Source organism: Salvia splendens, chromosome 4, assembly GCF_004379255.2.
Source record: "Salvia splendens isolate huo1 chromosome 4, SspV2, whole genome shotgun sequence".
Lineage (NCBI taxonomy): Eukaryota > Viridiplantae > Streptophyta > Magnoliopsida > Lamiales > Lamiaceae > Salvia > Salvia splendens.
The window spans coordinates 2,226,704-2,367,692 of NC_056035.1; the positions used below are offsets into that span (position 1 = coordinate 2,226,704).

At 36.1% G+C, this 140,989-nt stretch overlaps 17 protein-coding genes, 2 long non-coding RNA genes and 1 pseudogene across 27 annotated transcripts; 12 read left to right on the plus strand and 8 right to left on the minus strand.

The window, feature by feature from the left end:
• Positions 1-6,548: 6,548 nt before the first annotated feature.
• LOC121797853 (NDR1/HIN1-like protein 6) lies at positions 6,549-7,805 on the minus strand. Of its 2 annotated transcripts, none has more exons than XM_042196608.1 (3): positions 7,227-7,805; positions 6,862-6,954; positions 6,549-6,767 (listed from the first exon to the last, which is right to left on the minus strand). In XM_042196608.1, the coding sequence occupies exons 1-3, from the start codon at positions 7,782-7,784 to the stop codon at positions 6,705-6,707; spliced, it is 714 nt and encodes a 237-aa protein (XP_042052542.1). In that variant the 5' UTR covers positions 7,785-7,805; the 3' UTR covers positions 6,549-6,704. The 2 variants fall into 2 exon arrangements, with proteins under 2 accessions (XP_042052542.1, XP_042052541.1); XM_042196607.1 differs by having other exon boundaries at positions 6,549-6,770.
• Positions 7,806-9,643: 1,838 nt separating this feature from the next.
• LOC121797852 (protein MLN51 homolog) lies at positions 9,644-16,156 on the plus strand. Its single transcript, XM_042196606.1, has 11 exons — positions 9,644-10,423; positions 11,337-11,439; positions 11,523-11,743; positions 11,828-12,663; positions 12,881-12,998; positions 13,201-13,344; positions 14,992-15,050; positions 15,139-15,184; positions 15,269-15,479; positions 15,550-15,636; positions 15,725-16,156. The coding sequence occupies exons 1-9, from the start codon at positions 9,909-9,911 to the stop codon at positions 15,294-15,296; spliced, it is 2,070 nt and encodes a 689-aa protein (XP_042052540.1). The 5' UTR covers positions 9,644-9,908; the 3' UTR covers positions 15,297-15,479; positions 15,550-15,636; positions 15,725-16,156.
• Positions 16,157-17,433: 1,277 nt separating this feature from the next.
• Positions 17,434-20,041, plus strand: LOC121801606 (splicing factor YJU2-like). Of its 2 annotated transcripts, none has more exons than XM_042201131.1 (7): positions 17,434-17,743; positions 17,835-18,119; positions 18,220-18,285; positions 18,424-18,474; positions 18,556-18,675; positions 19,552-19,636; positions 19,707-20,041. In XM_042201131.1, the coding sequence occupies exons 1-7, from the start codon at positions 17,546-17,548 to the stop codon at positions 19,928-19,930; spliced, it is 1,029 nt and encodes a 342-aa protein (XP_042057065.1). In that variant the 5' UTR covers positions 17,434-17,545; the 3' UTR covers positions 19,931-20,041. The 2 variants fall into 2 exon arrangements, with proteins under 2 accessions (XP_042057065.1, XP_042057066.1); XM_042201132.1 differs by having other exon boundaries at positions 19,728-20,041.
• A 402-nt stretch (positions 20,042-20,443) lies between these two features.
• On the minus strand, positions 20,444-23,166 carry LOC121801229 (histone-lysine N-methyltransferase ASHR2-like). 5 transcript variants are annotated; one of them, XM_042200674.1, is made up of 2 exons: positions 21,808-23,166; positions 20,444-20,799 (listed from the first exon to the last, which is right to left on the minus strand). In XM_042200674.1, exon 1 carries the CDS (start codon positions 22,995-22,997, stop codon positions 21,822-21,824), a length of 1,176 nt encoding a protein of 391 aa, XP_042056608.1. In that variant the 5' UTR covers positions 22,998-23,166; the 3' UTR covers positions 20,444-20,799; positions 21,808-21,821. The 5 variants fall into 5 exon arrangements, with proteins under 5 accessions (XP_042056608.1, XP_042056610.1, XP_042056606.1 ...); XM_042200676.1 differs by having other exon boundaries at positions 20,444-20,906; XM_042200672.1 differs by having other exon boundaries at positions 21,795-23,166.
• A 1,066-nt stretch (positions 23,167-24,232) lies between these two features.
• Positions 24,233-25,803, minus strand: LOC121798286 (F-box/kelch-repeat protein At1g80440-like). The gene has a single exon (XM_042197204.1). It carries the CDS (start codon positions 25,476-25,478, stop codon positions 24,405-24,407), a length of 1,074 nt encoding a protein of 357 aa, XP_042053138.1. The 5' UTR covers positions 25,479-25,803; the 3' UTR covers positions 24,233-24,404.
• Positions 25,804-35,254: 9,451 nt separating this feature from the next.
• On the minus strand, positions 35,255-36,417 carry LOC121800063 (ankyrin repeat-containing protein NPR4-like). The gene is made up of 2 exons (XM_042199621.1): positions 35,959-36,417; positions 35,255-35,875 (listed from the first exon to the last, which is right to left on the minus strand). Exons 1-2 carry the CDS (start codon positions 36,415-36,417, stop codon positions 35,255-35,257), a joined length of 1,080 nt encoding a protein of 359 aa, XP_042055555.1.
• Positions 35,267-37,623, minus strand: LOC121800385 (serine/threonine-protein phosphatase 6 regulatory ankyrin repeat subunit C-like). The gene is made up of 6 exons (XM_042199956.1): positions 37,533-37,623; positions 36,954-37,442; positions 36,740-36,889; positions 36,478-36,676; positions 35,959-36,392; positions 35,267-35,875 (listed from the first exon to the last, which is right to left on the minus strand). Exons 1-4 carry the CDS (start codon positions 37,543-37,545, stop codon positions 36,609-36,611), a joined length of 720 nt encoding a protein of 239 aa, XP_042055890.1. The 5' UTR covers positions 37,546-37,623; the 3' UTR covers positions 35,267-35,875; positions 35,959-36,392; positions 36,478-36,608.
• Positions 37,624-39,526: 1,903 nt separating this feature from the next.
• Positions 39,527-42,489, minus strand: LOC121799420. Of its 2 annotated transcripts, XM_042198778.1 has the most exons (7): positions 42,116-42,489; positions 41,354-41,836; positions 41,113-41,262; positions 40,977-41,036; positions 40,847-40,909; positions 40,331-40,758; positions 39,527-40,254 (listed from the first exon to the last, which is right to left on the minus strand). In XM_042198778.1, the coding sequence occupies exons 1-7, from the start codon at positions 42,483-42,485 to the stop codon at positions 39,640-39,642; spliced, it is 2,169 nt and encodes a 722-aa protein (XP_042054712.1). In that variant the 5' UTR covers positions 42,486-42,489; the 3' UTR covers positions 39,527-39,639. The 2 variants fall into 2 exon arrangements, with proteins under 2 accessions (XP_042054712.1, XP_042054713.1); XM_042198779.1 differs by lacking the exon at positions 40,977-41,036 and having other exon boundaries at positions 40,847-40,915.
• Positions 42,490-47,066: 4,577 nt separating this feature from the next.
• Positions 47,067-48,743, plus strand: LOC121801411 (probable rRNA-processing protein EBP2 homolog). Its single transcript, XM_042200893.1, has 2 exons — positions 47,067-47,237; positions 47,708-48,743. Exon 2 carries the CDS (start codon positions 47,722-47,724, stop codon positions 48,592-48,594), a length of 873 nt encoding a protein of 290 aa, XP_042056827.1. The 5' UTR covers positions 47,067-47,237; positions 47,708-47,721; the 3' UTR covers positions 48,595-48,743.
• Positions 48,744-48,924: 181 nt separating this feature from the next.
• LOC121801428 (centromere protein C-like) lies at positions 48,925-53,396 on the minus strand. Of its 2 annotated transcripts, XM_042200909.1 has the most exons (12): positions 53,148-53,393; positions 52,429-52,640; positions 52,249-52,337; positions 52,047-52,149; positions 51,734-51,924; positions 50,653-51,588; positions 50,416-50,498; positions 50,128-50,215; positions 49,960-50,039; positions 49,674-49,761; positions 49,480-49,587; positions 48,926-49,220 (listed from the first exon to the last, which is right to left on the minus strand). In XM_042200909.1, the coding sequence occupies exons 1-12, from the start codon at positions 53,307-53,309 to the stop codon at positions 49,093-49,095; spliced, it is 2,268 nt and encodes a 755-aa protein (XP_042056843.1). In that variant the 5' UTR covers positions 53,310-53,393; the 3' UTR covers positions 48,926-49,092. The 2 variants fall into 2 exon arrangements, with proteins under 2 accessions (XP_042056844.1, XP_042056843.1); XM_042200910.1 differs by lacking the exons at positions 49,674-49,761; positions 49,960-50,039 and having other exon boundaries at positions 48,925-49,220; positions 53,148-53,396.
• A 449-nt stretch (positions 53,397-53,845) lies between these two features.
• Positions 53,846-58,943, plus strand: LOC121800362 (DNA-repair protein XRCC1-like). Its single transcript, XM_042199932.1, has 8 exons — positions 53,846-53,965; positions 54,216-54,456; positions 54,553-54,741; positions 55,114-55,225; positions 55,525-55,607; positions 55,917-56,009; positions 56,421-56,507; positions 58,467-58,943. Exons 2-8 carry the CDS (start codon positions 54,277-54,279, stop codon positions 58,788-58,790), a joined length of 1,068 nt encoding a protein of 355 aa, XP_042055866.1. The 5' UTR covers positions 53,846-53,965; positions 54,216-54,276; the 3' UTR covers positions 58,791-58,943.
• A 362-nt stretch (positions 58,944-59,305) lies between these two features.
• On the plus strand, positions 59,306-68,577 carry LOC121797854 (N-terminal acetyltransferase A complex auxiliary subunit NAA15-like). Its single transcript, XM_042196609.1, has 26 exons — positions 59,306-59,477; positions 60,245-60,323; positions 60,808-60,890; positions 60,996-61,145; positions 61,396-61,511; positions 61,593-61,698; positions 61,885-61,956; positions 62,037-62,152; positions 62,628-62,760; positions 63,171-63,248; positions 63,337-63,390; positions 63,495-63,565; positions 64,110-64,164; positions 64,250-64,345; positions 65,266-65,394; positions 65,491-65,573; positions 65,666-65,896; positions 66,052-66,184; positions 66,269-66,373; positions 66,546-66,677; positions 66,952-67,008; positions 67,123-67,220; positions 67,370-67,428; positions 67,512-67,623; positions 67,707-67,807; positions 67,978-68,577. Exons 1-26 carry the CDS (start codon positions 59,427-59,429, stop codon positions 68,151-68,153), a joined length of 2,676 nt encoding a protein of 891 aa, XP_042052543.1. The 5' UTR covers positions 59,306-59,426; the 3' UTR covers positions 68,154-68,577.
• A 4,846-nt stretch (positions 68,578-73,423) lies between these two features.
• LOC121800076 lies at positions 73,424-80,139 on the plus strand. Its single transcript, XM_042199635.1, has 7 exons — positions 73,424-73,795; positions 74,383-74,476; positions 75,238-75,322; positions 78,650-78,879; positions 79,346-79,530; positions 79,629-79,734; positions 79,832-80,139. Exons 1-7 carry the CDS (start codon positions 73,483-73,485, stop codon positions 79,896-79,898), a joined length of 1,080 nt encoding a protein of 359 aa, XP_042055569.1. The 5' UTR covers positions 73,424-73,482; the 3' UTR covers positions 79,899-80,139.
• Positions 80,140-81,198: 1,059 nt separating this feature from the next.
• LOC121800082 lies at positions 81,199-82,150 on the plus strand. The gene is made up of 3 exons (XM_042199643.1): positions 81,199-81,299; positions 81,628-81,685; positions 81,789-82,150. The coding sequence occupies exons 2-3, from the start codon at positions 81,631-81,633 to the stop codon at positions 82,148-82,150; spliced, it is 417 nt and encodes a 138-aa protein (XP_042055577.1). The 5' UTR covers positions 81,199-81,299; positions 81,628-81,630.
• Positions 82,151-84,409: 2,259 nt separating this feature from the next.
• Positions 84,410-85,836, plus strand: LOC121797676 (protein CDI-like). Its single transcript, XM_042196324.1, has 2 exons — positions 84,410-84,609; positions 84,689-85,836. Exon 2 carries the CDS (start codon positions 84,713-84,715, stop codon positions 85,523-85,525), a length of 813 nt encoding a protein of 270 aa, XP_042052258.1. The 5' UTR covers positions 84,410-84,609; positions 84,689-84,712; the 3' UTR covers positions 85,526-85,836.
• A 2,541-nt stretch (positions 85,837-88,377) lies between these two features.
• LOC121800537 lies at positions 88,378-94,239 on the plus strand. The gene is made up of 8 exons (XM_042200096.1): positions 88,378-89,549; positions 92,455-92,534; positions 92,752-92,838; positions 92,928-93,051; positions 93,150-93,575; positions 93,672-93,774; positions 93,846-94,003; positions 94,084-94,239. Exon 1 carries the CDS (start codon positions 88,502-88,504, stop codon positions 89,540-89,542), a length of 1,041 nt encoding a protein of 346 aa, XP_042056030.1. The 5' UTR covers positions 88,378-88,501; the 3' UTR covers positions 89,543-89,549; positions 92,455-92,534; positions 92,752-92,838; positions 92,928-93,051; positions 93,150-93,575; positions 93,672-93,774; positions 93,846-94,003; positions 94,084-94,239.
• LOC121800538 (serine/threonine-protein phosphatase 7 long form homolog) lies at positions 89,766-91,915 on the minus strand. Its single transcript, XM_042200097.1, has 4 exons — positions 91,868-91,915; positions 90,536-91,557; positions 90,008-90,454; positions 89,766-89,921 (listed from the first exon to the last, which is right to left on the minus strand). Exon 2 carries the CDS (start codon positions 91,555-91,557, stop codon positions 90,694-90,696), a length of 864 nt encoding a protein of 287 aa, XP_042056031.1. The 5' UTR covers positions 91,868-91,915; the 3' UTR covers positions 89,766-89,921; positions 90,008-90,454; positions 90,536-90,693.
• A 3,624-nt stretch (positions 94,240-97,863) lies between the features above and the next one.
• Positions 97,864-101,688, plus strand: LOC121801420 (annotated as a pseudogene).
• Positions 101,689-109,003: 7,315 nt separating this feature from the next.
• On the plus strand, positions 109,004-109,514 carry LOC121800341. Its single transcript, XR_006050480.1, has 2 exons — positions 109,004-109,178; positions 109,272-109,514. It is a non-coding gene; the product is annotated as an uncharacterized LOC121800341 (long non-coding RNA).
• An 8,633-nt stretch (positions 109,515-118,147) lies between these two features.
• LOC121800372 lies at positions 118,148-118,658 on the plus strand. Its single transcript, XR_006050486.1, has 2 exons — positions 118,148-118,322; positions 118,416-118,658. It is a non-coding gene; the product is annotated as an uncharacterized LOC121800372 (long non-coding RNA).
• The last annotated feature ends 22,331 nt before the right edge of the window (positions 118,659-140,989 follow it).

Consider the following 140,989-nt stretch of genomic DNA (forward strand, 5'->3'; position numbering starts at 1 on the left):
AATATACAAGATTCAGAAAAAAAATTCAAAAACGCATGCCATCGTCCGTGCCTATCCTCCGCGGAGCCCACAATGGTGCCCTATGGCGCTGACGATGACGCGGACGATGGCCTATCGTCCGCGCTTCTTCCGCGCCCGAAGCTTAGGGCGTGGGCGTAGGGTGTGCCATCATCCATGCACCCACAATGGAGCCATCGGACGCCCCCGAGGATGATGACACGCATCGGGCGTGCCATCGGACGCCCCATTATGGATGCTCTTATTGTGTTATGAAACGACTTAGCTTAGCGCCAGTATGATCCACTTAGATTATTCGGATGACTACTAAAAGGAATCTACTTTGTTTTTTTAGGGCAAATTCAATTAATAGGGAATTTATACATGCTAAGTAACCAAACACGAGTTGCCACGCGGCGCAGCCCTGTGGCTTGCCGGCGAAGGCATAAATTAGTGCATTGCTTTACACAATACAGCTGGGAATATCTCTTTTTCTTCTCGCTCTATAACTCCAATGCTTAGTTGTCAACCTTTTAAAATACTACTGGTATTTTACTCCAACAATAATTCAATAACTGAATGAATAGATTATTCTTCTATTTTGATTTATTTACTCCATTTTTTCACTTTTAATTGGAAACGATTAAGTTTGTAGCTATACCATATTTTTAGATAATAAAAAGCTTACACCATTTGGTATCCATCAAAAGACAAATTACTCTTCAAATTCAATTGTATCGAATGTTATTTTTGGGACATCCTATTTTAATGTATTGAAGCTAGTCTTTCTTTTTCAATTCATTTGAAGTACTTCCATTCAATTTGAAAGGCCAAGAAGATTGTAAGATTTTAAAATTTTCAGTTCTCTTTTTTATACTACTGTAGTATTTTATATGAGAGGGCTTATTGTATTTATGTCAATGTATTGATATAACTAAGTCGATTCTCTTCAAGTTGAATTAGGTAGGTTAATGTTTAGTTAAAACTATTGGTTTGAGGTAGTAAAATAATTAAATGTTAGACGTGTGTTAGACGTGTGAATTGGATTCTTATTTGATTTTATAACTAAATTGATCATTAAGAAGAGAAAGAAGTGGTAACACAAGTGATGTAAAAATCGAACAAATATAAACTAGAAAAAGGTATATAAAATATGAAATGTGTTTATATAAACTACGATGACATATCTACTATCTATATGTGTATTATTAAATGTAATCTACGGGGCAATTGTTTTGATTTAGTCCATTATTTCAATATTAATTAGCATCAAGGAACAAGGAAATTCTTATTAATACCACTTTATTAATATGTACAAACTTTGAAATTGATTTTGCGGATTTTTGTGCATGATAGTTTCAAGAACTAAATTTGGTATTTTACTAAATATAATACTTATATTACGCAATAAATGATCATTTATTCGCTAAACAAAATTGAATTTCGTATACTTGCTATGCAAATTCTGTATCATGTTACAAATTTCACTGCAGAATTTAGTGATATTGTCATATTCTCATTCTATATAGTAATTTAATAATGAATAATATTATGTGCTCAATTCCTGATTGCTATACGCAATAAAACTAAATATGTGATTCCAACATATAAGCATCATGATAATGGGTTAGCTCAATTCCAATTTAGCCCCACTAATTATAAAGTATTCTTATAATCTTATTGAGAGGGTAAAGAAAAAGAAAAAGAAAAAGAAAAAGAAAGAGAAAGAGGGGAATCAAGAATTATTTGTCTATTGATGGCGCCAACTACCCATTACACAATGGAAATGACTTAATATAAAAGATTAAAGACTTTGGGCGAAAAAAGTGCTTAAAAAACCTAGTCTTTATCGACTCCATATGCTATAGAAAAAATATAAACATATATACAATTGGATTTGTGGAATCAATTAAGCACTGAAAAGAAGAGTATAAATTATATTTAAACTTATTAATGGCTAAACACAACTGTATGTTAATAAGAGAAGCTTTCTAATTTTATTTAGAAGAATAATAGTAGTACTGTAGTAGTAATCATTTTTGAGGCCGATCGAGAGGTAGCCAGTTTTTATAATGTTCATTTTATTCTATTTATTGTTCTCTAAGGCAACGTGACATGTAAAGTTAGAGAATCACGTCCACTTAATTAAGTTCTTAACCATGATTATTTTATGATTTTAAGAAAATATTTATTTCCATATTTTATACTCTTTCGCCTCTTAAAAATATGTACTAGTCCCATTTTCATATTGCCACTGTTTTAATTTTTCCAATTATTTTTTTTTTGTGTGAAAATTACTGAACATTAATTATCAAAGTAACACAAAATATTTTCTCTAGTTGTTAAAAAAGAAACAGAATAAATAAAACTATTTGTTAGAGATGGAAGGGGTCAAATCACAGTAGTATATATCAGTCACTAAAGTTGAGGTCTAGTGATAACGAAGAATATTTCTTGTCATTGTTATACTCCCTCTATCCCCGATTAAGTCACACTTTGACCAAACACGAGTTTGAAGAAATGTAAAGAAACGTTAGCTGAAAAAGTTAGTGGAATGTGTGATCCACTTTTTTATATTAATTTTATAATAAAATATGAGTAAACTGAATTAGTGGAATGTGAGACCTAGTTACTATTTATGGTAAAAATGAGGTGTGGCTCTTAATTGAGGACAGACCGAAATGGAAAAGTGTGACTCTTAATCGATGACGGAGGGAGTATTTTTAATGTTTAATTGTTAACTGCAAATAAATCTAAGAAGCACATTCGAACGTGGAAAGGAATCACAATTGATCATCGACTGCTGATTGATGAATATTGATGTTGATCACGTGATATTTAATGAATTTGTTGACAATCACGTGACCTCCACCTTAAAGCCCACGAAACTTAATCCTTCGAATCATAGGATTAGTTCCAAGTTCCAACCAACGAAAAAGTCGAGAAAAGAAGTGATTTAATTCGTTGATGGGAATTGATCTCGTGACATTACATGCTTTGCGTTATTCGAGCCCTAATCTCTACGCTATTTGGGGTTAAGTTATTGATAGAGTCATTAATTGACAAACCTTTAAATAAACATTTTTAATTATAGTAAACATATACTAGTATTATCTGGAGTATTTTCAATCGACAACTTATTGGTTGGGTGATATGAATTTGGATCCACATATTTCATGTGTGCACTTTTTTTATATCTAAACTAGGTTCATCTACTTTTGATTAAAACCTAACATGTCATTTTAGTAATTAATAATGCCATTAAAATTATTCTAATTTCTATGCTTTTAGATATCTTAATAAGTATCACATTCTCCATATCACTGTAACTTCCAATTCCATTCTCGAACCTTCCAATGGGGTACAGCAGTCAGCACTATCTATACCAACTTTATTTTGATAGATTTAATAAAATAATAATTTCATAACACATTAGTTTTCATGTAGCGGCGCCGTTCCTGATCGGAACAGGGTAAGATACACGTTGGATTATGTTTTTAACTTAAAATTAAAAGTGATTTTAAAAAATAATAAATTCGTCCACTTTATCAATAACCGAGCCAAATCGGAGATGTTGATTTGTTTTTAACCAAATTTGCTATATATGTTGAATCTAATTACTTTATAAAACGTGATTAATAATAGTTCTTTATGTTCATATAACTCTAGTGACTCAAAACGGATGCATCATGATCTATTTATTTATTAAATAGAATCGTCTTACTAATTAAATTGTGTTTTGGTTTTCCATTGTTGAAGTTTTTTCATTGTCTTCGACATTTTATGAGAATTGAGAACACAATGATGTCACTCATTTAGCTTTACGCCTTTACCGGAAAGTAGGACGTGATTTTAGTTATGCATGTTGCATGCCATCATTTATTTATTTTATTCATATTCTTGTTTGAGAACAATAATAATATTTGTGTGTAATACATAATGAAATCTGTTGTATGATGATTATCAGGCAGAAACAATTATTATCTGAACACGGGATATTTTATAATTAGGAATCAAAGGATATATTAAGGGTACCATCCCTCATAAATTAATTATAATTAAAATTATCTTCCAATTTGTAGTAGGTTTGGAGGAGAAGTTTCACTAGCTTCTCGTGGAGAGTGCTATTATTTTATGTGGAATGGTTGAACAAAATTCAAAGCCTTGAATATAGGGATATAATATTTAGAACATACTGTATTAATTTGTAAATTTTGCACTTGTCTTTAATTATTTGTATTTGATCATGATTCTAAGTGGGATAGATGGAGAGCTGTTGTGGTCTTCCCTTAATATTTGGCAACCTGAAATTAAGGTGAAGCTGTCAAACTAAATGATGAAAACAAGTTGAAATGTTACATCAAATGATCATGAACTTGCAACTTTATATTTTTGTGCAGGTGGATATAATTTTAGGTGAATAATGGAATTAGGTCAACTGGTTGTGCAATTGCCAATTGGCTTTATCCTCAATATTATTAAATGTTGAAAAAAAGACAGATTGATATAATTAGATCAATTAACTTTTTACTCTCTCCGTCCCCTAAAAATAAAAACTCTTTCTTTTTTGATTTGTCCCCTAAAATAGAAATTTTCTAGTTAAGGTAATTTTTTTCTCTATATTGAGGTGTGACCTATTTTTCACTACCACACTTGTATTTCCCCCTCTCTCTCTTATTTTATTAATTTTTCATTAAAACTAGTATCATTTTAAAAGTTTTTGGTTTATGAGACGGAGGGAGTGTAAAAGAATTATAACTATGATACAGTAGGTACTTAGATTAATTGCCCAAGAACTATAATTGGGCCTAGTCTTGGGCTTACACAATGAAATAGTGATGGGTTCGAAAAAATCACAAGAAGAAAACCTATAAATATTTCATATATTTTTTTGTCCGCCCAAGAACTATAATTGGACCTAGTCTTGGGCTTACACAATGTAATAGTGATGGGTTCGAAAAAAATCACAAGAAGAAAAACCTATAAATAAGTATATTTCATATCTATATTTCTCCTTCCCAAATCATATTTGAAGTTATAGAAATAAGACTATTTTTTTAGGACATAATCAATTAATAATTGATATAGAAAAGTCTGTGGTACCCAAGACATCAATTTTCCTTTATAGTGGGTCCCTAATTCATGTCTACCACCAGAAATGGCAAACAAAACAAAAAAATAATGCTAATACAATCTCAAGAAAAATGGAAATTAAGTTTCCAAATGATGAGTTTGATCCACAGTTGTAGGAATATTCTTGTTGTTTTTGTTGTATCTAATCTCTCCACAAAAATAAGATGTAAAACCCCAAATTGCTAAGAAAAAAGCAACACCCTTTTCAGCATGGAAGCTTTCATGGTGGAAAACAATAGCTAGAGTTTGAGTAAGAGGGAATAAGACATGAATTATTATAGCAGAGGAAGATGAGTAGAATATCACACCAATTGCTCCCAGTCCCAGTGGCGTATCTAGAATTTTCAGTTTGGGGGTGCATATATTAGTACAGGGATTCGGAACTTCAAAATTTGGCTTTAGCATAAATTAAGATTAACATAATATGCCTTAATACTTGAATTTAAATATATAACGCCGGCATAATGTTTATTGTATAGAAGAAAAATGTACTACGACAATTTACTTCAATTTTATAAATTTTACAAAAAATAAAGCATTTATTTGAAATATATATCACTATAACACTAAGGAGTAATGTTTATTGTAGAAGATACTAATGTTATTGTATAGAAGAAAATTTACTTCAATTTTTATGGATAAAAAAATATGTATAGAACCAGATGTGGGCGCCGCTGCGGAGGAAGTAGAGGCGCATAATGAGGGAGGGGGCCGCCGCAGTTGCCCACGGCGAGGAGGAGGCAGTTGGTGATTAGGAAGAGGTGTTTCATGTTCATGGCTGCGGCGGCGGTGGATACGGTTTCCTCCGTTGCCTCTCTCAATTAGTGAACTAGTATCTTCTTTTTGTGGTTTGTATTTTTCTAAAAACTATAGTCTCTTTTTTAACTTATGACAACAAAAGCAAGTCTATCTTGTCGTAATGTGATTTTATATAGAAAGGTCGTTCAGTTGTCATGTTTAGTCACGACTAAAGGTCATGTTCATATTTCTTGTTCGTTTATTTCGATAACTCGTTTCCCGACAATGTATTTTAGCAATTTATCGAGATTATATTTAATCTCATGATCAGCCGTATGAGTACACCGTAGTTGATGATCATATATTATTACTCCATATCTCAAGGGCTATTATCTTGTCCAATTAATGGAACGGAAATACGACTTTCATCGAATACCGCTCTCCACATACTTTTATATGTAAAAAGAAAATTAAGATATGTAAGAATATCATAAATTATTGGAGTTGACTAGCGGCTGTGAGGCACTCTTTTTCCATGCCACTTTTAAGTTTGTGTTTTCAAATCTTAAACTCTTTTGGTTCGAGATTAAATATCTCATGAGTTTGAAGAAGTGTACGTATAGAAAAATAAGTGAAAAAAAATTCGTGAAATGTATAAATGATAGAAGTACTTTAATAAATAGTTGAAAATGTCAAGCCTACGAATTCTTATTACTTTGTAAGCCTTGAAAAAAAATATACAATTAGTTTATACAATTAAAATTCCAATACATATACATACAAAATAATACTCCTACGCTAGAGAATTAATTAAGCATCAATTCATATTTATCCAGCTACATCAATATAGCTAGAGAGCATTTCTTGGAGACTGCATGTGAGTTGAGAGGAAGTGAAAACTGCTAAACAACGTAAAAATGATAATTAATCAAGAACAAATTAACAACCAATTATAAACTATATCTACTATATATAATTGAGAAATGATCATACCAATTGATTAGGAATCCATCTCATGCTGTACACTTCAATATTGCTAATCGACACCTTCGACTGACTAACATTTATACCACAATCCAAAGCAACCTAACAACACAAAATAAAAATTTCCTCAACGTGTGTTTAGAATAATATATACAAAGATAAATTTAGCATGTACATAAGTAGCAGCGACGTAACCAGGATTTTGAAATCCAACAAAACTGTACTAGTAAAAATAATATAATTGAAGATATAATCAACAAAAATAAAATCTTAAAACAACTCAATTGAAGACATTATTACACAAAATAAATTTCTCGAAATGAAGCTTTGAGGCTAGCTCGACCTAAAAGACGATGATGGGACTTCGATTTTACCTTAATCTTTGGCAATAAGATGTTAAAGATCCGAACTTGCGCTGCAACGTCGCCTAATATTCTAATATCATCAGAAGCTCCATTGGAAGATTGATATTTTCTTGAATTTCTATCCATGATTTCACTAACATTGACGCTTTCAAACAAAACTCGTGTTTGGACGCTCACGTTTTTGCTCAATGGTGGCTGATGGAACTGAGGAATCCTGATCAATCCGACCACCAATCCTTGGCTTAATACATAGAATCTAGATGCTTTGAAGCTCAATCCGATCTTGTTCGGATTGTCGGCTTTCAAGTTGAGAGAGAAAACCGATGAAACGACGAGGTTTTGGGAACTCAAGTCGAGCTTGTAGAACTCTACATCGACTCTTTGGAGGGAGAAATCAGGCATTTTTGGCTTTAAAATGAAGAAGATGCAAAGAAGAGGAACTCCGACGATGAGGACGATGGAGAAGATGAAGAGGAGAAAGAATAAGATGGCCTTGTTGAAGGAGAATGGGATGTTTAGATCCTGACAAGTTGAGGAATGGTGGGAAGATGTTTGTGATTTCCTCATTTGGGATAATAGAATTCTTCATTTTTTTGATGTTATGTTAGTTGATTTTGAGGTTTTTGATTGAAAGAAAAGGAATGTGATGTTTTTCGTATGGATTTTATCCTGATCAGATTCCTTTCTTGCTGCAGATTCTTTGGAATTTTTTAGGTTACCTATGTCTGCTTTCGTCCTTCTCCGGGACGTCTTATGTTCCACTTATCGCCGGTGTCGGGGCAATTTCACCCGTCGCTCATTTCTTTGACGTTATTGATACTTCGTACCCCCGATGATGACTAAATTCTAGATTCTGATTCTCATTTTGAAAGTTTGAAAGACATTAAGACTTTGTAAGATGATAATGATGTTGAATGTTTGAGACTGTATTTTGATATTGCATTGATTTGATGTTGTGTCATTGTTGATATCATCGTGGGTTGTAGGGCTGGGTAAATATACCGAAAAAATGGTATATCGACCATATCGTACCGGAAAATATCGAATTTTTGGTATTCCGAAATTTTCGGTACGATCCAATACCGTATAGTAAGTTTTCGATAAGATAACGATATGAATTTTCTTATACCGCGGTATACATTGATATATCGAAATATGTCAAATGAATTATCGATACATACCGTTTATACTGGTTATAATAATAATATAATTTATTTTATTAAGATTAAAAGTTTAAAATCATAAATAAATATCCATTTAATTTCGATATACCGTTCAAAACGGAAGTTTGGTACGATCTACCGAAATTTCGATACGGTAACGTATAAATGTTATCCATACCGAAATTTCGGTATACCGAAACTTTCGATACGGTAACGATATGAAATTCTTCATATCGATATTTTCAATACAATAACGATACAAAATTTTCGATACAATATATCGTATCGACCCTGACTAGGTCTGTTTACTTGTGCAAATCGAAGAACTATTTCTATATATAGCCTCCCTTGCAAATCGATTTATATACTGCAAAATTTTCTGGGCACTGATTATTACTATTAATCAGTTTACTTGTGCAAATAGAAGCTCTATTTCTATGTATAGTGTCCCTTGCAAATCGAACAAAATTTTCTAACTTCAAGGGTTCGCCTAAGAACAATCAAAACATCTTTAATATTGTGTTGACACTGTGTTGATATTTTCTGTTGCTACTATTTTGTCAGCTGTTGATATTTTTTAACTGACCAGATCATAGTTTGGGGTTTGTACAATATATGAGTTTACATTTTATCACTATTAATATCACATTATAACAAACTGTGTGCTAAATTGAGTAGTGTTCTAGTTCTCAATCAAAGATACAACTTAGTTTTCGTTGTGTTTCATAAGGTAAACTTATAGAAGGCCCACTCCTAACTTTAGTGAGAATAGATATCTACTTTACTTTCAAAAAGATAATATTATTTGCTTTCCTATAAATCTAAGCACAATTCTATAGAAAATAGACGCATGCATGTGTACATAGTAGTTTTAACTTGTGACAGTTACATGTTGTATTCCTTCTACTAAACTTACACAACTACACAATTCTCATAATTACAAATTAATTTGATTTGCACAAACATACACACCTAAAAATTATTAAATGTTGTTTTGGTGCAACAATATAAATATCATCATATAATTAAATGCAATTATTCGTCGTTTATATGTATGATATTGAGATGGATGTGATGAATTAAAAAAATACATATTATTAAAAATATGAAATAAAATTTATAAACTTCGAAATTTATTATGGGCCCAATGGATAAGTAAATCAAGATGGGATGATTTTATATCTGGGTTCGGATATGGATTAAGTAAGAGCAATTTACTAAAAACACCCTGGAATCAAAGATAATTCCAAGTGAGTTAGGTTTTTGATTTGGTTGCTTGCAAATTGAAGTGAAGAACTCAACTTCATCCGTCAATGCTTCTTTTTCTCTCTCGAAATCAATCATTGATTGATGAAATTTGACTCTCCCTCAACGTTTCAAACCCAAAATCCCTATAAATTATAGCCGTATTGATTGTTTAATCCAGGGTTTTTCACAATTCCGAACACTTTCAAACCCTAAGTTTTGCAGTAACTGCAGTTTCATTATTTCTGTATCGAAGAAAGTTGAACTCTTTCTGTAACTGGCGATGGCAGCGGAGGAGATTGAGTACGAGAGCGATCCGGAGGAGGCGAAGTTGTCGTTGAAGATGCGGCGGAGGGAGGCTAGCGACGACGAAGAAGAGGCGGAGCAAGGGGGGAATCCGCCGCGGAGGATTGAGTCGGAGTCGGACGGGGAGTCTGAAGGTGGGGCGGCGGAGTATGAGGAGGAATTGGACGAGGAAGAGGGAGATTATGATTTGGATGAGGAGTATGCGGGGGAGGAGGTAGTTGTTCAGTACGAAGATGGGGGTGGTGGAAGAATTGGTGTGGATGTGGTGGCGGGGGAGAGGGGGGAGAGTGAGAAAGAAGGAACCTTTGAGGGGAAGGTAACGGAGGAGGAGAAGCAGGGGGCTATTGACGATTTAGGTGAAAATGATGATGAAGATAAGAATGCTGCTGATGGGGAAGAGAGGAAGGTAATTGAGCCTTTCTCTGTGCCAACTGCGGGAGCATTTTACATGCACGATGACAGATTTCGAGACAGTTCTGGAGGGCGAATTAGGTATTGCAATTTTTTACAGAATTTTTCAATGAGGTTGTATATCACAGTGTTAGGATGTTGACATGCTGAAATATGAGCTTTTTTTTATGTCATTTTGCTTGCATTTTGGTAATTTTTCATAGGAAATGTTTTGGTGTACAGAGGTAGTTGGGTGCTTCCATAACTAACTTGTGAACTGTTGCTTTGTTTTAATCATGCTTTCACTTTCATGAGAGGATTTATAAGAATATTTTCTGACAGTTCTTTTTCTGCTCTACTGTCTGAGGACAGTGGATATTTATAATGAGTAGAAAGCACAGAAGAAAGTATAATGGTAGGATTAGCATGTTCTTGAAAGATTGCTTAGTTGGATGCCTTGGACTCTTGTGGTTATAAATCTTGTACTGAAACACACTCGTCTTTGTTTCTGTATGTTGTTTGTTTTTGGCTTTTCTGAACCTGCTCTTGAACAGGTGTTATAAGGTTATTTAGGATTAAGACGTGCTCCTCCAATAGTAGCTCATTTAAGGAAATGATCGGTGCCATCAAGTTCCCAAACAATTGTTGCTAATTTCAATATTTCCTCTTTACTCGCAATTTGAAAGACTTTAATTATACAATAGTTCTAAACTTCTAATAAGAAAGTGGAGATATTTTGTAGTTCAAATTTCTTATCGAAGAACTCATATCTATTAGATCTTTAATAGGGTTCTGGCATTTCTTTAGTTACTTTTTGTTACTTGAAGCTGAAGCCTAATTATGTTTTTATAAGCTTACTACAGTTCGTTTCTTCATGTGCCTATGCTTTTTTTTTGTCCAGTATATGTTTATATTTTTGAACCTTATTTCAAGCTTTTGAAGGATTCATTTGCAGCGAGCCAGTGATAGCAGCGTAACTGTAATAATTTATTAATGTGGCTTTGGTTGTTATTAGGCGAACCCTTGGAGGAAGAAAATTGTGGGAGTCTAAAGATGATAGGAAATGGGGGCATGATAAGTTTGAAGAGCTGACTATGCACGAAAGGCATCATGGAAAGGTGAATACTTCAACATATGCTAGTTTTGTTTGTGTCTCTGATGAAAATTTTGCAGCGCATTCCTTATATGAATTAAATTGCAGGGTAGAAGGGGTGCTAGAGGAGGCTATAGAGGCAGCAACAGAAATAGAGCCACAGACCCTGGATTTTCACCAGTAAACAGACCTAAAGAATACACCAATAACAGCACACAGATTAATAATAATCAGGGTAGTGCTCCCAAGGGTGGTAGGGGACGAGGACCTCGAAGATATCAACAGTCCTTTAAGAACAACAATGACGCTCCAGCTACGCAGAACAAATAGTGAGTATAATCCTCTTTTCCCCTCTTCCTTTTTTCTTTTGATGTTGTTTATAGTTCTCATTCTCGCTTTATTTTTATTTATAGCCCTGGGAAATCAGTTGAAAAGCATTTCCATGTCAGTTCTCGAAGAAATAGTGAACCTGTATCTAATGCAAAACCTGATGTAGTTCCCAGAAAACAAGTAGCCTCAAATTTAAACATTGCTTCTCCTCCATTTTATCCCACTGGTTCTTCCACAAAAGACAACACTGCACCCCCTAATAGGGATGTCCAAGCTGGCACAATTAATCGAAACGGCCAGCAATCAGTGGTTGGTGAAAATTTTACTATGTCACAATCTACTGTTACGGTGCGAGGAAAAAATATCGTGGATTCCATCGGTCTGGACAATCTCTCCTTGGGTGATTCATCTTCTTCAGTGGCTGGGAAGTCTTCAAATACTATGCAAATGCCAACACCTGGATCTTCATCTTTAAATCCTGGTCAACCTCAGTTGAGGGGCCAAGGAAGAGGGCCGACTTCCTTCGCACAGATGGCTTACCAACCAGTTGTCTCTAATAGCCAACTCAACAGGGTTCATCCACCAAACCAGCCACAAAATGTTCAGAGGAATCATGGTCAAAGTCGCGCTCTGTCTTCTCAACATGGTTCTGCCCAGCAGTATACACAACGTGTGCCCAGTAATTCACAAGCTTTATCTCCACCTAAAGCTTCTGGTGCTGTAAATAATTCTGAATCAGGGAAAGTGGAATCTGCTTCTGAATTAAATCAGCCTAAGTCAGCATCGGTTGCTAAAGGAAAAGGGAATGCTCCAGGCAGCGCAAAGGGCTCATTCCTATATGGTGGAGCTCAGGTTATGGGATCCTCTGGCGGTATGGGCAGTGGTCCAGGTGATCAAAATTTCCCAGCTTTCTTACCAGGTATTACGCCTGTCTGTAAAAAGACAAAAGAAATATATTCATTTAGTGCAAGGTTTCTGTTTTCTTTGTTAAGTTGTTTGGAATGAGTTTGTGATCCAACTTCTCTAAAACTTCATTGATTTGTTCTATGTAACCATACTATTGCTATCTATATTATTTCCTGATTAACATTATTTTTAATTTCATTTAATAACTGCTGTTTGGTGGAATTTTGCAGTCATGCAATTTGGAGGCCAGCACCCAGGGGGAATTGGGGTTCCTGCCGTTGGCATGGCCTTTCCTGGATATGTTGGTCAACCACAACTTGGTGGTCTAGGGAGTTCTGAAATGACTTGGTAATACCTCTAATCTCATCCAGTCTTCTAAAAAAGTACTGTGTAGATGTTCTCTGCTAACTCTCAACTGGATTTTTGGTTGACATAGAGGAATATCTTGTTTATCTTTGACTATATGGATATATCCTCTTGGCTAAGAAACCAGATGTTGTATTTTTTGCTTATATGGTTTCATCCCTAACTGAGTTGTAAAATAATTCAGGCTTCCTGTTTTAGCGGGTGCTGCTGGAGCACTGGGTGCTGCTGGAGCCTTAGGTGCAACATATCGTCCGCCATATATAACGGTCGATGGTTCATATAATGCCCGGCCATCTGGACAGGCATCTTCTACAGCAGCTGCTTCAAGGTAGAGAAGATTGCTGTAAAATCCTAGTACTTTGTTTTTGCATGAATTACCTTGTTGGCAGTGTTGTCAAAATATCGTTCGGGTCGCTCGGGTCGCTCGGGTCGCCTGGGTCGAGACCATCACCGCCCCAACATGGGTGGGTTGATCGAGATACAGGGTCGCCGCTGGGTCGCCTGGGTCGAGTGGGTCGCCTGGGTCGAGTGAGTCGCCTGGGTCGCCCTAAACACATGCTATCTCTGATTTCTCAAATCTCTCACATGTTTTCTGACTGTCTCAATTACAATTCTCTATATATATGCATGCACCACATCAAACTTTTCAAACCTACTATCTACACTTTGGAATTCGGCCTCTTCACTCCTAAACAAATAAACAATTCAAAGATCTTTTGCTGCCACCCTTCATATATTCCTTTGTTTTGATATTTTCAGACAATGGTTTCAATTATTTATTGTGTTATGACTTATGAATTGTTTTGATATTTTATCTCTATTCACATGAATTGCATCTACATTTATATTATTTGATATATTATAAATATTAGAGCAATATATTTATTTTATTTAATATTAAAAGGCAAAAAAATTAACCTAGCTTTGTGGGTCTCTCGACCCCGTCGACTCGTCGACCCGCGACCCGAATTTTCACCTCATCGACCCGGTGCGCCCCTCGACCCTAACAACACTGCTTGTTGGAAGCACCAGCCTTGATCACAACCAACTTTGTAAGCTGGCTTGGGTATTGAGTATTTATTTCTTGGGTTGTAATTGCCATCTTATTAGGTTCAGTTACTATAGCTGTTCGGAACCCACAAACCATTCCGACTGGGAGTCAGAATTTCTTCGAATATGAGTTATTTAGGTCCTGGAGGACTAACAGGGCGAACTGCTAGTTTTCGGATACGAGATATCCATCCTAGTCACTATGGGCGTATTTGCCCAATTGACACATCGGAGGGAATCAATGTTGGACTTATTGGATCCTTAGCAATTCATGCGAGGATGGGTTATTGGGGATCTCTAGAAAGTCCGTTTTATGGCATTTCGCACACTAACAATCCATCCTTCCCCCCCAAAGGGGGATTTTAGTAAATAACCAAATATGATACTTGGGCTAAGGGTCAAGTTGGTAATTTTTCTTACATCTCCCCCTCCCGGAGCCCAAGTATCATATACGCCCCCAAAATAAAGAGCTTTGAAGACTAGAAGAAAAGCACCCAGACCCAACAAGATTAAGTGAATACCTAAACCCGGCCGGTTGCTTTCCGTTCATATAATGCATACAGCTCTGGTTGCTGGTTGGGCGGGCTCGATGGCTTTGTATGAATTAGCAGTTTTTGATCCTTCTGTCAAAATATCAAGAATATTCATTACTTAAAGTACTTCTTTCGGCCATTCATCGAAAGGAGACATTTGTTTGGAATTTGATGAGTTGAGATATCTGGAAACACTTGTATTATTTCTTTAGTCAAATTCCAAGTGGAGTCTTAGTCTATTTCTGTATTTTTTCTAGGTTCAAAATTAAATCACAAATCAAATAGATTTGCATGCTTTTTAAAAAAAAATCTGCTTTTATGAAACTAAAAAATAAAATCCATGGACCATGGTATGTCACAGCCTACATATAAACTTTGTATTTTGGTTGCAGCAAAGAGAATAACAGTGCAACAAAAGTAAGTAGCGATTGGAAGCCTTCACAGAGGTCGGGTAAGTCTCATCAAACTTTTGGTTCCTTACACTCTGTACATTTACATGTATTTCCCTTCACGAACCTAATTATTTGTTCCCTGTATAGAGCTTGCAAATGATGATTTTGGGCAGAGGCAAAAGAATCCTCGCAGGCAAGTGTGGTCTATTATGTTAATGCTGTCAGTAGCTTTTCAATTAATGTTCTCACTTCTAACCTGGTGTGCATTAAAATGCAGATATACGGAGATGAAATTTGACCAGTGAAGTAACTGGATGGCTTGGTTGCCTTGGAATAAGCATATAAACAAAAATCTTGAGTCCTTCCATCTGTTGGGTGTAGAAGAGTTGTTGGGTGTGCTTTTGATGCAGGCCTTCTTCCGAGGCCCATTGTGTTCTCCAGTCGTTGATCTGGAGCACTTTGGGCTACTGCATTTTCTGATATTTTAGGTATTGACTAATTTAATCTACTATCTAATTTAACCGTGACAGTTTGATAACTCGTCTATTTTTGTGCTAGGTACTTGAAAACGCCTGATCATACTGCCTTAATTTGAGGAAGAACACTGCAGCTTGACGGGTGGCAGTTCCTTGTCCTTTTTATGCTGTAAGTGAGAACACAGATATAGGAAAGATGAAATCTTGGTCTTTTAATGCAATGTAGACAAATACATGACTTTAATAATTTGATGCAGGTTATTGTGCATTAGTCGTTAGCTGAACCATGCAAGAAGTTTGTTATGGAGTTTTGGAGAAAAGCAAAAAAAAATGAATAACAAAATATTGCTGTGCAGCTGCTGCTTGATTTATCGAACTGGGTTTCACCTGTTATTTAACGTTGATGTTATTATCTGTCTGATCAAAGGGTTCATCGTCTTGCAGTTTCTTGTATTTCAGCTTGAGTTGAACTCTTAAGTTTTATTCTTCACATATGAGCCCGGTGTTCGTCTTGCATTTTCTGGTATTTCGGCTTGAGTTGAACTCAGAAACTTTTATTCTTCACCTATGAACATGATGTTCGTCTATGTTAATATATACACTTGAGTTGAGAATATTCTGCTATCATGGTGTTGGATTCTTTGAACTTTTTATGATGATGTAAGCTTGCCTTATTTTGCTATGAGAAATTAACTGAAGAAGATTGTTCTTTCTGTTATCGTGGTTATCAAACTATGCATATTTTTTTAGTGAGATTGAGAAGCAAAAATTCTTAGATCCTTTATTTCTTTTTTTGCTATTGAGATTGAGATCATCAAACGATCCATGTTAAGAAATGCTTGCTCGTCTTAAAAGCATCTCATTGTTCTTATCAATTAAGTTATGTTTTATGAAGTACTGGTTTTATTTCAATTGAAGGTGACTAAAAATGGTCTGTCTATGGTGACTTAAAATTTTGACCTATTGGTTGGAGAAAGCTTCACACAAATTTAACTGGCTTCATGGTTAAGAGTATTTTTTTAGTATAACTTCTTACACTCTTCTTATATTATGAAGAACATACACAATGTCGACCAACGCCCTTTGAATAGACGATGTAGCACATAAGACCATACAAGTTTGAAACAATATAGGTTTAAACTCAATTGGCAAAGTAAGAAAGAAAATAAGAAAAAATAAAGAAAATAAGAAAAAATAAAGAGACTGGGGTTTATAAAATACTCTGTATTAAATTATTAATTCTAATTCTAATAATATAAATTTTAAATACATTGTATCTGAGGTATGATCCGTTGCTAACTTTTCTTAAGTTGCTCTTGCTAACTCATCAACGTAGTGTATTAAAAATGTCAATACGATGATAATGAAATGTCAACATAAACGTAAGTTGATATTTTAATACTCCCTCCATCCATCATTTAAAGAACTTTTTTTTGCCATTTTGGTTTGTCCACGATTTATAGAACCATTTACTTTTATTCCACTTTAAGTACGTGGATCCCACATCCCACCAACTTTGTACACTCACAATCTAATATAAAACTAATATTTTAAATGGGTCTCACATTCCACTCACTTTCTCCCTTTACTTTTCTTCACAAATTCAAACAATTTCTTAAAACCCGTGCCGAGTCAAAATGACTCTTTAAATGGTGGACGGAGGGAGTACATTGTATTGATATTAATATTTAAATGTCAACAAAGTTTATTAAAATGTCAACACAAATATGTGTTGACATTTTAATGTGATCGTGTTGACATTTTTAATACACTATGTTGATGAGTTAACAAGTTAGCAATTTAAGAAAAGTTAGCATTATAAATTAGAGAATAATACAAACTAGTATAAAATGCCTTTAGCCCAGTAAAAATGGCCCAGTCCATATTATTACTTAATATGGCCCATGTACGGCCCATTAAAGGTTTTTACTTGATTTATCCAACTCATTAAAACAAACCAGGCGCGCCTCTTCTCCCTCCTGCAATCTCTCCCTCTCCAGTTACCGCCGTCGACGGCAGCCCTCCCTCACCTCTTCTGGCCAGTTCTCTCTCCCCCTCAAATCGACTAGCAAGCAGGAATGGGAGAACGGAAAGTTTTGAATAAGTACTACCCGCCGGACTTCGATCCGGCGAAGATTCCGCGGCGGCGCCAGCCGAAGAACCAGCAGATGAAGATACGAATGATGCTTCCGATGAGCATCCGTTGCGGAACCTGCGGGAATTACATTTACAAGGGTACCAAATTCAATTCTCGCAAAGAAGACGTAGTCGGAGAGGTAGGGTTTCAATTCGTTCTAATTTTGCCTCTTTTTTGTGTTTCCAATTATTAATTCTCTTATGAATTTGACATATATTGTTTATCTGCAGACCTACCTAGGGATCCAGATTTTCAGATTTTATTTCAAGTGCACTAAATGCTCGGCTGAAATGACCTTCAAGACGGATCCTCAGAACTCGGATTACATAGTTGAATCCGGAGCTTCGAGGAACTTCGAGCCTTGGCGTGCAGAGGATGAAGAAACAGAGGAAGAGAAAAAGAAGAGGAATGCTGAAGAGATGGGAGATGCAATGAAGTCTTTGGAGAATCGAACATTAGACTCGAAGAGAGAGATGGATATCCTTGCTGCTTTGGACGAAATGAAATCGATGAAGGTAATAGTTGAATTCAGATCATTTACCAGCTATGAATACTATAGTTTATATATCAATTATTCTGATGCTAATGTGATGTTCCTCTTTCCTGTTTATTCAGTCTCGGCACGCAACTGTGAGTGTAGATTCAATGCTGGAAGCTCTGCAGCGCTCGAATGAGCAGAAGGTATTATTATCATAATGCTACTATTTATTTGATTAACCTGAATGTTCTCAACATTGCCATCTTAGATAGTTATAACAAATGTGTGTGAAATCATATCTACTTCACCCTTATAACTGAACCTTGCCTTATATTTATTAGGAAAGGAAGCTATTAGAAGAAGAAGAAGCTTACATAAAAGCAGTGTTTCAGGTAAGAATAAAAATAAATACACAGCTTGTTTGAGCTTTATATTCCTCTGAAAATTGTCATTATGTTCCTTCTCTAATTCAGGGTCAAAAAAAGGCTCCTATTGTTCGAAGGATCGACGATGAAGATATAGATGATGATAGCGACGAAGATTTGGAGTTTTTCTCTTTTGACGGCGTGGGATCTTCTTCTCGTCCATCAAAGGTATCCTTATTTTCATACACCATCTTTTGAGTATGCTTTTCTATATGGCTGAGGATGTATCAGCGATAGTCCACATTATTCATCCTTGTGCTATTAACAATTCGAAACTTTTAGCTACTTGTGCTATTGAATTTGCCATAGAAGCAACACTAACTGAATTGAGGTTGAGGTTGATGCCAGTAGTTGTTCTCTAGCTTCTAAATGAGCTAACACGTTGATGGGGGTTTCACTTTCAATTGTAAGTAGATTGATAAAAAAAATTATACTACCTCTATCCACAAAAAAATAGACCAATTCTAAATATGGAAAGTTTTAAAGCAATTCTAACCTTACACATCATTCTAAATGTGGATCCACAATCCACTAACGTTACTTCCACCACATTTTCTCTCCCTCTTACTTTACCGAATTAAAACCCGTGCCATTTACAAATTTGCCTATTTTTTGTGGACGGGGGTTGTATATCAAAATGGATTTTGTTTTAATTTCTAATTAAGGCAGAGAAAAGAGCTGACCTGAGTCACTGATAACAATAGAAACATTTAAGCACCAGCACCTCAAGCTTAGTTTCCTGTTTATGTTTGTACTAGGTTATGGGTTTATCTTAATAAAGCAGCGTGCTCAGTTAGTTTAGTGGTGAGTGTTTGCTCCCCGTGGTATTTGAGACTCACTATGTTGCAGCAGGAAGGATCTGCTACCTCAGCAGCATGTATCTAGTCTGTATTCTACAGAAATTGAAACCATATTGTATATATGCAGCATCAGCCGTCAAAGTCTTTTGTGCTTATCTCTCTTTATAGAAACTTATTTGACTCTGTGCATATAGGGGTTCACTTTTATTGTGGTTTTACTTAGATATCTTGTGCTTTGATGCAGAGGACGAAGGTGTCTGATGAAGATCCTTCTAAACCAACAGATATTTTGATGGAGAAGAGTGGCAATGAGGGCTCCAACATTCAAGGTTTGCAATCTAAACTGTTTTGAGCTTGAGATTTTGTGTTTCAGCAAACTGTTATTTACATGAGTTACAGCTGCATGTATGTTGTTGATAGGTAAAGCTGGTGGTGATGGGGCTTCTGATAGTGGTAAACCTGTTTCGAAGACTGCTTCTGTCAAATTCTCGATCATCAAGAAATCTGTACCACAATCCTCAACTATATGCCCGGAGAAAGGACAGCAAGTTGCTGAACCTGCTGCTGCTACCAGCAACGTACTCCAATCCTTATTCCAACAGTATGGAAGCGATGAAGACTAGACTAACATATGTAACCAGGCATCCATTAACTTTGGACAAATTCATGTACTGCACAATTTATGTATCCAAAATCATATAAATATAATCTAAACCAAGTTTAGAAAAATAAAATTTGTCTCTTTACTTTCCCCCACAAGCACAACCAGCTGGACGAGAAGGGTAAAATGTTGGAGCTTCTCAGCGGGGGAGAAGTCGAAGACGAAGATGCTGCTTCATGAGATATCATCAGCTGAGTAGAAGATAGAGGATCTGAGGTTGCGGTTAAAGAACATAAAAAAATCCTTAAACTGTTGATTGGAGAAGAACAAGTGATTAAATTGATGGCCACTTTTTTCTTATATTTTTTGAAAAATCAACAAAAGCCTCTTCAATAGATAAGTAAAATTATCTCCGGGATGCTGATATAAAATAAGGGAGTTGTTTTGTTTTAGAAATAAATATCATCCTAACAATGTCTACAAACACACATATTTCAGTAACTTGATAGAAAATCAAACTGCCATACACCATCTGTACCAGTGAATAAGTATTAAAACACCCAATTTATCTTTGATGAAGAATGTTTAGTTTGCCATAATCTCAAGTAATGATTACTATAATCTAATACAGTGTCTCAAAAATAACAGCTTTTGCCTACTGTACTTGGTTCTAGTCAATTATGTGGTGGATCATGGAAAATACATCATATTTCAATAGGTCAAAGCATATGATCAACCAAGTAAACAAGATGATTTTTCTCTCTCTGAACAACAATCCAAGCAGTAGTTAGACTGGTGTGAGGAAGAAAAGATGAGCCTCCATCTCTCCATCAACGATGAGCTAGCCTTTGCAGCAGGCATCTCGTGCTCGCTATAAAACTCCAAAGTTCACTGCAGAAAACATGGTAGAGAAAAAGTCATTGAGAAGGCACCTTAATTCTCACGTGAAGTTGCAATTTTCACTTGAGGGTAGTAGGCATCTAGGCAGCAATCCTTTCCTGAAATATCAAGGCTTCTTAATTTTGTTATTGCTACTCATGCCATACAATCCTAATGGAAAACGTGCAGTTGCAGAAATTTTATTCTGGAAAGTTTATCCTATATCAATAATTACAATTCAAGGTTGATGCAACTGCTTATGTGCACTAAAACAAGAACATAATTCATAAATAGAAGAAACATTCAACAAAGCTGAAGCTTTGTGGTTGTTCTTAACCACTTTTAACATTCAAGAATCAGTGCACTAAAACAAGAACATAATTCATAATACATGAACAGAAGAAACATTCAACAAAGCTGAAGCTTTGTGGTTGTTCTTAACCACTTTTAACCATCAAGAATCAGTGCACTAAAACAAGAATAGCATTCAACATTCAACAAAAGGCGAAGCTTTTTGGTTGTTCTTAACCATTTTTAACAATCAAGAATCAGTGCACTAAAACAAGAACATCATTCATAAATAGAAACATTCAACAAAAGGTGAGGCTTTGTGGTTGATCATTTTTAACCATCAAGAATCAGTGCACTAACAAGAACAGCATTCATACATAGAAATATTCACAAAGATGAACCTCTGTGGTTGTTCTTAACCATTTTTAACCATCTAGAAACACTGCAATTACCAGCTCCCCACTTCATAACTTTATACCATTTTATCCTCATAACTTTGACTACGACTTGAATATACACATCATTTTAGGTAAACTGCAATTCTAAAAGACTCTCCTCTTCCATGAATGTCTTACTTCACTTCTACTCAACAAGAAAAAATAGTCACACAAAGGCGTAAAGCATATACTGCAGACTATCCAGAAAAAACAATCAGCTCAAAAGCAGAGAAACTATGAATGCACATTAAAAGAGAATGAAAAAGGGAAGAAACTCACTGAAATTGCTTACTTCCAAGTGATGCTTCAGTCCTCACATTTGCTGAAGCTGCCGCATACATTGCACTCCATGACAGTAGAGGGGCGAGCATCAACCGGAGGCACAGGGGCCAATGTACCCCCACAGTTGTCCACGCTGCACATGTATCTTATGAAGAAGTACGCGTGAGGGAAGCTATCATCTTCACCTTCTTTATCCATGCCACTGTCCGTCGTCTCCAAATCACCCTCCTCGTCATCACCATCCTCATCCATATCATCATCACCAACATCACGGTTCATTTCCCCTTCCCCTTCTTCCTCATCATCAGACCAATTAGCCTCGACTTTACAGCGATCACAATCACACACAAAACCGTAATCCTCCTTCAACCTCTGCTGCCTCTCCACATACTTAAAATTGACAGGGAAGTAGCTCAGGCAGATCTCCCTGCCTGCAGGGAGATCATGGATCACCCTAATTGTAATATCGGTGTTGCTGAATTCGGAGGCAGAATCAACATAATCAAACCTACACGCATTGGGGAGGCAATCATGGTTGAAAAACGACGCCGTTGGGTAAAGGCCGTACGCCCTAACAGACCTCTCTTTCCCCTGATTGAATGGCTCCATAAGCCCAAAAGCATTGAGTTTATCCTTAGCTAGCAGCGCCGCCGTCAATTCGACTGAAACCCCTAATTCTCCAGAATTCGGCAGCTGGCAAATCGTCGAAATCACGGAATGTAGGAAAACGGAGGCGTCGTCGGCCAAGGCGTCGCCTTGGAGTGAAATTAGGGTTTGAAATTTGGGCGGCGACGCGATTGCTAGATTGTACGCGGCGATGAGGAACCGAGCTTGGATGAGGCGGTCGTGGTGGTGCTGGAGGAGGAGCGGAGAGTCGGCGGCGCAGAGACGGCGTAAGGCGGAGCAAACGAATGGGGTGTGGGAGGTGGAGAGAGCAGCGGATTGGCATTGGGGAGAGCAGAATTGGGAGGCGGCGGAGCAATTAGGGCAGGAGAGGGTTGTTGTGGATTGGGATGCGATTGTTCTGTAACAGTGGGAGCAGTAATTGGCGGCTGCAGCGGAGGGGAGGGCGGAGTAGAGGAGAATTGGGGATTCTTTGAGGAGGATTTCTCCGGCCTTGAGCGGCTTGGTGGAGACTAATGCTCTTCCTCTGTTTTCCAATTCTACCATTTGAATCGGGGAATTACTGTGATGAGACATTTTGGTGAGGGTTTTTGGATGTAGCTAAGGTATTCAAAGGAAAATATGGTAGTAAGGTATGAAGAAGGAGGCGGAAACTGAGGGCGATTTACCAGTGACGGCAGCGGCGGCGGCGGAGGGTTTTGGGGTTTAAAGGTTGCGAGGCACCTTAATTTAGATTTTCTTTTTATTCACGTTTTCTGAGAAAAAGGCTAAAATAGAAATTAAAATGGGTGCAATTAGGATACACAATTAATAATATTACTATTTGAATAAAAATAGAAATTATGCTTTTTTCATAGTATGAATCTATGATAGTAGAAAAACGGGGTGAGATAATTTTAAATATGAATATAATTTTGATAGATAAAAATAAGATTAATTTTTATAAATGTATGAAGAATATAAAAATATGGTATATATTTAACTTTTAACTTTTTCATATTTTTATAATTCATACAGATTTTTTTTTAAAAATCTCGAAACAAAAATACTCCATAAAAGTACGTAAAGAATATAGACTGTTAACTTATCTACACTAGTTTAAGAAAATGTATGCAATAAATTTAATATGTTATATAGTCTTTTGCGATTGAAAGTATGTAATGTAGTCAATTTGTGTGCATTTCATAAATCAGTTCAAAATTTGCATTTCATAAATCAGTTCAAAATTGAGTTTTCGAATCAATCAAAGGTACTTTAATAAGGCGTGTGTACAAAAATAATGTGACCACTTACTTCGATGATGACCCTCATCTCGTAATTCAGTAAAATACTCCTATAAAATTGTACATTGAGAAATTGATCACTTGTCCAATTCGTACATTTGAGCACTATATACAAATATTGTATGATTAAATTCATTTCACTTTCATTATGAGTGTCATCATTTTTTTCAAAATTATATTCTATTAAATTAATTTAGATCGGCGCTAGCAGTCGATTAGTGGATCATGTATTGTCTACCCAGTTGGGGGTGTTGGCTCAAACATGTGGTAGCGTGTAACAACGGCAACGCTCATGCTTCCGCTTATGCCAAGATAATTCCAAGATGATAAAAAAAATATAAATAAGAGTAGTTTTGCTCATTTTAGGTTCTTTTTTCCTAAAGAAAACTGTTGAATCTGATTGATGTATCATCGAGTTAGAAAGTTGTGTAATTGATTAGATCTTGATGTCATGTATTTTTAGTTTGAAATACCAAAATGCATTACAAAATTTAAGTGTCCGAACTCGGAATGATAATTCTTGGAAACTTGAGAAACCTATTTCTTTTTCATTCGAGTTGTATCAAATTCTTGAGTTATAATTGTCACAATCTCCCATCTCACTAGGAACAACTGATAATAAAACCAAAACTCCACTTGTAGCATTTTCACTTGAATCTGTGAAATGAGACACAAAATTGAGAAATGATTATGCTAAATCCTATAGTTCAATATAACATCCTGATTGCACATGCCCTTTGAATCCATCTTCTGCCTCAACTCTTTCCCACTTACATCTGTTCATGTCATACACACACACATTGTAAGGCTCCCCAAATCTCTCCGATCCAACCACCACCACCTTCCCGGGCCACGCCGCCACGTACGCCGTACTCCTGACGTGGCACGGCAGCTCAGCCACCACCCGCCACGCGGACCCCTCCCCCGCCACCAGCTCAGCACCCCGACACGTCACCATCCTCCCGTCCCCGCTATCCACGTAGTCCCTCGGGCACGCGGCCGACTCCAGAAAGTCCTCCCGGACCGGGCCCCACCGCCACGTGGCGACGTCGAACGACTCTACGCTGGCCTCAAACCTCCCCTGCGCGTTCGTCGGGTAGCCCCCGACGACATGGAACGCGCCGCCCCGCCACACGCCCTTCGCCTCGTCCCGCTCGGCCGCCATGTCGGGCGCGGCCAGCCACGCGTCCCGCGCAACGTCGTACGCCAGCGCGGACCTCAGCGCGCACTTCTCCCCGTCGTGCCCGCCCGCCACGAACACCGTCCCCGCGCTGTCCGACGCGCACGCGAAGAAGAGGCGCTCGCCGCCGGGCATGTCCGTGCCGCGGCGCCACGTGGCGCCGACGAAGTCGTACACGTGGACTACTGGCGAGGCCCGCCACGTGTCGGGGTCCCACCCGCCCATCACCACAAGGCTCAACCCGACCCCGACGAGCTGGCAGTACATCGGCAGCCCGTCGGGGCAACCCGGGATCGGCGGGAGCTCCGCCCACAGACCCGTTTCCGGTTCGCAAAGCGTCAGGCGGTAAGACGGAACAGCAGCGAATTTGCGGGCGGAGAGATCCCGGGTCGGGTCGACCCGGGCCTGCGACATTACCACGACTCTCCGGGTCAACCCGGAGGCCTTGCGGCGGCGCCAGAACTCCGGAAGCTGAATCTCCCGGTTCCATCTCCGGCAAACCGATGCGACGGAAGAGAATTCGTTGTGGGGAACTCGAATTAAACAATCAAGACCCAAATCCGAAGGGAGACCCGGAATAAGATCCGAATCCATCAAAAGGGAACTATAATGATAAGTGTGTGTGAAAGAGGAAATCAAGATTGGCTGTTTATATACTGTTTTGCAAAGTGAAAAATACCCTTTATTCCTCTTTCTGGGTTGAATTGACGGGAGCTTTTTTTGTGTCTAGATATTACTGTGGGGATTGGATTGAGAGGTGAAGAACAAAGCTTCTAGAAGGAGCAAGGTTTGGGGTGGAGACTTGAAGACAAAGGAACATAGAATAAATCGACATTCGCTTGAATTGAGGTTTTTTATTTATAAAATATACAGAGAGTGAGAGAGAGTGGTCTGCAACTGGAGAAGTGTTCTAGAACAAATGGATGATTGACATCGTTAGTATTTCAAACTTTTTAATCCTGACATAATATTACTATTAGGACCCGTTTTGTATTGTGGACGGGATATAGCAAGACTATTAACCTAGCATAAAATTTTCGGGCAAAAAGTAGGATAGCGTATGGATAAGAATTTTATCATATTGTTTTATAGAAAAAATAAGTTTTTAGGATTATTATTCAAGCATGATGTAAATGACATAATTACCCTGCTCATTTAGATCTCTTTTGAATTTGAAGAAACTGTTGTAACCTTAGTTAACAAAAAACAGAAGCCAAATTTCATTTAGAAATTTCAAAACGGGCGCGGACGAAGGCGAGGGAGATATGAGAGAGGGTTGCTCGAGATCAAGAGTAAATAGAGATATTCAGCGCAGAAGTAGCAGGCTATGGTAGAGACCTCATTGGGAGAGAAAGGAGGAAAGAGAAAGGGGAAGGAGGTAAGAAAAAAGGGGTAGGAGGGGAAACCTGTTGAAACAGTGCATAAACCCACAGTTTTTTTGGTATTAATTAACTAAGCCCAATAGTGAAAAATAGCACTATTCACGCGGGCCTGGCGGGCCGCCACCTTTTTTCGGGCCTTGGGTTGCATTTATCCAAGCTATAAAACAGAGGATTAACTCAGATAATAAACCTTTTTCATGAAAATCCGGTCTATAAAACGGACCCTTATGGAATTTTATTTAATCATCTTGCAACAGTAATATTTTCCAGACTGTATGTGACTCACTTGATTTTGAACAAGATTTGATGATTATTGAAATCTACCTAATGGAATGTAAAAGGAATTTCACTTTCTCTTTTAACATAAATCGGATCTCAAATTTCACCAATTTATAGTCAAATAAATTCAATTGCCATAACTTCATTCTAGGTGCGTGTTTTGTCTTGTTTTTTCGGGTTGGTACATGGAATGCCGTTTTTGAGCCCCACTATTACTTTTTATTAAATTTTGTTTAATTTGAATATCAATATCATATAAAATTAGGACATTCTACAAGATTTATAGAGGCCTAATTGAAAATTTGAGTTTGATTCAATTTGGGAATGTAAAATGATGTCAAGAAATAAAAATTAGTGTCTCAGTTGATTGCATTTGTTATCGCGATTAGCCTAGAGGCTAGAAGATAAACAATGAAATTTAAAAACTAGATATTTATACAATTACATTATAAAAATAACTAAATTTATTTTATATCTTTATAGAAGTGAGTGACCAAGTAGTTGATGAAATCAACAATGTTAATGCAAGCAATAAATTCAGTTGACAATGTTTACCTAAGAATGAGAAATGGAATCGAAAATCTTCCTACAACGACCAAAAATGTAGTAAGAAATTAAAATTCCCCACCCTATGAATCTATCATAAAAAACGATAAAAATAGCTATCCTATATTCCTATATGGTGTAATTGGCTTTGACTATATTCCAATTTCTTGGTTCGAAGTTGAATTAAGCTCAATTTACACATTTTTTAATTATTCGATCAGAGTTTGACTCGTGTTGAATGATGTGTAAACACAAAATTAGCGTCTTAATTATGTGAGTTTAACAATTATTTTGAATTTACAGTTAGGCCCAATGTGTATTGTTCTCTCTCTCAATTAATTACCTTATAAATGATGAACCATGAAATTTACCAAGTACTATATATTTATGCAATTGAAACACACCTAAAAATATCCATTTTTTATATCTTTATAGGAGTGACCAAGTAGTTGTTTCATTATCGGAATGATAAATGAATTAATTAAGAAATATAAGTTTATTCTAAGAAATTTAAAAATAATTCCCACTCAATGAATCTATCATACTGATCCTATCATTTCAAAGCTACGGATAAGAGAAATTTGTTTGCCTTACAAAATGTGTGGTGTGACGTAATTTGCTTTTGACTTTGGAATAATACTAATTCTCCCCTTTACCAAAACAATTAATTATAGTTCGCTTATTTGTGTCTCTCCCCTTTACCAAAACAATTAGCAAGTCAATGATTTTTCTTGTCTTCATGGATTACTTGTAGGAAAATTGTAGTAGTACAATATGCTCCTTATTAATGTAAGGAGACAATTGAATTAAGCCATGATTCATGAAAACTGTTTGTGAATTTTATATGCTGATCCTTGAATTGAGTAGCTTAATTAGTACTCCCTCCGTCCCCTAATAGGAGTCGCTATTTGACCGGGCACGAGTTTTAAGAAATGTAGAGAAAAGTTGGTTGAAAAAGTTAGTGGAATGTGTGACCCATATTTTTATATTGGTTTTATAATAAAATGTGAGTGTATTTTATTTGATGGTAAAACCGAATAAAAATATCAATGTCGAAGTTTGAAGCAATATGCAAGTGTGTGGGCCCATACCTCCCATAATTTGATTTAAAATTTTTAAAAATGATTTCATGCTAGAACTTTGACCGCATAATTTAATTTTTTCTGATTCCCAAGTCTTTAAGATAATATCAAGAAAGTATAACTACTACTAGTATTTTTTTTAAAGATTTATTAATTTGTAGGAGTATAAATGAGTTTGATTTATATTTCAATCTGAAAAGAAACTTTAACCGAATAAATTATCAAATATTTTCTTAAATCTAATCGTAAAATGTTTGGCTCCGTCAGACCGTCACTATATGTAAACGGTAAACCGATGTTCTTTAGTAACTCGGCCAAGATGCAGTGAAGAACACTAATAATTGGACATATGAAACTTCATGTTATATTATATATACACACAGTTACACACACATGTGTCGTGTTTCTCTATTAGTATTGTTGTTTTTTTGTTGATATTGTAATTGGCTAAAGTGAAAGTGGTAAAGGTTTCCTTTACAAAAAAGAATGGCAGGGGATGATGATCAGAATGCAACCCATGCTAGTGGACATCCTATTCTAAATCTGTTTTTGAAATTATAATAAAATTAATCACAAATGTTCAATAGCAAAAAGTCTTCTAGATGAAAGAGAATTTAGGGGTAACGCACATTTGCTAGAGGAGGCAAATTGGTCATGTGTTCAAATGTTGGGAAAAAAATTCATTCAATGAAATAAATTTAGTATACTATATAGTACTTGTATTTAATATTTTTGTAAACTGGCCAAAATTTTTAAAATTATAATTACATAATTGAAAGGAAAGAGAAGACAAGTAGGCAACACCCTTATATAGTGCCGTATTTGAACTCTTTTTAGTTTAAATATGAGTGGTATTTTATTAGTATATATATGGAATATATTATATAGAATGTGAGTCTCTAAGCTTTTCAAGTAACCTAAACAAGAATTGAATATTTTCCACTCTGGACAAATTTTAAAATTAGGACAAGACAAAAGCCTTATAAATAGCCGTATTTTAAGTCATTTTAGTTATAATAAGAATAATATAAATAATAAAAAATAAGACATATATAATAATTACTATTATAATTATTTTGTTATAATTGTATCCTAATTAGTTCCAACAACAAGCCGACACTATAAGAAGCAAAACTCTTGCCACTTAGTGCGCTAAATATTTTGTACTGTGATTTCATAATTTAGCTTAATCAAGTCGTAATACTTATTCAATTCGGCTTGGATTTATTGGACTTTGGATCAAATCATATTTATTTATTTTTCAAAATTTGATTTCTCAGTTAAATTCGGTTCACTGTTTCTTTAAATAAAAAACAAATAACCTGAATCATACTGTTTAATACTCCATAATAGAATTAATTTTGGATTTAATTAGGAAATTCATATTTTTTTCAGAATTTTTAAAATATTTCGGATTGTCAAGTTCTTTCAGTTCAGATTTAGTTATAGACTTATAATACATGTTTTGGTATTTAAATAATTCAACTATTCAGATTTTCAGATCAATTCAGATTAGATAAAAATCCAATCCTAAATCCGAATATGCACCCTTTAAATTTCCTAATGACGTGTTCATTTAATTTGCCGGGTCAATTGAGTCGCGGAGGATGAAAAATGGTACCAATAGAGACAAAGTCACAAGACCAACAAATTCTATGTCTGTCCTTTGAAAAATTGTAGATACAAAATAAATAAATAAATAATATTAGTCATCAATTTCATAGTACTTAATTACGCATGTTAAATTCTTCAATTCACGATTGACATCATATCATATCTTTTATTTTATATTATACGCAACAACATATACGCTCTCCAAATTTATTAAAGTATAGGACTATAGGAGTACTTCAAAAGTCTATAAAAGTGCCCTTTTCAATAAAAATATTCGAAGCTTAGTGGTGTCTTTAGTTTTACACAAACTAAAGATTGTTGAATTTAATAAATGTTTACAAATTTGTAGTTTATTCAAACATTTTAAGTTTACAAGGTATGAGAATATTAAAATAAAGTTTATCCATAGTACATACATTTTTAGACTTAATATCGGTAATGATGCTGATTAGAAAGTACAGAAAAAATCATTTAATTAATTCATCAAAAAATTGTAGACTATAAAGGTGATTAATTAAATAAAGAACTTTTCTCAGCATTATAATTTGTGGCGTTCAATTCATATGGGAATACATCTTAGTAATAAATACGTGCTTAATTAGAGGTCGAGTAATTATCGACAGATATATTTACATAATGGACACGTGAAAATGAGTTAGAATTATTGTTCCACTTTGTATTTTTTTTCTATTTTTAGCACGTAAATTTCACCTTCCACTAACTCATTATACTCATATTTTATTAAAAAAATAATATATAAAAGTAAAACTTATTTTTCACTAATTTTTTTACTTTCTTTTATTTACATTTTAAAAAATTTGTGACTAGTCAAATGTAGATAAACTTAGTGAGATTTTGAAAAAAATAAGAATAAGACTAATTTTAGTGAATAGATCAAAATGGAAAAGTAAAATTATATTTTGTGGATGAATGATATAGTAGTAGTATTTTTTTTGGAGAGAGGAAGAGAAAGAATCAAGAAGTGGATTTTGGGTATAGTTAGACTAGTTATAGTATTTTGGATCTCTTTAATTATGTTTAATTCAAAAGAAATATAGGTTGGTTATAGTATTTTGGATCTCTTTAATTATGTTTAATTCAAAAGAAATATAGGTTGATTTTATCACTAAATAATACTATACTCCATTGTTTGTATTGTATCTAATAAATAAATTATTGGAATAATTAATGCGAAATTTAATTCCCGCGTCGGACCGCAGCTGCATCCGCTCAAGAATTAGTCAGAAAAATAATACTCCTAAAACAAATGCGAAATACGTATTTTACTACCATGTTTGAACTTATATATCATTTGTGTTTTAAATTTTCACCGTAATATAATTTTTGTTCATCTTTCCATTTCAATTTATTTTACCTTGTATATAATAAAGTTGTGGAAAAACTAATTATGATTAGTTAATTTTATTATTTTTAATCTTATAATCCAAAGTACGTACTCTACAGTCTACATGCATTTAAATACACCAATCAACATCAAATTTACACAAATTGAAAGAAAAGGGAGGATGATAAGAAGTTGAAATCATTTCAATTAATTTGTAATAGTACAAAATATAATAAATCAATATTCAATTCGAGTTGTCAAACTCAATATGTAGTTATAAATTTCAAACTTAAGTAGCTATTAAATTATCGATTTGACGGACTAAGTCTGAATCAATCGATTATCAAAATCAATTTAAAACGTGAAAATAAAACCTTGCTATGACGAATTCAGAAACTAATGCTCCATGTGTCTAAGACCAAGTTTTTTTTTTATTTATAAGAGACACAACTATCTGAATTAACTCCTCTACATTAGTATAAATTGTTTAAATTAACTCTTTCAAACGCGTCAAAATTGCTTGAAATAGCTTCTTGATACGAGTCAAAATTGTTTGCTTTAGTTCATCGGCCTTAGTAAAAAAATGTGTGAATTACCTTTTAGATATAAGCAACAAAAAAGATTGTAGCTCCTCAAAATGACTCAAACACTACCTAATTAGCCCTGCGATACAAGTTTAAACTGTCTAAAAAAACTCCGTGATACAATCCTACACTATCAATAAAAAACAAAAAAAACTCATTGATACGAACTTAAATTATCAATTAGGAAAATGTACCCAAGGAAGCTAATACAACGTAGGCAATCACTACTTAAATGCATAATTAGAGATAAAAACAAGGAGTTTACTATAAGAATAGTGTAGTTCATTATAAAGACATTTTAATTCATAACATGGATTTTAAAACACGAAGTGAACCAAAATGTCATTATAGTGGAAGGTTTATAGTTCTGTTCACTATAATGGCGTTGTAGTTCACTATAAGTGTTATAGGTCACTATAAAAACGTCTAGTTAATAACTCTGATTATAAAACACAGAATAAAATAAAATACCCTTATAATGAACTCTGTGTTTTCAAAATCCATCCAATTTCAACCTTTAATTTTTTGATCTTATAATTGAGAATCATACTCTAATTATACATTAAGATTTAATCATACATTTGATCACTTTTAACTCTTCATCATTCTTTTATTATAGTTAAAAGTTTTATAGTACTACTAGTAGTACTGATTTAATTTCTATTTATATAAATATTGGCTATTCGGGCCTCCTTGTCAGTTTAATTTAACTCTTTTTCTCCAACATATACAGATAAACCCATATATTTGTTTTATTTATTTCGGCCCATACACTTAAAATGTTGAGCCCATTTAGATGAACTAAAAGAACACATGTTGCAACCTGAGAATAAGATTTTTTGTCAATGAGTAAAAGATGCAAGAAATAGAATGACCTTCTTATTAATTACATAGGTGATTGATAAGTGATAACTATTCAAAGATGGACACAAATTTGCATTTGCCTAGAGTAGTGCAACATGTTTGGTTCTCAATGTTGATAACACCGAATTTATCTAGATATTACAGTAGAGTTGCCTGAATGATGTAGTAAAAATATTTAAATATTTATAATAGAAATATTTGAAATTATAATAAAATTGCCAAGATTTTTATATAAAAAATCTAAATATATAAAAATAAGAATATTCTAGAATAGAAAACAAGACCTGTATATATATATTTTTAACCTATGGTAGATAAGTTCACATATTGAGAAATATGTTCTCTTAAATATTTGTTACGAATCAATTAAATCGGTCATTCAATAAATTTCTTTTAAGTAAACTCAATTACTGATGTTAGGTATATACTCTATACATGTTTTCAGTCTATTCAAATTTCTTTTAAGTAAACTCAATTACTGATATTAGGTATATACTCTATACATGTTTTCAGTCTATTCAAATTATCTATGTTTTTTTATTGTAATTTTCAATGATCAAGTAAGAAAACTCCTTCGTAATGGTTTTTAGGCAACAATTACTTATTCAGTGTATTTGTCATTTTCGGAGTTGTGTCGCTCTTCGCTTCAATGACGTCCATATTGGTATTCCTCTCCATATTGAGGTCCGTTTACTTTGAATGCGACTTCATATACGCACTACCTACACGGTTGTGGTATTACTTTTTCTATCAATTTTATCTTCAGTGATAGCATTTAGGTTGTAGTTTACATAGAATTTGGGGATAATAGTGCATGGGCTCTCCTCGTTATATGTGCACTAGCTCGTATACCGATGTCTTCTTTTGTCCTTCTCCATTTCTGGCTTATCCGGGACGTCTTCTACTCCACCTATGGTGATATCTTCTTTTGTCCTTCTCCATTTCCGGCTTATCCGGGATGTCTTCTGCTCCACCTATGGTCGGGTAGTCGTTCATTTCTTTGATATCGTCATTCTAAGACATTAACACATTGCATTCAAATATTTATAAGCACTAATTGTTGCAAAAATAGAAAGATATCTTTTGTCTATGCTCATTATTTGTTCTTAGAAATCAAACGAATACGTCAATTATAGTTTTTAATGTTGAGTTACAAACTCATCTCACATCATCGAAAAATGAAGAAAGTTGGAAACAATCTATAAGTGTTGTCCAATCACAATTAGTTTGAGGCCCTGATGAAAAACTTCGGTTTGAGTCGGGCCTAAAAGACTCAGGTTAGATTCGGACGCTGGATGACCCAATGGTCGGGCAAAAAATGACCCATGTTCAAGTTGGGACCAAGATGACTCAGGTTAGAGTTGGGCCTGAAATGACTTGATATATCGATTGTTTTCTCGATGCATGTCTCGGTTTGAGGGTGAGGTACGTTGGGTTGCAAAATCATCGAGAATGAAGGAAGTTGGAAGCAATATATAAGTGATGTTCAATTCCAATTAGTTTGAGGTTTTTGAGAGTAACCCATAAACAAATCTGTGTGTGCGTTAATCCAAAGCGGACAATATTAAACTTATGTTCCGTCAATGATCCTAACACGTAACTTACAATTTAAATACTTTGAGAGAAATTTTGAATTATGTGAGTTATTGCATGTGAATTAATATTGCATAATGAACATTGCATGCGATCTTTAAGGGTGTTAATTAGTTAATAAAATAGAGGCCCTAATTCATTTACTTAATTATTTTCTTCCCAAGTTTGCCATATATGTCTTGGTCCTTTATGTTTTTTCTAGAAATTTAATTTGCTTTGAATTAGTTATTAAATAAATAATTTATTTATCTGTTGTTGATCTGATAGTATTTAGGATTATACTATTAATTAATATCCATAGATGAATGTGATACTCTTGCTCGACATAGGTATTATAATTTAATCATACACTTGCAAATTGCAATCTAATTTATAGTTGGATAAAAAGTTGATCATATCTCAAACTAAATAACCAGCAACGCCAATAGCAAGTGCTTACCACAAAATAACACGGCCGTAAGCGGTCAAGAAGACGACAATGGGAAACTGGGATAAACAATAAATACAACATCATAAACAAAATGAGATTATACATGCAACTTGATCATGTTTTATACTACATTGGTTTCTAGTTAATGATATCTGAAATGTATGCTGTTAGGGAGATTTACTAAATGTGAACAATTGGATATCCTGAAAGGCGTGAAACACTTTCATATCAAATCAATTTGGTGGTTCTACCAATATTTGATTGGATACAATTAAGGTTTGTAGAAGATTCGTATGTTGATTTTTTCGATCATCCTTTGAACCAGAAAAATGATCAATAAGAAGAGGCAGAAAAAGAAACGTCGCGTCTCTTCGTTTTCATAACTGTTTTGAACAGTTTTTGGCGATGAATTTTCTGTACAGCAACTTTAATTAGTCCTTTAATGGAATTTTCTGTACAGCTCGACCCCAGCCAGGGGCTCTGCCCCTTGGACCCCGCTACTCGGGGGCGCTGCCCCCGAACCCCAGTCTAATCATAATGAATTCAAACAAGCGTGCACTATGCACTTCCAAACTTATATGATGTCTTATTATGATAATATTGATCAATCAAGTTAATCCAATTACACTAAAATAACCAACATATGCTAGGTTAGGGAAATGTACGAGTACGATTGCTTCGCTTCCCGAAGACACCACGACCATAAGTGGAAGAAATGACATCCCTAAGAAGTGGGAACTGCGATAGCACGAATGAAGAAATAGGGAGACAAGTAAGTGCACCCACCGGCAACAGAACCCACGCCTTCTTCCTCCCAAACACTAGATACAACGTTGAACTAAAGGCTATCATCATAAACAAGATTGAAAGGAAAAGCGTGACTAGACCAATGGATAGTCGTTTGGGCAACGCATACAGAAAGTCATGCTCGGCATAGCGCGAAGTGAGGATGGACAAGAACATCAAGAGGGAAGTAGATGATGTGAAGAGTGAAACTGCATCAGAAACTGCAAATATTGTGAATGCACTTGATTCATAGAGGATCGGATAACCAGAATCCGATTGGTTGCCACCCGGAACTGTGATAGCCGCAGCAAACACAACAGTAACAATCAATGCTGCAGCAATACTACATGAGTTAGCTGTATCTTTCATCCATGTCTCTCCATCTATTTTCAGTTCTCTATGTTCTTCTGTAAATATCATTTCAGCCGTTTCGCCACTATAGTTTTGTAGTCCCCTCGTATAGGAACTAACAAACTTACTAGCCTCCTGTTAGTCACAATAAAACAAATTTTTATGATTAAACTTAGTTTCCTTGTTTATATCATACGCATTATAACTATGAATATTACCTGAAACCATTGTATTTCACGTTGCATTTGGAGAGCTGCACCCGAGACTAAATTGAGCTTGTGAAAAGGTGCCAAACGCGCCGCCAAGTGAAGGATAGAGTTTCCATCATTGTCGATTGCATTTGCGTACTGGTATCTACACATACTGGTCATATACATGAGATTAAATACGTTCTCACAACGGTTCTTGATGGCCAAGTGGAGAAAGTTCTGATCTAAAGAATTCCGAAAATGAACTGCAAGAGGAAATGTCTCTACAATTTCTAGGACAACATCATGGCTTCCTGATTCGGCTGCTGTAAGCATGGTTTCCGCGCAAATAGCTGCTGCATCATTGTAGTCTAACGATTCCATATGTTTGCACAAGCTTTTCACAAGCTCTACTATTTGCTCACGCATCAATTTCTTTTCGTGAAACCTATTAATGCCCGGCACTGAAATAGCAACGATCAAAAACATTTCGTGTATAGAGATTATAGCTTACTTACATGAGTAGTAGTAAGATTTAGTACTTATTACCTAAGTATTTGATAACTTGACAAAGAGTTGAGTGCAGTTTGAGGACAAGTTCGCGCCACGTTGAAGGCTCTACATCAAGATCATATTTTAAGAAACAGAAGAGTGAAGTTAATTTTGGTTGTGAACATGACTCACTTGCCTAAACTAGTTTGATTCTCAACGTCGAATGATTGCGACTTCACATCCATCTTCAAAACACCTTCAATTTCATGCAAACCTCAGAAACAGAACTGCCAAAATACAGAGTTAGTTAAGTACTCACACCAGTATATGAAACGTTTCCAAAAACCGAGATGATCGTCGCCATCAAATGCTGTGGCCTTGACTGCTATCTTACTCAAAACTCTACCAACAGACTTCGGTTTCATACATTCCAGATCGGGGTACTTGCCAACCAAATCCAACGCCATATCTGATGATCATATATATAAACATCAGCTGATTTGTTCATATACATATCTTGATGAACTACTCACCGAAAAAGTCAGACTCAATCATCGAAAGAAGGAGCCATACGCCTCCTTCCCCAGCAAAGGGATTGGTGTGATGTTTGTCGTTCGTATTGGAAATCAGCAACTGAAGAATTTTCCTATGACCGTATTCAGCTGCAAAGTGATGAGGGAATCTATTGTCATGGTTTGAAAGGTGGACCAAGTTAGGACATCTTGTGACAAGTATCACTGCAGCTTCGTAGTTCCCGGCCGCTGCAGCAACGTGCAGCGGATTATTTCCTGACGAATCTGTTAAGGCTAAAGATGAGTCATCCGGGATGAAATCCAGGAGGTTATACACAAAGCTTTCCGAATTCCCTGCGGCCACGGCCACGTGGAGGGGAGTCTCTGAGTAGTAGCCGAGCCTCGCATGCACGCCGCGGTCGCCGTCTTGATCAAGAAATTGTCTAGCCGCATCCCATTCTCCTGTTAATGCAGCTCTGTAAAATGCCATATCCTTGTGCCACTCCTTTCCTGTTCATATCCATTAATAACTATGATTTGTTAATTTTCTTTATATATATATATATATATATATATATCAAAGTTTGGCCGCGTTGTTACCTTGGTAAGCCATGGCGACGGAAGGCGGAGGAGGAGGGCTCGCTGCAACGTCAACTGGAGGACTGGATTGTGGAAAGGTCGACGAGCTAGCCATTCCTTGCACGTTACCTGTGAATGAAGCCACTTTCCTTATATATATACTATATGTTTGAAAAAAAAAATTTTATTTTATTTTCATGAATGTTCTGGCACAATATCTATCCTACATATAAAATAAAAATGGATCAGTTAAATAATTAAACTAATTAATGTCAATTTGAGGCCAGGGTATATGCCAGCTATATAAATCAGGTGTTCCTCAAACGTGGTGAAGGGTCACTTTTGAGATATCAATAAAGGAAAAAAGTTTAGCTAGTTGAAGGAAGCAAAAATTGTTGAGTTACAAACTCGTCACACATCGGATGAGTGAAGGAAGTTGGAAGGTGTATATAATTCCTGTCCAACCCCAATTAGTTTGAGGCCTTTTGGGAGTGACCCAAAAACAAATCCGTGCGGGCTTGACCCAAAGCGGACAATATCAAACTAATGTTGCAGTCGACGATCCTAGCAAGTGGTATCAGAGCCCAGGTGGCTATGGGTTGTGCCTGGATGAGCCCCGGTTAGGGTCGGGCCCTGAAGGACTTGGGTTAGAGTCGGGCCCAGGATGACCCAGGGGCCAGGGCTGGAACGACCCATGTTCGTGTCAACTGCGTTCCCGATTTTGTCTCGGTTTGAGGGGAGGTTTGTTGGGGGTACAAACTCATCCCACATCGGATGAGTGAGGGAAGTTGGAAGGTGTATATAATTCCTGTCCAACCCCAATTAGTTTGAGGCCTTTTGGGAGTGACCCAAAAACAAATCCGTGCGGGCTTGACCCAAAGCGGACAATATCAAACTAATGTTGCAGTCGACGATCCTAACAAGTGGTATCAGAGCCCAGGTGGCTATGGGTTGTGCCTGGATGAGCCCCGGTTAGGGTCGGGCCCTGAAGAACTTGGGTTAGAGTCGGGCCCAGGATGACCCAGGGGCCAGGGCTGGAATGACCCATGTTCGTGTCGACTGCGTTCCCGATGTGGTCTCGGTTTGAGGGGAAGTTTGTTGGGGTACAAACTCATCCCACATCGGATGAGTGAGGGAAGTTGGAAGGTGTATATAATTCATGTCCAACCCCAATTAGTTTGAGGCCTTTTGGGAGTGACCCAAAAACAAATCCGTGCGGGCTTGACTCAAAGCGGACAATATCAAACTAATGTTGCAGTCGACGATCCTAACAAGTGGTATCAGAGCCCAGGTGGCTATGGGTTGTGCCTGGATGAGCCCGGTTAGGGTCGGGCCCTGAAGGACTCGGGTTAGAGTCGAGCCCAGGATGACCCAGGGGCCAGGGCTGGAACGACCCATGTTCGTGTCGACTGCGTTCCCGATGTGGTCTCGGTTTGAGGGGAGGTTTGTTGAGTTACAAACCCGTCCCACATCGGATGAGTGAGGGAAGTTGGAAGGTGTATATAATTCCTGTCCAACCCCAATTAGTTTGAGGCCTTTTGGGAGTGACCCAAAAACAAATCCGTGCGGGCTTGACCCAAAGCGGATAATATCAAACTAATGTTGCAGTCGACGATCCTAGCAAAAATTTGATGAACAATTATTTAGTCAATCAAAATTGGGGATTATTTTTCCTTTTATTTCAGTTTATAGTTAAAAGAATCAATAATTTTATAAATATAGTACTCCATATTTACTATTTTATCGATATAATATATAATTTTAAAAAGTCTAATAAAACAAACCCTAACAATTATAGCCCCCCATTAATATCCAATACTTAGATTCCAAGAACTGCAATATCTTGGAAATGAATATAGTTGCTTACAGATTAAACAAATAATGAGACGTGAATTAAACGAAAATGTTGCTTTCATAAAAACGGGCCAAAAAATGCGAGGATGAAAATCAGAAATGGGCCAAAAAACTAAATTACTATCATACAGACAATACCTAGAAAAAATAGTTTGACAAATGGGCCAAAATGAATCAATATAGATATTAATATATGATGTTCAATTAAGTGGTCGAGTCCAGACATGAAAATAAAAACGAATAAGACAAATAATTAGGATAGGTAGAAGTGATGTTAGGGAAATGGACGATCACTCTGCTTGCCGAAAATGCCACGGCCATATGTGGAAGAAATGACATCCCTAAGAAGTGGATACTGCAGCAGCACAAATGAAGAAATGGGCAAACAAGTTAGTGCACCCATAGGAAACAATACCCACGCTTTCTTCCGCCCAAACACTAGATACACCGTCGAACTAAAGGCAATCATCATGAATAGGATGGAGACAAACAGGGTGAATAGGCCGATGCATAGTCGCTTAGGCAAAGCGTATAAAAAATCTTCTTCTGCATATCGCGATGTGTGGATGGACAAGAACATCAAGAGCGAAGTGGAGGAGGTGAAGAGCGAAACTGCATCTGAAACTGCAAATACTGTAAACGCAGTTGAATTGTGGAATACGGGATAACCAGAGTCTGGTTTGTTGCCACCGGGAACTGTGATCGCTGCAGCAAACACAACGGTGGCTATCAATGTTGCTGCTATAGTACATGAGCTTGCCGTATCTTTCATCCATTTCTCTCCTTCTATTTTTAGCCTTTTGTGTTCTTTTGTAAATATCATCTTAGCTGTTTCCCCACTACTGTTTTTTTGTTCCTTGATATGAGGAGAAAGAAACTTACTAGCTTCCTGTTTAAACACCAGAAAACCATGAGTAATAAACTTGCAAGTTTTGTATAGATTTTATGTATAAATATGAATATACCTGAAACCATTGTATTTCACGCTGCATTTGGAGAGCTGCGCCCGATACTAAATTGAGCTTGTGAGTGGGTGCCAAACATGCGGCCAAGTGAAGGATAGAGTTACCAGAATTATCGATTTTATTTGAGTAGTCATATGTTCTGCTTTGATACAAGAGATTGAACACTTTCTCACAGCGGTTCTTGACGGCCAAGTGGATAAAACTCTGATAAGAAGAATCCGTAAAATAAATTGCAAGAGGAAAAATCTCAACAATTTCTTCAACAACATCGCGATTTCCTGTTTCAGCTGCGGCAAGAATGGTGTCTTGGCAAATACGTGATGCAGTATCGTAGTCTAACGATTCCATGTGTTTGCATAAGCATTTCACAAGCTTGAGTGCTTTCTCGCGTAGCATTATCTTTTCATGATACTTATTAAAGCGAGACGCTGGAAATAGGATGATAAAAAAACATGTCATGCAATATAAATTGCAGTTCTCAATTCAATAAGTAGTAGTAGTAGTAGTATTTATTACCCAAGTATTTGATAACTCCACCAGGGTGCAATTTCAGAACAAGTTTGTGCCACCATGGAAGCTCTGTATCTAAAGAAGTCAGATAATCAAAACCATATTAGATTGTAAGAAGTGGACATGAATGACTTGCCTAGAATAGTTTGTTTCTCAATGTCAAATGATTTTGGCTTCATATCCATCTTCAAAGTACCTTCAATTTTAAGAATGACTCATCAAAAACAATTGGCCATGAACATGCCAAAATATGGAGTGTTAGTACTACTTACACCAGTATATGAGACGTTTCCAAAAGCTGAGTTGATCGTCGATACAGAATACTGTGGCCTTCTCTGCTATGTTAACCAAAACTGTACAAATAGTCTTAGGATTCACCGTGACCATGTAAGGATACTTGTTAACCAATTCCAATGCTATATCTGCTCATGTGTGTAAATATAATTAGTACTCCTAATACTTAGTTCATTTTGTTTGAAAGACTGACATATTATTTATACATATATCACTCACCGAAAAAGTCAGCACAAATCATCAATTCTAGAAGCACACATCCTCCATCACCAGCAAATGGATTCGTGGGAAGATTATCGTAGGTTTTGGAAATGAACAACTGAAGAATTTCCCTATGACCAAAATCAGCTGCTGAGTGATGGGGGAATCTGTTATCAATGTTTGAATGGTAGAGCAAGTTAGGATATCTGGTGACGAGTATCTCCGCGGCCTGGTAGTTCCCCATCGCTGCAGCAGTGTGCAGTGGATTATCTCCAAACTTATCTCTTAAGGCTAATACAGAGTCATCCGAGATCAAATCCAGCAGCTTCGACAAAAATTCCGGCTTCCTCACAGTGGCGGCGACGTGGATGGCTGTTTCTGAACTGAAGCCCAGTCTCAGTTTGATGGCATTGGGGTCTTGATCCACAAATCTTTTAGCCGTCTGCCAATCACCTCTTAGTGCACTTCTATACAATGCCGTGTCCTCACGCCACTCTTTTCCTATTTTTATTACCACATCACTATCAATACATGACTAATTCCTAATACACAACTGCATGAAAATCTGTTTTTGAAAATATGAAGACCATTTTTAGATCGTTTACCAAGGTCATTTTAGTCACTTTTTGGTTCACTATCTATATACTATAATCTAAAATGACCTGCATATTTTTAAAAATATGAACCAAGTGTTGTCAAATAATGATAATTCTACATTATTTTGATCATATTTTTACTGTTGTTGATTTAAAAGATGTAAAATAAAATGACGGGTCTCACCTTTATAAGAGACGGTGGCGAAAGGCGGGGGAGGTGGAGGTGAAGGCGGAGGCAGTCGGGTTTCAGAGAAGTTATATTTGAGCTTCAACCACATGGCCCTTGCGCAACGCAATTTAACAACAGTTTTAATAACTTCATCGCTGAGCGCTCCAAGAATCCATCCCTTGATCAGCCAATCGTTCCGCCTCCACGCGCCATCGCGGTTTTCTGGTGGGGGAGGTGTGTCATCGATGAATTCCATCAAGTCCTGGCTTTGGAGAAGGCACAGCATCTGCTCGCTCCATGTCTCGTAGTTGTATCGGTTATTCACGTCACGGCCGAGCTTCACGGACACGAAGCTCGCCACGTTAGCTGCTGCCAAGGTAACCATATGTTCTCACTATGATTTGAAGCCAACTTAACTTGTTCTACTAACATGTTTTGGTCTATTTATTTTCTTAGATCACAAAGGTTTTTTTAAATAGCATTTCTTACTTTGCTTTTGAATTCTTAATCTGAAGCAAAACTAGACTTTATTCTAACTGTTGGGTCTTTATGTGATGGTATAACTTAAACAACACGTTATACCATAATCTATCAATACAAAATTAATGGGTAATGCTTTACTTTATTTCAAAATCAATACTCCATCGTATGCATTTTTTGTTGAACACAAATTTTAATGTACAATTAGTAAAGTGAAGAGAGATAGATAGAAAAAATAGTTAAAGTATTGTTAATGGAAAATGAGTCTTATTTCATTAGAGAGAATAATTTCTAAAATTAGAAAATGCATACTCTTAGCTTATGGACGGTCTAAAAAGAAAATAATGCATACTCTTGTTTGGCGGATGGAGTGTTATATATGTATAAACTAGATTAAGATATTGACTATTATAAATGGAATTGATGAACTTTAGTTAATTAATGCAACAAAAGAAGGCTAGTGTATAGGCCCATAGCATGTGGAACAATTAGTCTAGTAGAGTGGTTTATGTTTTAGATGCTAGTTAACTTCAATGTTGATTTTGTCACAATAAAACTTAATGGAATTGAGTTAGCAACGGGCGTATCAACATAGATTCTAATATGTGATGTTCAATTAAGTGGTCGAGTCCAGACATGAAAATAAAAACGAATAAGACAAATAATTATGATATCTAGAAGTGATGTTAGGGAAATGGACGATCACTCTGCTTGCCGAAAATGCCACAGCCATAGGTGGAAGAAAACGATATCCCTGAGAAGTGGGTATTGCAGCAACACAAATGAAGAAATGGGCACACAAGTTAGTGCACCCACCGGCAACAGAACCCACGCCTTCTTCCGCCCAAACACTAGCTAGATACAACGTCGAACTAAAGGCAATCATCATGAACAAGATGGAGACGAAAAGGGTGAATAGACCGATGCATAGTCTCTTGTGAACCAAGTATGTGAATGACTGCTGCGACTTCTGAACTATTGTGCGCCACCATGGAGACTCTGTAACTAAAGTAAGTAGTACTGATCAAAACATTATTAGATTGTAAAAATAAGAGTGGAGTGTGGACATGATCAATCACTTGCCTAGACTAGTTTGTTTCTCAATGTCAAATGATTGTGGCTTCATACTCATCTTCGAAAACAATGGCCATAATGGGACGTTTCCAAAAGCTGAGGTGATCATTGATTGTGGCCTTCTCTGCTATCATAACCAAACTTGTGAGGATTCATCCAGACTATATAAGGATACTAGTCAACCAAATCCAAAGCGGTATCTGCTTATATATGTGTATTGTATACTATAGAGTTAGTGATGAGCTCAAAAAGTTTATCATAGCATATGCTATCTTGATGAATTACTCACCGAAAAAGTCAGAAGCAATCATCAAATGGATTAATGGGAAGATTACCTTGAGTTTTGGAAATCAACAACTGAAGAATTTTCTTATGGCCGAAACATGCTGCTGAGTGATGGGGGAATCTGTTATCATCGTTTGAAAGATAGAGCAACATAGGATATCTGGTGAGCAGAATCTCCGCGGCCTGGTAGGCTAAATTCAAACCCCAAAATGTCATCTTCTTCTTGTTTGTATATAACGTCTAACATTTTTTATCTAGTGGTTTGTTCAGTAACATCTTTTTTTAATGTTTTTTTGGATTGCCAGGTCTTCCTTGATTCCAATTTAAATCTTCATTTGCTATATAACTTAAACAACGCGCATAGAAAATTAATGGATAATGCTTTATTTTATTTTATACTAATTAATAGTAGTATTGCATAATAAATTGGAATTTCCGGTTAATACGGCATTGCTCCTTCCGAAACTGTAAATATAGGTATTAACAAAAAGGCCGCAAATCTAGGTCAGCCTTGTATAATTGTTTATGTATCAGGTAAGCTTTTGTAGGTCAATGCTCTAACATCCGGCTCACATGCAAACTCTATATCTATTTATCCATATAATCTCATTTATTTTTTCATTTTAATTCATACATCAAAACTAATTTAATTTTATGGAGTACTACTAAATATTGTCCAATTTTGCAATTTTGGTCTGTCCGTAAAAAATTATCCCATTTACTTCTTTCTATTTTAAGTAAATAGACCACACTTTTTATCAACTCTTTACCTTCATATTCTATTATAAAATTAATATATAAATGTGCAATCCTCATTCCACTAACTTTTTAAATTTATTTTTCTTCACATTTCTTAAAATCTATGCCGAATCAAACTTGGACAATATTTCATACACAGATGGAGTATTCTTTTTCTTTCTATTTCTTGTTTTATGCATTAGATTTGGTGCCATATACAAATAAGATTATTTTAGTTAACGGAGCTAATACTATACATATTCATATACCTATAATATACCTATAACTATACCTATACCTATACCTATACCTATACCTTATAGTCACTTGCTATTTCCATTCATCATTTATTTTACTATTAATTTTCACATCTACATTATTAAATTGCGTTATTTATGAAGCTTAAAATATACTGTTATTGAAATTTTAAAAACAATATACTTTTTTCGTCTCATAAAAATAAATTATTTAAAATTAACAAAAATTTTAATATTTAATTAATAAAGTAAGAGAGAATGAGAAAATATAATTAAAATTATATAGTGAATGATGAGATCCATCAATGATAAAGTAAAAAAAATATAAAAGAGTTATCATAAATGAATATAGGCTATTTTTATGAGACTGGATAGAAAAAAATACGACCTATTTCGATGGAAGGAGAGAGTAATTGAAAGAAAACATTACGTGGTTAAAATTGAAAAACGAATTTAGAGGTGGGATTTTCGAAACCCCCAAAGGGGAACAACAATTTAAATAAAAACCACTTCATCCGTCCCACAATAATAAGCACTCTTTCATTTTAAGTCCGTCCTACAAGAATATGCACTTTCTAATTTTGGAAACTCTTTTCCCTCTAATGAGGTGAGACTCATTCTCCACTGATAATACTTTTATTATTTTTTCTCTCTACCTCTCTCTTACTTTATTAATTTTGCATTAAAATTCGTGCCGAACCCAAAGTACATATTATTTGGGGATGGAGGGAGTATTTTATATTTTAATTTTCATAATGTTGAAAAAGAAAGAAAAAAGAAATAAATATTACTCCCTGTCGCACAAGAATATGCATTTTTTCCTTTTTAGTCCGTCTCACAAGAATATGCACTTTTCAATACTTTAATTACTTTTTCTCCCTACCTTTCTCTTACTTTTCCAATTTTGCATTAAAACTCGTGCCGAACCCAAAATGCATATTCTTTGGAGACGGAGGGAGTAAAAAATTTCAAACGGTAGTTTCATTCCAACTCATGCGGCTCGGGCCACCTGAAATATGCAGTCAGCGGCCAGCCTTGCTCATCCGCAATAAACTATCCGCGTTCGCTCTTCCTTCCGGCCCCAAAACACCTGTTGTGTATTTTTTATTATCGACAGTTTAGCCTAATTTTGATATATTATATCCATCCTTCAAAAATAATTTTTTTTTATTTAAAATATTAGTCTCTAAAATTATCAATATTTCTCAAAATTTAGTATTTTTATAAACTTTAAAACTGGTTTATACTATCTCCAATCATTTGCGTCAAACTCAAACTCATTTTTGATTATACGCCACATTAAAAAGTCATTTTACTTCAATTATTTACACCAAATTCAAATTTCACTATTTTTGAGTTTTTGTCTCACAATTTTTTTATAGTAACATTATATTTGGTGTTGTTTCACAAAAAACACCAAAAATATGTTTGAGTTTGGTATATGGTTAGAGAAGATTTCTATACCAAAACTCATTTTTGGATGATGGTTGGAGATGGTCTTAAAATATCATAAACTTTATATCCCATGACAGGTCAATCACCATATACGGCTAATTTACATGTAACTATTTTGCACTACTAAATCAAAGTATTTTTTAAGTGGCTTTTTATCCTAATTGGCACGAACTTAAAAAGTGGTCTAAAATATCATAAATATTTCACGGCTGTCCATGTAGAATAAACTTTTTGCCGAAGATATCTTATTTGGACTGAGTTGAGAAACAAAATCTAAAGTTTGTGATATTTTGAATCGATTTTAAAGTTAGTGGAATAAAATTTCGCTAAAGTTGTTTTTAAGACCAATATTCCTTTCTAGTATTTTGATATGCCTTTTAAAAATTAAAATTTTAAATACTCCCTCCGTGTCCAAAGAATATGTACTTTGGATTTATCACGAGTTTTAATACAAAATTGGAAAAGTAAGAGAAATGTAGAGAGAAAAAATAATTAAAGTATTATTAATAGAGAATGGTCCACCTTACTAAAGTGAAAGAAGTTTCATAAATTAGAAAATATATATTCTTATGAAACGGATTAAAAAGAAAAAGAGCCTATATTGTTGTAGGATTCTCTTAGATAAGACTCATTATTTCGAAAGTTTTTTATAAAAATTTAAAGGCCGGATAGTATAATTAAATCAATATCAATTATTCTGAAGCCCAATCAGGGCTTGTCCTACCCACAGTTTAACCCACACAATATAAACTATCATAACCCTATATCTCCAGCGCCGCCTTCATTTCTTCATTTTCTCCGGCGCCGCTACAGTTATTCCTCTTCTCCGTTGCTCCATTTGTGTGCAGGTAAGTTTCTTCCTCTTTCTCCATATTTTCCTATTTTCTAAATACAACAAAGACTCTTCAGTGCAATTTTCAACAATTTTTGCGATTGGGAACAATTTTGAAATTCTTACTCAAAATGAGTTATTCGTGTTGCTCTTATGAATTCCTCGTATGAAGTGGCTTGGAATGATATTTTTGGTAGCTTGTGAAGTGTTGTGGTTGCAGCTACGTTTTTAATTAATGTGTTTAATACACTGATTTCACAACGAAGCTGATAAGTTTTGATGTTTATGATAATCTGGCTGCATATGATAATCTATCTAGCTAGCACCATGAAATAATCTTTATTTGGATTGCTCTCCAGTTGATTTTAGTTTTTTGGTGTATTATAATTGACCTCACTTTGAAACTCTTTGATTTTGCATCATATACAATAAAGTTGTTTACGACTGATTCTGTTCAATGATTGAATTTTGGTTGCTATTTAACAGACCCAGAAAGAACTATGAAGCAAAATGGTGAACTATTGAATGGTACTGAATTTGATATGGAAGACGACGATCCTGTTGTTTCCGAGTCCGAATCTGATTCGGACGAAGATGGGGACGTGAAGTTAAGCGAACCTGCAAAGACTGCTGTATATAACAAAGCTGGCTTGCTCGATAAACTTGGAGATATCTGCTGGCCGGAGAGTGTGGACTGGATACACAAGTTGTCGCTCGATATTGATCAAGATAACGAGGTGAACGTGAATGATGATCTGAACCGGGAGCTAGCTTTCTACACACAGGCACTAGAGGGGGCAAGGCAGGCGTTTACGAAATTCCAGTCGAAGGAGGTGGACCTGCCTTTCCTCAGGCCGTCCGATTACTATGCTGAAATGGTTAAATCGGACACGCACATGGAGAAGGTGAAGAGCCGCATCTTGGCAGAGAAGAGGAAGATGGAGGAGGCCGAGGAGAGGAGGAAGGCTCGGGACAACAAGAAGTTAGCCAAGGAAATACAAGTGCAGAAGCAGAAGGAGAGGGCTAAGCAAAAGAAGGACGACATAGAGTCGGTCAAGAACTGGAGAAAGCAGAGGAAGCAGAGTGGTTTCGCTGCGGATGATAAAGATGGTGACCTGAGCTTAGCGTTTGAAGACGGGAAAGCGTTTCATAGGTCGGGTAAGAAGAGGCCGGGAGTTGCTCCCGGAGATCGGTCTGGGGGTAAGGGCGGTGGGAAGTTTAAGAAGGGATCTGATAAAAAGATGAAGGGCAGAGAACGCAAGGACTCGAAGTATGGATTTGGTGGGAGGAAAGGGATGAAGAAGCAGAACACGGCTGAGACCACCGAGGATTTCAGAGGCTATCGTCAAAGCAATAAGAAACAAAAAGTATGATGATAAATGAGTTGCATTGTATTTGGCTTTCTAGGTACTGTGATGATTATGATGAACTTGTTGTGAGGCTAGTTTAGCTTCTAATTTTTGTGTAAGGCAGTTGAATTCCTACCATTTTGAAACAAGATTATAAGTTTTTGTTGTGACAATCTGTGGTGTTTGTTTTTATCTCTAATCTGGTAATTTTCCTTTTTCATGGTTTCAAACACGAATTAAGTACCACTACTTAAACAATAATAATGATTGTTCCAACTTCCAAGTGAAATGGATGATCGACGTAGTGGAAGAGAAGACAAATGAAATATACATTGACAAGTATGGAAACCCCAAAACTACGATAGCTTAAGGTGCAAAGTTTTTTCAGTAAAAAAGTCGTGGCATTTTGATTGATTAATTTTTTAACATTACATAACTAGAATCATCAAAAGATTTGCTAGAGATCTCCAAACAAATCCTCTCATACAACAAACGATGTACAGGTTCAAATGTTAACCCCACTCAATGGCGAGCTGCCAGATCAAGAAGTTCCTTGTATTCAACCTTCTCCGATAAGATATATGGCTTCACTTTGAGGTGCTCGTTACCCTTTCCCGGAGAGATGTATTTTAGCCCGATCAACTTCAAGCCTACAACATTAGAAATATGACAATTAAGAAACTGTTGCCTGATGATCTCAATTTAAAGTCACAAATCAGACATATCACTGTTGAACATATAAAATGTTAGCTTCCAGCAAAAGACTGAAATTTAGTGATTCTGGATAGAAGGGAGCTATATTCTATTGACTATTTACATAAATAGTTAGGTTAGTATTTCATGGGAAAGCAGATATTTTGAGTAGCAGTCGAGGGTTCCTATGAGCATGCAAACACAAAATATACTCACTGTCTTCAACTCGTTCATATAAGAATCTCTCTCCTTTCCAGTATTCCAGTGGTCTCGTCCTAACTCTTTTGCTTCTTCTCACTCCAGTTTCAAATGATGTACCAGCATCTGCAATATCATCAGCACATACCGAATCAGCTAAGCAAATAAATTGCTAGTACATGTTACTCAGAGGCAATCACAAAAATAAACACCTGCAATACTTTTCCTCATGGGGTGTGCATCTCTGATACGTTTATCACCTGCTACTCTTTTTCCTCTCTTCGGCTTGGCAGCATGCGCCTGAAAGAACTTTAACGTTAGCCAATAAATTGGGAAAATCATGTTCTTATGAAGATGAGATCTTCACATATTACTGTCACACATGACATTTTGATATTATACGAAGGCTGCTGTACTAGTCCATTGTAACAAATGCTGGTTCTAAAATGAGCAGATTAACAAAAAAGAAAAAAGGAAGTAAAAAAAGAGGGAAAGAACCTCGTGTTGTTCTGGACTAATTTGTTGTCTGGTTGATGCATCACCCCTGCCTTCCTTATCATCAAATGATGTACCAGCATCTGCAATATCATCAGCACATGCTGAATCAGCTAAGCATTAAATATTGGTGGTACATGTTACATTAGAGGCGATCACAAAAATAAACACCTGCAATACTTTTCCTCATGGGGTGAGCATCTCTAATACGTTTATCACCAGCTACTCTTTTTCCTCTCTTAGGCTTGGCAGCATGCACCTGAAAGAACTTTAATGTTAGCCAATAAACTGGGAAAATCATGTTCCTGTAATCAAGATGAGATCTTCAAATATTACTGTCACACACAAATTCTGATATTATACAACGGCCACTGTACTAATCTTTCATAGAATCATAGCAATGCAGGTTCTAAAATGCACAGATTCAGAAAAAAGAAATTAACAAAAAAGGGAAACAACCTTGTGTTGTTCTGGATTAATTTGTCGTTTGCTTGATGCATCACCCTTGCCTTCCTTATCATCTACAGAAGGGTTTGATTCATCTGCCATACGGGTATATATTTCTCAACATTAGATTTAATATTAAAAAACACCGACAACAGAAAATGACTCTCTTCTATCTCTGGAGCAAGTACAATCTCATAAACAAGCCATAACATGTATAGCTGCATATCAGACATACTAAATGGTTCTTACTGTGATTAGTATTCATAGTTTCTCCAATGCTGTTATCTGGTTCTTCATTTTGCCTACTACTGGCATCCATGCTCGGTATGCTTGCATTCTCATCTCCAAACTGCTCAGCAAGACCATCAGCATTTACATTTACTTGATGTTCATCCAAATCACAAACTGTTAAATTTGTGCTATTAAGCTCTTTATTTGATTCCATCTCATTAAACATGCCCAACTCCTTATGCACATCAGCCTGCCCAACTAGCTTATCCCTGAGCTGTCCAGGAGATGCATGTTCCTTAGTACTGCCACACTCTCTTTGCATGCTTGCATTTTCACTCTCAGACTGTTCCGGCAGACTACCAGCATTTTGAAGCACTTGTGGAGAATATATATCAGATATTGCAGATTCAGTACGACCGAACTTTACATGTGATTCCAACTCATGACCTAAATCCTTTTGGATATCAACCTGTCCAAGTAGCTCATCAGTGGGATTGGCGGAAGAAGAATTTGGGTGCGGACACAAATCAATTTCCTGGGGTGAAAATGGGTCTCTGAGAGGGCTGGGCTGCAAAATCTTCTTTTTCAATAAAGATACGGATCCAAATGGATTTCTTGGAGGAGTTGGTGAAGATACATGATTAGCTGGATTTTCCACTTGCTCTTGTCCCATGCGAGGTTTCTTATTCAAATTTTTCAGCACACTGTCTAACACCACAGAACTCCTACGAGGCCTTTGACGACTTCTTGGTGTAGTTAAAACACTAGCCATTCTAACATCAGGCAATTCAGTCAAGAAGCACAGCTTCTCCATATCAAGAGTTTTGATCTTCAACCGCTCCTGCAAGATATTCAAAGCTCCCTCACCTTCTAAATCATCATCATTACAGGATAACAGTTCCTCCAACATAGCATTGTCTCCACCCTCTGTTTTCTTCATAGATGCTGATGGACCTAAGATGATATGATATAGAATGAAATCAAATAGAATTCGCTAAGATATTAAAAAATGTAGATGTAGTAATTGGAAAGCAGAATCAGAAATAAAAACTCCTTCCACATCTGACATATGCTTTAGACTATAACATGATCTACCCACCAGCCAATTCCGTGGAATCCTCTTCCACGTCACTGAGATTGGGATCAGGATCAGGATCAATTATCTTCTCCTGCAACACATCTTTAGGTGGACTTGGAATGTCCTGAGACACTGTCTCTTGGGAGGAGATCCACATGTCATCATTTTCTGAAGGGGTTGACGAGTAGCGGTGCTTGTAATTATATGACTTCCTGTAATTTAGAGGCAGTTATCGATTATTTAATGCAGCCTAGATAAATATTTCTTTATCAGTTATAAACCAGTTTATTGCATCAGAAAACAATGAATACAGCACACAAAAATCCAAATATACCCTAAAATTCCTGGTCGACGACGGCGTTCATTATTTGATGGTTTATAAAGGCCTATATTTTCCACACTAACACCTAGTTGTTTTTGCATCTCTTTTTTGGCATCTGCAGCAGTAAAAAGCATGAGATCAGTAAAGCAAAGAGATACAAGGAAACAAATAGCATATATGAAGATAACAAATCAGATGAAACCCAAAAAATTACTTTCAGTCCTCTCATAAGCATCAAAAAAGGCATCTGGATCTTGGAGCGAATCCATGTCTAAAACTGGCTCCAAATTGACTGGAGGGTGACTGTGGTGAAGGAAAAAGTACATTGTTTGTTATAATCAACTCATAAATCCTTCGGTTAAGATATTAGATACTGTAAGGCCCAGAACATCACCTAATACTTGGTTTCAGGGAAAATGAAGCCTTCTTACGGGCAAGCCCAAGACCCGGCCTCCGTTCTTGTGGCTTGTCTTTAGCTTTTGCCGCATTGTCATTAGTGACACCAACACTTATAGCATAACTTGAAAGATTAGATAGAAGATCTGCTCCACCATCAACAATTTTCTTCGCCTCACTCACAAGCTTTTCAGGACTCCTTAACTCTTTCTAACATGAGCCCCACAAAAGGGAGTTAGGAAAAACTTGGATGCAACACTTGTTGCAAATAAGTTTCCACGTTAGTTTACTAAGAGTTGGACTAACAAACTTAAAATGTAAAATTTGAATAAATCATATTCATGTCGAATTTTCAATTCGAAGCTGCCAGTAGTTTGCGACCAATCAATTGGCTATTAATAGAAGCTGAAGTGTTGGTCTATGAAATTTCGAAGAAAGGGATTGTACAACACACTTAAGATGCAAATAGTGAGAAGCTGATTTTCATTGCATATAGTTAACTCAAACTGGTGTATTTGCATAAAGAAACAGAACTATCTCCACCAATTACAACAAGAGTAGAGAGGAAGCATAAAACTTCTAAATGCAGCACCCATAAAGGGCAAAGGTTCATCTAAGCATATAAACGATTTCCCCATACACAAAACACAATGCTCACGACTGCTATACATGACGAACAAGCAAAATTGAAGATGAGTAAAAGAAATAGGTTGATACCAGAGACTTCATGAAATTGTGGATGAAATCTAGGTCCATGGAATCGGAGGGCACCGGAGCTTCCGCAGAGGACCTAATCGTGCGCGGAAAGAGTGAGAGCCCACCGAGACCGCTCAGTGGATCGACTGAGCCGGCCGCCTCCTCCTCCTCCTCCTTCGGCATTGCGCCGGTTCTGTGCGTGTTGTGTGTGAGAGAGAAGGTGTGTTACAGTGGTTGAGAAAGTGATTCGAATTTGGGTGGAAAAGAGCAAGAGCGGGATACTGAAAAAGCTCTAGAAGCGCAACACGATTTTCGGTTGCCCTTGCGCTTTTTTGTCATTTTATTCCACCCAAAGAAATAGGCATTTTTGTATTTATAGTAACCATTTTTAAAATGATCATTTCCAATTATTCTCCACTCATTTCAACACAGATACAAATGAGTTTAATACATATTTTTTAAGTATATAACTGAAAACAGTTCTATATTTGTTTATAATTACAAATACAAAAACTACATAATTTACGATCATTTAAACTTAATAAATTGAGTTTATTATGGACTGAGTAGTACTAGTAACACTTTAAATTTAGAATGGGCCTAAAACTAAATAAGGGATAATTTATTTTGGGCCAATATTAGTTATACACCGGTGACCCAATTAGGATTAAGCCCATAAAAAATAAATATTTTGAAAAAAAATCACTTTGCCAAAATATTCGAAGAGAAATACCTCGCTCATTTCAGAGTCTTGATTCCTTCACATTTTGAGCTTTTTAATGCAAAAGGGGCAGTGGAAGCTGTTTAGTTTCCGTCAATGGCGAAGTATTACTGTTGAGGTAGTAGGCACGCCTTCTGATGATTTATTTACTTGTATTTTGCTGCATTTTGATTATTTTAGCGTTTTTATTCTTTATTTAATCACAAAAGCCCCATGATTACTCATAGTGCATGCCGGTTTGATTACTGTAATTCGAGTTGACTGCTGTTAGGATATGATCACCTGGTTTTTAATTATGATTCCGAATTCAAGAAATGATAATTCATAGTTTTTGTGTTTGAAGATAATCTGAATTTTCTTATTTGTAGATTCTGATTGAAGTGGTACACTGATTGAAGTGAGGGAGGGGTTTTTTGGGCAGACATCATAATGTCGGAATCAAACTCAAGGAAAAGGAATTTGCCGTCGTGGATGAGTTCAAGGGAAGAGGAAAATGATGAAAGCGAAAATTCGAAACAACTAACAAATAGTGGAAAATCTAAGAAGGGCCAAAGCGGTGAAACTGCCTCTGCTACGAGCTCGGGTGCCTCAGATTTCTCGATGCTGATGGTATTATTGTGATTTGATTTCAAATTGTGTCTTTTATTCTGTTTTTTATATACATAGATTTTGATTTTAGTAATTACTTCATGATCTTGTTTGTAGGAAGGGGTGACATTTGTGCTGTCTGGGTTTGTGAATCCGGAGCGTGGTGTTTTGAGGTCGCAGATGCTGGAGATGGGGGCTGAGTATCAGCCTGATTGGAACTCAAACTGCACCCTTTTAGTGTGTGCCTTTTCCAGCACTCCAAAGTTTAGGCAAGTTCAAGCTGATGGTGGAACTGTTATATCCAAGGTTAGACACTTTCTGCATCAAGCAATAATTGTTTTCAGGTATAGTGTGGAAGCGGCTCACTATACTGGGTTGATTGATAGTGAAATTAAGTTATTAACCCAGTCATGTAAGTATTTCATTACTTGTGAATATAGACATAGTTCTCTGAAACTTATGTAATACGGAGTATAATTTGTTACCATAAGCACACTGGATTATTGAGTAATTCTTGAGTGGTCACTTGTTGGTTTGTTTGAGAATGTTCGTGTAATTGTAATCTGTCAATTCCTCAAACTGCTTGAAATTGCGGATCTCAAGTGGTTATTTTGGATGCTGAATGCTTTCTTTGTTCTTCTTCATGTTTCAATGGTGACAATTATTCATCTTTCTTAGGACTGGATATCAGAGTGTTATAGCCAAAGAAAACTTGTGGATATTGAGCCATTCCTACTGCATGCTGGCAAACCGTGGAGGAGACAAAGCATTTCCCATGAAGCTAGAAAAGGTCTGCGTAATAATAATAATATTTCATAGTAGTATTTACTTATGTTTACCACCCATTTGATAGTTTCCAGTAACTGTATGGGCCACGTTGTACCCCATTTGCTATACTCTGTTTCTAAAATAATGCTAGTATTGTCGATGTGTGTTATTTGAATAAATGGGAGTGGGTTGATATGGGATATTCAAATGTGCAGTTTTGTTTGCTAATTGCATCTTTAGTTCTCACATGTATGCTTGTAATAGGTCAGATCTCAACCCCTGAGGTGTTTTACCCAACTAAATGTCATATCTTACTTTCAGATGTACAGCCATCTTCATCCACTAAACCTTCAAAGCAAAAAGAAACTGGCGTACATTCAAAGAAGGCTACTGGCACTTCTAAGGTATTTATAATGTTTCCATTTCTGTATGGAATAAAAAGGCTGCTGCTCACTATCGCTCTTTTGTTCTCCAATTTGGAGTAAGTATTGTTGTTCATTCTTCTGAATCCCCAATTACCTCCTATGAAAAATAATTTCTTAAACCGAGACAGAATTGTTTTTGTTCCAATTCAATAAGTCAAACAAAAGATGGGATGGAAATATTTATCTCCCATTTGTAACAACTTCAGTTTGTATAAATTTATAAGTAGTTGACGTTTCATTCACATTTTCTGTCTTGTTCTTGATTTTATGTACTGATACATTCACCAGATGAAAGGAAACTTTTCTCCTGTAAAAGCAAAGAAGTGGGCTGTTGAGGATCTCAAAAGAACATTATCATGGCTGGAGAGCCAAGAAGAGAAAGTAAAATGTCATCTCTTTGTAACTCTTAATTGTATTGAGCTTTATTATTCTCAGGGCATAAAGTTATTTGAAGTTGATAGCTTGCTTCCTGTCAGAAGAATAATTTGTTGAAGATGAGATGATTTATGACAAATTATTGAAATAACTTCTGGATTACTTTCTTCTTAAGTTTTCACTCTTCCTGCCCTTACAGTAACTAAAAGTCGTATTCTAAAGGGATCTCAAAAATAAGATGTTGGACAAAACTATGTATCATCATATGGGTTTTTGAAGCTATTTTGTTTGTTGCATATGTTATGAACACATCGTAAGGATTTATGGATCAATATATCATGCTGAAATCTTAGCTTACATTTTGTAAATCCAATTCAAGATTTGTTTGCTTAAATAATACGCAACTTAATTTTGCAGCCAGGTCCAAGTGAGATAAAAAAGATAGCTGCCGAAGGTATTCTGACTTGTTTACAAGATGCTATAGATGCTCTCAAGCAAGGACAGGTACTGCTTTTGGTTGGTTATTTTATTTTCACCATTATATATATACCCCTTGAGCAGTGAACCTGTGCACTTGATTCTGGAAAAAATGGTTATTTGATCTTTTTGGCTCTTTTCATTTTTTTAACCTCGAAATACAACTGGTTTCTGTACAGTTATTGCACATCTATATCTATCATTGCTGATGTGTATTTTTCGAGCTTTTATATCAATGAATTACTTACACACAAGCTTAATAAAATAGCTCTAAAATTACAACTTTCTGCAAGAGTACAGATGCAGTTGTAGCAAAAGAATGTCGAACCACAGGGAGGCGTCTGATTATTTAATAAGGTTTAACAAGATTAAAAAAACTAAATTTAAGAACTAAAGTACGAAAGTAGAGAAACTCAAGAGATAAAGAACATTGCTCCTAACAACATTCGGATGAATCGCTATTGTATTGATTCTATATTCAAGTTCATAAGCAATTGAGAATGAAGATCAATTTTACACTCTAAAAGTACTGAACATACTTAAAGAATTATAGTACTAATGCTAGCTGAACACATAGCCAAAAGTACCTACTCGTTAGACTAATATTCCTGCAGAAGCGCGGTAAATACTAGACTAACTTCTCAAATCCAACAAATATTATGGTTAGCTGAACACTTAACACATAACATCTTCTCATCAAACTAAACTCCCACGGAAGCGTAGTAAGTATTAATTCAACCTCGAAGACTTTTTAACATCAATATTCACTTTTACATTTATCTCTAAACAAGATAAAATTAACAAGTTCTTCATCTAAGTTTTCATCCAATTTCCAAGTTAAAGAGACATTAGAAAGAGGCAATTAATATACTACATTTGATGCATCAAACATAGCATAAATAAAATCCGAACCATAGACGAAAACCAAAGCGAATGGTTAAATATAGAATCTTTACAGTTAATTCATCCTACTAGTGTTAGGAGCAATGAAGAAAAACTAGCCACACATGCTAAAGAAGAAAAACCGAAAGATTAATGGTGTTCTCCGATAGCCGGCGGTAGTCCGTCTCGTAGATGATGAAGATTGGATTCCGGGGTCTTCCTCCCTTCTTCTTCTTCCTTCTTTCCCCTCTGATTTTCCCTCTGATTTTCTCTCTCCCCTGTCTCGTCCTATTTTCCTTTTAATTCCCCCAAACTCCCCAGCAAAACTGACAAGAAAACTGCCCTTTTGCGGTTGGGGGGCCAAACGCCCGACCGGGCGAATTAGAAACACAAAGTCGCCCGACCGGGCGAAGAAACTGGAATCACTACGCATTACGAAATCGCCCGACCGGGCGAAAATAGAGAAGCACATCGCCCGACCGGGCGAAAGACTCTGGATGGCTCGCGGGGAAACGCCCGACCGGGCGTTTTGTGTCGTAAAGAATCGCCCGACCGGGCGAACTTTCTGGACTCCTCAAGTGAGCACTTCCGACGAACTTCCAGCTTCTAACATCCTAAACTACAACAAAAGTACGATTTGATGAGTTATAGTTTACATAAAAATGTGTAGTCTAAGGGGAAAAATATAGGAGATATGCTTCGCATCAATTGCAGCAGAGAATTGCATGGGGATTTTCATAGAATTGACAAACAGAACAATTTTTAACTATGCTAATCTTTGAAAAGTTTCTAAAATACTGTATTGAATATCCTTGTTACATATAGTTGGAGTGTTGGTCCTCATTTGTCTTGTCAAGATATGCTGAGCATCACACTGGTCTTCGCATAATCAGTTTCTTACTTAGTTATTATAAATAGTTGCTCCTAGTATGTCGGAGTTATCTTTTATTTTCTTACAGTTTTGGTCAAATCCACAAATGATGCTATGACTGCAGAGTTGTATTGAATCGGCTGGTGCTTAATGAAAATGATAATTTCTGTTTGTAGTTTTCGTGTCTGGCCTCTGATTGAAATGTTTCCATTTGTTGGCACTTTCATCTTTAGGGCGTCCAACATATAACAGAACAATGGGGCTGCCTTCCTCGTGTAGTCGAGCAGCTGGCACAAGTTGATGCCACAGGCAGCGCTCCCAGCAAGGAAGACCTTTGTAGAGAAGTCATGGCCTGCAAACAGATATACGAGCTCGAGTTTCTGAGTATGGAGCACGATGATACACCAAGCGTGACAAAGCCACAGAATCACGAGTGCAGGAAAGGTAGAAAGAACGATAAAGCTGGTGGAAATGACTCTTATGACAGCGATGCAACGATCGAGATGACAGAAGATGAAATAGACCAAGCTTATAACTACATTGCTTCTTCTTTCTAAATAACAGTATGTGAATTGGTAGCAACTAGCAAGGGTTGAGTTGAGTTATTTAAGTATGAGAAAGAAAAAATGATGACATGCTTGTGGATTTTAAATATTTGTCATTTTTCTTTAAATTCAATATTGAATGATCATATAATTTAGGTAGGAAAATATATTGCCCAATATGATTATGGTTTATTTTAATAAAAAGATTGCAATGGCTCCTATGGAGCTTGTGTAATCAAAATTGTATTTTTGTGATAATATAAGAAAAAAATCTTTTGCCGCGAACCACCAATAACAATCAAGAAAGAGGATTTAGTTTGGATCTGGTTCAAGTACCCACAGCTTATAATAAAAATTAAATAAAAGCCATAAATAATTAATATGTTGATTTTTTAAAGAAGAATATTGAATGGATGCATTGAATAAAAGAAAAAAGGAAAATCCCGTGATTTGGAATGACGGTAATGCCCTTGACTGCAACTATGTTTTAACTCTTTCTTCTCAGTTGTAGGGTTGCAGCAGATAAACGCCACCCTAATCTCTCTCTTTCTCTCGACGCATTTATCACACTCTCTATCTCTCTAAACTTCGCGAAAACCTTTGAAATTAATCTCGCGCTATTGAGCGGCGTTCAGTGTGCTTGCTACAATGGGCGCTTCGCTTCCTGCAAAAGAGGCCAACCTCTTTAAGCTCATCGTCGTAAGTGCTTCTCACTCTTAAACAGTCTTTCTTTTTACTTTCCTTTTGCTAAATATATTCGTTGATTTCAGTAATTAGACTTGCGATATGGCGTCATGTAAAACCCTAGATTTTTTGTCCGATTGCTGCAGCTGTGGCTGGGCTGTTTCTCTATCTGATTTCGATTAATTGTGTTGAAGTTATGTTTCTATGAATTCTATTTTGAGCGTGCGGAATTGCATTTGTGATTTCGTGTAATTTCTTTTGCCATTTAAGCATGCAGAAAGACGTCTTACTCAATAAAAATAATGTGTATTGATCCCTTTTGGTATCTTATTGTATATTAGCAAGATCACAGTTTGTTAATGCTAAAAAAATACCTTATTTGCATTGCTGTTTTTTGTTTTTCGGGGGGACGTTTGAACAAACTATTCCTAATTTTAGTCCAATAGATATCTGGTACATTCGTCTTCGGCTCTAGGTAGTTTGCGGTAGCTTCATGTACTCTGGTCGTGTTCTTAGAAACCGGTGCTGCATAATCAAATGGGCCATCACGTAATCTCTGTCAATTGTATATCACTTGTCACGTTTTTGGAGAAGCTGAACTTTTAAGTATAAGTAACCGAATAGATCCACTATGACGATTTTATGAGCGTTTATATTCGTCTTATGCATGTGTCATTTGATTTTATGTATGTGTGAGGCTGATTCGATAGTGATCACAATGCTTTTGTTGTTAGTAGAGTGTATTGTGATTGTTGAGAAAGCTTTGTGTTTTGTCTTTGCAGAAATCATATGAAACAAAACAATACAAAAAAGGTTTAAAGGCTGCTGATGCCATCTTAAAGAAGTTCCCTGATCATGGAGGTTTGTAAAAGTTTATCTGGTATTTGATATATACTTTCCTTTTTTAGTGTAAGCTTCTGTACTGTTTCTGGCGCTACTGGACTTAATCCCCAAATTTTGTAAAGTGGATTTGTGCTGTGAGTCATAATCTCTGAAATTTCTGCTTCAGGACTTATGCTAAGAGTACATCATCTGTATTGCTGTTTTTAACCTTCTTTCGTCATGTGTTGCAGTATAATTTTCTTCTTTAGCAATGTTCAAATTCTGATTGATTTTGCAAATATGATTTTGATGATATTGTACCTACTGTCTTTATTATGTGAAGTAGATTAAAGAGCTAGTCAGGTATACTCCTGATGTTTATGTTACCATTTAAGGATATGTAGAGAAGAAAATTTTAGTTCTCTTTTTCAATCTTATTTCTGGATGTCTGTCAGGATCTTGTACTGGATTGTTTCTTAATTTCTTCTGATTTTTTCCCTTCGATTGCTCTTATGGATGACAGAGACCTTATCAATGAAAGGGCTGACATTGAATTGCATGGACCGCAAGTCTGAGGCATATGAACTTGTCAGGCTTGGATTGAAGGTTAATCCCTGATTTTCTTACTCCCTAGGCCCCTACTATTAACTCCTGCCTCACTTACTTTTTATTGTTATCTACTATCCTAATTTTGATTTTTCATTTTTGCAGAATGACCTTAAGAGTCATGTTTGCTGGCACGTTTATGGTCTTCTATATAGGTCCGACAGAGAATACAGGGAAGCAATCAAGTGTTACCGCAATGCACTAAGAATTGATCCCGATAACATTGAAATACTCAGAGATCTTTCTCTTTTACAGGCATGTTATTTTGTACTTGCTTATTCTGACAGATATTCATATGATGTTTTATACTACAAGTTTTCTTTGTTTATGGTCTTTCATACTTCAGACCTAAGCTCAACAAGTAGTAAAATATAGTTGGTGTACGCCGAATTCTTAAATTACATTGTCACCTATTAGTATCTTACACTCTACCCCTTTGACTTTAGGATAGGCATGTCTTACTAATGATGTCCTATACTATATCCATAATAAAACTGTTTCGCAGGCTCAAATGCGTGACTTGGAAGGTTTTGTCGAGACACGCCAACAATTACTCACCTTGAAACCAAATCATCGGATGAATTGGATTGGATTTGCTGTTTCCCAACATCTAAACTCCAAGTACGTTCATTAAGATGCTATTATGTTGTTCTGAAGTTTACTGATTAGGTCTCATTTTGCACATATTATTATTTTTATCAGTGGACCAAAGGCAGTTGATATTCTACAAGCATATGAAGGGACTTTGGAGGATGATTACCCTCCTGACAATGAACGTATTGAGCATGGCGAAATGCTTTTGTACAAGGTAATGCCTCACTAGCTTTAATTGTAGTGTGTGAGATTGTCAGGAATAACTATATTCTCGTCACATGCTGACATTATTGTACACTTCACTGACTAATTCTGATTATGGTTTTACCTCTCTATGATGGTGCAATCTATTGTCGTCTCATCTATAATTAACACTTCTCTCTGTAACATTTTCTTTCAGATTTCTTTACTGGAAGAATGTGGATTGCTTGAGAGGGCTCTTGATGAGTTGCACAAGAAAGAGCACAAGATAGTGAGTGTGGTTACAAGTTCCATTGTTTAATGAATAATTTTTCGTTTGGACTTTTGTAATTATGTTTTTTTGGTGTGAAGGTTGATACATTATCTTACAAGGAGCAAGAGGCTTCTCTGCTTGAAAAGCTTGGCCGTTTCAGTGAAGGGGAGGAATTATACATGAAACTGCTATCCGAGAATCCTGACAATTATGGGTATCAGAATTTGGTTATTATTTTTGTTTAAAAGTTGTGAAATTTCCATCCTGTTCCTACTTACAGCATGTGAAATGAGAATTGATCCTTTATTTTCCGAGAAACTTGGTTTCAGAATATGTTGGTTATTTATTACCTTGGTAAGAAATATGATTTTTAGTAATAAACAAGTCTCTCTAGTTGTGATTGGGGTGTGTAACATCTGCACCTCAATTTGTGATGGAAAATCAAATGTTATGCAGGAGAGACATTTAGGAATTGGTATTGTGCCTGAATCTTATAAGGAATAAACTAAAATTTGATTTCAAAGAACTAAAGTAGTGATATGACAGTCCTTTTTCTACTAATCTAAAAGAATTTTTTGGTTGTTCCTTGAAACATGTAGTTTGCTTAGAGGGAAGATTCGATTGAGTAGTGTTTTAATTTGATGTATTAAGTTCTACGCAACTATGAAATTGATATTTTCCAATGATAGGTATCATAAAGGCCTTCAAAGGTGTATGGGGCTGAATTCAGCAAATGGTCAATATTCTTCTGATGAAATTGCCCGATTGGAATCCCTCTATGCATCACTCAGCAAGCAACTTACAAGGTCGTCTGCTGTCAAGGTGATGACCGATTTTATCTCACCTCTGCTTGGAACATAAACATCTTTGTCTAAAGTACTTATTTTTGTCTACTGTGCTGTGTCATATTCATACTGAGCAATAAAAATAATTACTTTCAAAATGATTGTTTCATTCTTTCATGCCCAGGTCTAGAAGTCACCCTATACCAACTCATGCATTACAAGTATATTTAAAGCGATCGAGTTATGCATTATTTCACTGGATATTTCTTCATAAAATCGTGATGTGTGCATATTAGTCATGCATTCACATTATATTGTGCTCTACCAATGATTTTGTATTGTTCACAGTGCGCCTGAATAATTTTTAGTCCACAATCATTGTTAATGTATCTGTGTGCAACCCACCCTCTGATGCTTTACTTTTGTTGCTGAACTTATTATGAACAGAGAATTCCCCTAGATTTTCTGAGTGATGAAAGATTCCGTTCAGTTGCTGAAAATTATGTCCGCCCTTTTCTAACTAAGGTACCCATTTTTCAACCACATATTAAGTTTCTACTTTGATGAAATATCAGTGGATGACCTGCTTTGAATTTTTGATACATATATCCAGGGAGTTCCTTCTCTATTTTCAGACCTTTCTCCTCTGTACGACCATCCTGGAAAGGTTAGTTTTTTTTTCTGGTGTTATGACTGTTTTCTTAGGTTTAAGGAAATATTTTCTCCTCCATAGTGCATAAAGTCACAAGTCACTGTACTTCTCTTGTATAGGCTTATATTTTGGAGCAGTTAATTACTGAGCTGGAGAATGCCATCAAGACAACTGGTGCATATCCTGGGAGGTCATTTAACTTACGTTTACCTTATATACGTTTTGTTACTTAAAGGGGATCTTTGTCTTTATAATTGTACATATGTACTGTTTTACACACATATATCTCAATACTTTAAGTCCCTAATGTGATCAGATGGGTTATTATCCCCTACTTTCTTTGCGATCAATCTAGAGTTCAAAAATCTATATTTCTGAACAATATTTACTTTTTGCACAGCTTCTACCCTAGTTGCTTTAATTGGCTATAACATAGCCTCATGACTTATTACTAAAAGAAGAAAATCTAGTTTGAATTATGTTAACTGACTTTTGTGCCTGCCTGCCTGGCATATGTTTCATATGACAGTTCTCAAAAGCTTCATCTATGTGTCATATAACGATTCAACAATTTTTTCTTTTGAATGTTGACCTAGTAGATAATACAAGTTAAATCAGATGAATATAACAAGATATTTTGATACAAACTGCATTTTACTATAAATTTTCAACTATTGATATTTCTATTTCTAGATGTTTTGCTTATTGTAGTAATTTTATTTGGCCATCTTCAGGGTGGACAAGGAGCCTCCGTCAACACTTATGTGGATTCTGTTTTATTTGGCTCAGGTTCGCACCTATTCTTTTTTTTCTAGGCTCCCTGCTATTTATTAGCTTGGTATTTTGGTTGTGTTAACAATTTTACAATGTACAGCATTATGATAGGCGCTGTCAGTATGATGTTGCTCTCAAGAAAATTGAAGAGGCCATTGAACACACTCCAACTGTCATTGATTTATACTCAGTGAAGGTATTACGATATACTGGAATTCTTGTTCCCTAAACGAAATACTTTCTTTTAATGAAATACTTTCTTAAGAATCTGTTAAAGCATATTTATGATTTGATAGCCAAGTGTATATTTTTCTAAACAATCTTAAGTCTCAACTACTACTCCTTATGCTTGTTTATCTAGTGTTATCTCTTAATCTCAAATTGGATAGTTAATGCTCTTCCATGAAATCATCCTTCAATCACATAATTCATAATTGATTTCAATAAGAATGCTATAGTGAGTAAAATCCTCTTTATTATTATTTATATTTTCTTGGTTCTGTGATGATGAATGAAAGAGAGTGATGGTATTCATTTTCCAATGAGTTGGTGCACCCTAGTCTTGTTGGGTTTTTTGAAATGTGCTGACCGTATCAACACACTATGAGTGGCAATGGTGAGTTGAGGTGGATTTTTGCTTTCCTTATCCCCACACTCTGAAGAAGCCAAAGTTTATGTCTGGTGTTGAGTTGGATTCCCTACCAATATTTCCAATTTTTATATTTCAACTGTATATTTTTTGGCGAGAATGTTTATTAGGTATTACTATTATTGCTAGGATATCTTATCATTTGTGTCTGTGGGCTGTGATGCCTTGTCCAATCAGAACACAATTAGTCCTCCTTGATATTCAATCACCTGCTCTTGATAAGACCATTCAGCCACATTAATGTCTGCTTTGTATATTTTCTGCATGTATGTTTGCCGGCGTTCTTAGTACTTTTGAATATGCATTATATGATTATTTCACAAATTGGCATATTATCTGCATTTTTATACATATAACTATTTTTTTGGTCCCATGTTGCCACTGTGATTCGTCCATCATATCTTAAGAGGGCCAGTTATCAATTATTGCAAAAGCTAAACATATTTTACTGGTAATTCACCCTTCAGAGCCGGATATTAAAGCATGTTGGTGATCCAGTAGCAGCTGCTGCTTTGGCTGATGAAGCTAGATGCATGGATCTTGCTGATCGCTATGTGAACAGTGAATGTGTCAAACGTATGTTGCAAGCAGATCAGGTTTGGTGCTATTATATAATCCTCTCTCTGTATGTTACTAAAATCAGATTTTTTTTGTTGATGTTCTTGTGCTTATGTGTTATATTACAACTCCAGGTTGCATTGGCTGAAAAGACAGCCGTATTATTCACAAAAGATGGAGAGCAGCACAATAATCTCCACGACATGCAGTGCATGTGGTGTGCATCTTTTTGAGTTATTTAATTAATAAGTATGACCAAAGCATACCATATTTTTAATGAATCAATTTTGCTACGAATATCTTATGTAGGTATGAACTACAGTCTGGAGAAAGTTATCTGCGTCAAGGGGACCTGGGGCGAGCCTTGAAGAAATTCCTGGCTGTTGAAAAGCATTATGCCGACATTACAGAAGATCAGTTTGACTTCCACTCATACTGCTTAAGAAAAATGACTCTTCGGCCTTACCTTGATATGCTGAAGTTTCAAGACCGCCTTCACTCTCATCCTTATTTTCGCAAAGCAGCTGATGGAGTGATAAGGTATTGATTTTTATTGATGCAACTGATGGAGTGATAAGGTATTGATTTTTATTGATGCAGTTTATGATGCTTTTACCACTTTAGAATATATACTAATTTTTTTTCCCTCTCTCTTCTTCCTGTGTGTGCCTGAACTTATTTAATCTGATACACAGATGCTACTTGAAGTTGTATGATTCTCCTCCAAAGTCACCTGCAGAAGAAGATGAAGAGATGTCAAAGATGGCTCCTTCTCAGAAAAAGAAATTGAGGCAAAAGCAGAGGAAGGCTGAAGCCCGCACTAAGAAAGTAAACAAACTTTTTCATCAAAGCTTATTGTGATAAAACGATTTATGTCAGATAGCTTTGCACTAAAATGGTTGCACTGTGCAGGAAGCAGAAGTGAAGGAAGAATCAAATGCTACTGCTGTTCAAAAATCTGGAAAAAAGCAAGTTAAGCCAGTAGATCCTGATCCACATGGAGAGAAATTACTGCAGGTACTTGTTACATTTCTGTTTGGGCATTTGGTTTTATTGTTTGCACGGTAACCCTGTTTTTTGGAGGATTCTTTATGTTCTCCACCTAAGTTACTGAGGCTGTCTTCCATTTACTTCCAGACAAGAGAATATATAATATAACTACATTTGATGATTTAATTTGTACTTGTAGGTTGAAGATCCTTTGGCGGAAGCTACAAAGTACTTGAAACTTCTCCAGAAGCATTCTTCGGACTCCTTGCAAACGCACTTGTTTTCTTTTGAAGTTAACATGAGAAAGAAGAAAATCTTACTTGCATTGCAGGCAAGTTCTAATGCTTTATTAAATACAATTTTCTTCTACTGTTATTTCTCTATCTCCAATCCTCATAAGTTTTAGCTAAGTTAATAGCTGGAGATAGATCCACATTTTCCCTTTGTTTTATCAGTGGATTTTTTGGAAGGGCAAACATAAGCTGTTACTTTCGTTTAGGAAATGTCAACCTCATGACAGATGATATTTTTCTCACATTCTTCTGGAACTGTTTTGTGGCGTTTCGAATTCTATTTTCTAAACTCCCTTATTCTATTTTTTGCAGGCAGTTAAGCATCTAGTGCGGTTGGATGCCAATGATCCGGATGTACATCGTTGTTTGGTATGATTAATTAGTAAAACCTTAATTCACCACTGTAATGCATAAGTGTAGCAACATCACTATTTCTGCTTTGTACAAGTTTTTTACCTATGCATTATATTTCCTGTCCTGCAGATAAAGTTCTTTCATAAAGTGTCATCCATGCCATCTCCAGTAACTGATGCAGAAAAACTTATCTGGGGTGTGCTAGAGGCTGAGCGTCCTGCATTCAGGTGCTCTTGAATATACTGTCTTTGTTTTTCCTTCCCTCCACACCTACATTCTCCAAGAAAAGGGGAGGATTCAATTTTGATATGCTTCCTTTATTTAGCCTTTATTTAATCTGGTTGGTTCTGTGTTAATACTACCTCTTTTTTTACAGTCAGTTGCATGAGAAATCTCTCACCGAGGCAAACTCTATGTTCCTAGAGAAGCATAGAGGTAATACTTTTGTATGTTTATATGGATATTTAATTACACACTAGTCCACTATAGTATTGTTATTTGAGTCTTTTACTTTTCAGATTCCTTGAGGCACAGAGCTGCTGCAGCCGAAATGATTTTTGTTTTGGAACCGCACAAGAAGCAAGATGCTATTAAGTTGATAGAAGAGCCATCAGGCGACTTGTCTTCCTCGTATGTTACTATTAAATTTTACTAGTTCTCATAAATATAATAGATGTTCTTGTAACACTGAGTATAACTCATATTCCTTGCAGAAATGGAGCAGTTGTGCCAACCAGAGTTTGGAGGCTAAAGGATTGCATTTCAGTCCACAAACTCCTAGGATCGATTTTGGACGACCACGATGCTGCTTCAAGTGAGACTTTTTACTTCATCCATTTCACTTCGTCATAAAATTGAATGATTGTTGTTGCAACGAAAATAGCTTTGCTTGCATGTGTCCTTTTGTCTAGTGTTAAACATTGCATGAATGGAAGTCTTATATTGCCAAGTAACACATCATCTGAAATCATAATCTCCTTCCAGGATGGAAAGCTCGATGTGCTGAGTACTTCCCCCACTCAACGTACTTTGAAGGCCGTTGCAGCTCCGCTGTCTCAAATTCCTCATACCACCAAAGTCACAAGCCATCTGAAAATGGAAACCCTACCGTGTCTTCCAATGGGAAGTTGGATTCACTCAAGGATCTTGTCATCCAATAGTTTGCACACCAGCCAACATTTCTCAGAGATTGCCGCTTTCAGAGATGATTGAGGTAGGGAATCAATGCTGGAGCTTAGAATGTGACAAGAAAGTATTCTACTTGAAGCTGAAGGGTGATCGGTTACGTCTTATATCTGAGATTGATTTTGTCTTTTTGCCCGAGTCCGACGCCCACCTTACTGGTATGGCGCAATATTTCAAATGTGTATACTCTTCACCATCTTCGTTTTGACAGTTAGATTTTGTATTTCTCTTGCTTTCTGCTGGAGGAGAGATTTTCAAGAAGTGGTGTTACAGTCTCTCAGCATAGATCATAAACACACCAATAGTTGTCTAAGTTAAGAGCATGTTGTATTTTCTTATTTTATTGACACATCAATTGTGATGTATAATTGCTATTTTTATGTTAAAATTTTGTCTGAATCGTCTCGAAATAAATTGGAGTAATTGTTAGGCTTCACTGCAAAATTTATTCTAGTAATTTACATAAATTTTATTCAAACTTTTTGGAGTTTAAAACTCTCTTTATCATTTGGAAAAGATGTCCTGCGTTTATTGTAGGTATGTAGCATTTTAAAATAAAAATTATGATGTCACTGTGCATGTGCTGGGGTCATCCAAAACTTTTATACCAAAACCTGAACAAAATTTAAAATTTCAAAAAATCAAAGACTCAGAAATATTTTTTTGTTATTTTAGAAATACTTAGATTTAAATAAAACTGAAAATCCAAAGTAGAGAATAAGAGAAATCCGTTCCAATCCAAACTAGTTGTGTTTGATGTGAATTTTTATTAGCAAATCTTGAATATATGACATTATAATGGGCCAATAGATCAGACTAAGGAGTGTCGTATTTGGACGTGTGTCGGTGATTCCTCGTAAATGTGGAATATTTTCACAATTTGTTACACATAAACCAACTTTCTTCCACAGCTTAAATATCTATGTCAATATCAATCTCCTTAAACGGAATTAAATTTCAATCCCAATTTGTTATATTTTGTATACGAGGAACATGTGATTGGCCCCATGAGTTTGGTCATTCTCACATTTGTAAGTGAACATGATTTGCTTACCTATCTTGTGTTGCCATTTATGCAAATATAAAACTACCTATAGATCCGAATATGACTGCTCTAGCCATCATTCGGATGAAGATTGAGTGAAATTAAGTGGATGTTCGAATCGATTGATATTGACGAATCAACGATAGAAATCTGGTTAGAGTGATGCCATTCAAACTCAGATCGAGATAGTTGGTTCATAGAAGATGGTCTCATTAAAAAAAAACTTACTTCCTCCTCCCTCAAAAATATGAACATTTAGTTCGACACATGTTTTAATGTATAATTGGTAAAGTAAGAGAGATAGTAAGAAAAATAATTAAAGTATTGTTAGTGGATAATGGGTCTCACCCCATTAGAGAGAAAATAATTTTCAAAATTAGAATGATCATACTTTTCAGAGACGGAATAAAAAAGAAATTGTTCATACTTTCCAGGGCGGGCGGGAGTACAACGTAAATTAGAGTATAGGTTTCCTACACTTCTTGATTATTTCACGATAATTTTGTACATAAATGATTCTCCGGAATCTATTAAGCATTTTTGGGTATGTATATAATAATAATAATAATAATAATAATAATAATAATAATAATAATAATAATAATAATAATTAGATCATTTGTTGGGGGCATATCTAATTGCTGTCTAATTTAATGTGATAAAATAAACACTGAGTAAAATAGTATCCTCATAATTAGGTGCCTCAGACAACTTCTCCTACTCCACATATGTTATTTACTAACTTGTCTTAACATAAGGAAACATGTGTAGGGTTGGGAAGGGACATTATTTCTACTTAATTCTTTAATATATATATATATAATGTATCTAGCTAAGTTTATTTTTTACTATTATTTTTTCTTAAAAGTTCTTCAATATTTGCGTGTGGGTACTCATGTTCGATTATGAAGCACGTATAATTTTATGTGGTACGATCCTCGTCGAACAAGTTGAAGGCGCCGATAAATCTGTCCAAGAATGTTGTGAAAATAAGAACTTCTTGATAAAAAAAAATATTAATAGCACACATATATATGTTCGTGAAGTAACCGAATATTGACCTATTAACTGAGGGGAAACGTTTCATCGAAAATATTAATAGCACACATATATGTTCGTGAAGTAACCAAATATTGACCTATTAACTAAGGGGAAACGTTTCATCGAAAATATTAATAGCACACATATATGTTCATGAAGTAACCGAATATTGACCTATTAACTGAGGGGAAATGTTTCATCGAATAAGATGTGTTAGATAACACATGATAATAATACAATATTTATGCAAATTTTATATATATGTGAATTTGTAGGAACTTGTTTCCAAATCTCTTCATAGTTTTCTACTAACATAAGATTTTAATGAAAATGTATAATACTACAAGATTTTGCTATAAACATTATCATAACGGAGGGATCGACAATCAAGGCTGATATAGAGAGAGGAGAGATAATAATTTAATACTACTAGTCAAAGATTATTACTGGAATATACTGCACATGCAATGATTTATCGAAAAATGCTAATTAGCTAATTTTGAATTTTAATTCTTGTAATCCATGTGCTAATGATTAATCAATGTGGAGTTTATAAATGTTTTCTGGTCTCGTAATAATAAGTAATTAATTAAAATGTTGAGGATATAATTATGGATTTGGGGATATTGTGGTTGCGATAATGGTTATCAACCGTGATAATTGAGATTCTTCTCTTATATTCTACTCTTTCCGTTCACCGATAAATGATCTTACACTAGAACAAAAAGAATGGATAAAGAAATTTTTTAATGCTATTAAGGACGGTAATTTGTGTGTCTAATTATATCACCAGCGCTTTATAAAGCATTCAACTAAAATTAGGAGTCACAAATAGAAGAGTCCTAAAACAAGAGATTAAGATAATTTAACCTCAATTTCGGGATATTTTTTTTTCATTCTAAATTATAATTTTTAGAAATTTCCAAACACTAGCAACTGCATCTCAAATTTTGTATTTATAAAAGATACAATAACTTTTTTGCAGTGTTATTTGTTTTGGTGATTCGGCTTTAATAAATAGTGTAAAGTGATACTAGTACTAATAAAATACGAATAAAATGCATGCTGATTTATTTTTCATTTTTCAATGTTTCAAAGTTGATCTATTTTGTATATTACGTAAGAATATATTTTCAGTTGAGCCTATGTCAAGACTCTGTTTTTATGTCCATAAATATTTTTTCCATTTGAGCATCAAAACAACATTGTTTCATACTTAAACGGATAATATATAATATATATATATATATATATATATATATATATATATATATATATATATATATATATATATATATATATATATATAGGATTGTGATCAATACCAAACCACTATTAAATGTAGAATTCGGGTAGAAATCGATCATTCCACGTCACAATTTTCATCCAAGAAGCATAGTGACACTTGTAGCGTGTGGGGAAATATAAATGTAGGAAAATTAGATAACATAAAATGGGATTGTTGACGAAAAGTTGAGTGCAGATGGGATCAAGTGAAGTTGTTTGACAGTCTAACTCCAAGTTGATGTCTAAGTGATTAACTTCAAAACTCACCTATCTACATTGGCCCACTCCACTCTTTGTTCCTCATTCTTCAGACAAACTCCATTTTACATATTTACTCATTTTGATTTTTCTCTAGTACTGTATCCAGCCTTCCACCAGCTCCACACGCGTACGCTAGCGGATTCAGGTGGGATTGGGGTTTGATCGATCCCACTAATGGCCAATAAGGGTCAGAAAATTTCATTAAACTCAAATTTAAAGTTGTCGTCGACTCCACATGCCCTAACCCTTTGAGGAAGTTGGAGTTCACTTCTGTTGTTCATTTGCTAAGTATTGGAGTCCGCCGCCGCACCGCCTCAGCTTTCCAACGTCAGCGACGACCTTCTTCACTGTGTCCTAAATTTGAAAAAGTAATTCTGAATTAAAAAATTAATCAATATATAGATGTAAGAGTCAAAATTTATCTAGAATTGTCACATTAGTGATGTGGCTAGTAACAAATCCGAGGCAAGTCCTATATTTGATAATGACATACTCCCTCCATCCCCAATAAAGTCCAATTTGATAATGAATTTTGTCCTTGATGGACATGTGTCCGACTTCAGAAATTACGGTAGAATAATGCATACATCCCAATTTATAAATTAAAATATGATGTAAAATAGATATAAGTGAAAATCAAATATTTTGTTACTCCCTGGATTCAAACTCCATTAGTTAATCCAACAAGGTAAGCTTCATGGTCTAAGGTCTCTAACTTATTCCTTAAGAGGGGAGGTGCTTAACCTTCTACCAATCTCAATATTTCTATGGTCAAATTTGTTAAAATTGTTGAAAATTATCTTCAGTATTTACTAAGTTAGCAATACTAATGATTTATATTAAGGGTGTGAGGATTAGAAGCACTAAAATTGCACTTGGAAGAACAAAAAAACTTAGTCGCAAAAGATAAGTTCGAAAGAAGGAGAAAAATGTTGGAAATTCATTTTTACATACTAAGAAAATAGCCACAATGGAAGCTCTTACCAACTCTTTTCTGCGTATACATACTATCTCCTTCTACGCACGAAAAATAATCGTTTTCCATTTTGGTCCGACCATAGTAATTAATCTCTATCTATTTAGTAAGTTTACTTCTCTAATAAGATGAGTCTTATTTTTTTTTGCATTAAATCTCACTTCGTCTAATTTCGTGGACCGAAATAGTATATATAAAAAACATCACATATATTCACAATCTCTCTAGTCTATTATTAGCATCACAAATCAACACAGAACCCAAAAAAAGGTAATTAACTACCTCAACAACTGAAAAAAAAAGATATGCTAACGCATGCTATAACACAGAGAACAAAATCAAATAAAAAATTAAACACCAACTATAATAAACAAAGACACAAATTTGAATATCTCAAGCACCTCACATGCAATGTCCCCATCCTTCCCATCCAACGGCTCAGATCAAACCCTAGAATCCATCCCCGCCTCACAGCCGTCTGATGCGCCCATACACAACTTTAATCTTGCCGGCTCATTCAAGTGCTACATCAAACCAACACTCCCCCACCATTGTTTCTCATGTGACCGACCAATTAGCCTCGATTGACCTGGCATTTCCATCTATATAATCATAACCAACCCTATCTCTTCTTCTTCACTTCATATAAACTCTATTTTTTTCTTAATTCCAACCAATTTTTAATTGCAAATAGATGGCGATAATTTGCTCGAGGCTCGAGACTGAGCTGAGGCTGGGGCTCCCCGGTGGTGGCGGTGTGAAGGAGAAGAAGAGGGTGTTTTCTGATATTTGCGGCGAGGAGGGGAAGGAGGAGGGGAGGAAGAATCAGGTGGTGGGGTGGCCGCCGGTGTGCTCGTACCGACGGAAGAATGGGTGTGGGATGAAAATGTATGTCAAAGTTAGTGTGGATGGAGCTCCCTTTCTGAGGAAGATTGATTTGAGTAATTATAAAAATTATTCTGATCTTGTTAGGGCTCTTGAAGAGCTCTTTGGATGCTTTGGGATTGGTTAGTTTTTTTATTTTCCTTCTTTAATTATTGTCTTTTTGTTATTAGTAGTATTAATTTTGTTGGATTAGTTAACTTTGAGATGGGGTTTTGGGCCATGCAAAATTGCATGTTACTAGTAATTAGTTAAGTATTTATAATGTGATATGCATATGTTAATTTCATGAGATCCTTAACTTACTAGGTTTAGGTGCATTGGCCTAATTCCAACTGTCTAATCATTAATAAGACTATAAGATCTATGTTAAAAATGATCAGAATTCAGTTTGGTTTTATGTTAGATCTAGTTTATACATGCCATGTTTTATTTATGAGGCTAATCAATAATTATGTTTTTTTTTTAAAAATAGATATAATTATGTCTGAAATGAAATTTTGAGTGGGTAATTGTACTAATACTAGAAATAATATTAAATTGTATGGGAATATATATTGTCGGCGAAAGGACAGGCAAAATGTACGCAAAATGTGATGATAGGGAATAAAATTATGGGAGGTATGATAAAGAAAACTCGTTTTAACTATGCTATTAGTAATTGTTAATCATAATCAAAAGTGTTTATGATTTTGGTTTGAAATGTAAACAGGAGAAGCATTGAAAGATGCAGAAAATTGTGAGTACGTTCCCATCTATGAAGACAAAGATGGAGATTGGATGCTTCTTGGAGATGTACCTTGGGAGTATCTCTCTCTCTCTCTCTCTCAATTTATATATTCATATTTTAATAGTTGAAGGCATAGCAAAAATAAACATGCACGATCATTTCACACACAAGAATCACAAGATAATGTAATTTCATTTCAAACTATATTATATTTTCAGTCCATATACAATGGAATAAGGTAAAAAAAATAGCTATATGTAGTACAAAGGTAAAATAAAATAACTATATGTAGGTAATTTATTATGTTGACTTTCTTGTTTTTGAGCCGGTCCCACGATGTGAACTTGAAAGTCATGTTAGTTATCACTTAATTTCTTTAATCCAGTTAAATTTAATCCATAGTAGGTAAAGAAAAGAAAAGAAGAAGCAAGTTTAGCATAAAAGTTGTGTAATTAAGGCCATCTCACCTTAAAGTAGGTAAAAGATTTAAATTCAAATTAACAAATAGTTAAGTTATAATTAAATTTGTTATTAAAATATAAATTTATATATTGAATTAATTTGTATTAACTAAAAATTATTATGGATTATAGATCATTACTATATGATCCACTATAATTTTTTTCTTACCACAATAGAAGCTTTAGTATATTTGTAAAAATTCCAAGTCATCATGTATGTAATAATGTTATGCAGTCCCACATTTCCCAGTTCCCACCAAACACAATAATCAACGAGTGTGAAAATAATTATAGTATCTCTTATTCATTTGCTCTAAAATATGCATTACTCAAACACTTAAATACTAAATTAAACAAATGTGTATTATTTTTGTAGGATGTTTGCAGAGTCCTGCAAAAGGCTGAGGTTGATGAAGAGATCAGATGCTAAGAGAATCGCAAAAGACCTTCTCAAGGGACTTGCCACAGAAGACTAGGGATAATTAATTAGAAAATGAAGGGTATATCCGTCATCTTACCACCCTTGGTGATAATCTTTATCTGTATTATTATTTTCTTGAATTAATTGAACAATAGTTGAGAAATAACTATTTACAGACTTCGGATACTTAGATGAATCAAGTTTACTTGTATTTTTGTGATAGTTTGTTCTATGTATGTTGGTTAATTTCGAGGTATTTGTTGTGCTTCAAATTTATGCAATTTCTATCTGCTTGGATTTTAATTCTTTTCTTTGTAGCTTTTGAATTGTGATTAACTAAAATGTCACTAGATCTCATTCATCTCTTTTTATGTGAAATCTGAATTAGATAAACAATTACAGTATATTAAATTTTATAGTGGTAGAATACCATAGGGCTGACAATTTTTGACACGACACGAACCGGCACGAAATTAATGGGTTTGGGTCAGAGCTTATTGGGTTCGTGTCCTTATCGGGTCTACCTGTTAAGGACACGAAAATTTCGTGTCGTGTTCGTGTCGGGTTCGTGTTATCCGTTAAGAAATAATATTATAATTATTAATTCTTATTATTTTTATTTTTGTTGGATTTTGTTGGATATTTGTTGGATTTTGTTACTAAGAAATTATTGATGTTTTTATGTTTAGATCAGATTTTGTAATTAGCAATTGGATGTTTTTAATATGTTTAACCGTTATCAGGTTGTGTTATTATCGAGTCGTTATCGTGTTCTCATGTACATGTTGTTATCGTGTCGTGTTGACCCGAAGTGGTTCGTGTCGTGTTCGTGTCTGAGGGCAGCAGGTCATGTTGGTGTTCGTGTTTGAGGTTTTCTTAACGGGTCGTGTTCATATTTGTTGTTATCGTGTCGTTATCGTGTTGACACGAAAATGACTCGACACGCAGGATTTGCCACCTCTAGAATACAATGCCAAAAGTGGCGAACTCAAATACATTCTGACACAACCTAAAAAAATTTGCCAAAAGTGGCGAACTCAAATACATTCTGACACAACCTAAAAAAATTTCTACTATTTATTTACCACTTCAATAGATATAAGTTTAGAAATAGCTGGATAGTACTCTAACTGGGCCTTGATTATATGGACTGGTTATAGAAATAAGTAAAAGGGTTAATTGGAAATAGACAATGCATCCTAAAAAAGATATATCCAGCTACTATTATATCTTCCACCTAGGTGAATTAAATGAGATCTATTTTAAAATAGTAGTTTTTTTTATCTTTTTAAAAAAAAATATATATTAGTACTCGGCCTCCTTCTACATATCTCAATAGGGATCAATATATAGTTGTTGCATGTGTGTCAATTACCTAATTTATTTTAAATAATCAATCAAGAGTGCGTACATAAATCTTAATTACCTAAAAAAATACGAGATGAAGATTAACTATGAGCACAATATATTATTTATCAATAAATTTAGAAACACCAATAATTAGGGAAAGTGGGAAACTGCTTCAATCCATTGAAACAGGCTAGCAGCCCACTTTATTTGAGCTAGCTGTATTGAAACTGGTATTTTTGGTGCATGAACATTGAACTCCCACACGCACAAACATAAACAATGGTGAATCATAGTATTAAAATTGTCTTATATTAAATCCAATCGATTTTCTATTAAAAGCATATATTAAAAAAAATATAATGGTGCCATTTGACGAACTATATATAAGTTTGATACAAAATCAACAATTTGGTTTAGTTATTTTATATATATATATATATATATATATATATATATATATATTTTATAAAATGGGTATAGTTTAAGATCTAATTACCCTATGTAAACAAATGATTCTGATTAGTGATTACAATCACACATAGTTTTTTTTGCATTATATTGTTTTTGGTTTATTTTTTCGAAGTGTAGGTTTCTATGTTCACGTGTGTTTGTGGATATATGTATACACATTTGTACTTATGTGACAATCAAGACACATAATAAGGGGAAAAGGAATATAAAAAAAGTACTATAAAAATTACTACTTTGGCGGTATTAATTTGAATTTGGTAAAGGGAATCTGTATATACATTGAACTGTCTCAGTTCATAATACAGCCAGCATCCAGTTATGATTGGCAGCAATCCATTGATCTTTGTTCTACTACAACACAACTAATCAGTAATTAATTACTATGTAATTAATTAGAAAAGAATTTTGAAGATACATTTGAATGCGCATTACTAATTCTAATTTGTTGCGCTTGAATCTTAGAGTTAGTCAAATTTCATGACTTATATTATAGTTTGTCTCCTTATCTTATTTCGAAAACAGTCAAAGACTCAAATACATGCACATAGAGGGCACACGTGTCGATTTCACGAAATCACATGATAATATGTCTAATATTTATGGTTTTTTTGGGAACAAACAAAGCCTAATTAGGTACACTGAATCTTTACTTCGTGCATATAGTTTTAGAACTACTACTCCTATATATTTTAACCCAAGACTCGAGAGTGATGCTAACTATTCACTAATATCATAATTACAATTTAAATCAAAATGAGTTAATTTATTAAAAATGGCATTATAAAAATATGTACAACAATCGAATATGTGTTTAAATGCATTTGAAGGTCACAATTAATATGATCTAGATGAAGTCATAATCACATTCCTCCAATAAAAATAATCTTATATAGCTTCAAATTAAGAAGTAGTACTTGAATAACTTAGTAAGTACTAGTACTAGTACTAATTAAAACTATCTTCTAACTTTTTTCATGACTTTATATCAAACTAAATTTATAGAGTTATATATATTGGGGTCATCTAATTTTCATGAAGCCTAATATCATATCTGCTGCTTTTGTTATCGGACAACAACAACTATCAAATACTCACTAGTATAATTTGGAGAATTGTATCGTCATTTGCAAGATACAATCATTAGATTCTCAAAGAATTTGTTGCTTAATTACGTGAGAAATCATTTCTTCACATAGATGATTACACAACTCACACAGAAAGGAGAGCACGAGGCAGAGAAACACAAATGGACCCATTCATCCCCGCAGAAGCGTAGCGCAGTTGACAATGGAGGGGCAGATCTTTCTGCAACAAATGGACCCATTCATTACCTCAAATTCTCCTTATCACATTTAACTTTCCCCAAAACAACAACCAACCGAAAATTGTTTTTCGGGACACGCGTCTACACACTATTGGCCCTACTGAAACGACACCGTCTCGCTCCCTTTCCGCCACATAAAAAATAAAACGCGTTTCATTTATATACCCTATTTCCCTATATATATGCATACATGTAACATAAAGAGTCCCAAACGGCTGAATCAAAATTCTCACCTCCAACATCAGAAATACCAAACAGCGAAATATTATGTCGACGGTAAAAGGAAGCGATCGGCTGGAATCTGAATATTCCGGCGGCCTCAAGACGGAGCTCACCCTCGCACTCCCCGGTGGTGGCGCGAACCGTGGCTTCGCGGAGACGGTGGATTTGAGTCTGGAAAACAGCTCTGAAGATGAATCAAGTGTCGTTACGCAATCTGATTCTTCTCCAGAGTATGTTTGATTCTTTCAATTTTTGCGTCCATTTTAATTTTTAAATATTCATGCAATGATGAATGATCTATGGCTTTTTTTGAGAAGGTGGTGTATGCATAGATTCTAAGAATAATATTCATATATAAAAAAATTGCTACTATTAAATAATAATTAGTACTAGTAGTTTTTATGAAACGTAGAACACAAGCTAAATTATGTTCATGCCATCTAGTAGTATATCTTTAATTTGAGTTCTTAGTTATTAGTAATTCCTCATAGCTTATTTTTTATGCATTTCTAGTTTCACATTGGTTTTAGTTTTTAAATGTTTAATTAACTCTAGTTTTTGTTCTGAGTTTATTGGATTTAATAATTATATTATAGTCTATAGACTCTATAGTGTTAAAAATATGTTCATTTTATTTTATTTTTAACTATCAATACCTTTTAGTTTATTAATGTTGTTATATTTAAAAAATTATAGGAATCAGGTTGTGGGGTGGCCACCAGTGAGATCATACAAAAAGAAGGTGATGAAAAAAAGCAGCAAATTTGTGAAGGTGGCACTGGATGGTGTTCCATACCTTAGAAAAATTGATCTTCAACTTCACAATAGCTATCAAGAACTATTGGGTGTGTTTGAGGACATGTTTACATTCTTGACCATATGTAAGCATTTAACTAATCATGTTTCATTTCATAAAAAATGCCTTCTTTTACCATAAATTATTTAAGGATTATACTCATGTTCATCTATTGGTATTCAGTTGTGAATGAGAGAAAGATGGTGGATTCTTCAAATGGCTTAGAATATGTGCCAACCTATGAAGACAAAGATGGAGATTGGATGTTAGTTGGAGATGTTCCTTGGAAGTAAATTCCCTATCTAGCCCTCAAGAACTTTTTTTGTTTTTTTTTTTAAATTTTCTTGTTATAATGATCAATATCTAAATGTGTTTCATTTCAACAGAATGTTTGTTGAATCATGCAAGAGGTTGAGGTTGATGAAAAGCTCTGAGGCCATTGGATTAGTATGATAAGTGGCTGGATGTGAGGAAGAATTATTTGCTCCAAACCATATTTTAATTTCTATGAATATTTACATTGTTTTGTTATTTTTATTAGAGCAGTTCCAAAGCATCATCAAGTGCTTGATATAGAAGTGGTTCTTGGCAACTTTTGTTGAAATTTGCTTGTATAGATGAAAATAACTTTGTAATGAGATATAGTTTAGTTTTGGATTAATAATGATTAATTAGCATAAATGATTTGGAATAACGAGATTAATCATTTTTAGTGGCAATAATGTTGTAGTGCAACATTGTTTTTGGTGCTATTGAGTATGTGTAGTTCTTAACAATTAGCTAGTAGATGTATTGGGCTTATTATAACTATTTAGCTAGTAGTATACTCCCTCTGTCCGCAAAATATTGTTCATGTTTGACTCGGCACGAGTTTTAAGAAATGTGAAGAAAAGTGAATGGAAAAAGTTAATGGAATGTATGTCCCACATTTATATATTAGTTTTATAATAGAATGTGAGTGTAATGAGTTAGTGGAAAGTATGGTTTATTTACCAAAAATGAAAAAAAAATAAAGTGGACAACATTTCACGGACGGACCAAAATGACAAAACTGGATAATATTTCAGGAACGGAGGGAGTATGATTTTATGCCTCAATTTCAAAAGTTAGGGAATTAATAAGAAGTCAACAAAAATTACTATAATTTAAAAATAATTATCTTTAATTTTCTTCTCTTTCATGAGTGCTAAAACGAAACCAAACAATCAAGTGTGCTGGCTAATCGATTGGAATAATGAAAGAAAACGAAATGATTAATTTTGAGTCCCACCACACAAAAAAAACATTCGTCAAAAAAACAAAATTTGATAATTAAATTAAAAACTTCAACAATATATTATGGAATATCTCTAAACGAATAGGGGAATTAACATGGAAAAAATGATAATTTTTTGTTGTTTAGAGGAAGTAGAGTACGGAATTGGACGCCAATATATTTTTTTCTTTTCGTATAAATCGAAAATTCAAGATCAACTTAACATGAAAAAAGAAAAAAACACTAGGGCGTGTTCATGTTGCTTCGTAGGAAATGCACATAAAGGATTCTTGTGGTAAATCAGCCGTGTAGGGCCCACAGAAATGTCAATGATTTCTTTAGTTCAGGTTTGTAGATAACAAATGAGAATTGCTTTTATGACACCAATTTTGGTTTATTTTCTAAAAGCCACTTCTGACCGTGTAGACTAAAATACCCTCATCTAAAATGAAATTAATCCTCCTCGACGCACAAGTGAAATTTGGGCGCCTGATTTGATTTTTTCAAAAAGGCACCGCCTACAAAAGGGGGTCAGCACCGATGATTGATTTCATCCTTTACATACCAAAGCGGCGAGTTGGGGCAACGAATTCTTCGAGGTATGCACTGCAAAACTCAATAATTTAGTGAAATTTCGGTAGGAATTGGGTATGTGTTTCATCCGGGCGGCGTATTTTTTGTACAATCAATTTGGGTCTTTTACACTTTTTGTGAAATTTTGGTATTGAAGTTGTTCGATGGAGATCCAGCTATGCATAGACGAGGGGTAAGGTGTTCTGACTCTAGAATCTGTATAAGATGTGAGAAAATCTTTGGATGGAATCAGACAGAAGCTGTTCTAAACCTCAAAATGACATGGATGAGATATTGCATTACTTATGAGTAGTATTTTGATACTTTAATTGATGTTATGCTCACGGTTTGCAGGCAATGTCAAACTCCCAACGAGTTGGGAGTGTTCATGGAATTGGTAGTAGCAGTGAAGGTGTGTACTTTACTGCCGTTGTGTACATAACGTATGCACTTGTGACAAATAGAACTTATTGCTTATCTCAAGCTATTTTTGTTGTTTGGTTGTATTCATCCAGGGAACTATGTATCGCCACGACAGAAGTATCACAAGGGGGATAGGTCGCGAAGGATGTGGACTATACGCGAGGAGGAGATCCTAGCAGCTACGTTACTAGACCTAGTGGCTCGAGGTTGGAAATCCGATAATGGATTCCGTGCAGGCTATCTACAGAAGATCGAGGATGCTATACGAGCGGAATTCCCAAACACAGATATCAAGGGTACTCCTCATGTAACCTCGAGGCTTCAAGCGTGGAAGAAAAGCTACACCAGCCTATGCAAAATCTTAGGTCGGACTGGTGTGGGTTTCAATAACGATGGCGAATACAAGATAGACTGCGACAACGAACAATGGGCACAAATTGTTCAGGTTTCATAAATCAAAGCCTTCTCACAGATTACGTATTATTTGGTTTCTCTAAAATGTGTTGTATTTGTGACCTTAGTAATCCATTAGAGATTGTTCCGGTACAGGCTGATAAAAATGCAAGGTTTATGCGAACGAAGTCGTGGCCATTGTGGGTTCTGAGGAGCTGTTGTTCCAGGGCCCCACTCCTTCAGGTGATATCTAACACCTTTGTACGGAGTCAAGAAGCCATTACTGTTAGCGTATGCATTGTCGCACAAGTAATAAGATCCTGCACGTAATTCATGAATAATTAGGGATTGTTTTCATACATGTGCTAACACCTTCAGCGTAACAGACCGCAAACAGTTTCAGTTAACAACCTTGGGGCACTTTGAGGCCGGTGGACCGAGAAACCGCATCCCTCAGAACTCGAGAATCACCGGCTGACCCCTCCCATCCTGACAGTAAGTACACGAACTGCATATGTTTGTCACAAACAGCCAAGGTGTTCGTAGCGATTTGCCCTTTTCGTGTTCGATACCTAGGTTTATCAGCCCCACTAACAAGGACATTAATGTGTGTTCCATCGAGTGCCCCCAAGCATCCCTGCATAAAAATGATGGCAAACTGTTATGCACAACAATTATCATTTTACACACACTTGAGCATTTTGGAGAAGTGAATTTCTGACCTTAAACCACCGCCACCGATGGTCTGTACAATCGTCAGGGACAGGCGTGGGCTTATTGAGAAGAACAGAGTGAAGACTTAGAACAGCACCCAGGACCTTGTTCACATAATAAGAGACAGTCCCACCCGATCGCCAGAATTCAAAACCAACAGCCCTGTTTTTTTTATGGTGCGCAAGCGTCCCAACAAATATAGCAACCTGCTCTTCAATCCCCAAACACTTACCAACGGTCAGACCTCCACGATCTTTAAGAATTCGGCATAACTTTCCAAAAGTATGACAATCCATTCTAAGGTTGGAAATGCAGTCTGCGTTTGTGAGATTAATCAAGCGGTCCATCCGTTTCAATTGTTCTGGTACTTTTCTAATGACGCTAAAACGTCGAGCATGGTCAAGGAGTTGTCGTTTCTTGCGTTCCGTGCGGGCATGCCTATATCTACGAATGAGAATAGTCACCTCTACTCGATACATGACCATTAGGTCTTCCAGCATCATAGACAGTTGGGCATAGTTTGATGTATCAGGAGCCATTGTCTGTATATGGCGTTAGATGGGGAACGAATTTGGGAACCTTACACGGCAAGCATATCTGTCACAACTACTGAAGATGAAGACTAAGCAACAGGGTATTTTATAGAGGAACAAACAAAAGAAGTGATATTTACCAAACAAAAGGACAATCCAAAGCATAACCATGACACAGTAGAGGATTAGTGGGAAATCTATACAGCCATTCTTCAAATATCACACATACATACAAAAAGTTGCATATCATCTTACTCAGCCATTGATAAAATTCTACAGATCTATACCTTGATGTTGGCACGAAGATGTTGGCACGAAATTAAATTCAAAGTAAATTTCGAAATATAATAGCAGTGATAAGCTGTATTACCTCCTGTTGGATGAGTATTTTTAAGACTCCAGAGCTACACAAACATGCGTTACCCATTGAAAATGGAAGAATTAGTGGAACGATTTAGCAATGCAAAATCGTAGGAGTTTAAGAAAAATGAATGGAAAGCTGTTAAATCGGGATATGCCAAAATAATTCGGTCAAAATACCTACAATCGACGGAGGAACCCTGGCCAAATGGTAAGCACGTCTGCGGATCTTGTGGAACGCCGTCAGCGACGATTGAAGAAACTCCGGATTGTACCTTTGATGCAACCTCGTCGGCTTCTTCCAGTTTCACACACTCAGCTATTGTGTTCTCCCCTCGGAGGCGACGATGATCTTTTCCACGAGAAGCCCTAATTTGATTTGGGAAATGAGAGATGGAAGGAGGGAACGAAATTGGCAGGGGTAAATGGGACATTTACCCATCAAATCTTACTTTCCGTCCCGCATCCAGTTTCATATACCAACCCCACCCAAATATTTTATTTTGCCCATTTCATTAAAGAACAGTACGGGCCTTGGGCAATTCCTTGGGCTTTCAAGTAATGAAACAATGAAGTTGAACGCCAGAACCGCATAAGAAATGGGCCATAATCTGCCTATTTCTAATAACCCGAACGTGCCCTAAATATAAACTACTAATAAAATGAAAAAGAAGTAGAGTAAGAATCTAAAAAGGAAAGGCGCTCACACTCCACCGACATCCTTTTGCGGTGAAGAAATGCTGAAACGCGCTTTCTCTTATAATCTCTCTCCCTCTGTTATTGTACTAGAATTTTTGTGATCCTAATCAATGAAAACGACGTTGCCACCTTCGCATTGCCATTATTAACTCCTTTCATCACTCGCTATGCTGTCTTCCCCTATTTTCCCCCAATCCCAGATCTGCTGAGCTAGGTACATTGCTTGTTTTTGCTCTTGTTTACACCAATAAAAATGCGATCTTGATTGTAATTTTTTCAATCTTTTGCTGCAGCTTTTAAGTTTCTTGCTTGAACCAATGGCGGGTGCCGCGGATTTGCATCACTCCAACGGCGTCGAGGTAAAGAATTCCGATCCCATTTCCATGAATTCGAGTGAGATTCATCGAAATGGGAATGCCAAGGGTTTCAAGATTTTCGTAGGGTATGATCCTAGGGAAGACATTGCTTATGAGGTGTGCCGTTATTCTCTATTGAAGAGGGCTTCGATCCCTATTGAGATTTCCCCTATTAAGCAATCTGAGCTTCGTGAATTGGGGGTTTATTGGCGGGAGAGGGGGAAATTGGAGAGCACTGAGTTCTCGTTTTCGCGTTTCTTGACGCCTTACCTAGCGAATTACGAGGGATGGGCCATGTTTATGGATTGTGACTTCTTGTACTTGGATGATATCAAGAAGTTGGTGGACTTGATCGATGACAGGTACGCGATCATGTGTGTGCAGCACGACTACACGCCTAAGGAGACCACGAAGATGGATGGCGCGGTGCAGACTGTGTATCCTAGGAAGAACTGGTCTTCTATGGTGTTGTACAATTGCGGCCACCCCAAGAATAGGAGCTTGACCCCCGAGCTGGTGAATAAGGAGACGGGGGCGTTTCTCCATAGGTTTCAGTGGCTGGATGATGATGAGATTGGGGAGATCCCATTTGTGTGGAATTTCCTTGTTGGCCATAACAAGGTTGTGGAGGGCGATGAGAGCACGTTCCCTAAGGCCATACATTACACGCTTGGTGGGCCGTGGTTTAAGGAGTGGAAGGATTGTGAGTTTGGTGATCTTTGGCTGAGTGAGTTGGAGGAGTACCAGGAGGGTGATGTGAAGAAGGGAGATTAGGTCGATTGAGAGAGTGCGTAGACGAGTGGTGGAGGTGATGATGTTCTATGTTAAGATTGGTAAGCTAGTTGCATATCCTTTGTAGATGTATTCATTCCCCTTTGTTGTGTTCATATCATTTGTTTGTGGTGTTGTAAAATCCGAGTTTTCGATAGATCAGAGAAAGCATTTGTGTCTGATGAGTAGTACTACTTGGACAAGAGAAGAGAAGAACAGAGTGTTTTGTTCTGTTCATGAGCTATAGCTTGTCTCATTGTATTCTTGTATTTCTGTATTTGTGCATCAATAATATCTTGTATTCATCTGCCAAATTTAGTTTCTGTCTGTTTCTTGGCTTGTAGTTTTGAGGCGTGATTTCAAGAGATGCAACCAGAAATGTGCATTTATGTTTGTAACTACAAATGGTCTGGACAAGTCCTCCATTTCTTTGGAAGATTCATATTTATGTGTAGGTGTGGAATTGGATAACACCAATTTGTTGTTTGAGCATAAAGTGACCATTTCATGTGCGCACATGGATGCCATTTTCATGTGATTTTGACAGATTCAACCCACATTCTTACATATCATTTCTCACCAAGATAACTCTTTTTCTTATTGCATAACTAGATATACTGATTTCTCTGTTTTCTAGGGAGCCATTTCTAAGAAGGCAAAATAAATTCCAAAATAAAATACTCCATGAAAATCGAAAATTAGGATCGTGTTAGCTGATCTTCTCCGTACCAGAGTTCGTCTGCTGCACGTGGAGCAAGTTGGACAGTGATGTGATCCAAGAGAGCTTGCCGGTTGAAATCAAATTTAATCAGTTAAGTGTAGAAGAATTTCAAATTTGAGAGCTCTTTCTTCTTTTGTGCTAAGAAGTTAATGGAATTCCAAAATAATGAAGGAGAATAGATTCATTCTAATTGAGGGAGTGACGCATAATGTTTGTGCGTCGTTCAATATCGACGCACAATCCTTATGCGTCGTTCAATATCGACGCACAATCCTTATGCGTCGTTAATTAATGACGCACAAGGATTATGCGTCGCTTAACGACGCATAAGGGTTGTGCGTCATTAATTAACGACGCATAAGGATTATGCGTCGTTAAGTCGGCTTTTAACCCCCTCCAGGCAGACGCAGATCACAGAACGAACATTCACACACTTTCATTTCCTCTCTCGGCGATTTCCGGCGTTTTCAGGCGATTTCCGGCGATTTCTCCATAAGATCCGGTAATTTGTTAATCAATTTAGCTACATTCGACATTATTCATGTTTATTGTGCTTTCATTTGTTAGTTTGACCCAATTTATACAAATTAGGGCTTGTAGGAAAAATGTCCTTAATTGTCGTTGTTTTAAATGTCTTTGATGCAGAAATCATGCAAGTATTTGTGAGTTTGTATTGGGGTGGTAGAGTAGTTCAACTACCACATATGGGTATTGGTTATGAACCACCTCGTCCGAGGAGCTCCATCATATTAAATTCAGGTGTTTCCTATTCTGAATTGGTAGCAATGATCTGTGATGCGATGGGAATAGATATGAACCAACACACAATTGAATTATTATGGAGACAATGTATAGTCGTTGCTTCCGGTATGAGTTATACATGTTCTCTGATTTGCAATGATGACAGTGTGATGTTTATGTTCAACAATGCTCAAAATTCAAGTGGGTGTATTGAATTATTTGTTGAGTATTCACCGGTGAGGAGTGCAGAAATCCCACCAGTTGTTGATTATGGTATTGGAGCATCTGCGAGGTTTGAACAAATGAGTTTTGACTGTGGTATTGGTTCATCTGCGAGGGTGGACCAAATGAGTTTTGATCGTAGTATGAATGAGCAGCGAGATGTTGTAGATGTTGTAGATGTTGCTGATGTTGGGGTTGGATTGAATGATGAGGTCGATGCTGCAGATGATCTTGCTGAGCCAAGGCCACTATCTGAGACAGAGGCAGACCCCGATCTCAGTGATGGTGATGGTGCTGATGATGTCGGTGCTAGTTCTGATGATGAGATAGTACCATGTAAACCTGTTATGCAAGGTGAATAACCACTTCCGGAATACAATCCTAGTGGGTTTAGATTCTTTCGTGAATTACCAAGTCGTCCTTCTGGAGTATCGGATGATGTGGGTGGTAATGAACACAACCTTTTGTATTGGAATGAGAATGAGCCGCATCGGATTGTGTTGGGAACAAAATTCGATTCCAAGCTACACGTGAAGACTGCTATTACTATGTGGAGTTTGTGGAATGAAAAACAGTTTAAGGTTGTCGAGAGCAAACTAAGAAGGTGGCATGCTGTATGCAAATTTCCAGCAGGAACGACAGTAACAGGGGCAGGCATCATCAGCACCACCGACGCTGAAAAGGCGAGGGAATGTAAGTGGGAGGTTTCGGTTACACAAAGGTCGCATGACGATATGTGGGAAGTTAGGAAGTGGAAGAATCGACATACTTGTATAGGCCATCGTGCTAATAGAGATCATGCTAACTTTTCATCCCCAATGATAGCTCTGTTGATTCGACATCATGTGCGACAATGTGCCGATTTCAAGGTCTTCTCCATAATAGCTGATGTTCAAGACAGATTTGGTGTGTTAATCAGTTATAAGAAGGCGTGATATGCAAAGAGAAAGGCTATAGAGTTTGTATACGGTGGATGGGAGGAATCGTTTAGGCAGTTGCCAAGCTACATGTTTGAACTCCAGTCACAGAATATGGGCACAATTGTTGAGTGGAAGCATAACGATCTGTTGAGTCAGAGGCGTACAATGGTGTTCAACTATGTTTTCTGGGCATTTGGGCCTGCAATACATGCGTTCCAGAAGGCCGCACCGGTGTTAACAGTTGACGGGACTCACCTCCGAGGAAGATTTAAAGGTAAGTTGCTTGTTGCTTGTGGTTTTGATGCTAACAAGACATGCTTGCCTATTGCATATGCTGTGGTGGATGAAGAAACCAATGACAGTTGGTCGTGGTTTATGGATCATGTCAGAACTCATGTGGTGAAATACGAGCGGGAGGTGTGCATTATATCAGATAGGCATAAAGGACTCTTGAATGCAATGGACTCTGAAATCATGACAAGGGCCCCGCAGATACACCACAAATTTTGTTTGCTTCATGTTAGGGCAAATGTGTTGAAGAAGCACAAGGGTCCCAATGTGAAGGCCATTATATGGAAGTTGGGGGTAAGTTCTCAGGAACGTAAATTTGCCAGAAGACGTCGAGCACTATATGATGTCAACAGTGGTGCGGTTCGAATGTTAAATAGGATTACAAAAGAATGTTGGTCACTGTGCTACGATGGTGGACTTAGGTGGGGGGTGGCCACAACAAACATGTCGGAGTGCTACAATAACGTCTTGAGGGGTGTGAGAGAGTTGCCGATTAGAGCGTTGGTTGATTTGACATTTTGGAGGACGGTGAAATGGTGGGTGGAGAAGAAGACAACAATCGAACACACCGAAGGTGAATTAACCCCATGGGCGAGGGACAAACTTGCTAAGAATGACTCAAAGGGGCGAAAACATTACATCACTGTCATTGACCGAGATGTTGGGAAGTACCATGTCCGAACTCGAGGAAGAATCGTAAAAGGAGTGTCAAAGGGCAACAATGTTCAAATAGTCAGGTATTTGGAATCGAGTTGCAGTTGTGGTAAGTGGCAGATGTGGAGAATCCCTTGTTCGCATGCTTGTGCGGTTGCTAGAGACAGAGGTCATGTTATGATGGACCTCATAGATGAGAAGTACTACCTAGGTACATGGAGATCACAGTACTATACTCAAGTTTCATTTGATGCACCAAGACACGAAGAGTATTGGGTTGCACCTTCATGGAAATTGTGCATCACCCCTCAGCAGTTGATTCCTAGAACGCGTGGCCGCGTTAGAAGAAGGAGGATACTTAATCAAATGGATGTCCAGGAGGAAGATGAACCGAGGGCTCCCCGCCGTTGCAGAAATTGCGGGATAGAGGGGCATGACCGAAGAAATTGCTCAGCCGGTGCCGTTCAGTAAAGTCGTGGTATGTTATGTTTATGTATCAACTACTATGTTTATTACGACAAGTATTTTTAATACCTCCACATGCCCGAAACGTGTTTCACCCACTCAAAAATGTTCAAACATCACAATACGACCACATCGGGCGAAGTGTAACGAAATATGTTTAAACAATTTTTCAAAAATGTTCAAAAATCACAAGTTTCTGGACTCAAGAGTGTATTACGAAATGTGGCGGCATGACCACATTTCGCCGTTGCGATGTTGGATACTCCATCACATCAGTATGGTCCGTCGTACGAAGCGCCTCAGCAGCCATTGCACGAATCTGCCGTAATCGAGGGTCTGTGTCGTGTTCAGAGGTCAAATGCCATATCCCCTGAATGGTCTCGACCTAGATAGCACAAATACAAAATCATTACAATCAATCTATACAAACTTCAAACTAAATACATTATTATATAAAAAAACATAACATACCAATTTCATCATAGAAGATGCTGACTCGTTCATCCCAACCGTTGACTGTGTCGCAGGTTGAACTAGGTACGACACTGTGATCCTATTGAACCACGCCATATAGCCCGGATTAATGCGACCATCCATGGTCATCGTGGCATGATCAAAATTTGCTTGGAACCTGTGGTGTCTGAAATCCCATTCTTCAATGTAGAATTTATGTACCTTAGCCCAATCGGCGCCCTTCCTCCCACGGCGGTGACTTTTAGACAGATGTCCGGCATTATGTAGCATCCTATCACAATACTGAGGAATACGCTGGTAGCGGTTGAATTGTCGGCAAACGCGTCCAGCCTCGTGTGCCTCGACAAATGACCAGCACACCAAATATGTGTCGCACAAGTAGGATGCGGTCGAATCAATGCAGTAATCGGGCAGGATACAATCTGTATATGGTGTCCACAGAAACTACAAAAACATAATATCATTCACACAATTAATTTCATACTAGATTAATTCATTAGCTAAGCTAACAAAAATAAATTTCACCTGGCCCGGACGAATCAATGATAACTGATCACGATAATGAGCTACTGAATGTTGGGGCGCATTTCCAATTTCATTAACTCCGTGCCACCTACACGGAATATTAATATCAAAAGTTACCCAAAAAAATACATAATTAAGTAAGTTACTTAAAAAAAATATTACTTGACTCCACACGGGATATACGGCGTGTGCGTAGGCGATATCAAGAAGGCTGGCCTCAATGTAGGCATTCTTTCCCACGCCCACAGCTGCAAGAGAACCATAGGGCCACCCACATCTCTTCTCTGTCTGCCTACAGAAACTTCGCACAAATAATGATACAGGTATGCTAAAGCAGCACTACCCCAACTGATATTAGCCACGTCTTCCGGATCGTCAAAGGCATTTATCCACATAAAGTGGACCTTGCACCCGGTAGTGTCCGGTAAAATAAGCCTCCCTAACAAGATTAGAGCATGTATACGTGCTCTTTGGACGTATGCATACTCATGCAGCCCATCACCCAACGGCATAGTCGCTTGGTTGATCAGAGACATCATCAACAACCCACCGTGCTTCGTTTCTGTTTCTGCGTCAGGTATCCATCCCAACACATCTCTACACTTGCTGGGCCAATCTTCATATCCAATAGGGTAGTCACAGCCAGTGAAAACACGACCGTCTGCTCTCAAACCCCACAGGTTTTGCACATCCTGTAAGGTTACGGTTACCTCACCAACTGGAAGGTGGAAACAGTGGGTCTCAGGCCTCCATCGCTCGATCAATGCAGTTATTAGGTCATTGTCCATCCTTCTTGGCCTTCCACATTCAATCACACCTCTGAACCCCCAAACATCAAGCCAATGCATCACATCTTCATGTATTGGCAATGCCCAAACCTTACTCTCCGTCCTACGAACTCTCAACACATTTGTTGTGCCATTCGCCAACAATGAGGCTGAAATATGTTCGTTTTGATGAAACAGTACGGATGGATCCTCAGGTCCATAACATAACTGTTGTTCAGAACTTGCAGATGCCATCTACTTCAAAACATTCACCCAACATATAATAGCATAAGATAACTAAAATTTTCACATTTTTGCACAAGAATATATCTATTTTCTGCACTTTGTGTATATAATTTCAATTGAACCACTTACTTCTACAATTGACCCTAAATTCATGTGAAACACACAAATACGCAACAAAACAACACAAATAAGCAACACACTAACAGAAATCGTCCGTAAATTGAGCAATTTCATATAAACCCTAACTTTACTAAATTAGGGAAAACCTCCATAACTTCAGCAATTATTGATTTATGTAGCCAAATGAATGAATAATTACCGAAATATGTTTGGTATTTGGTTGAAATCTGTCGGAAAACGCCTCAAATCGCCGAAAATCGTCGCTGAAATCGCCCCTCCTTCGCTGCTCGCTGCGTCGTCTGTCAATTACGAGCATTCTGCCCTCTTAATCCCGATTTAACGACGCACAAATAATATACGTCTTTAACGAATGACGCATATATGTTATGCGTCATTCAGTAACGACGCATAACTGTTATGCGTCGTTTATCGACGCATAATCTATATGCGTCGTTTGTTAAAGACGCATATTATTTGTGCGTTTTTCAGTAAAGACGCATAACATTTGTGCGTTTCATTAATAACGACGCACAAATGTCATGCGTCACTCACTATGCGGGAATTCATCTATTGCTCTTCATTAAATTGGAAGTAAGTTAACATACATTCACAAAAGAAGAATTTCTCCCAAATTTGATTGAAACCATATCTACAAAACACATGTTTTAAGGTGCCAAAATATGATGATCAAGTATTCTTCAGTCAACAAATGAAGGGGGAGCTATCTCAACATGCCTCCCTTAATTTGAAATATATAACTTAATGCTTGCATATGTATGATCTCAGATTTCTACAATTGGCACGTGTTCAAAATCTTCTACTGTGACGGTTCATCTTTCATGTCTGATGTTGAGGATGTATACCCGGTAAGTTTTTAAGTTTCTTCCATGTCACCAGACACCAATAAGTACAATTAATATTTAACCTAATATGCACTCTTTTAAAAACTGGACTGGACGATTCGACACGAACTAGAAAGCTGATGAGTCCGGTTTAGTCCTAATTGTATGTTTTCCTCAATTCAATTATAGCTGCATCGCTTCACTCAATTGTTCAATTTCTGAAACATTTATACTTACACAGAAGCACAACCTGACTTATAGAGGTGCGAGAATATATGATGCCATGATGGATGAACTTCTACGAATCGGAATGGGAAATGCTAAAAATGTATGCGTTATTAAATGATAGTAACTCTTGAATTAATTAAATTTTAATTGCTACTTGATATTAATTGATACAATGTATTATTTTTATAGGCTTTATTGTCAGGCACTTCGGCAGGTGGATTGACCACTACTTTACATTGTGATAAGTTTCAATCGTTGTTTCACAACACAACTAGAGTGAAGTGCATGTCCGATTCAGCTTTTTTGTTCATTGGTAAGACTATCTAGATTAATTACCTAAATATCAAAATATTTTTTATTAAATATATTATTGTAAACTATGTCATTGATTAATTTTGTTTGGCTCACTAGAGAGCATTTTATAGGAGCTGATTGGAGAGAAGCTTTCTTCTTTAGTGTGATAACAACACATGTATTCTTTTTATCTCATTTTACTTTGTTTTATAATCAAGTAGTACCTTTATATTATTAACACGCATATTCTTACATTTATTCCTCATTTTTTGCTATGTACATATATAAGGTTTGAAGAATATGTTACCCACATCATGCACATCCAAATTTAGCTCAACTTTGGTATGAATATAGTAAGCTAATCCAAATTTAGCTCAACTCTAGTATAAATATAGTAACCTAATTTTCATTACTTTTCCGGATAATATAATTAAGTATTCCTCACAATCACATCTGTATTTGTAGTGTTTGTTTCCTGAAAATTTGGTCCCAGATATCCAAACCCCATTATTTTTAATCGAATCAACATTTGACTCATATCAGGTATGTGCAATCTTATAATGTACATTATTAGTATTCATTAATATCTTTGATGTCATAATTATATATATATTTTTATTTCCAATCTACCTTTCACAGATATCACATAATGTGTTCTCTCCGAGTGATACTAGCTCGAGATGGATCAATTGCACCAGTAACTTGATGTTTTGCAATTGGACTGAGATAAAAATCATGAAAGGTATATACAATATTATTACTAATTTTGACTCTATTTAATATGAATCTCTCTTTCATACTATTTTTGTTTAGATTTTAGGTACACATTCATAAATACGCTAAAAAATACAATTGCGAATAGCTCCTCAAGGAGAGGCTATTTTGTACATAGCTGCTACCAACATGGCCATATGGAATACAAACGCAGTTCGACATGCTCATCGTTGGTTGGAAACGGACTTGCTAACAAAGTAAGTGAACCTATATAAGTATCTGCCAAACAAATTGTTTGGTCACACACTACTAATTTAATATTAAGTGTGTTTTTCAGACGATAGCACAAGCCGTGGGAGATTGGTATTTCGACCGGAGCGAGTTTCAGGAGAAAGACGTGCTCAACGACTTGCCACGGAAATGCACTAGCAACGGCGACCAACCTACTTTGGAGAAAAAGTGTAGGGATTATATTCATCATTAGATGTCATGAATTGATTATTGATAGCATGTGAATTTGAATTTCTATTTTCAGTTATGAATGAAATGTTAAAAGTTTTTGGTTAAATTCGGCTTCTTAATTACTCCACAATTTAATTGTTGGTGACAATAAATACTACTATTACATAGGTAGGTTACGAGTAATGAAAGGAATTATTAAATACAAGTTAAATTTGACTAATTAATTACAAGTAATTGATGGTTGGTTAAATTTAACTTATTAATTACAAGCTAATTGATGGTGATAATGTAGGTAACTGAGTTATGAAATGAATTAAGTGGGTGATATGACATGTATAAAAGCAAGATGTTGTAACTATATTATCTTAGAAGTATGAGTCCTCGAAACTCAATCATGGTGATAATGATTATGATAAGTAGTTTGGTTGTAATGAGTGATTCAGTAACAGTGGATCTGAAAAGAGTGCTACAAGATTTGGAATGATGAATGTAAATTTGGGCTGCTGAAAGAGATCTGCAACAATCTTAATGATCGCCCTGAGAGTGTTTGTTGTTATCTCCTTGGTGATTAGAGGATGAGTAGGGATTGCTACTTTGCAATTGTTGATGACTTAAAAAATAATTACCCTTGCCAACACCCAGAATTGGCTAGGGGGTGGCTTTAGACATGCTTAGGGATTGTCAAGGCTGATACTCCTATAATATATTTCAAACTTTATTTAATAATTGTATGGATACAAATTGTTTATACTCACCGACGGAACTACTCGGGGGCTTGACCGGCACCAAACCCCGACCCCTCCTTATACTGCCCAACTCCGACTAGTCTCCGCCCCAGAGCGAGCCCTGAACTCCACCCGTAGTCTCCAGATTCCAGCGTTGCCGCCACAGCGCTGCTCACTGAAATCGAAATTGAATCAGGAAGGAGAAGATAAAGAATAGGGCTTATTTGTTTTGGGCCATTTATATTATTGTTGGGCTGCTATTTATTTTTGGCATTTTGGGTTATAAGAAACTAAACTAACTAATGATGCCATTGACTTAATTAGCCCAATTCCCCGAACCAATAATCACGCCTGGAGTTCCAAAATCGACTAAGCCCTTGACGAGTTCACGCCTGATCAGGAGACTTATGCACAATGCACGCTTGCCGTCTGCCGGAGATTGTAGCCGCTCCTCGTCGTTGTTTGACTAAGTTGACACTGATCCTCCCGGTTGCAACAACTTCTGTCGAGAGAATATATTTTTCAATGAAACTTATTAAAACAGATATGCTGCAAAATAATTAAGCCAACCTATATTTTTCAATGAAATTTTCAAAAAAATTAAAAACGAGACTATTCTTTGGCGATTTCAAAAAATCGCTACTTGTTGAAATCAGTTACTCCTATAATCTAGTGAGTCGTAAAAGTTGTATGTATATTACATGTAAAATTATATTTTAATATCTTTTTGAAAAAAATTTCAGCCCCGGCTTAACATAAATCCTGGTTCCATCACTGTTTATACTATTGGTGATCAAATTATATAAGATAAGTTCTCTCTCTTATGTGCCACTTCCACAAGTGCAGTGTCAGATGTGGTAAGCTATGAGGAAGATGAGTCTAATGTGACATGTTAGATGAAATGAAATCAAATTAGCTGTGGTATTCAATGAACAAGAATCTACTACAGGGATAAATGGATTCTTGTGCTAACCTGGGTTCAGTCATTGCGTTGTCGTATCTCTATACGACCCCAATCTCGTATTCCATGTGTTACATAACTCAGAGCTTTCTGAGTAAAATGAATTTTTTTATCATTTAAAAATTAAATCCAGACTTTCAGAAATGCTTTTAAAAATATATATTTATAAGCGCTGATATTTAAAATATATATTTTCAATATAAAATTATTAAAATATTCTAAAAGTTTCCTAAATTATTAATGTAGCTGACCCTGCCTCCACCAGTCGATGGGACAGGTGTTGCATATCTATTTATGCGAATGAACCTAAATTTGAGCCACATACCAAATTTTAGTAGTAATATCAACAAATAATACAATGTGTCATCACATCACGCTATCACTTCTCACGTGTATAATATGGTTTTCAAATTAAATTTATTTTTATGTAATTTCAATTTTTTTTTGACGTTGTATAATATGGTTCGCAGTTCTCACCGAGTGTAATTTCTGCTGAGGGGTGATTATTGAATGAGAAAAAGAAGAAAAGAAAGCCAAGAACATAAACATTGATACTGAATTGATATTAGAATGTTACAATATGTTGAATCATCAAAACTGGTGGAAATGTTACTACTGGTAAATCAAAACAATAATTCACATTGAAAAGTTAAAAAACCAGATTTGAAGCACAACAACCTGCAAGGAGTTGGCCTAATTGGCAAGGATGGGGGATTTCGACCACGACTAAATTCTGTGGGTCCTCGTCGTCTTATTGTGGGACGGAGGGAGTTAATCGACCAACCCTTCAAAATTTAGAATTCAATTATTTTGTGGCTACACTTCAAGTAGTAAAGTTTAAAGTTCAGAATTTAATTTTAGAATATATTCTGTATAAAGAAAAGCGTTAGTAAGTTTTGTTTATTCAAAAAAATCTTTGTTTCTGTATTTTTAAATCGAAAAAGAAATGCAATTTCTGGTAAGACATTATGATTTATTATATTTTTCTTTCAAATATCGATATCTTAAGTTTTGAATGGGATTAGAATATTAGATTGTGAGTCTGTGACACATGAACAACTATAATAACTATGCTTCCCTCATAGGTCAATGTTGCTATATATGATAACATAATTCTAAAATCATTTAATCATCATTAAGTATTGAAGTTCTACAAGCTTACAAAATTGAAAATTAAATCTGATGAAATTCGAGAAATATTTCACTAGTACTTAAAAGTAATCTACCATCATGTATTCATATCAGTATTTTTTTTTCTTTTTAGTATCGCCAAATTTTAAAAATTTACCGTTGCTTAAGTAAAGATTACAAGGAATTAGATGCATGAATTCTTCTTCTTTCTCCTTTCTAAAATTTAAATTATTGTGTACTTTTATCTTTTTCTTTGGAAGGACTGCCTTTGAGCACCACTTATTATTTGGGCCATATTTATTTATGTCACGTTGGAAATGGCCCTACTTAATTTATAACAACGGGCTCCATTTGAATTTAACGTTGTAGTTCACGAATCTAAATTTGGATTTAAAGTCGTCATACTAATACTTTTTTCTCCTTAAAATTCCAAATTTAAGATGATATAAATAAACAACGGAAAAAGTTGAAATTATATTATTTATACATGAAACATATTTCATGGGCTCATTGTGTTCATTTCAAAATTGAAGTTTTTATTAAACTAAGTATTTAATTGATTTTGAATTTAATGCAGGAAAAAGGTAAATGATTTTCTCACACTATGTTTTACATCATAATTATATAAAAAAATTACTACATCAATTTTCTAATTTAACTTTCTCTCAGATTTTGTATTTTTCCAATTTTCATGATACTAGAAAGAAAGAAAAAAGAATAAATTTCTTTATTCATGTCGAGGGACTTGAAAGATATTATTATAAAATATAAAAATGTTGTAATAAATAATTTTTTAAAATTGAAGGGCCGAAGTGTAATTATCCTCCATCTCCCTTTCTTCTCAGTCGACCGTTTAAACGTCGCCGTCGCCCCCAATTTCCATGGCACCAAATTTGAATCCTTCACCATATATACGTATCCGTTGCATTTCATTTCACCAACCGTTCGGTTTTCTTCTTCCTCTTCATCGTTAAGATTTTGATTTCTTGATTTCTGTTCACTGTTCAAACCCTAATTTAGCAAATCCTGTTCGATTCATTTTGAGAGAGAGAGAGAGAGAGTAAAATGGTGGGTGCTTCTCTGTCGGGATTGCAAGATCATGTGAAGTTAGCGAGAGAGTACGCAGTGGAAGGACTCTACGACACTGCTGTTATCTTCTTCGATGGCGCAATTGCTCAGATTAACAAGTAAATTACCTTTTATTTTCCTTTATTTTGTGTGGCGAATTTGTGCTTTCCCCATTTGTTGTCTGTTCGAATTGCTGCTCTTGATAATTTAGGCTGATTCAGAGCTGTAGGCGTGCTAGAAAAACGAGAATGGGAAATTAAAGAAGTGGTGGATTATGTTAGTTTTATGTGACAGTGTTTTGTGGGAGAAATTTATTTCATCAATCAAATCACCAGTTTAGCCGCATTGTCATTTTGAGATTATTGTTTTTTTGTTTTAGGCATTTGAATACGGTTGATGATCCATTGCTTCGTTCAAAATGGATGAACGTAAAAAAAGCCATATCAGAAGAAACAGAGGTAGTGAAACAGTTAGATGCTGAGAAAAGGTCATTTAAGGAAGTTCATGTCGGTAGACGGCCTAATTCTCCTCCTATTTCGACCAAATCCTCGTTTGTTTTCCAACCGCTGGATGAGTATCCTACATCTTCTGGTGCCCCGATGGATGACCATGACCCTGATGTGTGGAGGCCGCCTAGTCGAGATCCTACAGGTAGGAGACCTACAAGAAGCGGTCAAGTGGGAATGAGGAAGTCGCCACAAGATGGAGCTTGGGCTCGTGGGGGTTCAGCAAAAGCAGCTCCACGCGGAGGTAGGACAGGTGCTTCTAGTAAGGTCAACACTGGAGTCCGAGCATCAAGTACTGGAAAGAAAGGCTCTGTCAAATCTACCTCTGGGAAATCAGATTCCGTAGTAAGTTAACTGTGCTAGAAGCTGTAGTTCTTTTCACCATGCGTTTGTTACTCTGAGACGTAGGAATGTTAATATTTGGAAACTTTTGCTCTGTTGGTCTGTTATTTAAGAGACCATCTAATTACAGCTGGTGATAAGTGTGATCTTCAAACGCTAAGCTTATTTCTCCTTCTGGATGTAATGTAATTACTAGACACGGCTCTACCATATACTGTCTGCTAATTTGAGTATTCATGCGGATGTTAAATCTGATCTGTATAGGAAAGTAAATAATCTGATGTTAATAAATTGCTAATTATAAACTCTGCTGTTTCATAATTTTGGCTTCTTGAGGATTGTTTTGAATCCACCGTCCATCCATATACTGCTTGTGATTACTGATTCGTATTAATTTTGGTAAAATTTTCAGAATGGGGATGCTGAAGAGGGAAAACCCAAAAAAGTACAGTATGAAGGGCCTGATGCCGACTTGGCAGCTATGCTTGAAAGGGATGTCTTGGATTCCAGTCCTGGTGTTAGATGGGATGATGTGGCTGGGCTAAGTGAAGCAAAAAGACTTCTAGAGGAAGCTGTGGTGCTTCCCCTGTGGATGCCTGAATATTTCCAGGTATCTGGTATTGGTCGAAGATAAATGATTCTGCATTCTTTTCGTGTTCATTGCTAGCCAAACTAATTTATTTGTTCGTCAGACTTCTAGCAAGCTTATCATGTCTAACGTTATTCTGGTTTTGCTGCAGTTGCGAAATATAGATGTTAGCTCTATTATCACTTATTACTATTATTTCTCAACTTCATAGTATTTTGATTGATATACCAGTTAAATTGTATTTATTTGATAGTGACCAAGATCTAGAAAACAAAGTGCCTACATATTATCTAAAAGTTATGTTCATGCAGGGAATCCGGAGGCCGTGGAAAGGTGTCCTCATGTTTGGCCCCCAGGTACTGGAAAAACTCTTCTTGCAAAAGCAGTTGCAACTGAGTGCGGGACAACTTTTTTCAATGTTTCTTCTGCGACCTTGGCTTCAAAATGGCGCGGAGAAAGTGAAAGAATGGTTCGGTGTTTATTTGATCTGGCACGAGCTCATGCTCCAAGTACCATATTTATAGATGAGATAGATTCTCTCTGCAATTCTCGTGGGTAAGAAACAAATTACTTCATTACATCTCTTTTCAAGAGATAATGAGAGGCCTCTCTTTAATCTATTAGTCAGTCTTTTATTATCACGTGAATTGGTCTAAGAATTCACATGTGTTTGCAGACATTTAGGGGATGTTTGGTTTAGATCGTGCTAAACAGTCATTTTCCTGAAAAAGTTTTCAACTTCGCATTTGTTTCTTCACTCTTGCATTACCAATTCAAATTTCTTTACTTATGTGACGAAAAAAATGCTGTCCACGCTGCATTATCAGCTTTTATATTGTCAGAGGTCTATAACTGCTTATCTAAGCTACATGTACCAGTATATGAAGCCTTACCTGACTTCAATAACCAAACTAAAAAACTTGTCTTTTAAACCAGTCCCGTCGCGGCCAATGTGCTTGGTAACTGATTTGGGGTATATGGATTATGAAATAACTTTTCTATGAGCTGGTTCGTATATATGTATGAAACGAGACAGTCTTTATGTCTGCATTATTTTTATTGCAATGGTTTCCTCTAAGTAGAGTTCATGGTTGTATGCATCCAATAGTTGATTCACAAAATGTTTAGTTTCAAGCCCCTTGATTTATGAGATTTTTCCATTTTTCTAGGGCTTCTGGAGAACATGAATCATCCCGAAGGGTGAAGTCTGAACTTCTAGTTCAAGTAGATGGTGTCAATGCTTCCTCAACCAATGAAGATGGTACGCGCAAGATTGTGATGGTTTTAGCAGCTACGAATTTTCCTTGGGATATAGATGAAGCACTGAGGTTAGGCATCCAGAGTTAAATTTCCCTCTATAATTTCTAATTTAACATTACTTGTTGCCTCATGATTTTTCCATAACGAATGCAGGAGACGGTTGGAGAAAAGAATTTACATCCCTTTACCTAACTTTGAAAGTCGCAAGGAGCTGATACGGATAAATTTAAAAACTGTACAGGTAACATCTTTTTGATCTATCAGCAATGTGGTCATTAATTCTCATTCATTTTGTAGCATGTGGACTTATGCAACATACTGTTCTGTGATTTTCTGATCTTATAATCCATATGGTCTACACAACTCAGGTGGCTCCAGATGTAGATATTGATGATGTTGCCCGTCGCACAGAGGGATACAGTGGAGATGATCTAACAAATGTCTGTCGTGATGCTTCACTGAACGGCATGAGGCGCAAGATAGCAGGAAAGACGCGTGATGAGATCAAGAACATGGCCAAGGACGAGATTTCAAACGATCCGATTGCAATGTGCGACTTTCTAGAAGCCATCACGAAGGTTCAGCCTAGTGTTTCAGCAGCTGACATTGAGAAACATGAGAAGTGGTTCGCCGATTTTGGATCAGCTTAACTGAGTCTCGTATTATATTCGATACAATTCCTCCCGTTGTCTCTCCCCCTAGTAGGTTTTGGTGCTTCGTATGCTTGGTTTTCGACTATCAGTCCGAGTTGGAGCATACCATACCTCCCGGTCTTTTATTTCCTAGCATGTTTTGAGTTGTTTGTGTAAGGTTGAGATTTGAGAAGCTTCTCACAACTTTGTGTTCTTTGTATTCTTAAAATATCTGCAAATGATACAAATCTTTATTGTTCTTTGTATTCACAAATCTATCAGCATTTTGTCCAATATGTGTTGGATGACTTATTTTTCTTTTGAGTTTGAACATTTCTTCAAATAACTATAATAACTTGGAGAGTTATTTTTGAGACTTTAGTCTAGGCAAACATTGGTATAAAATTAATTACTAAACTCTCTGTTGAAGTAATTTGAATATACTTACAAAAATATGGTCTCATATTTGCCTTTTGCATATACTTGCAGATTGCCAAATTCAATTTTTTTTTCACTACCACACATTTAGTCCAATTTGGGCCTATGAATTGAAGATTTAACTATGTTTACGTGAATATATTATCCACAATATATGTGATTTTATTTTCAAAGAATGAGAAGATTCAAAAAATGTAAGCTTGTTCAGTCAATTAAAGTATGTGTTGAAGAAAGTTTGGGAGGATATTTTTGTAAGTTTTTTTTTATAAAGATGTGAAATTATATATCCTTGATTTTCTCATTTGGAGTTTTTAGTCAAATTTGTAAGAAGGAACATCTTTTTTAGTACTTCAACTATACCAAATGAGCAAATTTGGCCGGTAACATTTCATAATATCTTTTGAGGTCCATTAACTATTTTCTAATATTTTCATGACCAAAGTACCCTTAAGACCATGGAGGGCAATTCTATCTATTTATTCATCCACTTTTTTCTTTCTTCTAATTTATTTAGAATTAAGTTTAATAGATCTTATACTATTATTATTAATATATACCATATCTTATTTGAAAATTATGATATCACTTTCTAGTGCTAGTTAATACTTTTATATGGTTACATTCTCAATTATTTAGATAAAACTAAGATAAATATTTTATTTTAATGAATCTCGTAATTTTATTAAACTAAAATTTTAAGTTAATCATAATATATAATATATACTACATTAAAATAAAAATTTATTAAAGTAGAAAAAATATGATTCACGAATAGTCAAGAGAACAAATATGAGAACTATGAACAATTTTCATGATGTTGTAAATGGTCTAATGATAATATTAAGACACGGCATTGTGATATTAAACAAGTGATAGCAATTATTGATTTTTTATTTAATTAAACAATCATAGATTTAAATTAATCATATATTCAACTAAGAATGTCATTGTCTTTTTTATTAAATTGATTATTAATAATTTCAACTAATTTTTTAGACTATAATTATTAGATAAAATAAAACTTAGCTCTTTTAATGATTTAAGATTCTATGTATGTAATAAATTTTAATATATTTTTAATCATCAATTTTGTATTGCACTTAAAAATAACATATTCTATGTATAACTTTAAAATTAAAAAATTAATATTCCATCTAATAAATTGAACTACTTTTATATACAAGAGGGAACATCATTTTTAGTCCACGAACTTTGCCAAAGTATCATTTTAGGTCCGTGAACTTTGAAAATATCATTTGAGGTACTTTTTACTATTTTCAAGTTTTTTTGGACGAAAATACCCTCAATACCTTAAAGTGTATATATTTTTAATAAATTATATATTCATATTTTTTTATAAATATCTTTACAATATATTTTTGATAAATTTTCTAAATATAATTTGACCTTAAATATTATCACTTAATTTTGTGACATGCAAGTAAAATTGTTTCTTCAATTTTTTATATTAATTTTTTTTAAATTGAATAAACAACTTTCTTTAATAATAAAAAAATGAATAAAGATCTTTTTATAAATATCTTTACAATATATTTTTGAAAAATTTTCTAAATATAATTTGACCTTCAATATTATCATTTAATTTTGTGACATGCAAGAAAAGATTTTTATTCAATTTTTTTATTATTAAAGAAAAGTTCTTTATTCGATTTTAAAAAAATTAATATAAAAACTTGAAGAAGCAATTTTACTTGCATATCACAAAATTAAGTGATAATATTTAAGGTCAAATTATATTTAGAAAATTTGTCAAAAATATATTGTAAAGATATTTATAAAAAATTATGAGTATATGATAAATTTATTAAAAATATATACACTTTAAGGTATTGAGGGTATTTTTGTCCAAAAAAACTTGAAAATAGTAAAAAGTACTTCAAATGATATTAATTCAAAGTTCACTGACCTAAAATGATATTTTCAAAGTTCACGGACCTAAAATGATAATTTGGCAAAGTTCGTGGACCAAAAATGATGTTCCATCTATATACAAATATTGTATAAATATCATGTTTACGTATGTTTATATCTAAGTTATTTCACTATTAATATTAAATATAGTACAATGATTAAAAATATTACAAATAAGTAAGACTAAACGTAAATAATTAATAGTAATAATTAATAATAATAGAATATTAATATCATTAAGATATTTTTATTTTGAAATTAAAATTAGAGGGAAAATCTTTTTTTGTACATCAACCATCCCAAATTGCACACTTTAATCAAAATGAGAGGGTAAATAGATTGAATTGTCCTCATTGGCCTTAGAGCATCCACAATAGTAAGGATTTCCCCACGGACTAGCATTAGGACTTCCCAAAAACACCTTCTGCTATGTCATAAGGACTTCCCACCCTACTGCAACATCACTAGGACTTCCCACTGCACAATAGTAGGCTAGTATTAGGACATCCCAAAAACACAATTTCACATTTTATATACGGAATTAAAATTTAGACACGAATACGGAGAAAATGTGAATATTTTATATAAATAAAAATATATATATAATTAAAAAAATACATAGTTCAAAGAGAAAATAAAAAAAACCATCCCCAAGCTTTGACACACGCGACCCCCTCTTACTCCTCGTCGTCCTCTAGGCAAGTCGCGGCGGCGTCGGAGTCCCCAGATGCTCCCCCACCGCTGATGGGTGGGAGCCCAACATCACGCCTCATCAAGTCGATGACCCCCCTGCAACATCTCCTTGTGTATGGGGTCATCGGTCGCTTTCCACTCCTTGATGGTTTCTATCATGTTCGTATGATGTTGGATATGGGCAATACCGGAGAACTCGGGGGTCGGCTGGAATGTTGCAGGGGCTGCCGATTGGACCTCCTGAGACCTGCTGCTGGCGTCTCCCCTAGACGCCCGCATCGCCGTCTTTTGCCCAATCGGGCAGCGACGACGGTGGTTAAATGAGGGAGGACCCGGGATATCTTCGGCATCGTCGGGGAGGTCGCTGGAGCCGGCGCTGCTGCTGTAGTCGCCGTTGGAGTTGATCTTCTGCCACTTCGGCCAGCCAGCGGCGACACCCGCCCGAAACTTTGCCGACTCCATCAGCACCACATAGGAGTCCCAGTGGTTAAACGTGTCGTGCTTGCCGCGATCGGGGAACTCCGCCATCGCCATCCGTTTCGCATCCCCCATGGTCTGGCCGCTGGTAAGCATGTGGTCGTTGTTCTCGTATAGGCCGGCAAATCGGGAGATAACGGTCTTCAGTCGGTCCCATGTCTTCCGGCACTCTTCAGCCGTGTGATACCTTCCATCCGCCGGTTTAAACGAACAGTAGGCTTGGGAGATGCGTTTCCACATGTTGTCGATCCTCTAGTTGCTCGAGCGAATGGGATCATCGCAGACATTGATCCAGGCTCTGGACAAAGCCACACACTCCTCCACACTCCACACGGTCCGCCGTGTCATCGTAGTTGTCATCCACCTCAGCCCCCGCCTCCTCCGCCCCAGCCCTTGACTGCGAGGACTCACCCGCCACCCCCTTGCCCTTGCCGCGGCCCCTGCCTCTACCCTTGCCTTTCTTCGAACCACCCTGACGGCCTGCAGCCGGTGGACTCTCAGTGGGAGGCACCCTAACCGGAGATAGACCCAACTCTTCTAGTGAGAAAGTCTCAGCAGAAGTGTACTGAGACTCCAGTGGAGTACAGGTCTGGGATGCCCCTGTAAAGAAATCAATAGTGGGGCAATAGATATTGTCCCCGGGCGACCCAGCAGTGGCCGGCTGCCCCTGCATCATCCCGCTCATCTGGGTCATCATCTGGGGCATCATCCCGCTCATGTGGGCCGTGCCGGCACTCATGCCCGCCATCTGGGGCATCATCCCTGCCATCTGGGGCCAAGCGTACATGTTATAGTACTATGGCGGTATCACACCCGACATCTGGGGCATCATCCCCGGCATCTGGACGCCCATTCCACTTCCAATCGGGAACGAGGGTGTTCGTGTTTCGCTAGTGGCTGGGGAGTCGCTGTCGTGGTGCTCCATTTATCTTGAATAGAAATGAGAGTAGAGAGATAGAACCTCGTTAATACAAGTGGTGCAAATGAAAATGAACCGAAACGAGCCGTATATAGAGTTTTGCTCTCGTCCGTGCGGTCGTCCGTCGGGCGCCCACAATAGTAGACGAGATGACGGACACCGCGACGAACGATGGGTCGTCCGTCTGGTTCGTCCGTGAGCGGGACGCCGGTCTCAATAGTGGACGAGCGCGACGGACGAGCGGCTCGCCGGTCGCTCGTCCGCCAGCTCGTCCACTATTGTGGATGTACTTAAGGGTATTTTGGTCATGAAAATATTGGAAATAACCAAAAAGTAGTTGAATTGATATTAACTTATAGTTGATGTACCTTAAAAGATATTATGAAATGTTATGGACCAAATTTGCTCATTTGGGATAGTTGATGTACTAAGAGCATTAGCAATGGCGCCAGTCCCGTCGGAATTCCGACTGGCGTGCCGGAAGTCCGCGCGGGACGTCCGCCATTGTGCAAGGGAGGCACGGATACGGACATCCGTTGCGGATACCGGAGTTCCACGGCGTTCCCGTCGGGATGTCCTTGGGGATGTCCGCCACTGTGCAGTGAGATGTTCGTATGACGTGGCATCTGCAGTGAGATGTCCGTATAACGTGACAGGAGGTGTTTTTGGAATGTCCGCCGGGACATCCGCACCATTGCTAATGCTCTAATTAATTCCCTCAATTTGTAATTGTAACGCCCCGTTTTTCTGAACCTAATTTGTGAACCCTAAATTACTTGTTTTAATGATATTAAATTTTGCGAAATCCGTGAATTATTTGATGGTGAATTAATTATTATTGGACTAGATACTGTGAAATAATGACTGTGCGAATTTAAATAATTCCTGTCCGTGAGGAATATTTATTGGACTCAATTCCGTGTTGGATCCGATAAATCAAATAAATAATATAAAGGTGCAGTCCGTGATAAATAAATTATGGACTGCACAATTTAAAAGAAAATACAACAAAAACCGTGAATTAGATCAAAACAGATTCTCTTCCTATTGACTTGGTCACCAAGTCAAATTTAATTAAGGATTTTGAGCAGATTTTCCTCCTCCGTGAAAAGATATTCTTCCTCCGTAATCTGCAAACAAATACCAGATAAAATGCAAATTAATTCAAAAATAAGAAAAAAAAGACAAATTCGAGTCTCCTCCCTTAAACCACGTTGAAAACGCCATCTCTCTCCCCTAAAATCTCTCCCATATCTTTTAACCACCCCCTCTAGATTAAATACTCCACAAACCCACTCCTTCTCACCAAACGTCCTCTGCAGCAATCTATCTTCTTCAACTTCTATCCAAGGTAAACAACGTTCTATCGTTTGTATCTAAAGTTCCTCCTGCTTCAGAATCTAACATCAAATTGTTGTTTCCGGCAGTAATCAAAATCCTCCAGCCTCAAGAACCTCCCTTTTCAACCTTGTGAACTCCACCACCAAGTTAATTTCACAGAGGTAAAATTCTTACTCAATCTTAGAGCATAAATTATCGCATACTGCCCCCAACACATCATCTTACCTCACTCCCCACATAATCCCATCAACAATTGAGTTCTGCTGTATTAACTGACTACATACGGATTTTGGTTGTTATATATATATACTGATCAGATTATTAATAGTTTGTTGATAGTAAAAATTTAATGTTAAGTTATACAACCATACCATACAATTAGCATCTCCCCAACTAGTAGTCAATTACAGATAATCCATCTTTGATCGGATAACCGAAGTAAACAAATTAAGAACGAAAGAAACGTGTTTTTGGGAATAAGAACTTACCTTTCGGAGTAAATCGGGTTAGTTTCGGGGCTGCGCGGTGTTGTTTCGGAGGCTGCCGGAGCAGGCGCAGTGTCGGCCGACAACAGCGGCGGCGAGCTGGGGCGGCTGGAGCAGCGACGACGGCGGAGGCGAAGCTGGGGCTGGCGTCGCAGCTTCTCGCAGCGGCGATGCGATTCCGTTGAGCAGCGGCCGGCGACGGTGGAAGGCGACGGCGACGGAGATGTTAGAACTCCCGATTTCGTCGAGAGAAGAAGAAAGATGAGGGTGAGAGGAGAGAGAGAGTGTGAGATGAGGAAGATGAGGTGTGAGATTTAAAATGTTTTGGGCCTTGATTTAACAAAATTGGGCCTTTGCTTTATTTAAAGAATTGGGCTTAATAAAATTAAATGGGAGGATTTATTTAAAGTTTGGCCCTCTTGTATTTTTGTTTGGGGCATCTTAATTAAATTGGAGATATAAGGTGATGAAATAATTAAATTTTCAGCCGATAATTAATTGGGGCAAACTATTTAAATAAATCTTTGAATTGATAATTAAATTAATTGTGGGGAATTATTTAATTAATTCCGGAATATTTCAACGAATGAATAATTATATCCTAAGTCCGAAATAAATATAGTTCGAGGGAAAGTGGTTGCGTTAATTTAATTACACCTTTTATAATTTTGGGGATTTTATTTCGATATCATTAAGAAAATACGAGGAACCAACGGTGGAAATTGGGAGCGTAAGCGGCCGTCGAACAATCGAAAACCGAGATAAAAGACTTGCTTAGTATGCATGCATTTTTTTAGTTATTTGTTTGAAACAATGTGTTGATTTATCTATTATATAAATTGTTAAAGGTGAATCATCGCAAGGGAATCGTGATCGCAAAGGAAAGAACGTAATTTCAAATTAAGCACTCGAGGTGGGCTTTCTTTTACTAAACTCTTTTACGTTTTCAAAAGTATGATTATGGTGGAATAAGGGTGGTTTAAATTGTTATGTCATGCCATGTTTGTTTTGATGATGAGATTGTTGCCTGATGCCTAGTTTGTGAGTTCGCTCCATTAGGCTATAGGGCTATGTTGAGATTGTTGCCTGATGCCTAGTTTGTGAGTTCGCTCCATTAGGCTATAGGGCTATGTTGAGATTGTTGCCTGATGCCTAGTTTGTGAGTTCGCTCCATTAGGCTATAGGGCTATGTTAAACGAATTCGGGTCTGAGTAGGGCCGCAAACCCTATCAGGCTAGTGTACACAGGTGAGATCGTGAGCCGTCCTTGCTAGTTGGCCGGTCTCGTGGGCGAATAGTGTGGCCACACTTTCGTCGCACCATGGAAAGAGGATGTGATTAAATGATGGAAAGAGGATGTGATTGAATGATTGATGAGAAAGTGGGGAGATTGTTTTGACTGGCCAGTCTATGAAATTGTTTGTGATACTCGTTGATATTTCTTTTCCAATGTAAAACTCGAGTTCACTATGGTATGGATGACATAACTTTCATCAAATGTTTTCGGCATAAGCCCACTGAGTATATTAAGTACTCAGCCCTGCATGTGTTTTCCCTATGTGCAGGTTGAGCGGCGACGAGCAGTTGGTGGTGTTGAGCAATTTAAAATTGAAGCATGGTTGGTTAGTTGTGAACTACGAGTGTCGTTGTGTCTCCACACATGACGTCACTCTTTCTCTTGAACGCTTCCGCTGAGACATTGTCTTTACTCACCATTCTTTTAGCGTTGAACCTAATTATTTGGATAACGTCGACCTCTTGGCCCTTTGTTGTTAAATATTAATTATTGGTCAAACTCTTTATTAAAACCCTAGTTCTCTTCGTCTATTTATTAAATTCTTTTAATCACGATCGCCCATATTTATTAACCCTAAAGGGCGGTCGTGACAGTTTGGTATCAGAGCCTCAGTTTCTTTCCGCTCTGGACCCAAGAGTCTTTTGAGTTAAAATCTACCCTTGTATTGATAGACTAAAGTGTTGAATGTCGAAGGCTCAACACCACAACTCGTCACGCCCAACCGCGAAGAAAGAGGTAATATATTTTAGTGAGAAAAACTTTTATGAGAAAGCTTTGGAGAAAGGAAGATGAGAAAAATTTTGAGAAAGAGAGGAGAAAATTTTAATAAGAACGAGGAAGTAGAATCATTCCATGAGGGATCGATTTCAAGTTGAGAAGAGTATTTGCTGATGCTTGAAAAAAAAAAGCAAGTTGTGAAGAGGAACGATGGATTGTTTGTTTTACATGAAAGATGAAAGTGGATGATCAAGTATGAGTCAAAACTTTTTCTCTAAAGTTGAAAGTGAGATGTGAAAGTTTGAGAAAAGTGTGAGAGGTTGAAGAAAAATTTATTTCAAAAATTTTGAATGTTAATGTAAAGTGTGAAAGTGTTTTGCTTTGAGATGTGAAAATGTTGTGTGTGATAATACTTGTTTATCTGGAGGATGCACGACTTTTAATGCGATGATGAAATGAGTTGTGAACTTAGAGTGCCTAAGATGTAGGCCTAGATGACTGTGCGAACTATAGTTCTAAGTTGAAAACTTACCTATTGCTTTTCTGAGCAATGAAAAATGAACGAGAATCTGAAAGTTGGGGCGAACCCCTATTTTGTCAAGATACGAGGAAAGTAGATCAAGAGTGGGGATGGAGGTCGGTGGACCATGGATTTTTTTTTCTATTTCTTGGAATGACGCAAATTGTTGGAGCAAGCTTATTGTGTGAAACATGTATTAATTGATGGTCTATTGGCGTTGAAGTATGAAGTATATTATGAAATTGTTGGTGGGAGTGAAATCTGACGCTATGAACTTTGTATGCGAACATAGAGTGCCTAAGAAGTATGTTAAATTGAACGACATCGAATTTAGTTGTTGACAACTGCAATATCACTTTTCCGAGTGATAGGACAAATGGAAATATGTGGTGTGAACTCGAACTTTATTGAATAATTACAAATTCAGTATTGTTTTTCCCTGAATGACAAGAATAAGGAGAATGCGAAAATACGTAGTATATGATAAGTAGTTTAAGAAAAGAAGAAGTGCAAATTGAAGAGATGTTCCAAACGAGAAAATGTTCTAGGCAAGAAAAGACGCGAAATGAGGTAACCCTACAACGGAGGTAGAGAGCATACCTACGATCTAATAAGATAAATCCAATCATATGTCAAAAGTGGCGATGCGACGAAAATGACTGTTAAAGCATGTTGAGAGCGCGTGTATGCCTACAACGTTTCAAGAGAATGAATGTTATCACGTGCAAAGAATATTATGAAGATATGGCTTTCGACTACTGATATTAGTTGTAACGACACGATGAATCTCAACTTGGAGTCCAAGGTTTCTTAGAACGATGTTACCATGTGCAGGCTCGCAAAAATGGACTACGGAGTGCGACCTTCGTAGCTAGAATGAATGATTTTAAATCAACAGTACTTACTTGGATTCTAAACTCTTTTGATATATATTGAATAACCTGAACCCTTGTCTATTTAAACACCTTGGTTGACTCATGCTTTGCGAGTAATGCCCATTGTTTTTTTTCCCCTATATCGAGTCATGACTTATTTCTAGTTCTTGAAAATTTGGGCTTGCTTTTGTAACTTTGACATCTTGATTAGTAGTCTTCTTTGATTCATCTTTCGTAAGGACAATATTTTGACCTTATGAGCTTCTGTCATTGAACTTCACTCTTAAAGTTGTTTGCAGTTATAACCTTCAGTATGATTATATCTCCCATATATGTATCTTCAAAGGGTGGAATATTCTTCTTGGAACTTTTGTACACCTTTTTATTTCGTAACTATGCATGCGGCAAATTCTTTCGTGCAGAAGTGAAATTCTTTTTAGCTCAGTTTCAATACACATATTGTTTCATGCGCAATGATTTTTCTTTCTGCAACACCAAGTTAAGGCTATCGTGTTCTATTTTTCCTTAACGTGTTTGATAAAGCTGATTTTCCTAAAATGTTCACTTCACGTTGGTTGCAAACCTGTGAATCCATTGATGTGATATCGTTATTCCATATTTTAATCTTCGTTGAACCATGATTACTGTTGCTTCATGGAAACTGCCTACCTTTCTAAATCCTCATGCAACTGATCATTTCTGGCCATGACATGTTTGGGACATTATCCATTGCCGTATGGACCTTTCAAAATTGATCGGACAACTGAATTACCTTTTTGGTAGCCTACTACGGGAATTGAGATCTATTTCAGTCTCATCCTATTTTCATGACCTATCTTATGTTCTTTCAAACTTTGTTGGGATAATCCAAACCAATTTTTGTGAGTTAGTGTGGAGATTCAAAGGAAAAGAGCTGAAATTGTAATTCTTGTTTCCTTGAGTGATTTTGTAAACTCTTCCAATTTAAAGAAGTTTTAGCAGTGTTGTTATAATTTGAAATCAGTCCATATCCAAGTTAAGACTATTTGATTAAATTTTGAGTTCTTGATACATATTCGGAGTTCTTGATGCAACATTGTTGGGAAAGGCAAAAGCTTGAATTTTTTTTTAAGATATGCATGGGAAATAAGTTTTATAGATCGGCACGCACTGAAATGATATACCAACCAAAAGTGTAGACATGACCAATAGAATGGGACGAGGAATATTTCGCATTTACGAACTGCATGTAACGAGCTAGAAATTGAATGTCGTGTTATGTACATAGATAATGAGAGGAAGAAAATGTTAAGAAAAATTTTAGGCACATGGGCCTGATCGTCTTGTACGGTATAGAGATCTAAGGTGAAAATAGTTGATCGATCGATACGAGGATGATGAATAAAACTAAGTGAGCAACGAGGAATGGAGTATTTAAAAATACGACATTTGCCGAGAAAATAAGAGTATGTTAACAAGGTGACACCATCAACAAAGAGAGAAACATTCGAGTCAAGATATGTCGAGTAGGAAAGGAATCGAAAGAAAGAACGCGTGGTATCCCCACCACCTCCTCAACCAAAGTAGAGAATTAGGAACATTATTATAAGAATTTTTCGCATAGGAAGAAAATGGAGGGAATGTTGGAAGAAGTTTTCAGTGATATGTCCACATCTTGATGAAGTAGACCGAAAGTGAGAATGGCGAAATAAGTTTGGCTCTATTATACACAGGAGATTAGGACCGTTAAGAAAAGTCATGTTGGATTACCTTTCCTGACAGATAGACAGTCGTATATTACAATTGACTGGAGCCATGATAAACCCTAAATATCTAGGACAACATACAAAATGATGACTAAGGAGTTGGAAGAACTAAAGATGCAACTGCAAGAACTGTAAAACTTGGGTTTCATCAAATTCAGTGTACCACCTCGGGGTGCACCAATGCTATTTTGAAGAATGGCGGAACGCTGAGTGTGTGCATAAATTTTTGAGGGAAGAACGAGATGACACTTTAGAACATGTTTCCACTAACGGGAATAGATGATGCGTTTGATCAGCTTCGAGGAGTTTGTGTCTTTGTGAAAACTGAATTGACATCTGAATACCATCAAATGGAGTCCGACAAGATGTATCCAAGACGGCTTTCCGAACTAGATATGGTCATTATGAGTTTATAGTGGTGCATTTCGGATTAACAAATGTCCCGGCTGTATATATGGACCTTATGAATCGTGTGTTTCATCCATACTTGGACAAGTTCGTCTTACTCTTCATAAACGATGTCCTTATCTACTCAAAGAACAAAGAGGAACATGAAGAACATTTGAGGACTGCCTTAGATACGTTGGAGGCCGAGAAACTCTTCGCCAAGTTCAATACGTATGAGTTTTGGCTCAAAGAAGTGAATTTCCTTGGGCGCATAGTGAGCACAGATGGAATTCGAGTAGACCCCGTAAAGGTGGAAGTTGTACAGAAATGGAAAACACCAACCACACCTAACGAAATTCGGAGTTTCCTAGGACTGGCGGAATATTATAGGAGATTCATCGAGGGATTTTTAAGATAGCAAGGCCAATGACTCAACAACTAAAGAACGGGGTAAAAGTCAATTGGACCCCAGACTGTGGGGCAAGTTTTCGACTATTGAAGGAAAAGCTAACTAGTGCACCGATTCTAGCTGTGCCAGAACCTGGAGTGAACTACGTGGTATACACATGCGCTTCGAAGGTGGGACTTGAATGTGTTGATGCAGAACAACAAAGTGATTGCTTATGCATCACGACAATTGAGGCCATACGAGTTGAACTATCCAACCCACGACTTGGAGTTAGCAGCAGTAGTACACGCCTTAAAGATTTGGAGACATAATCTCTACGGAGTTCGAAGTGAGATCTTTACGGATCACAAAAGCCTGAAGTATTTCTTCGAGCAGAAAGATTTGAACATGCGGCAACGAAGGTGGCTCGAAGTGGTGAAGGATAACGATCGTGGCATCAACTACCACCCTGGAAAACAGATGTAGTGGCAGATGCTTTGAGCCGGAAGGACCATTCCCAACTGGCTACTTTTCTCACTAGAGAAGAAAGCCTGATACACGAGTTTAGCAAGATGCGTTTGGAAGTGGTGAGAGCACCTGAAACAGTAGAAGCGCAAAGCGCCACCTTAGCTGTTGAATCTGATCTAAGGTTGAGAATTATTGAAACACAACGGATGGATGTGATAATGAGGGAAATTCATGTAGAAGTGCGAGCCGGCCAATCTGTGAATTTTAGTGAAGAATGTGATAATGCCCTTACTTTTGAAGGAAGACTATGCATGCCGGATAACGAGGAACTAAAAAATGAGGTTATGAGTGAAGTTTCATGACTCCTTACACCGCCCACCCAAGAAGTACGAAAATGTATCAAGATCTGAAGAATTCCTTTAGGTGGAATGGTATGAGGAGAGACATAGCATCATTTTTCGAGAGATGTTTAGTCTGCCAGCAAGTGAAGATTCTACATCAACGACCGTGTGGGAAGTTACAACCACTAGAGATTCCAGAGTGGAAATGGGAGCACATCGCCATGGATTTCGTGACAGGTTTGCCAAGGACTCTAAGAGGGAACACTGCCATTTGGGTAGTTATAGATCGACTTACCAAGAGTGCGCATTTCATACCGATTCTCATCATCTATGGGTCCAATAAACTAGCTCAAATTTACATAAGGAGATAGTTCGATTGCATGGAGTCCCAGTGACTATCACGTCCGACCGTGACCCGAAATTCACCTCAAGATTTTGGATAAGTCTACAAAAGGAGCTTGGAACCAAATTGAACTTCAGCACAGCTTTCCACCCACAAACCGATGGACAGCCCGAAATAACGATCCAAACTCTCGAAGATATGCTGAGAGTCGTGGTACTCGACCGAGGAGGAAGTTGGGAGGCAGCACTACCACTGATCGAGTTCGCTTATAACAATAGCTTCCAGGCAACGTTAAACATGGCGTCGTACGAGGCATTATACGGAAGGAAGTGCAGATCGCTGCTCTACTAGGACGAAGTTGGCGATAGAAGAATACTTGGACCCGATGCAGTTGAAGAAATGGTGGGAATCGCGTGGCGAATTCGTGAAAGGATAAAAGAAGCTCAAGACAGACAAAAATCATACGCGGACGTCCGACGAACTGATTTACAATTCCAACCTGGCGACAAAGTTTTCCTGAAAGTATCCCAGTCAAAAGGGATAACACGATTCGGCGTCAAGGGCAAACTGAAGCCGCGATTTATTGGGCCTTATGAAATTCTTGAAAGAGTGGGCCCCGTTGCATACCGTTTGGCGTTACCATCAAACCTTGGAAATGTTCACAACGTTTTTCATGTGTCGCAGTTACGAAAATACGCGTTCTACCCGAAGCACGTGATCCGTTTTGAGGAAATCGCGTTAAATCCAGATTTGAGCTACGAAAAAAGACCCCAATCTATTTTGGACCGAAAGATCCAAATTGTGAGCAATAAACCTGTTGCGTGTGAAAGTACTATGGGAAAATAATGGGCATGAAGAAGCCACGTGGGAAAATGAGGATAAAATGACGGAATTGTATCTAAAACTCTTTATTTGGAGGGTAACAAATTTCGGGACGAAATTTCTGCTAAGGTTGGTAGGATGTAACGCCCCGTTTTTCTGAACCTAATTTGTGAACCCTAAATTACTTGTTTTAATGATATTAAATTTTGCGAAATCCGTGAATTATTTGATGGTGAATTAATTATTATTGGACTAGATACTGTGAAATAATGACTGTGCGAATTTAAATAATTCCTGTCCGTGAGGAATATTTATTGGACTCAATTCCGTGTTGGATCCGATAAATCAAATAAATAATATAAAGGTGCAGTCCGTGATAAATAAATTATGGACTGCACAATTTAAAAGAAAATACAACAAAAACCGTGAATTAGATCAAAACAGATTCTCTTCCTATTGACTTGGTCACCAAGTCAAATTTAATTAAGGATTTTGAGCAGATTTTCCTCCTCCGTGAAAAGATATTCTTCCTCCGTAATCTGCAAACAAATACCAGATAAAATGCAAATTAATTCAAAAATAAGAAAAAAAGACAAATTCGAGTCTCCTCCCTTAAACCACGTTGAAAACGCCATCTCTCTCCCCTAAAATCTCTCCCATATCTTTTAACCACCCCCTCTAGATTAAATACTCCACAAACCCACTCCTTCTCACCAAACGTCCTCTGCAGCAATCTATCTTCTTCAACTTCTATCCAAGGTAAACAACGTTCTATCGTTTGTATCTAAAGTTCCTCCTGCTTCAGAATCTAACATCAAATTGTTGTTTCCGGCAGTAATCAAAATCCTCCAGCCTCAAGAACCTCCCTTTTCAACCTTGTGAACTCCACCACCAAGTTAATTTCACAGAGGTAAAATTCTTACTCAATCTTAGAGCATAAATTATCGCATACTGCCCCCAACACATCATCTTACCTCACTCCCCACATAATCCCATCAACAATTGAGCTCTGCTGTATTAACTGACTACATACGGATTTTGGTTGTTATATATATATACTGATCAGATTATTAATAGTTTGTTGATAGTAAAAATTTAATGTTAAGTTATACAACCATACCATACAATTAGCATCTCCCCAACTAGTAGTCAATTACAGATAATCCATCTTTGATCGGATAACCGAAGTAAACAAATTAAGAACGAAAGAAACGTTTTTTTGGGAATAAGAACTTACCTTTCGGAGTAAATCGGGTTAGTTTCGGGGCTGCGCGGTGTTGTTTCAGAGGCTGTCGGAGCAGGCGCAGTGTCGGCCGACAACAGCGGCGGCGAGCTGGGGCGGCTGGAGCAGCGACGACGGCGGAGGCGAAGCTGGGGCTGGCGTCGCAGCTTCTCGCAGCGGCGATGCGATTCCGTTGAGCAGCGGCCGACGACGGTGGAAGGCGACGGCGACGGAGATGTTAGAACTCCCGATTTCGTCGAGAGAAGAAGAAAGATGAGGGTGAGAGGAGAGAGAGAGTGTGAGATGAGGAAGATGAGGTGTGAGATTTAAAATGTTTTGGGCCTTGATTTAACAAAATTGGGCCTTTGCTTTATTTAAAGAATTGGGCTTAATAAAATTAAATGGGAGGATTTATTTAAAGTTTGGCCCTCTTGTATTTTTGTTTGGGGCATCTTAATTAAATTGGAGATATAAGGTGATGAAATAATTAAATTTTCAGCCGATAATTAATTGGGGCAAACTTTTTAAATATATCCTTGAATTGATAATTAAATTAAATGTGGGAAATTATTTAATTAATTTCAGAATATTTCAACGAATGAATAATTATATCCTAAGTCCGAAATAAATATAGTTCGAGGGAAAGTTGTTGCGAAAATTAATTACACCTTTTATAATTTTGGGGATTTTATTTCGATATCATTAAGAAAATACGAGGAACCAACGGTGGAAATTGGGAGCGTAAGCGGCCGTCGAACAATCGAAAACCGAGATAAATCGAGATAAAAAGACTTGCTTAGGATGCATGCATTTTTAGTTATTTGTTTGAAACAATGTGTTGATTTATCTATTATATAAATTGTTAAAGGTGAATCATCGCAAGGGAATCGTGATCGCAAAGGAAAGAACGTAATTTCAAATTAAGCACTCGAGGTGGACTTTCTTTTACTAAACTCTTTTACGTTTTCAAAAGTATGATTATGGTGGAATAAGGGTGGTTTAAATTGTTATGTCATGCCATGTTTGTTTTGATGATGAGATTGTTGCCTGATGCCTAGTTTGTGAGTTCGCTCCATTAGGCTATAGGGCTATGTTGAGATTGTTGCCTGATGCCTAGTTTGTGAGTTCGCTCCATTAGGCTATAGGGCTATGTTGAGATTGTTGCCTGATGCCTAGTTTGTGAGTTCGCTCCATTAGGCTATAGGGCTATGTTAAACGAATTCGGGTCTGAGTAGGGCCGCAAACCCTATCAGGCTAGTGTACACAGGTGAGATCGTGAGCCGTCCTTGCTAGTTGGCCGGTCTCGTGGGCGAATAGTGTGGCCACACTTTCGTCGCACCATGGAAAGAGGATGTGATTAAATGATGGAAAGAGGATGTGATTGAATGATTGATGAGAAAGTGGGGAGATTGTTTTGACTGGCCAGTCTATGAAATTGTTTGTGATACTCGTTGATATTTCTTTTCCAATGTAAAACTCGAGTTCACTATGGTATGGATGACATAACTTTCATCAAATGTTTTCGGCATAAGCCCACTGAGTATATTAAGTACTCAGCCCTGCATGTGTTTTCCCTATGTGCAGGTTGAGCGGCGACGAGCAGTTGGTGGTGTTGAGCAATTTAAAATTGAAGCATGGTTGGTTAGTTGTGAACTACGAGTGTCGTTGTGTCTCCACACATGACGTCACTCTTTCTCTTGAACGCTTCCGCTGAGACATTGTCTTTACTCACCATTCTTTTAGCGTTGAACCTAATTATTTGGATAACGTCGACCTCTTGGCCCTTTGTTGTTAAATATTAATTATTGGTCAAACTCTTTATTAAAACCCTAGTTCTCTTCGTCTATTTATTAAATTCTTTTAATCACGATCGCCCGTATTTATTAACCCTAAAGGGCGGTCGTGACAGTAATGATGTAGGAATTTGGACGCTCGTTTGATTAATTAATGTAATGGAATTTCATAACTTCTCGGCCATTTTTTTGCATTGTTTAATTAATTGAATTTGATAAATTACTAATTAATTTTAAATAGTTTTATTTTTAGTTAAAATAAAAAAACAAATTCAACTAATAAACTAAGTAAAAGAGGTGGAAGTTAAAAGAAAAAAAAACACATTTAACTAATAAAACTAGGTAAAAGAGGTGGAATATATATTTCACTAATACTACTCTCCGCTTATAAAGTAGTGTTAAATTTTATATCGAATTAAGCAAGACATTTATTTATGGATGAATAAATTATGGAGTACTACTATTATATAAAAGTAGATAAATGTGAATTAACTTAGTTGAAGATGATGAATGTATATCCCTCTCGTAATTTGCAATAGTGTCAGTAATAACCCTTCGTATGCCTTAAGGGATGGGAATTTAAGCCTAACAAGTCAGATACCTCGAAAATCATGTAAGATAGTAACAAAATAAAAAAATTAATTAGTTGTATATTTTAATTATATAATTATAAATGAATATACATAGTCCCCCTTATTCTTGGCATGTTAATATCATGTTTTTTAAAATTAGGTGCTACCCAACAAAATCCTACTTTCTTTTGCCTGGATTGTGGCGGTATAAATTAATGGCTTTAACTTTTAGTTATGTCAATTAATATCTATGGTTATATTTGATTTGAGGATGAGTTAAAGTGACACTAGTTTTAAAGTGACAACTTGACAATAACGTAAAATGCAATTTGCAATATATAGGCAAAAATTCGCCATATGGTTCAAAGTAATTTGCGATACAAAATCAGAGCACTTGGTGACACCATAACTAAAATGACAATCTAGGCAAGCTATCTGCTATACATAGCCAATCAATCTATTATACATAGGCAAGCAACTCGGCAAATGGTTTTAAGCAATTTGTCGTATGAAATTAGAGATAATTAAGCAATCTGTGATATATAAGCAAGCAAGTCTGGCACGTGGCAGACTAAAATTGAATCTGCTCCTAAATCTAAGAGTTCTCATTATTGGTACATTATTATTTTAAAATGGTTGTCATTTTAATATAATCCTATTTAAATACTCCCTCCGTCCCGAGCTACTCGCTCATTTCCTTTTCGGCACGGAGATTAAGGAATGAATGTATAGGAAAGTAAAAAATGACGGCTATAGGTGAAAATTTTTACTAAAAATGGAAAGAGTGCAAGTAACTTGGGACGCTCAAAAAGGAAATACGTGCGAGTAGTGCGGGACAGAGGGAGTATATTGTAATCCTTGTAACGCATAAGAGGTCTTAATATAATCCTATTTGAATATATTGTAATCCTTGTAACGCATAAGAGGGGTTGTGATTCGGATATATGAAACGGGACGCATAGAGCCGGATATATAGTAAAAGTTCAGAATAAAATATATTTTTTAAAAATTATTTTAGAAAATACATTACATGTTCATTTGATTTACCAAATCATAATTTTTTTAAAAAAAAATTCATTTATAAATAACAACATATATTGTCCCTTTCGTTGTACCACTAAATGTTGTTTATCTCTCGTATTATGTCGAATTTGTAAAATTACTAAAGCAGAAAAAAAAGATCAGTATTGAAGAAATTATATCTAATCCATATTAATCTTTCCCTAATTTATGGCTTCTCCAAATATAACCACCGATATTGGGGGTGTTCAGTTTGCAAGATTGTATCTCGATATTAAGTATATAGTGTGTTTGGTTCATAAGATTCAATCACACAACTCAATTCTAGATGAATAATCATGACATAATTAGTCATAATCAATCCCACTCCAACTAAAATAATCTCACAACTCAATTCTAGATTATATCTTATGACTATTTTATCTAGGAAACCAAACACCAGCAATGAGTACTAATATGCCTCTAGTCTAAATATTTCCAAATTTTAATCTAATGGATCATTTTTAGTCCTTGTCACACTAAAGAGTAATATGCATATAATGCAATTATACTTGTGTGTGTGTATTATGATCATGTCACTATGTGTATATAATAGTGTTTAATAAACAGCTATTTATCTGTTAAAAAAAAAACCTTAGCCCATTCTTGCTAGTGAAGCACTTATTCCATATTCTCTAGAAATTTGTTCTGTCATTTTGCATTTGCACAACATCAGAGTATGTCGTGCTATTTTTGAATCTTATCTATCTAGTAGCTATACAGATCAACGTTTAATTATTTATTCTTTTAAATTTATTTCTGTTGCTATGTTGAGAAATTCAATTTTCAGATCAAGAATTCTCTTCAATGATAGGTGCAAAATAATTTGCTAGTCACCCATAATGATGTATGGGATTGGAACTCAGGTTTTTGGAAAACATTATAAAAAGTTAATGATAAAACTTGTCCTCCCATTGGATAAGGCAATCAATTCTACATCTAGATGATGAATGAGTTCACAAATATATTAATCAATAAAAATATACCTTCATCATGCTGTCCAAATATAAATAAATAAATATACATGTAGTCAATTTAATTGATCAAAATATACCCGTGATGGTGCAGCAATTGTTTGCTAACAAAATGCCGTAAATTCGCAGACAAAATTCTCATTTACAACATAAAATGAGTCTTGTTTATATTGAATATATACTTGTGGTGGAATAACAACATATAGCTTATGGAAAGCTACACAAATATTTTAGTATTATCTATGTGAAATAGCAAATTTAAGTGTATTAGAGAGAGTTTATTTGTATTTCATGGCTCATGAACTCCAAGATAAAAACTACTACTTCTTGTATTATTTTATAATTAAATTTTGTTTATTAAATATGACCGTTGTTATAAATAAAAGTTACTCTTTTAAAAAATGAATCACACTACCTTTTAAATAAAAAATTGACACTTATTGTGTTTATAAGTGATTGCTACAATGATATTATTGTAACTATGTGGTGGTGCACACAAGAGACCTTCTCTAGTATAGAAAATATCCAATCTTTTTATATTGGGAAGAGGCAACTCGATAGATTAAGGTGAGATAGTCGTCGATCAACGGAATCAATGAACAAATTAATAAAATAGAAAATTAAAGAACAAAGAAAAAATTATAGTAATGCAAACAACGATTATATAGATTAGGAATCGAACACAATATCAATAATAAACATGTGTTTTGTTTGCATAATTAATTAATAATCTTGATTATATATAGAGATTTGGAATCAAACACAATATCAATATTAACAGATTGTTTTTCGACGACAAGTAAAATTGTCACGTACGTTAAATGGGTTCCCACGTGTTAAAATTAAAAACCAAAAGCACATACCAAAAAAAATACAAACGACAATAACATTAATAAAATAATAATAGTAAAGAATTGCAGCAGTTGATCAGATAGAATATTATTTAATTCTAACATATAAGTGGGCTACGTATTTGCTACTGCGACGTTGCAATTTCTAATCATTAAGTTGGAAAAAAATTATTGCAACCTTTTAGTGACGTGGAGCAACACTCACTAATGGAGGAAAATACTTTCTAAATTCACGTCAGGATTAGAAAACTCTATTAAATTTTTCATTAATAAAATCTTACCTTATCATATGGTAGACTCTTTGACGGTTTACTTCAAAACTTCTAATCAACTTGGGAGTTTAAGACGAAGAGATTTTTTTTTTTTGATTGGGAACGTGGCTGTAAGGATCTTGGTGTATGTGTTTGAACATCCCTTGTTCACAGGAACCCATGAGTGAAAAATTTGAAGATATCATAGGGTAGACGAGTCAAAGAATTTTCTATAAATGCTAATCCACCTTTCAGGTAGGGAGATTCGACTTGATAGGTACTTGACTTACTCTTAGTCTCGCTGGTCCATAATATGTTTTCTGCTTTTTTGGTTTTTGTTACTCTAGGTCGATATTGTCTTGTTGTATCATTATTTTTCTCTTGTTCGTTCTGTTGATTTGTCCAGGGTCCCTGAGTGTTGTTATTATTATTATTATTGTTTATTGTGGATTTTGCTTTTTGGTTGTGTGACAACAATCTATTGCTCTAACTTTGTATTCGAAGTATTGTAGGTTCGAGCATTTGAATGATAAAAAACAGTCGGGGTTTATTTTCGTTCTCCGTCAGTCATCCATTATCAACGACAATTGTCATATTGTCTCTTTCTTCCGAGATTATTGATGATTAACTTCATTGTATACGACTTCACGAGATACAGTTTCTAAATCCACGATTGATATTATCCACGAATCAATCATTGAGATATAAGATCACAATGCCAACCAATACTCGATCTATAATTTAGGGAATTTAAATGATGAGCAAGGAAACTTCATATTTTTTTATTATATCTTTTTTGGTTCCCTTCCCTTTTGATGTCTTGGAAATGAGTTCAAGTGGGAACAAATTTCGCCAATCTGTTAACTAATAATTGAATCATAAATATATATGAATTTTAGGCAGTAGCTTCTCGAAAGAGATAGTACAGATATTTGTTGAGATCTATAGGCTACGAGACTATATGATATTCATTATTAAATATTGTTGGAATTTGTTCTCCTAATTAGAGACCCTAGCTTTTTGGTTTTATGGAAATTGTTTGTTATTATTTGCAAGTCCAAAATTGCAGAAAGGACAGACATTAGCCAATTACCTCTACTCAATTCACTTTTCTTTTCCTTTTCTTTGACCTTTTAAGCTTCAAAGCATTTTTTATTATTTATTTAATTGATATTAATATCAACAAAAATAAAAATGGCATAGTTTTAGGATATAGTGCATTTGCGAAGAATATGTTCCACAATCCTAGCATCACTACACAAGAACTCATAATTTACTTAAGCAATTAGAAATTGACCTAAAATTAGTTATACTTATAGTGTGGAGGAGATTGAGCTTGAATTCGATATAAATTAGGAAAACCTCGATTCTTTGAATTTTCTGCACCATTTTATACTAGTCGTGTATGTTCTCGTACAAAATCAATGGTCATGTGGTGGGTTCCGAATAACTTCCGACGAACTGCACGGTCCGTGCATCTGTGATACGATTGTGTGTCATCGAGAGATCTTTAAGTGGATATCTTACATGCCTTAATAGAGAGCCTCTAGCAAATATTCTAACAATTCTTCAAACCTATATTGAAAATGTTTCTTACTAAAAGTGGACTGCACGAAGATATTATATGTATTTTAAATATATTTATGAGATTTTTTATAAAATATACTTTACCCATTATTAGAGTGAAAAAAATTAATTCCTCATTCATTATGAGTCGTTTTAAATTACTCCACAATTTTACTCGTAAAAAGGAGTTTATATCACTCATTCATTTACTTAAAATCAAAATTTAAATTGTATCCTATCGACTCGTAACACCCGAATAAAGTTGGAGTAGTAGAAGTGCTGAATATTACGTTGCTTATTCCGTTGGAAACCCTCGTATTTCCGAATGTTTAAGTAAGAGTAGAATATAAATACCCAAAGTATAAGTCTACGTTTTTGTGGTGACAGTACTAATTTATTTTGTTCTTATAAACGTCAAATAAAGTCTCTACTTTCAAGAAATTCCCAACCATTTATTTTCTCAATAATTTTGATTGGGAAAACTATTGGCCACATCACATTTGAAAATAGTACGTACAAGATTTATAATCACCAATCAAAAATACAAGTAATATTTGCTGGCGCTTTGTCTTTTTTCGTTGTTTTTTAGTTCTCGAAATATAACACAAACGGTAAATAACGGTATTATCTCGTGCATGTTTGGTGACTAGATTCCTTTGCGTCTAGGTTAAATATTTGTAAAATTAATACTAGTAATATTTTTTTCAATGTATATTTATATTGATTATTTGTTTGTTATTGGTAATTAACGTATGCGAATAGAATCTAATCAAATTTATAGTTTCAATTAGTAGTACAATTTCTTTACTGAAATTGAATGTGGAAGGGATTTTTTGTTATGATGTATGAAGTGGAACCGTTTTCCACTCTTTCATTTTAATTCGAACCTTAATAAAATACGTTTATCATTGAGTTCGTTCGTTCACGAACGAACCTTAAGATCGAGATCTATCAAAAATTGCGGGCAAATTTTTTTGTTATGTGGAATTCGGTGATCTGTTTCTCCTTCCCTGTTTCTAATCATTATTTAAGGAGATTTGGACTTTGCATCTTTTATATAAATTGACTTCAATTTAATTAAATATGATTAAAGTGTTAATTAGTGTTATTATCATAGATTAATATCTACCTTCTCGTGATTAATTTTTTTCATATTAATTAAATGTAACTTAAGCTTATTGCTAGCTTTAATTAACTAATTTCTTTGACAAGAGTGTTGGAATAAGATCGCATAATATCGGGAGAATATTATGTGATTGATATGGGAATATATTATGCCTAAAGTAGAGTAGCAATTATTATAAATTTAGGTTTACCATATATGTAGAATACCTAGCCTATAAATATGTAATCTCTGTATCTTCTTTATTATTGAAATATACGAACCTTCTCCCACCAATCTTAACATGGCCTCAGAGCAGAAACGATCCCGGCTCAGAAAAATTTCATCATAGCCGATATATACCTATACTCGACCTGTTTATCAGCCAAAACCAGCCCAGAAAAACACCAGAAACATGTCAGATTCAGAGGAAGATATAAAACCCAACCAAGAACAGAAGAAAAGCTTAAGGAATAGCAAGAGCATCACTATAGCATTCAAATTGAATGGAAAGAACTACCCTTTATGGTCGAGACTGATCAAAGTGAAGATCGGAGGCCGAGGGGCGTACCCCTACATCAAAAACGATCCGTCAGAACCGGGGAGCAAGGGATTCGACGAATGGGAGGAGAACGACCTAGTGGTGTTCTCATGGATCGAGGACAACATCGAGAAAAACATCATCTCAGATTTTGCCCACCACCAAACATCGAAGGCGTTGTGGGAGAGCCTCGCGGTGACATTCGAAAGCCTGGCGGATAAATACCTTATCTACGATCTGGAAGAAAGGTAATCGCATTTAGACAGGAAACCTCGATTTGGAAACATATTACCGAAAGCTCCACGGATTGTGGGTGGACATTGATCGGTGCCAAAAGCAGCCTGTGACTTGCTGCGACAAAGGAGTCGGCCAATACAGGGTGCACTCAAACGAGAAGCGATTAATCAAGTTCCTAACGGGACTGAACCAGGAGTACGACTCTGTCCGGAGAGAAATCTTGAAGGAAGAACCATACCCATCAGTAGCGGCAGCCTATGGGTGGGTGAAGACGGAGGCGGCTCGACGTCGAATCATGCCACCGACATCGCCGTCACCCACCGGAGAAGCCGACGGCAGCGCCGATTCATCATTTGGGGGTAAAATCGGACATGGATTCGCAGCTATCGGACAGAGCTCAGTCGCCCAGAATCAGCGACCACCGAACCGCGGCGCACCACCGCGCCCCTCCGCCACCAATCGATCGGGAAACCAGGGTCCCGACACCTCCAAATTATGGTGTTCCCACTGTGGGAAACAGAAGCATACGTGGGAAAATTGCTTCAAAAGGTTGGGTTACCCGGAGTGGTGGGAAGAGCGACAACGGGCGAGGGCCGCTCAGGCCAAATTAGCGGTCGGAGTCAACGGAGATGGAGCACCGCGACGTAATGACACCGGAAACCATGGGGATCAGACTAGAACCGGGATGGGGACGCATCAGGAGAACAACCCGAACGGCGGCAACGTGAGGGGTGCCGACAATTTCGACGGAAGGGTAAAATCGCCAGAGGAGTCGACGAGAGGAGGTAACGGGTTTGGCCGAATGCCAAACCCTAATTTAAGTTCTTATTGTGATACTCATTTTTACCCCATAAGAATAGGAAATATCAAAATGAACCCCACTTTCTTAAATTTCGCCCCCCTGATCCCCTGGCAATTGAAATCAGACCCCATACAGTTCAGAAATTTCTCAATTACCCCAATTTTACGTCAAATAATCGATTTACACCCCTACTAGAAACTTCCGCTGCATTTCACGTACATAATGTATTTGATAAACACTCAAAGGGCTGGATATTTGATTGTGGGGCAACTGATACCATGACTCCGGATAGACGTGATTTTATTAATTTTGATGAAAACACGAAATCCTATATTAGAAATGCAAATGGGGAATTAATTACTGTTGAAGGATCGGGCACAATTGAAATATCTCCTACACTCAGGCTTCGGAATTGTTTATATGTTCCTACCTTATATCAAAGATTGATGTCTATTAGTCATGTGACCAAGGAGTTGAACTGCACACTTATGATGAATCCCGACTTTTGTATTTTACAGGATATTCAGACGAGAAGGATTCTTAGGCGTGGCACTGAAAAACAAGGACTCTACTATGTGGACGAGATAGCTCAACATGGCAGTGCGATGCTGGCTCACGGATCCACAAAACAGGAAATTTGGCTATTGGGCGTTAAACGTGATGATAATTGGTGTTTAAATGCATATTACTTGAGTTTACGTCCATATTTCACTATAAAGGTGCTTTGATGAGTTTATCCAGTGTTTGAAGTTAAAATAGGTAAAAAAGGGTCAAAATGAGCCAAGCATTGACTGGGGTCTGTTTCAAACGTTAATCTGCCTATCAATATGGGGCCCAAATCCTATTTTGAGAGTACCATTATCTTCATCATCGAAAGATCTTCGCGTGGGTACCTCACACGCCCCAATCGGAGTTCGGATGAGAGAGATACGGTCGATCTACGAAAGCTGCGCGGACTGCCGGGAGCTACCCGGCCAGGTGAATTTTATGTGCAATAATTCCACCCGGCCGAGTGGACAATTTTGTTCATAAAGAGTCCAGAGACTTCTACCCGACCGGGTGAATTTTATGTGCAATAATTCCACCAGGCCGGGTCCGTCTGACTGACGTTTTTTAGCCCAGACGCGATTTTTCTGAAGGGAAAAATAAGAGAGAAGCTAGGGCAACGAAAAAGCATTCTCTACCTGCCGCAAAACACACGTTCCTTCTCTCTGAAGAACTCTTGGAAGAAGATTGAAGATTCAAGCTTCGATTCCTCCGCCAATTGTAATTCGTATCATGGTTTTTCTTGTTTTTCTTAGTTTTTGTCTTATTTCCGCCATGAATATGAGTAACTAAACCCTCTATGTGGAATTCTTGGTGAAGATGCATTGATTCATAGTTTTAATCCAATTGATTTCGTTTTTATCTTGCTCTTATAATTGTTTGAATTATTCTTGTGCTTTTTCCTATCAATTGTTTGATCACCAATTGGGAGTGTTAGGATTTCTTAGAGTAATCGAGAGATGAAATATTTAATCTTGAAAGAAGAATAATTCACACCTTAATTCAATAAAACTCGGGTGAGTTGAGATTATGAGTGGGATCTTTAATCTAATCAAACATTTGGGAGTTAGGTCTAAGATTTAGAAGGGGACTTCACTTTTTACACCTAATCTACAGATTTCTCACCTCGGGAGGGGGTTTAATCTACAATTGTGATTGATTCAACAATTCTGGAGACTTTAAATGGTAAATCGGTTTCAATTGGGTTAGGCTATGAGTTGTGCATCGGATCCTTGAATTCTGCATATTTCTCCATCATCTACACAACTTGCTTTAGCGCTCTCTTGTTTATTTGTTCTAATTTAATCTCTGCATTTACATGTTTTCAGTAGTTGTTAGTTACAAAACCAAAATTCCTGATTGTCTGGATAGTAGTTGAAGTTTGTTCATGGTACTTAGGTTTACACTTAATTGTCTCTGTGGGATACGATATACTCTTGCTTGCTATTTGCTAAGATAACCCCGTACACTTGCGGGTATTATTTGGGTAAAATAAAGTTGAGTCAAGTTTTTGGCGCCGTTGCCGGGTATTATTTGGGTAAAATAAAGTTGAGTCAAGTTTTTGAACTGCACACTTATGATGAATCCCGACTTTTGTATTTTACAGGATATTCAGACGAGAAAGATTCTTGGGCGTGGCACTGAAAAACAAGGACTCTACTATGTGGACGAGATAGCTCAACATGGCAGTGCGATGCTGGCTCACGGATCCACAAAACAGGAAACTTGGCTTTGGCACCGAAGACTAGGACACCCTTCTCCTGATTACTTTAAACTGCTTTACCCGAACCTTTCAATTTCTTCAGATTTTTCATGTGAAACTTGTGTTTTGGCCAAAAGCCATAGACAGTCTTTTAAGCCTACAAATACTCGTGTGAAATCAATGTTTTCTTTAGTACACTCTGATGTTTGGGGTCCTGCACCCACTGTGGGTGGGAATGGTTTTCGATATTTTGTGATTTTTATTGATGATTGCACTAGAATGACATGGATTTATTTTTTGAAACACAAGTCCGAAGTTTTTGATAGATTTACCTCTTTCTTCAAACTAGTACAAACACAATTCCATACCACTATCCAAACACTTAGGTCAGATAATGGGAGGGAATTCGTGAACAGTACTATGACCCAATTCTGTAGAGACAAGGGCGTGATCCACCAAACTTCCTGTGCATATACACCCGAGCAAAATGGGGTAGCTGAACGAAAGAATTGAACAATCCTAGAAATGACCCGAGCCCTAATGATTGAATCCAAAGTCCCTATTTCATTTTGGCCCGAAGTGGTTACTACATCTATTTACCTAATCAATCGCCTCCCGACTAAAATACTGAACATGAAAACCCCCGTTGATACCCTCTCCAAACAAGCCAAAATACCCGAGCACCTAAACCTTCAACCAAAGGTCTTTGGCTGTACTGTCTATACTCATGTCCCAAAACACGAGAGAAGTAAACTGTCACCTTGTGCAACCAAATGTGTTTTTGTGGGGTATGGGGTGAACCAAAGGGGCTACCGATGCTATGATCCTTCCACTCGAAAAATCACCACCACCATGAACTGCAATTTCCTAGAAACCGAATTCTTTTATCATACCCACCTTAGTAGTCAGGGGGAGAGTGGTCCAAATAAACCTGAGGACTATCTAAGTTGGGTTGTGCCATTGCCAAGCTCCTCGATTGGGGATTCAACAGAACCCGTGATGGTCACTGCCGCCGAGCATGTCTCACCACAAGAACCTTCTCATCCGCCCCCAAGTGATCTTCCTCCGACGATATCCGAGGTAACTTCTGAACCGAATGTTGTTCAAAGTTCAGTTACTACTGACTTGGCTGATACAGAACCCCAAGAGGAGGATAATACCGTGGATGGAGATACCGGGAAATACATGCTTCCTCACCGCAGTACAAGGGGAATCCCGGCCAAACGATACTCCCCTGAAAGGATAGGGAAAAAACCCGCTATGGAGTGGCGAACTTCATGCAAGGAAACCTAACAAAGATGGCCCGTGCATTTGAGGCTGCACTATACGAAGAAGAAGAAATCCCACAGACAGCCGATGAGGCAATGAAGCATAAGAAGTGGAGGGAAGCAATGCTTGTTGAAATGAAAGCCCTGATGAAGAATAATACGTGGATAAAATCGAAGCTACCCGAAGGAGCTAGAACTGTTGGGTGCAGGTGGGTATTTACAATAAAGAGAAGACCGGATGGGACAGTAGAGAGATACAAGGCACGACTCGTGGCGAAAGGATACACGCAGACGTATGGGGTGGATTATGCGAAAACATTCTCCCCGGTGGCTAAGATTAATACCGTGCGGGTGTTATTCTCGATTGCTGCTAATAAGGACTGGCCGCTCCACCAGTTTGATGTGACGAATGCATTTCTGCACGGAGAATTACCTAAGCCATTTTTCATGGAACCACCGCCTGGTTTCATGGGAGAGTTTGTAGATGGGGAAGTGTGCCAGCTTAAGAAGACACTATACGGGTTGAAGCAGTCACCACGAGCATGGTTTGGGAGATTTACAGAAGTGATGAAGAAATACGAGTATGAACAAAGTAATTCAGATCATACTTTATTTATCAAGAAAAAAGGGGGAAAGATCACATGATCATTACTGGAGATGATGAGGAGGAGATAGCCAAACTAAGGAAGAATTTATTCCATGAGTTTGAGATGAAGGATCTTGGTCTTCTTAAGTACTTCTTGGGGATATAGGTGCTAAGGTCGAAGAAGGGAATCTTCATAAATCAGAGGAAGTATATACTTGACTTGTTGGCTGAAATAGGGATGATTGATTGCAAACCAGCAGATACTCCTATGGTACAAAATCATGGGTTGCAGATGAAGGAAGGCGCGAAGCTAACCGATAGGGGGAGATATCAGAGACTAGTCGGTAACTTATCTATCTATCCCATACACGACCTGATATTGCATATGCAGTTGGAGTGGTGAGTCAGTTTATGCATTCACCACAAGAAGAGCATTGGGAAACTGTGCTAAAACTTGTCAGATACTTGAAGGGAACAGCCGAGCATGGGCTTGTGTTCGAGAAGCATGGTCACATGGAGATACACGGCTTTACTGATGCAGATTAGGCTGGAAATCCGAATGATCGAAGGTCTACCGCCGGCTACTTTACCTTTGTAGGAGGTAACCTTGTGACATGGAGAAGTAAGAAGCAAAAGGTAGTCGCACTTTCTAGTGCAGAGGTAGAATTCCGGGGAATCAAGAGTGGACTGACGGAGGTGCTATGGCTGCGGAGACTTATGACCGAGTTGGATCTTCGATCCGCGCTACCTTGTAGATTGTTTTGTGACAACAAGGCGGCTATCAGTATTTCAGAAAATCCGGTACAACTCGATAGAACAAAGCATGTGGAAGTAGATAGACATTTCATAAAAGAGAATCTCGAAGCAAAGGTGGTGGAAATGCCTTATGTCAAGACCGAAGATCAATTGGCAGACATCTTGACGAAGACGGTGAATTCAAAGTCATTTCGTGAAGTACTAGGCAAGCTAAGTATTGAGAACCTCATTACTTAACTTGAGGGGGAGTGTTGGAATAAGATCGCATAATATCGGGAGAATATTATGTGATTGATATGAGAATATATTATGCCTAAATTAGAGTAGCAATTATTGTAAATTTAGGTTTACCATATATGTAGAATACCTAGCCTATAAATATGTAATCTCTGTATCTTCTTTATTATTGAAATATACTAACCTTCTCCCACCAATCTTAACAAAGAGTTCTAGAGTAATTGATGAAGACTTATACATTGGGATAAATTTCAACTAAGTTTTGTATAATAAATTCTACTCCCTCCGTCCCACATAATTTGACCCAGTTTTCCATTTTGGGTCGTCCAACATAATTTGACCCATTTCACTTTTACCATTTTTGGTAGTGGACCTCACATTCCACTAACTCATTCCTTCTCACATTTAATTATAAAACTAATATATAAAAGTGGGACCCACATTCCATTAATTTTTTCAACTCACTTTTCATTATATTTCTTAAAACTCGTGCCCGGTCAAAGTGTCCCAAATTATGTGGGACGGAGGGAGTATTTTAAAATGCCTTTTTGGGAATTTATTAACTCCGACGCACCAAGACACAATTAAAAAATAATAATACTAGTCATTCTCAAATACTCTCTTCGTCTGTTATTAAGAGTTCCATTTTTTTTCAACACGAGTTTTAAGAAACTTTAGGAAAAGTGGATGGAAAAAAATTAGTGGAATATTCCCATTAGAATATACTCCGTATTAGTTTTAAATGAAATGTTAGTAGAATATGAGACCATATTACCATTTATAGTAAAAACGGACTGGGACTCCTATTCGCGGACACACTAAATGAAAAACGGAGACTGCTATTCGCGGACGGACGGAAAATAAATTACCACTACCCAACATACCTTGAATGCATAATAAATATCACATGCTTAAGATTACTTAGTATAGATTTAAAAATAAATAATCACTTAGATCTCGACTGGATTAACCAACAAGGAATTACTTGCCCCATCATGATTCCATTTAATGCTATATCACATAATGTCATCAGTTAACCAATCAACTAAGATAAGAAGTGATTTTGTATCAATACTGCAACTTTTACAATTAACTAGTTTTAACTTACGTGCGATGCACGACGAAATATTTTTTCATCGTACGATTTTAAATTGTTAATTGATTAATTAAAATGAGAAATAATATAACTATATAAGATTTAAGCTAGAAAATATACTTTATAATAACAATTACACCTAAAGACATTAAATTAAACATATTTAAAATGGAATCAAGACAAACACGATTATTTCGACAATGATGAAGAGACTATATCAAGTGTTGACATTTTTGAAAAATATGTTTAAAACAATCCTTCATAGTTCTCTACTAAAAATAATGTAAAAATTCACACTTTTAACAAAATAATGAATCGTAACTCATAATATTCAAAACATCAAAATTATGACCATTAAAAAATTCAAATGATAAGCTAACAAAAAAATTTACATTAATTGGTTGAATTAACATTATTACATTAACTTTTGAATGTCGGAGCGTTTATCCTTATTTATTACACTTTTAAACGTGGTTTGTTGGAACATGAAACATCTATATTATTTTTTATGCTACTTTACCATTCTCAATACTACTACAAATTTTCTTTTTGTAAAAATATACAATTCTTCCCTCTCTAAGAATTGTAAGATTGAGATAAAATTCTCGAACCATATACACACGGTACTCTAACTATTTTAATCAAAGAAAAAAAATAATAAATGAATTGGAAATTACAATGAAAATTAGTCAAGAAAAACCCTCTTTCCGCAAGATAAATTACATCACAGTTAGTGCTCTCGGATTGACGTAATATCCCCAAAGATTAAATGACTTCCTCCTAATGTATATAACATCTCAAACTTGCTGGACACTATGAACTTGATGGGCTCCAAAAATCGAGCAATACAATGTTCCTAAAATGTGCAATAAAATGTTGAGAGCTTAAGAGAGAATGGAGAATGTTTTTGTTGGTGTGTAATTCATCCACAACTCCATACCTTTTATAGGCACAAAATTAGGACATGAGAGATCATGGAATTAAAACATTATAAATTAAAAATTAAGACAATATAGGTTACAAAATTTGTTAAATGCTCATTATCATATTTAAAGATTTGTAACCGTCGGTTACTCATTGTAGTACTTTAAGAATTAGTCAAAGTGCTCATTAAAATTTGTAACCGTCAGTTACTCGCTTTAAGAATTAGTCAAAGCACTTATTAAAATATCTAAATAAATATTCATAGAGCTACTTATAAATATTCAAATTCATACGTAAAACTTATAAATATTTAGATTTATTCCCAAAATTCACAAATTTTTATAGGCTATTACCTCGTTGGCAAAGTGGAATACTCTAACGTGTTATGTTAATTATTTCCAATGGACACTATGTTGAAGGAGTGACGGCATCATAGACATAATAAATTCCAATGTCAAATATTAAAATATTTTTATTTGAGTTTAAAGTACTTAATCAGCCATATAAATTCCAAATATTTCACTTTTCCAATAGAATTTACGATATTAATATATATATGTATAGAAGGAGTAACGACAATACAACATAGCCATATTAAATAGTAATGGCATATTGGTCAATTAATTACGTAACTGCAATTTATAGCCTAATTTTAAAATTTAAATATTGATGGCATTTACTACACATAAATATTTATAGCAGTTACTACAAATATAGAGATTTATTAAAAATCTAGCCCAAAATTTATAAAAATTTAAATTTACACCTAAAAATCAAATATTTACAATTTAGGCCAAAACTCACCTTTTATATATGTATAAATTGCCTATGTAATCTTGGTTGTGAATCTCAATTTTCTTCTATAAGTATTCGTTTCGACCGTAAAATCTTACTATAGTTTAGCCTAAAGTAAAGAATCATGACTTGTTTATTCAATGTATATTATTTTCATAATTTAAATTAACAATAATAAAAAATAAATTATGTCATAAAATAGTTTATTTTTCATAAACAGGCGAAGTATTAAAATTAAAATGATGTGCAAAAACCACAATGCATTCCATTCATGAACATTTATTTTAAATTATTATTCCTGTAGATAAGTTTCTTTTAGCTTCTTTCGTGATTAGATGATCAAGCAATGATGTTAATTAAACTCCTAATTATTCTTGCCACGTTTTTTTTGGGTTGGGTATGCCGACAGTAAACACGAAGTAGTTGGAGTGAGATAATAATTGAAACTTTACACAACAATGAGTAATATAATTCCATAAACCAATGATTAAATTAGAGTTTGGTGTTGTTCTCCACATCAGTGGCAAACTTGTATAGATAAGTCAAAAGTTTGTCTAATTGTATGGTTATAGCAAATAATTAGGAATAGTAATTACTGTATCTCTCTCTCCCCTTTTGTGGGTTCTGCCGACAACCATTGACCTATACTTACTTGTACATCCAACCAAAAATATTTATAACAAGTATACCAGAGTTGTATAATAAAGAAGGAACACCAAAATCTAATTGCTTCTTATATGTCTTTCTGATTTTGGCTGTAAATTTGTAATGCAGCTATAAGCTATCTCAAATCATAATTCATGTTTTCTTTCAAGTATTAGGGTCAATTTGTGCCATTTCTAAAAAAACATACTCCCTTCATCCCAGAATAGGAGTCCTACTTGGTGTAAGCACGAATTTTAAAAAATATAAAAAAATGGGTTGAAGTAAGCTAATGGAATATGAGTCTCACTTTTATATATATATATATATAGGGTTTTGATCCATGCAAAACCATTCTTAATACAAAAATGCAGAACCAAGCATACAAAAGTCATTTTTAGGTCATTGTAAGCTTATTTTTACGTCATTATAGTAAAGATGACATGAAATGATCTTAACATGACCCCAAACCCAAAGTTTATAATATGACCTAAAACTGCTTTACAATGACCCTCCGTGTTTTTGTTTAATTATTGACCATTGGATTGTCAAATCTCATGGTCAGGATTTGGTCAGGATTTTGTATTGAGATCAAGTTTTGTATTGATCATTTTCCTATATATATATATATATATATATATATATATATAGGGTTTTGATCTATGCAAAACTAGATTTAAATACAGAAACGCAGAACAATATCATAATTAGGGCACTATTAGGTCATAATTAGGTAATTTTTAGGTCATGCTAACAAAGCATGACCTCAAACGATCTTAGCATGACATTAAACCCAAATATTATAAAATGACCTAAAATTGCTTAATTATGACCTTCCGTATTTTTGGTTAATTATTGACCATTAGATCATCTAATCCTAGGGCCAAGATTTGGTCTGCATTTCTGGATTTAAACACATACTTATTTTGATCATCTCCCTATATATATATATATATATATATATATATATATATATATATATATATATATATATATATGGTGCGTTAAGGTCCTTCGCAGCTTTTTAGTCCAATGTTCTTTTTAATCACAGCCCTTGGATCCTTGAATTGGATGGTTGTGATGATCTGCATTATCTGACGAAAAATTTGCATTATTAGTCGGTGTGCATTATTCAACTGAAAATCTGCATTATTACACTATAATGGTGCATTATTAGTCGGTGTGCATTATTCAACTGAAAATCTGCATTATTAAATGACACATGGCATCAATCTAACCGTCGGTGTGCATTACACTATAATGGTGCATTATTAGTCGGTGTGCATTATTCAACTGCAAATCTGCATTATTAAATGACACGTGGCATCAATCTAACCGTCGGATGACAAAATCGTGGGGCTGAGATTAAAAAGAACAGTAGAACAAAAGATACAAAAATGAAATGAATACATCCATATATATATATATATATATATTAGTTTTATAATAAAATGTGAGCAGAATAAGTTGGTGGCTTATTGGACCTATTACTAATTATGGTAAAAGTAAAATAAGATTCTTAATTGAGACGGATAAAAATAACAAAATAAGGCTCTTAATAAAGGATAGAGGGGGTAGATTAAATTTGTGAAGCTATAAAAACTTATCTTTTAAGGATAAAAATAGAAGCATAATGACATGTGTCATAAAATTTTGAAAAATAACCACAATTTAGGAAAGCATTCCAAAATTGATGACAAATATTTTGATCTTTTCTTCTACGACACTTCCATTTGCATCCCTTAATTTAGTTGCAACACCAAGAATGAGGACGGTTTTGAATTGAATCATTGATAGTTTATTTAGAAACACAAATTAGTATCTTTAATTGAATTACAAAATATCTATAGCTGTTTTTTAGTGGGCATCCAACTAATGTTGTCAAGATTTTGGGGGTAGTAAGAGCATCTCCAATGGCGGACGTCCGGTCGAACATCCGGTCGGACGTCGCGACGGGCGACCGGGACGTCCGCCATTGTGGCGTTTAGGGTCGGATACGGACGTCCCGTGAGGACGTCGGGTGTCCTCGGACGTCGGCGCGACGGGCGGGCGGACGTCCGCCATTGTGGCGTCCAGTCGGACGTCCCGTTTTTTAATTTTTTTTTTAAACTCTATATATGAAGTTTTGGACTCGGAGGGGGTTGGACTCGGAGGGGTTGACGTGATAATGTATGAAGTTTTTTTTTATTAGTATGCAATTTTTTTTTTCGAATCATGTATGTTTTTTCCGATGAAGTTGTTAATTTTTCCGATAAAGTTGTTAATTTTTCCCGTAATTTTTTTGAATAATGTATGAGGTTTGGACTCGGAGGGGTTGACGTCAAATTTTATTTCCGTAAATGTAAATTGTTTTATTTGTAAATGTATGATTTTTTTTATTGCGGGATGTCCTAGTGGGAAGGGCGGACATAGGAGGGGATGTCCTAGTGACGTGGCAGTGGGATGGGAAGTCCTAGTGACGTGGCAGGAGGTGTTTTTGGGATGTCCTAGTGGGATGTCCGCCCACTGGAGATGCTCTAAATACGGGTTCAACTCATACTCCTCTGTCTAAAAATTAGTATTTTTTATATTTTGGTTTGTCCACCAAAATTGATTAATTTCTAGTTTTAGATACTATTTTACTAGAACTTACCCCGCTAACAATGTGAGTCTCACAACTACTTATAATACTTTAATAAATTTTTTTATTTTGTTAATTTTATATTAGAATCTGTGATGTCTATGAATCTTTATTTTCATAGGACTATAAGAGTAGTTACATTTATGGATTGGCATGAGTAGGTAGTTTTAACAATTGGTCGAAGAATTTGAGTTATTTAGATGGATAAATATACATGTGTAACTCTACAAAAATCAGTAGTACCATTAGTCCATTATCATTATTGTTGGTATTGATATTATTATCATCATCGCTATTGAAATTATTATCATCAGCACTACCATCATCATCTTTTTGATAAATGAAAAAGTTGAAAGTAGTGAAAATTTTGGACCGTAGAAATATCTTGGGCCCGTTCCATGCTTTACCGGAAATAACCGTCAAATAAAGTCATTATATTAATATATATCTATCGAGGGGAACACTAGTGTTCTTTCACCCTTAGAATCACAACATCCTTCCAACCATATGCTGTCACACGACACTTATAAGCAACAAAACAACGTTATTAAGCAACAAAATTAATGAATGACATTAACGGATTTCCGAGAATTGCTTAAAAGACTATTTATGTTGCATTAAATGCAGTTTATTTTGTATTTTAAGTCTACAGTGCAAAATAAACAGCATTTAATGCAACATAAATAGTCTTTTAAGCTATCCACGAAAATCCATCAATGTCATCCACTGATTTTATTGCTTAATAACGTTGTTTTGTTACTTATAAGTGCCTCGTGGTAGCATATGGTTGGAAGGATGTTGTAATTCTAATTTGAGTTATTTTTAAAATACATCCATATCTATTGAAAGATATGTTTAAATGAGGACATATATTTAACAATTTATTTAGTTTTTAAAGTTAGATTGAAACCATAAGGAGCAAAGCTATCATTTAATTTCATTTTTTACGCTTACAATTAATTTTATTGCATTGATTTTACATACTCACTATTCAGTTCAATTACTTTTAGTGTTTCTAGTTTTCACGAATAAAATCTTATAATCAAATGATTCAAATCAAGAAGTGAAAAAGTAATTTTAAAACCAAAAATCCACTTTATAATAAGATGGAGTAGTAATTTGGTTTGAGTCCTATGATTCTCATCAACATGTGACTTGTATTTTATTTGGATTTAGTCTAGTTTGTACCAGCTAATTAGGTTATTCTATGAATTATTAGAACTCCATTCAATATATTGCCTATTCATAATATGATGTCATTTGGATTTTTAAAAATATTTGGAAATTTTAGTTAATCAAGTCCGGCCATTCGACTTTCGGGCCACCAGTCCTTGGATATTATCGATTCGAGCTAATCTTGCAGAAGTCTTAATCTATTCGAATGAACAATTTGTTTATGACTAAATTGACATTCCTATATGGGAATATATTAAATACTCTACACGTTGCGATGACATGCATATTCTCCACCACGAGACAATTCAAAAATATCAAAATTAGAATATAATCAACTATTTTCAAAAGTTTAAGATTAGGATTTTGGATATTTGGCTACGTTTCCCACAAACATAAGAAGCCAAATTCATGCGTAAACATATGCCACATCAATAAAACATAGTCATGCTAAGGCTATCCATAAATCGAACACACTTCACCGATCACATCAAGAAAAAATCATAGTAATTGATTTTTAAAAATACATAACTTATGAGGTGAAGCATGTTAGTTTCACGTGATGGGCATATGCATACAGAATGATAAATATGCATGTGTATGTGTCCTTTATAGCACATGCGAATGTATGCTAATGTCCTTTGCATGCCAAAATATGACATGGCTTCTATTGTTCTCATCTAGTGTGGTCACCATATAACCACCACACATAAACAAACAAAAATGGATTTTTTTTGTGATGGTTTTAGCTTTAATAATTATTCTTTAGGACTATTGATTGCACATTAATTTGATATTATCCACTTTGAGTCAAGTTTGCATAGACTTGTTTGCGTTTAATTATATTACTTTTTAGGATCATTGACTGCACTTTAGGTCAAGTATGCACATTTTTTTGCCACTTCAGAAGGCCTAAAACTAATCAGTGTTGGGAAACATTTATGTATTGTTTTCAACTTCGCTTATTATCTGATATTGTATGAGTTTCAACTAACATTGTTTTCTTCAAAAATAAAAAAAATATATAGAATTATCTTTTATGTAGGGATAGCTAGAAGAGGCAAGCGGTAGTGGCAATGGATTCCTATTTATTCGAAATCCAAGATAAAATGAGGACCCAAACATATGTGATGGATGTGAGAAATGCTTGGATTAATCAATTTGATGATTAGGGTTCCCACTTGGACTATATGGACAAAATCCACAGATCTAACCATAGAAACCTAAAGTGGCAATGAGATTTATCACATATATAGAACTTTTATTTTATAATAAAATTCAAATTCAAATGAAAAGAAATCAATAGAGCACTCATGCTTTGTTTAAGGACAAGTATGCCCTCCCCAAATTAAGGACAAGTACAGTGATAAATTTTTTTGTTAATTATAGAAACAAATTAATGCAATTCACGCATTCAATTTATGAAAAAGATTGATTTTTTTTACATACATGAATGAAAATGAAAATCAAGATCACTCCACTACACTGAATCTAAAAAAGTCCCAACTTTTGGATTTATGACACCATTTTCCTTAATTAAATCCTTCCCCCAAAAAACTCAATTCATTGTATAGTTGCAATTTTTTTTCACCAAAACTTCTACTATAAATTCTCATAAAAAAGCATCCAACTTAATAGTGCTATTCTTATCACCATTGCCATTATCAACGTGGGAGAATCTATTTGAAGAATGTTGTACCAAAGTTTTAAACGTTCTTTCTAGACCAGTAGAACCTACTGAAAAAACTATGTTGATGGAAATTTTAACTACCATATAATGATGTTTAATAGTACATAAATACATAAAGATTAATATTAATTAAATCTAATTTATATATTCTCCTTGAATATAACAAACTCATCCTTCTAAGTAGATGTAATTAAAAAGCCATTAGAAGAAAATTAAATATTTTTGTACGACATAAAACCCTTCCACGTTTAATGTTTATCATCATAGTATTTGTGACTACAAGAATGGTTTCTAGAGTGAAAAGAAGGTTGAAATCGGCAGGGGCAAGATGGTATCTTCAAACATATATAAATGGGGAAGAGGTGAATGTTGTTG

Bases quoted from the DNA above. Each gene is read 5' to 3' on its own strand.
- LOC121800082 (XM_042199643.1), top strand. From the start codon at position 81,631: ATGTCAAACTCCCAACGAGTTGGGAGTGTTCATGGAATTGGTAGTAGC. The intron at 81,686-81,788 runs GTGTGTACTTTA...GTATTCATCCAG, and splicing joins AATTGGTAGTAGCAGTGAAG to GGAACTATGTATCGCCACGA.
- LOC121801411 (XM_042200893.1), top strand. From the start codon at position 47,722: ATGAAGCAAAATGGTGAACTATTGAATGGTACTGAATTTGATATGGAA.
- LOC121801428 (XM_042200909.1), bottom strand. From the start codon at position 53,309: ATGCCGAAGGAGGAGGAGGAGGAGGCGGCCGGCTCAGTCGATCCACTG. The intron at 51,589-51,733 runs GTGGGTAGATCA...ATATCATCTTAG, and splicing joins GGATTCCACGGAATTGGCTG to GTCCATCAGCATCTATGAAG. The intron at 49,762-49,959 runs GTTCTTTCCCTC...AAGTTCTTTCAG, and splicing joins TTAGTCCAGAACAACACGAG to GCGCATGCTGCCAAGCCGAA.
- LOC121800063 (XM_042199621.1), bottom strand. From the start codon at position 36,417: ATGTTTTTGATCGTTGCTATTTCAGTGCCGGGCATTAATAGGTTTCAC. The intron at 35,876-35,958 runs GTAATATTCATA...TGTGACTAACAG, and splicing joins GTGAAATACAATGGTTTCAG to GAGGCTAGTAAGTTTGTTAG.
- LOC121800537 (XM_042200096.1), top strand. From the start codon at position 88,502: ATGGATCATGTCAGAACTCATGTGGTGAAATACGAGCGGGAGGTGTGC.
- LOC121800362 (XM_042199932.1), top strand. From the start codon at position 54,277: ATGTCGGAATCAAACTCAAGGAAAAGGAATTTGCCGTCGTGGATGAGT. The intron at 54,742-55,113 runs GTTAGACACTTT...CATCTTTCTTAG, and splicing joins GTGGAACTGTTATATCCAAG to GACTGGATATCAGAGTGTTA. The intron at 55,608-55,916 runs GTATTTATAATG...TACATTCACCAG, and splicing joins AGGCTACTGGCACTTCTAAG to ATGAAAGGAAACTTTTCTCC.
- LOC121800076 (XM_042199635.1), top strand. From the start codon at position 73,483: ATGGCGATAATTTGCTCGAGGCTCGAGACTGAGCTGAGGCTGGGGCTC. The intron at 75,323-78,649 runs GCCACAGAAGAC...AACGGCTGAATC, and splicing joins AAGACCTTCTCAAGGGACTT to AAAATTCTCACCTCCAACAT. The intron at 79,531-79,628 runs GTAAGCATTTAA...ATTGGTATTCAG, and splicing joins GTTTACATTCTTGACCATAT to TTGTGAATGAGAGAAAGATG.
- LOC121797852 (XM_042196606.1), top strand. From the start codon at position 9,909: ATGGCAGCGGAGGAGATTGAGTACGAGAGCGATCCGGAGGAGGCGAAG. The intron at 12,664-12,880 runs GTATTACGCCTG...GGAATTTTGCAG, and splicing joins TTTCCCAGCTTTCTTACCAG to TCATGCAATTTGGAGGCCAG. The intron at 15,185-15,268 runs GCAAGTGTGGTC...ATTAAAATGCAG, and splicing joins AGGCAAAAGAATCCTCGCAG to ATATACGGAGATGAAATTTG.
- LOC121799420 (XM_042198778.1), bottom strand. From the start codon at position 42,485: ATGGTTACCTTGGCAGCAGCTAACGTGGCGAGCTTCGTGTCCGTGAAG. The intron at 41,837-42,115 runs GTGAGACCCGTC...TAATAAAAATAG, and splicing joins CGCCACCGTCTCTTATAAAG to GAAAAGAGTGGCGTGAGGAC. The intron at 40,255-40,330 runs GTATATTCATAT...GTGTTTAAACAG, and splicing joins GTGAAATACAATGGTTTCAG to GAAGCTAGTAAGTTTCTTTC.
- LOC121797853 (XM_042196607.1), bottom strand. From the start codon at position 7,784: ATGAGGAAATCACAAACATCTTCCCACCATTCCTCAACTTGTCAGGAT. The intron at 6,955-7,226 runs GTAAAATCGAAG...TTGTGTTGTTAG, and splicing joins TCTTATTGCCAAAGATTAAG to GTTGCTTTGGATTGTGGTAT. The intron at 6,771-6,861 runs GTATGATCATTT...TACGTTGTTTAG, and splicing joins GATGGATTCCTAATCAATTG to CAGTTTTCACTTCCTCTCAA.
- LOC121800538 (XM_042200097.1), bottom strand. From the start codon at position 91,557: ATGGCATCTGCAAGTTCTGAACAACAGTTATGTTATGGACCTGAGGAT.
- LOC121801229 (XM_042200674.1), bottom strand. From the start codon at position 22,997: ATGTCTCATCACAGTAATTCCCCGATTCAAATGGTAGAATTGGAAAAC.
- LOC121797854 (XM_042196609.1), top strand. From the start codon at position 59,427: ATGGGCGCTTCGCTTCCTGCAAAAGAGGCCAACCTCTTTAAGCTCATC. The intron at 63,249-63,336 runs GTACCCATTTTT...ACATATATCCAG, and splicing joins TCCGCCCTTTTCTAACTAAG to GGAGTTCCTTCTCTATTTTC. The intron at 65,897-66,051 runs GTATTGATTTTT...TCTGATACACAG, and splicing joins GCAGCTGATGGAGTGATAAG to ATGCTACTTGAAGTTGTATG.
- LOC121800385 (XM_042199956.1), bottom strand. The intron at 36,890-36,953 runs GTGAGTAGTTCA...TATGATCATCAG, and splicing joins GATTGAGTCTGACTTTTTCG to ATATGGCGTTGGATTTGGTT. The intron at 36,677-36,739 runs GTGAGTACTTAA...ATGAAATTGAAG, and splicing joins GAAACGTTTCATATACTGGT to GTGTTTTGAAGATGGATGTG.
- LOC121801606 (XM_042201131.1), top strand. From the start codon at position 17,546: ATGGGAGAACGGAAAGTTTTGAATAAGTACTACCCGCCGGACTTCGAT. The intron at 17,744-17,834 runs GTAGGGTTTCAA...GTTTATCTGCAG, and splicing joins AAGAAGACGTAGTCGGAGAG to ACCTACCTAGGGATCCAGAT. The intron at 18,120-18,219 runs GTAATAGTTGAA...CTGTTTATTCAG, and splicing joins ACGAAATGAAATCGATGAAG to TCTCGGCACGCAACTGTGAG.
- LOC121798286 (XM_042197204.1), bottom strand. From the start codon at position 25,478: ATGGATTCGGATCTTATTCCGGGTCTCCCTTCGGATTTGGGTCTTGAT.
- LOC121797676 (XM_042196324.1), top strand. From the start codon at position 84,713: ATGGCGGGTGCCGCGGATTTGCATCACTCCAACGGCGTCGAGGTAAAG.